The sequence below is a fragment of the Phyllostomus hastatus genome, unplaced genomic scaffold, assembly GCF_019186645.2.
Source record: "Phyllostomus hastatus isolate PE091 unplaced genomic scaffold, TTU_PhHast_1.1 phas_contig_150, whole genome shotgun sequence".
NCBI classification, from domain to species: Eukaryota; Metazoa; Chordata; class Mammalia; order Chiroptera; family Phyllostomidae; genus Phyllostomus; species Phyllostomus hastatus.
In genome coordinates this window covers 284896-405575 of record NW_025333611.1, presented here as the reverse complement: position 1 = coordinate 405575, position 120680 = coordinate 284896, and the positions used below count along the sequence as shown (strand labels likewise).

General features: G+C 65.6%; 4 protein-coding genes and 1 long non-coding RNA gene across 10 annotated transcripts; 2 read left to right on the top strand and 3 right to left on the bottom strand.

The window, feature by feature from the left end:
- Nucleotides 1–6496: 6496 nt before the first annotated feature.
- On the top strand, nt 6497–37824 carry ADAP1 (ArfGAP with dual PH domains 1). 2 transcript variants are annotated; one of them, XM_045824822.1, is made up of 11 exons: nt 6499–6799; nt 19064–19194; nt 23897–23988; nt 27783–27865; nt 31751–31863; nt 32530–32676; nt 36013–36096; nt 36339–36401; nt 36828–36899; nt 37159–37387; nt 37463–37824. In XM_045824822.1, exons 1-11 carry the CDS (start codon nt 6718–6720, stop codon nt 37489–37491), a joined length of 1125 nt encoding a protein of 374 aa, XP_045680778.1. In that variant the 5' UTR covers nt 6499–6717; the 3' UTR covers nt 37492–37824. The 2 variants fall into 2 exon arrangements, with proteins under 2 accessions (XP_045680788.1, XP_045680778.1); XM_045824832.1 differs by lacking the exon at nt 19064–19194 and having other exon boundaries at nt 6497–6799.
- A 1406-nt stretch (nt 37825–39230) lies between these two features.
- Nucleotides 39231–49547, bottom strand: GET4 (guided entry of tail-anchored proteins factor 4). The gene is made up of 9 exons (XM_045824845.1): nt 49240–49547; nt 44520–44598; nt 44294–44375; nt 43885–44034; nt 42769–42907; nt 41914–42054; nt 41705–41780; nt 41535–41607; nt 39231–39931 (listed from the first exon to the last, which is right to left on the bottom strand). The coding sequence occupies exons 1-9, from the start codon at nt 49512–49514 to the stop codon at nt 39846–39848; spliced, it is 1101 nt and encodes a 366-aa protein (XP_045680801.1). The 5' UTR covers nt 49515–49547; the 3' UTR covers nt 39231–39845.
- Nucleotides 49548–50206: 659 nt separating this feature from the next.
- SUN1 (Sad1 and UNC84 domain containing 1) lies at nt 50207–86856 on the bottom strand. Of its 5 annotated transcripts, XM_045824411.1 has the most exons (24): nt 76787–76930; nt 75759–75842; nt 74515–74611; nt 71489–71677; nt 69886–70055; nt 69144–69170; nt 68860–69051; nt 64575–64766; nt 63950–64033; nt 63516–63626; nt 62326–62424; nt 61760–61853; nt 61282–61343; nt 61007–61152; nt 60299–60538; nt 58918–59004; nt 58297–58340; nt 57166–57301; nt 56107–56361; nt 55538–55622; nt 53251–53366; nt 52730–52897; nt 52263–52355; nt 50207–51912 (listed from the first exon to the last, which is right to left on the bottom strand). In XM_045824411.1, exons 3-24 carry the CDS (start codon nt 74589–74591, stop codon nt 51799–51801), a joined length of 2781 nt encoding a protein of 926 aa, XP_045680367.1. In that variant the 5' UTR covers nt 74592–74611; nt 75759–75842; nt 76787–76930; the 3' UTR covers nt 50207–51798. The 5 variants fall into 5 exon arrangements, with proteins under 5 accessions (XP_045680367.1, XP_045680358.1, XP_045680385.1 ...); XM_045824402.1 differs by lacking the exons at nt 75759–75842; nt 76787–76930 and adding an exon at nt 86732–86856; XM_045824429.1 differs by lacking the exons at nt 75759–75842; nt 76787–76930 and adding an exon at nt 82224–82247.
- A 152-nt stretch (nt 86857–87008) lies between these two features.
- On the top strand, nt 87009–88903 carry LOC123809791. The gene is made up of 2 exons (XR_006784096.1): nt 87009–87559; nt 87926–88903. It is a non-coding gene; the product is annotated as an uncharacterized LOC123809791 (long non-coding RNA).
- A 9683-nt stretch (nt 88904–98586) lies between these two features.
- Nucleotides 98587–115306, bottom strand: DNAAF5 (dynein axonemal assembly factor 5). The gene is made up of 13 exons (XM_045824654.1): nt 114676–115306; nt 112762–112946; nt 111171–111295; nt 110722–110840; nt 109764–109996; nt 109206–109418; nt 108140–108283; nt 107555–107723; nt 104925–105072; nt 102459–102609; nt 101580–101736; nt 99990–100181; nt 98587–99493 (listed from the first exon to the last, which is right to left on the bottom strand). Exons 1-13 carry the CDS (start codon nt 115271–115273, stop codon nt 99357–99359), a joined length of 2571 nt encoding a protein of 856 aa, XP_045680610.1. The 5' UTR covers nt 115274–115306; the 3' UTR covers nt 98587–99356.
- Between the last annotated feature and the right edge of the window lie 5374 nt (nt 115307–120680).

Sequence of the window (120680 nt, the reverse complement as noted above, 5' to 3'; positions counted from 1 at the left end):
GCATTTCTCCAACAGCAGTTTCTTTCTAGTGGAGGATGGTATTTAGAAAGCAAGATTCCAGCCAAGGTGGAGGCGTACGTAGATATACTTTGCCTCCTCGCAGAACCAAAAGAAGGACAACAACAAATTAAAAAATAAAAAATAACCAGAACTGCCAGAAAATCGAACTGTATGGAAGTCTGAAAACCAAGGAGTTAAAGAAGCAACATCTGTCAGACTGACAGGAGGGGCAGAGACAGGCGGCCAGGACAGCGAGGACTTGCAGCAAGGCAGCGGCTGGAGGACCGGGGTGGGCAAGGCCGTGGCTGGTGGAGCAGACAGTCCCACATTCGAGTGCGGATAAACCAGGAGGAACAGCTGGGGACAAGGCAGACCGAGTAACCCAGGACTCCAGTGAGGGGGAAATAAAACCTCAAACCTCTGACTGAAAACATCTGTAGGGGTTGCAGCGGTGGGAGAAACTCCCAGCCACACAGGAGAGTCCACTGTTGAGACCCACAGAGTCCTAAAACATACACAGACCCACCCACCGGGGGATCAGCACCAGAAGGGCCCAGTTTGCTTGTGGGTAGCAGGGGAAGTGGCTGAAAGCTGGCAAAGAGCTGAGCAAGTGGCCCTGTCCCCTCTCTGACCTCTTCCTCACATACAGTGCCACCTCACTGCAATGTGGGCTGCCCCACCCAGCCAATACCTAAGGCTCCACCCCTCACTACATAACAGGTGAGTCAAGACAAAAAAAAAAAGTGGCCAAAATGAAAGAACAGATCAAAGCTCCAGAAAAAATACAACTAAGCGATGAAGAGATAGCCAACCTCTCAGATGCACAGTTCAAAGCACTGGTGATCAGGATGCCCACAGAAATGGTTCAGTATGGTTGCAAAATAGAGGAAAAAGTGAAGGCTATGCAAAACATAACCGGGAACCAACAGTGACAGGAAGGAAACGGGGACTCAAATCAACGGTTTGGAGCTGAAGAAGAAACAAACATTCAACCAGAACAGAATGAGGAAACAAGAATTCAACAAATGCCCTGGCTGGTGTGGCTCAGTGGATTGAGCACTGGCCTGTGAACCAAAGGGTCACTGGTTCGATTCCCAGTCGGGACACAAGCCTGGGTTGCGGGCCAGGTCCCCAGTGCAGGACAGGAGAGAAACAACCACACACTGATGTTTCTTTCCCTCTCTTCCTCCCTCCCTTCCTCTCTCTCTACAAAGAAATAAAATGTTATTTTTTAAAAAAGCAGGAGTCCCCCCTGATAGGACTGAGGTGAGCGTGTCAGCGGGGGAGGGGCCCCCCAGCAGCAGAAGTGGTCGCCGGGTGGACTGCTCTGTGGTTGGGACAGCGGCCTCGTCTGGACGACCTGCCCTCGGGCACTCAGTGGAGACAACAGTGTGGTCACTGCAGAGTGAGGCTGGCCCGGCTAGGGCACGGCAGCCCCGGGTGGCTTCCTTGCCTGAAGTGCATGACCTCAGTTTGGTGAGGAGCTTCTACGGAGTGAGTGAAGACCAGTGTCCCCAGGAGCATCAGGTCCTCCCTCAGGGACAGACGCGGCGGCCGCCTGGGCAGGAGGCTCTCGCAGACCTGGGCCAGACCTGGGCCAGAGCTGAGCTGCCGGTCGGTTGCCAAGGCAACCCCATCCTCTTTCAGTGCCACTGTAAGGCGCTATTCACAAAGGCTGGGCATGTGGACTCGCAATTTTGCAACTTTTGGGAAGTCAAATTATTTCAAAATGAAAAAAATTTAGTATTAAACTCTGTTGAACTTTCTATAGACGTTATTAAATTCTCACTCTGAAGTGTGTTTGGTGAATTTCAAGTGGGGGAGGCATAGACCTGCAGGGGAGGGTTGGTCTGAAAGCAGCCCACCTGGGGACGGAGGACCACTTCCTGACACTGCCTTGGATTTTCTGGGTCTTGGATTTTCTGAGTGGCTGAAACTGTGACCCTTGGGAGCCAGACATCCTGCTCGCTCCTGCCAAAGCTGCTGCCAGGTGCCCGTGGCAGTCTGTCCCTTGTTGTGTAGAGTGCATTTTATCTCTCAAATACTCGTCACGATAAGCCAGCAGTGGTGGTAAGAGGCACCCACACTTCCAGGGCGCTTTCCGAGTGTCCCGCGGCAGGAGAAAAGCCTAGAGGTCAGGTGGCCACGGTCAGGCCTGGGCCCTCCTCGGCCCGGCTGTGGTCAGCCCCTGCCCACGGCCTCCCCTGCACAGGTCACGTCGGGGCACAGGGCCCAGTCCCCCGTGGTGGCATGGCGGCCCCCTTAGCTCTGGGTGCTCCTGCCGCTCTGCTGGCCCCGTTCCAGCCTTCAGGTGTCTGCCAGGGGCTCCCCCTCCACGGGGCACTGCCTGCACTTCCGGAGTCCGGAGCCTGCAGTCTGCAATGCGCCCCAGGGCCCTGTGCCATTAGGGGCACCTCCCAAACAGACAGACGGCTGATCCTGGGGCCTGGGCCCCCGGATGTCCTCTGCCCCGCGGAGGCCTGGCAGGGCGCCGCCCACCCCCTTCCTTTCCGTAGGGGACACACACGCTGTGCTGGGTGTGGAGGTGGAGGGTCTGGGGGGTGCGCGTGCCTCTTCATGGGCGGGTCCAGAGTGCTCGAGTTGAGAATTTGTGGCCCAGAGCGGCAGATGCCACTGGGCCAGGCCTGGGACGGGTCGGTGTGCAGCAAGGCCTGGCCCCCAGCAGGTGGGCGGCCGGCCGCAGGCGTGAGCTCGGCGGGAAGAGCCTGGGGCCGAGGCTCCGCGCTCACACGCTCGCCCCACGCACAGTTCTCGGGCCCGAGGGTGCTGTGTCCCCTGCTGTGCCTGCATTTGCCCACCCCGGCCTGCCCCCTCCGCTGGGTTGACGCCCTGGAGAGAGGGAGCTGCGGGCACCGAGGATGAGAGAGCCCAAGTTCCCCCCCGGAACCTCAGGCTCCCAGGGTGTGGAGGAGCGGCTCTTGTCCCCAGCGGGTCACGACCCTGTCTCCGGGCATGGGCCAGCTCCATCCTTGGGGCACACTCCCTAGGATGTGTCCGGGTCACGTCCTCGGGAAGATGCCGGGCTGGGGACCACCTTTTGGGGTGCAGCTGCTCTGCCCAGTCACGAGGGAGGGAGGGGGCCGACCCACCATTCTGGAGATCCGCTTCCCTTCCCCTTGTTCTCCCGGACGCCTCGGGCCTCAGGGGGCAGAACGTGGTGGCGTGGCGGCCCCTGCTGGACGGCGGCAGTACTGCAGCCCCGAGGAGGGCCACCTGGAGGGGAATGAGTGTGAGGTGGCCCACTCTCTCCCGCTGAAGGTGGGGCGGGGGCTAGCTGTGCGTCCCTAGGGCCCCAGAGCTGACTGACACGTCAGGGGGCCCCCAGCTGGGTGGTGCTGCCCCTGCCCCCCAGCGTGGGCCAACACCACGTTCACATCAGCACGGAGCTGGTGCCCCGTGCGCCCGGCGGTCCGGGGCTCGCTGTCCACTCCTGCAGAGCACGTGCTGCGGAGGACAGCCGGGTCCCCAGGAGGCCACACTGGAGAGCCACCGGAGGGCCTCCCAGTCCCCGAGGCCAGCACTCCGTCCTGAGGCGCCTGGCGACCGCCCCACATGCTCTCCGGGGCTGTGCGCCACCCCAGATGCAGCTCGGACACCTGTGCTTCCTGGCGCCCGGTAGCTCTGGCTGTGGGGCGGCGGCGCTCAGTGGGTCTTCACCGGGGGGCGGCTGAGGCGGCATCACCTGAGGCCTCCCACCTCAGCTGGGAGGACACCGGCAGCTGGGGCTGATGGGTGGTCTTGGCACCCTGGGCTCGGGCGCCCTCCACGGGGCCTCGGGGTGTGGCAGCCGCAGGAGCGCTGGGATCTGTGCCCGCTGCCCTGGCCCAGGTTCCTGGGGAGAGACACGGGTGCGTGTATGTGTGCACATGAGGACAGACAGACACACAGACATGGGGCAGGGGGAAGACGAGAACTTGTGCCGCAGGCCCCAGCCTCGGCGGCCACGCAGCACCTCCTGCCCACCCCGCACTGGTCGGGGCCGCCAGAGGCCCCGGCCTCCCAGGTTCAAGGGGAGAACGCAGGCCCCTCCTGTCAGTCTGTTCCAGGAGGTCCGGTGGAGGGAAGGCATGGGGGTAGATGGACGGACGGACAGGGACGGGGCGGGGCTGGTCAGGGGGCCCTCTCCGGGGACGTACAAGCCCCGACCCACCACGCCTGTCTGGGCCCCTCCCTCCGCATTGGTTCTCGGACGTGGTCGCGGCGGACCCCGCTCTGCGGCAGCCGTGCGGTCGCTGTGTGCGGGGCCTGGGGACCTGCGGGAGCTCCCACACCCTCTCCCTGCGCTCCGGGAGGCCGCAGGGCTCCTCGGCCCCTCCCTCTGGGGTGTGGGTGGTCCCTCTGCGGGTCTCTGGCCTGAGGCCGGAGGTCGGACCCCGGACACAGCCCCCAGCCTCGGTCTCCCCACCCACTATGGCATGATGGGATGACACAGCCTCCCAGAGTGGGGGGCCGCATGGACTCACGGCGGGCTCGGAGCTCACGAGAACCCGGGAAGCCTCTCGGCTCCCGTCTGAGCAGGTGGGAGCACCGCAGACCCGAGCACTGGCGTGAAGAGGGCCCAGCGTGTCCTCTGTGGCAGGCCGTGTGCCCGAGCCCCTGTCGTCCAGGCTCATGCCTGTCGTGGGCACGTGTGCCGTGCGTGGCCGTGGTCCTCACTGAAGGGGCCAGGCCGGGGCGGGGGACCCCGAGGGAGAGCGCAGCCCCCAGTGCCCTGGCCTGGGTCACGCCCTTCTCCCCAAGCTGCGCGTGCGGGAAGGGCCGAGAGTGGGTGTGTGCAGCCTTCCCTGCGGGTCCCCACCTGGGAGGTGGCTGACCGGTGCCCCCTGGGCAGCAGTGCCCGGTCCCCCAGCCCGGGAGATCAGACCCACCCTCCTCCCTGGCTACAAACCCTTTTACTTCGGGAAACCGAGCAAAAAGTATTTTTAACTGTTGTAAAACTTACCAAACAAATGGACATTAGCACCCCACCGCCACAGAGAGACCTCACCCCCACATGCCACCTTTGGGGGCACCCAGGACACCCCCACCTTACGAGGGGCCGGCACAGCGCCCCCCCCAGCGGTCTTTTGGAGCCTCCATCCCCCCTTCTTCCTGAGGCTCAGGGAAGGGCTGCCTCCAGGGTCTGGCACCCACTGACGCCCAGCTCCCACTCCTGGGGAGACTTCTGGGGTGGTCGCTGGGCCTGGCAGGGAGCTGGGGTGGGAGGAGGGAGGCCCTGGAGGCTCCTGGCCAGGCCCGCCTTGCCGGGGGCCACTCCTGGTGATGTGAGTGGGGGAGGGTGGGGTTGGCTTCAGGGAGGGACCCCTGCACCTCCACCAGCGCCAGGGGGTGCTCTCGGCGGGGTGCCCGCAGGGTCCACAAAGGGGCCCGGGTGGTGAGGCCTGGGTTTCAGCCCCGGAGCGTCCTGCCCTCCCCCTGACCACGACCGCCTAAACCAGCGTCTCTGAAGCAAAGTGAAGATCATCCTCGAGCCGAGAAGCCGCTTGCGCGCACGGAGGCCTGGGGACCAGGAAGGCTTCTTGGCGGCCATGTCAGCTCTTGTGAGGAAGTCTTGGAAAGCTGGCAGTAGGGTGTCGTCACCTTGTCCGTAAAAAGGAAGGCCGCTGTGGAGGGCAGTTTCTCTTGTCCTCCCCTCCGGGGAGGGGTGTGGGGGCCAGGACACTGCGGGCTGGGAGCTGGGAGCCGCGGGGTCCCTGGGCAAGACCCTGACACCGGGGAGGGGTCTCTCTCCCCTGACCTGGGGGACCTGCCTGGGCAGCAGGTGAGAGGGGAGGGGACAGGGCCTCCCTCCTCCCTGGCTAGTCCCGCAGGCGAGGCCCCCACAGCAGGGTGCCAAAGGGCCGGCAGCAGTGGGTGGTGGGCTGAGTTCCAGTCTGTTGTTTCAGGGTGCAGCACTGCCCTCCCCCGTGAAGAAGAGAACAGGGGGAATGAAAAATTCATGTGCATGGGGGGGGCACCCTCTTTGTTCCCTGTCACCTCCAGGCTCTGGTCCCCGGAGCAGGAGGGCTCTGTCTAGGGCACTGTGCCCCGCCTCCCACCCTGTCCCTGCAGTGCGAGGTGGGTGGGGGCCCTTAGTCACCCTGAGCACCCACCACTACTGGGCCTTGTCACCCACGGGCTATCCCCCACCCCCCCAGAGCACGGCTGGCGTGAGCCCCGGGTTCCCAGTACTCAGGGCACACACCCCTTCCTCCCACAAGCACCCAGTGTGCGGCCGGGGCCAGGTGCACTGCAGGGAAGGCGGGCAGTAGGTGTCCAGGCGCTGTCCCCTGCCTGGAGGACTGCGCGGGTGACCCTGCTCAGGCCAGCAGTGTGGCTGGTGGCTTTGTGCAGAGCAAGTGGGACTTTAGGCTTGGGTGGGGGTGGGCATCCGGCGGCCTCCCGGGCGGATCCCTGGGGCGTGAGGGCTGGGGCGCCCAAGGAGGCCTCCTGCCCGCGCCGCTGGGGGCCGCCCGCGGGCCGTGCCGGCCAGAGCGCGCCGTGCGCCCTGGGCTCCGCGCCGGCACACGCCTGGCGGCCGCGGTGGCGACACGAGCGGCGGCGGGGACGGGCGGGCGCCAGGAATGCGGAACCCGCGCGCCGGCTGAGGCAGACCGGGATGGCGCAGGGGCGGCGGCGGCCGGCGGCCGGCGTGGGGCCCTAGCACGGCGGAGCGCACGCCCGGCCGGGCCCCGCGGCGGCGGCGGCCTCGCGGCCATGGCCACGGAGCGGCAGAGAGCCGTCCTGGAGCTGCTGCAGCGGCCCGGGAACGCGCACTGCGCGGACTGCGGCGCCCCGGGTAGGTGCGGCCGGGTGGGAGCGGGCCGGTTGGGTGCTGCCGGGGTGGGCTCTGGCTTGGATGCCCGACCCGGGACTGCGAAGGGCGCTATGGCGCCGGCGTGGCCGGGGGCGCGGGCGCGCAGCCGGGTTCCCGCTCGGGTGGGGCGCGGCCCTGCGTGCACCTGCGGGGACCGGAGGTCGCGGGCCCGCGGCCCGGGGCCTGCTGCGGTATGGCCTCTTCCCCTCCCCCCACCCCGGGCTCCGGGTCTCGCTGTCACTCTCGGACCATCGCCGCGTTGCGAAACCTTGGGCTCCGGGAAGAAAGAGGAAACAGCGGCCCGCGGGCAGCGCAGGGAGAGGTTGGGAGAGCCTGGCCGCGCTCCTGGTGAGGACGTGAGTCCACCTGGCTCCCGGCCACCTGGAGCTGACGTCATGGGCGCCCCTCAGGAGTTGCCCTTTGCACTGCGCCCAGCAGGTGGAGGGCGCCCTGCTGCTGCCACGTGGATCCAGTGAGAAAGGGCGCCCGTTACCCCCAACCCTGCGCCCTGCTGCTCTGGAGCAGGTGGCGGGTTCAGCTGGGGCACCAGGGCCCGGGCTCCGGGAGGGGCAGGCGACCCATCTGCCCCCCATCCTCCCATCGGACTTTGCTCCTGGGGGCCCCTGGCGTGCTTCCGGGGATTGGCAGGGCCCTACCTCTGCCCTCGAGGCCCCTGGCTGCTCCTTTGTGCCGAGGGTGGCAGTGGGGGCAGGCCCAGCCCCCTCTGCTCCTGCTACAGGGTGACGGGGCCTCACTCGGGCAGGGGCTGTGCCCAGCAGTCCAGGGGGACACTGGCAGCCCCCTGGGGCTCCGGCCAGGACCCCTCCGAGCAGCCTGACACACACACTGGGAGCACTGGGAGCAGCCGAGACCCCTGGGGAGGGGGTGGTAAGACCCTGCATTTGTCCCTGGCCCCTGGGCAGCCTCCAGACACAAGGACCGGGTCCCTACTCTCCCTGCTGCCTGCCCACCCGTGGGCCGGGAGGGGTCTCTGGCCGCCCCAGGTCCCAGGAAGCAGCCGGACGGCTGCAGGGTGGCCAGGTGAGGTCACACTGGGAGCTGGAGAGTCCCACGGGGCACCGGCGACAGGCCTTGTGGAGGCTGGGCGGGCTGAGGAGACCTTTGCCCAGCCTGCTGAGCGGGGACGGCCTGGCGGTGCGGGGGGGCGGGGGTGGCGTCTCCACCGCCCGGGGCCGTCTCCTTCGTGCGGAGCCCTCACCCCAGAGCCGAGTTTCCGCTGGTCGGGAAAGCTGGGCATGTGGGGAGGGGTCAGGAAGGAGGCACAGTCAGCATGGGCTGTGCTCGGGCTTGGCCTGTCCCTCTGCTTGCTGACCGCACTGCCCTCAGTGGCCTCCCCGGCCACCCCCCCCCGGGCCCCCGCCTGGCAGGACAGACAGGTCTTCCTCGATTAGTGGGCCTGGCACTGCCACACCCCGCCTGCCCTCATCCAGTGGCCCGCGCCCTTGGGTGGCTCTCGCAGGGCCCGGCTCTCCTGGGAGTCGGGCTAAGCCTCCGGCGTTCAGGGCCGGTCCACGACACCCACGACATCGCAAAGCCCCAGGAGCAGGCGAGATGTGAGCCCTCACCCCACGTTACAGCTGGGGAAACTGAGGCCTGGAGACCTCGAGTACCCTTAGTGGACACGGTGCCTCAAAGGGCCCACCAGGACTCTTGATGCTCGGCCACAGCCCAGCCCACGCTGCGCACCCTCCTCCCGCCCTCTCCATGCCTCCGGGGCGTCTGGACCTGAGGCCCGCTGTGCCGCCTCCCCCGTGACCCTGAGGGGTGCCCACCCCACCCTCTGCTCCTGGGCCGGAGCCCTTCCGGGGCCCAGGCAGGCGACCGGGGGTCCCTCTGGCACGGACATGCTGCTGGCAGAGCATTTCAGATGGACCTGCTCTGCCCGACCACAGCTGGCCAGGGGCCAGGCATCTTGAGGGTGGGGTCCCTCAGCCCGGACAGCAGGATGCAGGGCGGGCCTGGGGCATCTGGGAGGGGACGGGCAGTCCTGGCCAGCTGGCCCCATGAGGGCTACTGGGCGGGAGGCCGTCTGGGGGACCCCTGCAGCCCTCTAGCCGGACGCAGGTAGGCCCTCCCCCGAGCCCTGGAGCATGGGCCCTGCCTCGCCGCCTCCTCAGAGGCCTGGGTGGGGGGGTCAGGTGTTGCGCCAGAAGGACAGGACCTGGAGCCCCAGCTCACTCCTTCACGGGGTCAGGCTGTGGGCGGTGCTCGGGTGCCCTTCCCTGGCCCAGGGCCCGGACCACGCGGGGCCGTCCTGTCTGAGGGGCCTGGGCTCCGCAAGGAGCTCTTTGTCTCCGGCAAGATGGGTAGTTGGGGATGCTGCGCGGAGACCCTGCTGCTCTGCAGGTGTTTGCGCCAAGCCCCGGGGTGCGGGGGTGCCCCCGGGGGCCAGCCGTGTGCGGCTGGGCCTGGAGTGTGGGCCCGCGGGGCTCCCAGGCATGAGCTGAGAGTGGGACCCCCGAGCCCGACCCCAGAGGTGGCGTCCCAGGAGCTGCTGGGAGCAGGGCGGGGCCCCGATTTGGGGATTAAAAGCACGTTTTCTCGCATCATGGTGAAACACGCAGCAGGCCTTTGAATAACGCTGTTCTGTCAGCACACTGATGCGGAAAAGGGTCCGTCCCTGGCGTGGCCACCGCCCGGGTGGGTTTCCTTGCGGGTCCCGGGGCCGTGCAGGTGGCGGGAGGTCGGGGGTTGAAGCTGGCCCAGTGTGGGTGAGTGGGTGGGTGGTGGCCCCGCGTGGAGGGGTGGCCCCCGGCCTGAGCCCCTGACCTGGGACCGGTGGGTTGGAAACTGGGCGTCTCCGTGAAACTCCCGGTCACCCCGCTGCGAGTCGGCCGCGGTGCATTTTGGGTCTCGGCTCAGACGTGGGGCGTTGCCGCAGGGAACGAACTCCCGTTCGTCAGTTCGTGGCGGTGCAGTTTCGCTTCGCATCGGAAAGGACTCTTGGAAACCGCCGCCGCCGCTTTCAGAGAGGTCTGGACGGAGCGAGAGGACCGCGTCCCCCGCCGTGAACGCTGCCTTCCTGCTAAGCTCTCGCACGCGCAGCCCCGCCCTGCACCGGCGCCAGCCGGCAGGTGGCTCACCGCGCGCTCCCCCGCACCTGTGGCTCGGGCGCCCGCCCGTCTCCCTAAGAGGGGCCCTGGCAGGGGCTGTGCAGGCCCCACGGGTGGCGGGGGAGGGGGCGGGGCGGTCTCCTCCGCTGCCCCGTCTGCTGCTCTGTCTCGCCCCGCCGTGGGCGGGTCAGGGGCTTTTTCCTTTCTATTGTGTGAAGCACACGTGCCCTGCCACGTCGCATCTTAGCCGCCCTGCGGCGCGCAGTGCCGTGGCATCCAGCGCGCCCGGTCGCTCTCTTCGTCCGGCGAATCTGGAAGTCCGCTCCCCAGCCCCCGCCAGCCTCTCTGTCCCGTGGCCCACCCGCAAGGGCCTCCTGCGCGGGGCGTCGCGCACTGTGTGTCCTTCTGAGCCCGCTTGCTTCAGGGACCGAGCACAACGTCCTCGCGGTTCGTCCACGTGGTGGCATGTTGTAGAATTTCCTTTAAAAAAAAAACCCCACAAACCTTGAGCCCTGGCTGGTGTAGCTCAGAGGTTGAGTGCCAGCCTACGAACCACAGGGTCGCCGGTTCGATTCCCAGTCTGGGGCATGTGCCTGGGTTGCGGGCCAGGTCGAGAGGCAACCACACAGTGATGTTTCTCTCCCTCTCTTTCTTCCTTCCCCTCTCTCTAACAATAAATAAATGAAATCTAGAAAAAAAACCCAAACAACAAAACCTTGACACACAAATGACATGGAACTTGAATTAGTCCGAGGGTTCAGTATTTGAACACGCGGTTGACACCCTCCACCTCACCCCCTTACGTAGTCACTGCGCTGCCGCCCGCGACGTGCGCGGGACCGACTTCTGCTGTTCCGGGAGGTTTTTCCTCCGCACCCCCTCTGACACCCCCACCCGCTCTCTCCGGGAGTTTGGGGCTCTGTTCCTCTGTTTCTCTCGGATTCCACGCACTTTCCCCGACTCACTCAGCGTCACGCCCCTGGGGGGGGGGTTCACCCGTGTCCTACGCGGGAGGTTCCTTCTCTTGCGGCTGGGTCCTTCTGCGCTCTGCGCCTGCGCCACACTCCGACCCGCGCCTCTGTCCGCGCGCGCGCTTGGCCGCAGGGACCGTGCCGAGTGCGGCGAATGCGCGGCCATCTTCCCGCTCGCGTGTTCGCTTTCTTTGGCTGCGTCCCCAGGGTGGGATCGCGGGGTGTCACGGCGGCTCTGCCCTGCGCTGTTTTCCAAAGAGCTGCCCCGGGTGCACCCGGGCCGGGCTCGCCGGTTCCTGTCTCCACGCCACCCTCGCCAGCGCTGCTGCCAGTGCTGCGGTCTGTGACGGCGGCGCTGCGCCAGGTGCGGGTGGCGACGCGTGGCGGGCTGCCCCGCGTCTCGCTGGTCGCTGGCCTGTTCGGGCGCCCGTGGGCCGTTTGGATGTGTTTGGGGAAGTGTCTCTCCAGAGCCTCCGCCCAGGTTTGTTGTTGTTTTGCTGCTGTTGTTGTTTTGCTGTTGACTTCAATGAGTTCTTCATACATTTTTTAATATTAGCCCTCTGTCGGATATGATGTGCAAATGTTTTCTCTCATTCCGTCGGTGGCCCTTTCATCGTGTTGGTGGTTTCCTCGGCCGGGCAGAAGTTTTCAGTGTGGGGGGTCCCACTTTACTTTTGCTTTTGCTTTTGGCATCAAATCCAAGCAGATCACTGCCAAGACCAATGCCAAGTAGCTTACCACCCGTTTTCTTGTTGTAATGTTTTAAAGACTTCATTTACTTTTATTTTTATTATTTGTAAATATTTTGTTTATTCACTGTTAGAGGGGGGAGGGAGGGAGAGAGAGAGGGAAACCTCAGCGCATGGCTGCCTCTCGCACGCCCCCACTGGGGGCCCGGCCGCGACCCTGACCGGTGCTCTCCATTCTGTCCCCCCGCTCTGTGTGTCTGGTTTTGTGCCGGCGCCACCCTGTTCTGATCACTGTAGCTTTGTCGTGTAGTTTGAAACCAGGGAGTGCGATGCTTCTGGCTTTGCTCTCCCCTCCCCCAGGACTGACGTGGCCTTTCAGGGTTTGTCGTGGTTCCAGACAATTCTAGAATACTCTGCCTGTTTCTGTGAGAGATGCCACTGGAATTTGGATGTGGATTGCATTGAATCTGTAGATTGCTCTGGGCAACATGGACATTTTAACAATGTTAATTCTTTCAATTCTGACCATGGAGTATCTCTCCATTTCCTTGTGTTTTCAGTTTCTTTCATCAGCCCTAACTTGTGTGGCTCAGTGGATTGAGTGATGGCCTGTGGAGCAAAGGGTTGCCGGTTCAATTCCCAGTCAGGGCATATGCCTGGGTTGCGGGCCAGGTCCCTGGTGGGCATGTGTGTGAGGCAACTACACATTGATGTCTCTCTCCCTCTCTTTCTCCCTCCCTTCCCCTCTCTCTCAAAATAGATAAATAGAATCTTTTTTAAAAAATAATTTATTTCAGCCCTGGCTGGCGTAGCTCAGTGGATTGAGCACGGGCTGGGAACCAAAGTGTCCCAGGTTCGATTCCCAGCTAGGGTACATTCCTGGGTTGCAGGCCATAACCCCCAGCAGCTGCACATTGGTGTTTCTCTCTCTCTCTCTCTCTCCCCCCCTCCCTTCCCTCCCTAAAAATAAATAAAATCTTTAAAAAATAATAATAATAATAATTTATTTCATTAATGATTCATCATTTTCAGTGCACTGGTCTTTCACCTGCTCGGTTAGGTTTATTCCTAGGTGTTTGATTCTTTTTGTTGCTATTGTAAATGGGATTATTTTCCTAATTGGGCTTTCTAAGGGTTTATTAGTGTACAGAAACACAACAGATATATATATTTCCTGCAACTTACTGACTTGTTTATTAGTTCTAAAAGACTTTTGGTGAAGTCTTTAAGATTTTCTACATCTAGTATTATGTTATCTGCAAGTAGTGAAACTTTAACTTTTTATGATTTGGATGCCTTTTCTTTATTTTTTATGCCTCATTATGCTGGCCAGGACTCACGGCACTCGTGGAGCAGAAGTGGTGAGCGTGGGCATCGCTGTCCTGCTCCTGATCTCAGAGGGAAAGTCTCCGGGGGCAGCCACTGTGGGCTGTGTTGTGCGTGGGCGTGAGATGTTGAGAAACATTCCCGCTCGGTTTGCCGAGAGTATCCGTCACACAAGGACGTTGAATGTTGTGAGATTCAACACGGTGTCTGTTGGGATGGTCACGTGGTGTCAGTCCCCTGCGTGTGGGTCACATGCCGAGTCACACTGGCGTGTGGGTGTTGAGCCATCCTTGCATGCCTGGGATGAATCCCGCTTGGTTGTGGTGTGTAGTCCCTTTAATGCCTCCTTGAATTCAGTTTGCTAGTATTTTGCTGAGGATTTCTGCATCCGTGTTCATCAGGGATGTTGGCCTAGAGTTTCCTTTTCTTGTGGTTCCTCATCTGCTTTTGGCGTCTGGGTAACACTGGCCTCGTAAAACGAGATTGGAAGAGTTCCTGCCTCTTCTGTGCTTTGGAAGAATTTGAGGAAGAATTGGCACGGATTCTTCCTTACGTGTTTGGTGGAACTCAGCAGTGAAGGCGTCTGGACTTGGGTGTGTTGGGAGGTTCTGATTACAGTCTCAGCCTCCCTACTAGTGACCGTTCGGATCTTCCGTTTCTGCAGGATTCGGTCTTCACAGGCTCCGCGCTTCCAGGAATGTATCCGTTTCTGTCTGGCTGCGGAATCTGGCCCGTGACTGTTCAGAGCAGGCTCTTTGACTCTTTGTGTTTCTGGGGTTGTCAGTTGTAACACCCTTTATTTTTTCGCTTATTTGAATCTCGTTCCTTCCCGGTGAGTCTAGCTACAGGTTTTCCATTGTTCTTATCTTTTGAAAAAGCAGCTGAGTTTTACTAATCTTTCCGTTGTGTCATCAGAGTCCGTTTCACTCATTTCACTCGGCCCTTCATTCCCTTTCCTGTGCCGACTCCGGCTCCTGTTCTTCTCTCTCCCGAGCAGCGCGAGTGCGGAGTCGGGGGTCTGCGTGGGGTCTTTCTCCTTCCGCCTGGGAGCCCGCTCCACGCTCCCCCTCCCTCCCCCGCGGACTGGCTTCAGGGGCCGCTTTAAGTTCTTGTTTGTTTACTAACATTTTCATTTGATTGATTGATTTTTATGATTGATTTTTTAGTTTCGTACCGTTGTAGCCAGGAAAGAAGCCTGCTACCGTTTCCACCTTATCGACTGTGCTGAGACCCGTTTCGCGGCCTGACGCGCCAGGGATCGTCCTGGAAACGGCGCGTGCGCACTAGGGAAAACGCGCGTCCTTGCTGCTTAGGGGGGAGTGTCCTGTGAATGCCGGTCACGCCCACTGGGCAGACGCGTCCTCTGAGGCCAGCGTTTTCTTACTGACCTCGTCCGCATGATGGATCCACTGACCCTGACTATAATTCCACTGCCATTTCTTTATTTTTCAAAGATTTTATTTATTTATTTTTAGGCAGAGAGGAAAGGAGGGAGAAAGAGAGGGAGAGAAACATCGATATGTGGTTGCCTCTCGCTCGCCCCCTGCTGGGGACCTGGCCCGAAACCCAGGCCTGTACCCTGACTGGGAATCGAACTGGCGACCCTTTGGTTCACAGGCCAGCGCTCAGTCCACTGAGTCACAGCAGCGGGGGCTCCATTGCTGTGTCTCCCAGTGGGTCTGTTGATATTTGAACTGTGCGTTCAGGTGCCCAGTGCTGGGTGCATCTGTAGTCGCAGAAGTCATGTCCTCTCGTTTGATCGACTTCATCACCATCTAACGAACCTCCTGCCTCTTCTGCAGTTTAGCCTTGAAGTCTGTCCTCTCTGGTCTGTGTGGAGCTACCCCAGCTTCCGTCTGGTTTTCATTTCCTTCCTTTTTAAGGCTGAGTAATATTCCACCGTGTGGAGAAGTCACACGTCACGCACCCACTCACCCGCGGATGGGCACTCCCGCTGCTGCCGCGGTGCAGCCGCTGGGGGCGGTGCTGCTGGGAACCCTCTGGGGCCGCCCCCTCTCGCCCTCTCCGGGGGCTTAGGGCCGGCGGGGAGACAGGCTAAGAGGCTGGATACCCGGCTGCCTCGTGTGCGGGGGTGGCAGGGCAGCAGGGCCAGGGGCCGGGGATGCCACACAGGGCGGGCACTTCAGCGAGGAACTGGGGCGTGGTGGGCACCGCCCTGTCCCCGCACCCCCGCCCTGCCTCAGCCGGTCCCCACCCTGCTGACCTGCCATCACCACCCAACCCCAGAACCCTGGCCGTGCTCTCTTCTGGGCCTTGCCTCGGGTGGGACAAAGGTCCCTGGAACTGGGCTGCAGGGCTCGCCGGCCAACCCACAGTCCCACGGGCAGGCTGCATTACCTGCCCCCACCCCGGGCCTAGGCTGTGGGGACACACCTGTTCTGCCTGGCTCGGCCCCACCTGCCTCACCTGTCCAGGTGTCTCAGGCCACCTCCCGGAAGTGGGAGGGAGCTGAGTCACCTCAGAGTTGCCCTGGAGAGGCCAGGTGGAGCAGGGGCAGATGCAGGTGCTGACTAATGGGGCCACTGGCAGGGCAGGCCACCAGGAGGGAGCCGGTGGCCCAAGAAGTCTGCCCCAGGCGATGTCTCCCGGACTGGGAGAAAGGCGGTGTCGGGAGACTCCTGGGCCGCCCCCCCCCCCCCGGGCCGCCCCTCCCCCCCCCCCGTTTGTGAGGCTGAGGGGGCATGAGCATGGAGCCTCGGCCTCGCTCCTCTCCCACCCCTCCTGCTACTGCAGGGCGTCAGCGGCTGCAAGCAGGCCCTCAACAGGCCCGGCCTCCTCGTGGTCCACCCTGGGGGCACTCGGGCCCTGCAGGCTGACTCCCACTAGCTGGGCAGGGAGTTCCCGAGTCCCAGGTGCCCTCAGGGGACCAGTGAGGAGGATCAGGCTGCGGACAGCACAGCAGACAGCAGGACAGCACCTGTTTGGCCTGGGAGGAGGGGCGCTGGGGAGTGGAGCCTGGGGCTACAGGGTGGGGCTCCCGGCCCGTCGGAGGGGCCCTGGTGCTGGGCGGCCCGGCCAGGTATGCCCACCTCAGGCCCTCCTTCCGCCAGGAGGGGCTCAGGGCTCAGGAGGTGGCACTTCCTGTGCACGAGGACACCCCCCAGCCCCGTCTCCTGGCTCCGGTGGTGGGAGAGGCTTTCGCAGAGGCAGGCGGACCTGGTTGGGGGTGGGGCTTGCAGGCTTTTCAGTATGTAAAAGGACCAATGTCTCCATTTCTTAGCTTCAACCCTTTTTAGAAGCAGCTCTTCAGGTTGAGTCGTGGGCCTGCACACGCGTGTGCCCAGCCTCACACACACGCGCCAGGGGGGTGGCCGGTGTGGGCCCCGCAGCCCTGAGCTGCACACCCACGGGTCCTGGAGCCCGCGGCAGGGTGTGGGGCAGGTGTGTGGCCTCGCTTTGACCCTCAGCACGGCTGTCGGAGAGCGACCGAGAGTCGGGGGGCCACACCCTGTGTCCCGCTAACGACAGGCTTGGCTAGTGCGCCCTTAAAGGGCTGGACAGGAGGTACTTTCAGGCTCTGCGGGCCGCGGGGTCTCTCACAACTGCTCGGCCCTGCTGCGTCCCGCAGAGGCGGCCACCGCGCGCAAGTGGTGTGATTTTCCACCCCAACCGGTTGCTGGAGCTACCGGCCCCACCTCTGCCCTGGCGGCCCCGCCCCCAGCTCGCGGCGGCCCCACCCCGGTGGCCCGCGCGGGCGTCACACGCGCCCCTGGGTGTCCCGCCGGGTGTCCCTGTGGCCTGACCGGCCCCCGCCCCGCCCCGCCGGCCGCTGTGCCTGTGGCCCGTGGGCCCACCTTCCCTGCCCGCTGCCTCCCGGACCCGCGGGCTTTCCGTCCAGATTTCTTCATTTCCTGTCCGGGCAGCGTTTTCGCAAACAGGGAGCTGGCTCCTGGGGCCCCGGGAGGCGCCCCGTGCGGGGTCCTGGAGCGGCTGCGGGGCGGCGGGGGTGGGGGCCGAGGGGCGGGACCCCAGCGCTGGGGTCGGCAGGGTCCTCTGAAGTGGTCAAGCCGTCTGAGTGACACCAGACCCGCGGGGAGGCTCCGAGCCCGGGCGGCCGCGGGGGCGGGGAAACCTTTGCTCGGTCACGGATGGGGGTCTCCTGTCCGTGGCAGCCGAAGCCTCGGGCGGAGGCTCAGAACTGGGGGACGCGGCCTTCTTCCCCACCCCCAGGTCCGCGGCCCCCGCAGGGTCCCCCCACCCCCCGCCGCAGCGGGGGCCCCACCGTGTCTCCGCAGGTCCCTGCCTTCCCAGCCCTTGGCACCCCCAGGCGCTCACTCCGCAGTGGGGGAAGGGAGCTCAGGGACAGGGCTTCCCCCCCGGCAAACCCGACCCCTGACCCCCTGACCTCTGACTCCCTTTACATTCTGGGGTGCAGACAGTGCTCTGTAAAGGGCCCCAATAGGCAGATGCTGTGAAGAAATGAGAGGTGTGTCTGGGGGTGCATGCAGGGGCCCTGGTTGGTGTCGGGGTGCTTCTGTGTGCAGGGACATCTGCGCTGCGGTGTGCAGGGTGGGGAGGACTGGGGATCCGGGGGGAGCAGCCTCGGGGGGCGGGGGCGGGGGAGGTGCAGGGAGGGCAGTTCCCCGGGCTCCCCCAAACAGCCGTGGGTGTGCTGTGCGCTGGAGGGCATGGCTGTGGCTTCTGGGGCCAGCAGGCTGCGACTGCGGGCTGAGCAGGCGGGGTGGGGGCAGGAAGCCAGAGGGGACAGGAAGCCAGGAGGGGACACAGAGGCACGGTGGGGGGTGGGGAGGACACGGTCGTGCTGGTGGGAGGGGCCCTGGAACCAGGGCTCTGAGGCCTCAGGGTCTCTGGGCGGCCCCGGCCCTTGCCGTGCCCCACCGCCCCGGGGCCCCCCGGGGCCCCCACCCTGCAGACACTGGCGAGCCTGCCCTCCTGCCCACCCACCCAGGGAGGCCGCTCCGTGCCCACAGCCCCCGGGATCAGCCGATGGGATTGGAGCCTGCAGGTGACACAGCAGAAACCTGTCTATTCCGAGTGTCACTCAGAAACTGTGTCTAGGGCCAGCTCCCTGCCTCCACTGCTCCCTCAGACCCAGCTCAGCCCTCAGGATGGGGCCCGGGGCTCTGTGGGCGGGGCCTGGGCTCCGTGGGCGGGGCCGGGCGCAGAGCCAGCACCCTCCGCCACCGACCTTTCGGGAGGTGACCCAGCCCAACACGGTGGGCACCTGCCACAGCCCTGCACCGGAGGTTCTGTCCCGCTTTGCACACCCCACACACTCGAGGTGCGCACACTCGTGCAGAGCCTTGCAGAGCCGAGGCCCAGGCGTGAGGTGTCTGAGGAGCTGCTCTGCCCTCCCAGCACCAGATGGAGTGCGCCCTCTGAAGGTCCCTGCGGTGGGGTGGGGCCAGGTCCCCAGTCGGGCAGGGCGAGGGTGGCCTGTGGTGACTGGCCTGTGGGTGCAGCCTCCCCAGCCCTGTGCCCTGACCAGGGTCATGTTCCCCGGGCCCTCCGCCGCGGTCCCCGCAGGGCGGGACTGCACTGTGCTCTGAGACGGGCCAAGGGGTCAGTGGGGGGGGTCCGGCCCCCAGGGGCCCCCCACGAACCCTGCTGCAGCCCCCGGCCTCAGCAGGCATCTTGGTTCCAACCTGCCTGGTCCAGAAGGTTCTGTGGGTTCCTGGCGGCAGCCGGCCTCACTCGGTGACGTGCCGAACACAGAGAGAGCCCCACCCACACCACTCACCGCATGCCACCCTCCACGGTTCCTTTGTCATCGGTCAGTGACCCGTGGGTCCCTCCCGCCTCCCTGTTTAGACTCTGCCGCGTCACCCACACGCACCTGCTCCCGTAAACCGCACGCACGGCGTGTCCCCTCACCCCGGAGGTGTCGGAGGGCAGGGTCACGCCAGGGTCCTCACCACGCCAGACACACCCGTGCTAATCACCTGCGGGCATCCAGCCCCGGGTCGGTCCTCGGGGTTGAGGTTGTCAGTGTCCCCCACGTGAAGTGGTGTCCACTCGGGGGTCTGGGCCGCTGCGGCCCCACGGCTGCTGCCCCTCTGCGGGGCACGGGGCCCTGCCTGGGGCCCACGGGGCTGGTCACCCCGGGCATCTCCGTTGGCACAGACGGGGAGACCGCGGCCAGAAGGCGACCCCTGGCCCCGTGCCCCGGCCCCTCCGACCCAGACTCTGGCCTTTGCCCTCCAGGTCCCGACTGGGCCTCCTACACCCTGGGCGTGTTCATCTGCCTCAGCTGCTCCGGCATCCACCGCAACATCCCCCAGGTCAGCAAGGTCAAGTCCGTCCGCCTGGACGCCTGGGAGGAGGCCCAAGTGGAGGTACGCCTGGGCGGCGGGGGACCCTCGGGGCCACCCTGGGGCTCAGCCTGGCGGGGACCGAGGCTGCCGGGGCCCCTGCCGCGCAGCTGCACCCACCCACCATCTGCTCCGTCTGGGCCGACCCTCCCGCCCGCCCGCTGGTGGGGCAGCTGCAGGGAGAGGGCGCAGGACCCTCCGTGGACAGCGCCTGGGGCTCCGGTCTTGCAGTCCCCGCCCCTGGGCTCACCTGTGCGGAGGGACAGGCCCGCCTGTGCCCCAGGCTCTGCCACCCTCCCGCCCCCTCCCTGATCCACAGCTGCTGAGCTCCCGCGGCCGGAGGGCCTGGGGGTGGGGAGGCCTTAAGGAGGGGACAGGCGGGGACACGCAGGCAGTAAACAGGGAGGTGACTTGGGCTGTGGTAGCAGGAGGGTCCCCCGCCCTCACAGCCCAAAGGAAGAGGAGGGGGAGCCGATTCGGGCTGGGGAGACCGCCAGGTGGGGAGGAGGGGCCAGAGGAGGGGCTGCCGCAGGGGGTCGACCCCGTGGGGGGCGGGGGGGGGGAAGCGGTTGAGCGGAGGAGTGTGCCCATGGCTGCTGGGGTTCCCACCGCAGGAGGCGCCGTGGTGGCTCGGCCGGGCGGCCCTGGGGACGGGGCCCAGGGCTGGTGGCCCCTGTGCTCCTCTCCCCGGGAGACACTGGTGCCCTCAGTCACTGTGCCTTGGGGGCCTCGGCCTCCCCCAGAGCCCCTTGGAAATGCAGAGTCCTGGGCCTCCCGGGTCCACCTGCCGAGTCAGGACCCACAATGAACGAGGTCTCTGTGCCTGGGACACGCACGCCCACGGGGCTCCGGAGGCCCACCCGGAGGCCGCCCTGGGCTGGGTCCGGCGGCAGCCACGCCGCTGTGACGGTGGCGTGAGCCCCGTCGGGAGGGGCTGCTGCTCAGACACCTGTGGCCTCTGATCCCCGACGGCTGTCGGCACCCGCTCCCGGGGCCCAGCAGGTGTGCAGGGAGGGGCGGGGCGGGGCGGGTGCCTGGAGCCTGGCCAGGCCCGTCCTGCCCTGAGCTGTCTGCTCCCCTGGGTGGACGCGGCATGGGTGGGTCCCGTCCCCTGGCCTGCGGTGGCGGCGGCCCCCGGTGCGGGTGGGGGTACACTCTGTGTGAGCTCGGGGTCCCCCTGCCCTGCCCCACTGGTCCATCCCCTCCGGTTCTCACGCTTTAGGGAGCCCGACCCTCCGAGGTGGGAGCTGGTGTCCCTCTAGGCTGCTGGTCTTTCGACTCCGCTCATGGGGTTTCGCAGCGGAGGCTTTCCACTTCGACGGCGTCAGGTTTCCCGGCCTTCTCTCTCTCCCGTGGTCGCAGGGCTCGTCGCAGTCGTGGGCCTGCTCGGCCCCGGGGCGATCTTGCTGGCAGCGGCTTCACTGAGGTGCCGCTGCACCCCTGCCACCCGCCCTGCCCAGCGCACCTTCCGCAGGGCTGCGCCCCACGGGCTCCTCCTCCCGCAGCACTCTCCTCTCCCGAAGAGACCGGGCGCCATCCGCAGCTCCTCCCCGGCACCCCCTGTCCCTGCCCAGAGCCGGGAGCCCCTCGCCTCCTGGGCGCGGTGCGTGCTGGGCCGGTCAGGGCCCTGGGCCACACCACCTGGCGCACGGTCCAGATGTCCCTGGTTCCTCCTGTGACCTGAGGGCCTTGGTGCCCGTGCTCAGCTGACGGCCACTCGGGGGCCTCTCTCCGCTGCTGCCGGTGCCTGTGCGGTGTCCCTGGGCACCTGGGCTCTCCTCGCACTGGAGGGGCATTGCTGGGTCTCCTGGTGACCCCGTGTCCAGCACCGAAGACCTGCGGGGCTGCCAGTCCCGACCAGTGCCCGCTCCCCGCACCAGGGCGCGGCGTCCCAGCTGCTCCACGACGCCCATCCTCCCTGTGGGCGGGAGCCCGGACCTTGTGCTTCTGCCGCCTGCTGCTGGGCCGGGTGTACGCCTCCTTTGGAGACGTGTCGTTCGAATCCATCACCCGTTTTAAAAGTGGGTTGTTTGTCTTTTTATGGTGGAGTGAGGAGTTTTTACTGTATTACGAACGGTTCTTTTTCTATTCTGGATACAAGTGCAATGTCACTTGTGGAATTTGTAAACACTTTTTCTCATTGTGAATTGACTCTTAACTTCCTTTTTCGGCAATGTTTTTTCAACGCAAAAAGTACAGTTTGTATTCTTTTAGGAGCTGTCCACATGATTTTGGGGTAATGGAGGTGGAACCGACACCGTGCAGAGCTCGCCATTTTAAAGTGGGCGACTTGGAAAAGAGAGACCCTGCCGAGACAGAGGTGCAGGGAGACGCACCACGCCTCCTCGCACAACCCAAAGAAGGACCACAGCCAATTCAAAAACAAAAACCAAGCAGAGCTGCCAGAAATCGAACTGTGTGGAAGTCCGACGACCAAGGAGTTAAAGAGGAAACATTCATTCAGCCCGCACCACAGCGCAGTGGGTGGGCTGCCCCACCCTGGTGAATACCTAAGGCTCTGACCCTCACTGCGTAACAGGTGCACCAAGATAAAAAGAAAAAAAAGAAAATGGCCCAAACAAAAGTAAAGATCAAAGCTCCAGAAAAAATTCAACTAAGCAATGAAGAGATAGCCAACCTATCAGATGCACAATTCAAAACACTGGTCATCGGGATGCTCACAGAATTGGTTGAATATGGTTGCAAGATAGAGGAAAGAGTGGAGGCTATGCTAAGTGAAATGAAGGAAAATGCACAGGGAACCAACAGTGATGGGAAGGAAACTGGGACTCAAATCAATGGTGTGGACCAGAAGGAAGAAAGAAACATTCAATCAGAAAAGAATGAAGAAACAAGAATTCAAAAAAATAAAAAACAAGGAGAGGCTTAGGAACCTCCAGGACATCTTTAAATATTCCAACATCCAAATTATAGAGGAGCCAGAAGAAGAAGAGGAAGAGCAACAAGTGGAAAACTTATTGGAACAAATAATAAAGGAGGACTTCCCCAATCTGGCAAAGGAAATAGACTTCCAGGAAGTCCAGGAAGCTCAGAGAGTCCCTAAGAAGTTGGACCCAAGGAGGAACACACCAAGGCACATCATCATTACATCAGCAAAGATTAAAGAGAAGGAGAGGATCTTAAAAGCAGCAAGAGGAAAGGAGACAGTTACCTGCAAAGGTGTTCCCATCAGACTGTCAGCTGATTTCTCAAAAGAGACCTTGCAGGCAAGAAGGGGCTGGAAAGAAGTATTCCAGGTCATGAAAGGCAAAGATCTACACCCAAGATTGCTCTATCCAGCAAAGTTATCATTTAAAATGGAAGGGCAGATAAAGTGCTTCCAAGGTGAGGTCAAGTTAAAGGAGTTCATCATCACCAAGCCCTTATTCTATGAAATGTTAAAGGGATTTATCTAAGAAAAAGATGATCAAAAACATGAACCATAAAATGACAATAAACTCACAACTGTTAACAACCAAACCTAAAAAAATACAAAACCAAAAACAAACTAAGCAAACAACGAGAGCAGGAACAGAACCACAGAAATGGAGATCACATGGAGGGTTATCAGCTGGGAGGGGGAGAAGGGGAGAGAGGGGGAAAGGTACAGGGAATAAGAAGCATCAGTGGTGGGTACAGAGCAGACAGGGGGAGGGTTAGAATAGTGTAGGGAATGGAGAAGCCAGAGAACTCATACGTACGACCCACGGACATGAACCAAGGGGGGAATGCGGGTGGGAGGGGTGCAGGGCAGAGAGGAAAGTGGGCGGGGCGGAGGATGGGACAACTGGAACAGCATGATCAATAAATAGTTAAAAGAAAAAAATGAAGCGAACAACTCGGCGGCATCCGGCACATTCTTGACGTTGGGCAGCCGCCACCTCTGTCTAGATCCGAGGCATCTCCGTCCCCTCAGAGGGGCCCCCGTGGTGCCAGCGCCCCCCACCCCCCGCGCCCCGCACGGCCCCTGCCCGGCTCTGCAGCTCGCCCCCTCCGCACGGGGGGCTCCCAGGAGGAGGAGCCTCCTGTTTGTGACGTTCATCCCCACGCTTCGCCATCCTGACGGCTTCCCTTGAGGCACGCGAGTTTCCCACACGGAAGGAATTTCCTTTGTTTTTCTTTCGTTGCTGGTGCGTTTGGTGTCAAATGTAAGGACGCGTTCCCTCACCCAAAGTCCCAAGGATTTCCTCCTGTATTTTCCCAAGATGATTTTTAAAAGTGTCCCACAGTCTTCACGACTTCTGTTGTTCAATCCTGGAAGTTAAACCTTCAGCGCAGCGGGGGCAGTTGACTGAGAGGTGCAGCAGCCACCTGAGCTTTCTCTGCGCTGGCCCGGCCGTCCTGGGGGGGCGGGGGGGGACGCTGTCACCAGCGCAGGGCGTCCCCGCCAGAGCCTGCGTCCCGGCCCCGCTGGACCTGCCCCCGGACGGACGCACGGACACGGGGTTCGCCCCACGAGCCCCGCGCCCTTCCCAGCACCTGGGCCGCGTGTGCCTTGCGGCGACAGGTGTCAGCATCCACCAGAAAGAGTCCTCACGGTCAGAATGTTCCGGCGCATTCTCACCCCCAACTCTTCCAGCTCTAAAAACCGGCTTCCGGGTCTGTTTGGTCCTGCCCCCTCGTCCCGGGCGGTGCCCCTGGGACGGGGGTGGGGGGCTCGGGGGCCCCGCCAGCCACGGCCCCGCCCTCCGGCCGCCCTGACCGGCCCCTGTCCTCTCTCTCCCAGTTCATGGCCGCCCACGGGAACGACGCCGCCAAGGCCACGTATGAGTCCCAGGTGCCATCCTTCTACTACCGGCCCACGCCCTCCGACTGCCAGTGAGTAGTGGGCCAGGGCCTGCCGGGGGCCGGGCGGGCGGCTGGGGCTCCGGCAGGCCTGGGGCCTGGGGTCTGAGGGGCTGCTGGGCGTGCGGTGCCCCTGGCAGGGTGGGGGTGTGTGGGGCTATGGGTGTGCGGGGCCTGCATCGCCCACCCCTCCCCCTGGGTCCCTGGCCAGCTCTCCGAGCGTCTCCCTTGCATTTGCCTGGCTGTCCCCACCCGGGGCCCTCACCTGCCTCCGACCACGTGCCCGGCCCCTTGGGTCCGGCCCCCTTTCCTTTCCTCCTTCCCCTGAGGACCCTCTGTCCCCTCGGAGCTGCAGGGCACGGGGCCCTCTCCCCTTGAGTCCTGTGGGTGGGGGGCTCCTCAAGCGGAAAGTGGCCCTCAGACCCTCTTCCCAGCCCCCAGCACAGGTGCCCCTCACAGGTTCTGGAGGTCGGGGCGGGGGGAGTACGAGGGCCCCGTGGACGCAGGTTCTTGGGGAGTGGCCCTGGGGCCATGTGCCACCTCCCGGCCCTTCTGTGGGGGCTCCAGGGAGACCCCCCGTCCCAGGGGCTGCTGCTGGGCACTGGCCTCCTCCCTCCACATGGTTCTCTGGCTCCCTCCTGGCCCCCACCAGGTGCCCAGGCCCCTCCTTCTGCCAGAGCAGGACCGGCCCTCGGGGGTCACTCGGGGCTTCACGGTAGGCGACGAACCGAATGGCTGTTAAAACCACCCCAAACCCGACTTGACCAGGGAGCACTGAGGCCCAGGGGGGTGGGGAGCCCCCCAGAGCAACCAGGACCCGGTGCAGGAGTCGGCCGGGCGGTGGCCCCCGCCCTTTCAGCCCCCAGCGCAGGGCTCCCCGAGAGCCTGCTGGCACCTCCTCTCCTGTGTCCCCAGTCCACTCCTGGCCCACTTTGGAAGTTGGGTGCCTGGGGCCCTCGGCAGGGGTGTGCTCCCTGTCTCTGCGTCGGGGCCCGTGGGGGGCGTGCAGGCCTGGGAGGTGTGTCTGGACACGGGCGATCTGGGCTCACTCCCTGAGTGTCTGTTCCTCACGGCTGGCCCTTCCCACGAGCGGCCGGGAGCGGTGCCAGGCCATGCGTCCTCCGTGGGCGCCACTGGGCTCCTGGGAGCCCGGGCCTAGGCCTGCCGGTCTCGGCGCGAGGCGGCGCGGTGGGGCAGCTGCCCCTGGGGTGCGGAGCTGTCGCCCAGCCGGGGGCAGCTCTGTGGGTGGGTCGCTGGCCTTTGTGCCCATGTCTCCTGCCTATCTGAGCCTGTGACCCGGGACAGACCGGTCCGCAGGCTCCTGTCCCCGCCGGCGCCCTGGCCCCTCGCAGAGGTGAGTGCTCAGGGGACTGGGCGTCCCCGGGGGCGAGCCCTGACGCCCAGGCCGGCCCTGCGGTCAGGGAGGCCCCACCGGGCGGAGGTTCTCGGGAGCCACGCCGGACACTGCCTGTGCGTGTGGCAGGCCCGGCCGGAGGGCTGGTCTCAGAGAAGCCCCCGCCCGGCTGGCATCAGCAGGCAGGTGTGAGGGGCGATCCCCCACGCTGACCGCGGGGCACCCTGCAGTGGGGGGGGCGGGGTGCCAGTGCCGTGCGCACTGCGAGGATGCGGCCCAGGCGGGGCGAGGTCTGAGGCCCTTTGCAGGCGAGGGCGGGCCCTGGCTCTCTGCACAGGCCCCGGGCAGCACAGGCCTGCAGCCCCCCCCCCACCCCCGCTGTGCAGGGGCCGGTGCCGCCTGCCGCCTGCCGCCGTGGAACAAGACCAGGGCAGAGAGAGGCATGTGGCCGAGTGGGGCCCAGAGGGCCTCTCCGGACACGGTGGTCCCGCCGCCCCCTCCAAGGCTCGGAGGCCCCCCCACGGGCTGCAGTTCGGGAGAAGCAGACGGGGCCCCGAGGGTCTGCGGTGCGGCCGTTTTTAGCGGCGGGTGGTGACTCAGTGCGGCCGGGACCCAGCTCCCTTCCTGTGCCGCCGCCTGGGCCTCGCGTTTCGACACGGCCAGTCATACCGCGCCTCTCGGTCTCGCTCTGCCGCGCGAGGAGCCGGCCCCGCCGCTTCCTGTGCGCCGGCGTGGGCAGCCGCCGGCGGAGGCCACACCAGCGCCCCCGCTTCCTGGCGGCCGTGGGCCTGGGGCGCCCCTCGGGGGGGTGGGGGTGGTTCTAGAGTCCAAGCCTCCTCCCGGGCCCCCTGGGAGCGGCTCCGTCCGGGCCGGCTTCCTGGGCCTCGGTGACCGTGACCACGCTCCGTGGCCGGCGGCTTCGGTGGGCGGCGGGGTTTCCGTCTCGCAGCCCTGGCGTGGCCGACCCTCCATGTGTGTGTCCAGGTCCCCCTCGCTGTGGGGACGCCGATCGGGGCGCTGCAGGACGGCCCGTCCCGACTTAGTCGCCGGCAGCCGCCCTGTTCTCAGGTGGGGCCCCATGTGGGGGCCCAGCCCCAACCCCGGGCAGGGGCCCTGACACCCAGGGCGCACAGCTGGCCCGGGGGGCGGGGGCAGGTGGAGGGGCGTTGGGTGACGGCGGCCGGACGCCAGAGCCGGCGTGGCTGGACTGCAACACGTTTGTCCTGGGGGGGGTCTGTCCGCAGGCGCCCCACCCCTCTAGGGGGGACCTGCCCTGACTCCGAGGGCCCCGCAGCTGGGGTGGCCGTGGGGGCTGTGAGGCCGCTGCCCCGGAGCACGGGCAGACGTCGGGGTCACCGTGGGGTGTGCTCACTCCGCTCACCCGGGGCGCGACTCGTCACGGCGCCCTGTCAGCGCCGGCCCAGCGGCCCCCGGAGGGCAGGGCCCCGCTGGCCCACAGCGACCCAGAGGTTCAGGGCAGCTCTGCGAGCCTGCGGGGCTGCCCCCACCCTGTGCCTGTTGCCTGCTTCCCGGCCTCCCTCCTGCAGCTGCCTCCGGAGGCTTCCAGCCAGGCCGGGGGAGGCCCTCGTGCAGAGAGGAGAAGCTGCGCACGAGGCAGAGGGGCTGACTCCTGTGGGGACGGGGCGCGTCCTCACCGGCCCTGAAGGGGACCAGGGCCTGGCTGACGGGGGAGGGCCCGGGGGCGAGGCCCTGCGGGGGTGGGTGGGCCGGGCGTCCCCGTGGGGAGCAGGGATGGGTCCCTCAGGCGGCGGCCGCGCAGGGAGGAGGCAGGCGAGGAGGTGGTGGGCGCGGTGGCCGCCGGCGCGGCTGAACTCGGTCTGAGCCGCCCCCGCGTGGCCGGCCGAGTGGCGGCAGCCCCAGGATACTCAGGGCCGCGCCGTGGAGAGCTGGGTCCTGGCCTTTCTCCTCGCCGCCCTTGCGTGCGTCCAGCCCCCCGACGAGCAGACGCTCACACCGAAGGGGGCGGGCGTCGTGGGCGCTGGCAGGGGAGAGCCCTGGGCCCCGGGGAGTCTGTGCTCAGGTGCCCGGTGAGGATGCCAGTGCCGGGGCTGCCCCGCAGCACCGCACCCGGGTGCCACCCGGGTCAGAACCCGCCAGCCCAGACGGGCCGGGGCTGGGCAGCGACGGCCCACGGGCACTGGGTTCTGTTGGGGGCGGCGGAATGTTCTGGAAGAGGGTGCTCTGGTGGCGGCTGCACACCTGGGGACTCGGCAGTGCACAGAGCGGCGCGTCACGAGGGCGCCAGGGATGGCGGGTGCCCCGCCTCTCGCCCTGGTGGAAGCGGGGGGCCTGGCGGCAGAACTAAGCAGCGGGTGGCTCTCGGCCTCCTGCGAGTCCAGGGCCACGTGTCCAGGGCCGCTCTGGCCGGCGGTCCTCCCGGGAGCCCCTCCCTCCCCCCCCACCGCCCCCCCGCCCGGCCCAGGCTCAGGCCGCCTCTCCCCTGTGCCCCCAGCCTCCTGCGGGAGCAGTGGATCCGGGCCAAGTACGAGCGCCAGGAGTTCACCGACCCGGACAGGCAGGAGCCGTACTCCGCAGGTGAGGCCGCGGCTCCCCATCCTGCACGCCCCCCCCCGCCCGCCCCCTGCCCCCCTCACCCTCCTCACCCCGACTCCCGGGGCTGCAGAGCCCTTAGGAACCGCAGGGGGCTCACAGGTCTGAGCGGCGTCCCCAGGGACCCAGGGCTAGGAGTCCCTGCCACTGGCGGCCGGGCCTGAGGGTGCGCCTGGGTTCCTGCTGCCAGGAGGGGGTGCTGCTGTGGCGGCAGGAAGGCCCCAGGGGGTCCCGGGTGCGAGGCGCCCTCTGCCCCTTGGAGCGATCCCTCCACGTGGGCGGCCCCTGCAGCCCACACGCCGCACAGCAGGCCTCTGGGCCCCGCGCCTGCAGCCCCCGCACCCGTCCACCCCCTCACAGTCCCTCTCCTGCAGCCGCTTCCTCCTCAGCTGACGACCCCTGACCTGGGGCTGCAGGGTGGGGCGAGGGGCACGGGGACATCCTGCCTGTTTAGCCCCCGGGACCCCCACAGGCTCTGCCCTGGCCTGAACCCCGCCTGCGTGATCTGGAGCCCCCGGCGGGCTCCCTGAGGCTCCGGGGTGTCTCAGCCCTGGACAACACTGTGTGACCTCATTCCTTGGGCGGGGCCAGCCGGGCCGACAGGACCACGGCCACACTGGGTCCGCGTCCATTTTCACATTGGGACTCAAGTCCAGCTCGGGCGTAAGGAACAGAGGGTGTGGCTTGGCTGATACAATCACTGCCGTCAGGCACGGCTTGATCCAGGCATGGTGTCAGGCAGGGTGATGGCGTGCTGCCTGCCTCCGCACCGGGGCGGTCCTCGTGGTCCCCGGGGAGAGCGGGCCTGGGCTCCAGAGGCGGGTGCACCCGCGGGCGGCAGACCCTCACGTTGGACCCTCGTGGGTGCCGCAGGGTGAGGGGCGGCTCTGCAGCGAGTCCGGGCGGCAGAGGGGCAGGTGAGCCCCTCGGGGGTGGCTGGCGGCCCTGACCGCACCCCGGCCCGCGGGTCCTCTCCGAGGGCTCCTCCCGCCCAGCCCGGGGGGCGCGGGGGTTCCCGGGGGCACTTCCGGCCCTGCCCCGGGCTTGCCGCAAGGACACTTTCTCACCGTGGAATGCAGAAGTGCCCGCGGAGGAGAAAGGGGAAATGCAGGGCTCGGGCCGGGCCGGCCGCACAGTCGAGGTGAGGGCAGGGCCTGCCTCCGCCCTCAGGCCTCCGCATCCCGGGGCGAGGAGCCCGCACACTCGGCTCCGGCGGGGTCCCCAGGGTGGCCCCGCAGAGCTGGCCAGTGCGGCCGGCGGGGCGAGCATCGGCATGGCTGCGCCTGGACCCCAGGCTGAGGTGGGCCTCGGGTGGTCCACGCCGACGAGGAACAGGCCGGGGAGGGAGGGGGTCGGACAGAAGAACCCCGCCCGCGAGCGTGGGAGAAGCCCAGACAGGGAGCCCCGTCCACGGAGCCGGGGAGACCCCCAGGGCGCTGGCACCCGAGGGCCTGGCCCCGAGACGCCAACGAGGACACGGGGGAGGGTGCCGACTCCCCGCCGTGTCCCCGATTCCCCGGACGACGGGCTCTGGGTCCCGGCCACCGACACGACTCCGTGCACCAGACACGGGTGACCCGGCCTCGGGGGAGGCCGGGCTGAGGGGCAGCGGGCAGACAGGCACCTGGCCAGCAGCCTTCCCGGGCGTCAGGCCCTGAGATGCGGGCCGGACGGGCACCTGACGGTGCAGGGCGGCACGGGGCGGCCTGGGGCCCCTCTGTGAGCAGGACGGGGGACTGTGAGCCGGGCACGGGTGGCGGCCCCCCCGGCGGGACCCAGTGTCAGGGAGCAGGGTGCTGTGTGAGCGCGGGTGCCGGTGGACCCCGTGGGCAGGTGCCAGCCTCGGCCCAGGTCATGGGCATGTGGGTGGCCCCCGGCCCCTGCCCCCCGTCGGCCGGGGTGACCCCGGGAACAGCTGCTCCTGGCTCCCTCCCGACCCGGCCCCCGCCTGGGGCCGGGGCCTCAATGGCTGCCTTTCACTGGCAGACAGTGTGTCCTGTTGTCCCGGGGACGGGCGCCCAGGCCGCCCCCAGTCACCGACAGACACAGCCCTTCCTGCCGGGGCGGGGCACCCGCGTCCCCCTGCCTCCGGCAGCTCCCCCCACACCTGACCCCAGCGGTCCGGCTGTTCATTCAGGGCGTGAGGTCCGGCCCCCACCCCGTCCCACCCCAGCTCTGCCCTATCATGGGGTAGGCGGAGCCAGGGTCTTCCTGAGGGGAGCAACAGGCCCACTCTGTGCCTCGGTTTCCCCACCTGAGTCGTGGGGCCTCGGGGCCCAGCCTCAGGTTGTGGTGGGGATGTTACATGACATCAGCGCAGGCACAGGGTGGGCTTGTGGCGCCCTGGGGTCGCCGGAGGGGGTCTAGTTGAGGGAGGGGTTTGTGACTGGTCAGCTGGGAGGCGGGGGAGGGGGGCGACGCTGCCCCCAAGGCCCAGGCAGGCCCCTGAGGTCTCGGCCGTGGGAGTCGGGCGGAAGTCGCTGCAGGCTGGGCCGAGTCTCCGGGTGTCGGGGCGCGGTGGCCCACGGCTCAGAGGGTGTCGGGGGACCCTGGCCAGCGCCCGAGCAAAGCTGCTTCTGTCACCGGGCCTGAAATTAGGCGCCCTGGCGGCTGGCTGTCGGCAGGCACAAGGCCGGTGGGTCCCAAAGGCCGGGCGAGCCTGCCCAGGCCACGCCCACCTCGGACCAGGGCCCCTGGCCTGGGAGTGGGGTCGCGGCCGCCCCGCGAGTCCCGGGCTCTGCTGCCACCTGCTGGGCCCCGCGGGCAGGGCCGGCGGCCCGGGCTCCCGCCGCCCGGTGGCCTGGGACGGGACTGTGTCTCTGCGCCTGTTTCCTCCTCCACGAGGTGGGCACGGGAACGGGTGCGTTCCGGGGGTCACACGGGTTGACGGGCGCCAGGTGCTGGGCGGGGCCTCACCCGCAGACCGCGCGGGGCGGCGGCCGCCCTCCCCCCGCGAAGGAGCGGCGCCTCGCGCGCCTCCTCGCGCCCGGGCGGCGGGCGGGCTGTGCCTGGGCGGAGAGCTCGCACGGGGGTCAGCAAACGCCCCGGGCGGGGCCCTGTCGGGCGAGGGGACCCCGTGCAGGTCCCATCCCGCAGCGGACGCAGCAGAGCTGCCTGCCGGCGCTGTGTGCGGAGCGGGGGGCGCGCCGCCGCCCCCAGGCTCCGAGAGACGGGCCCCTCCGCGTCCTGGGGAAGGGGGCGCCGCTGCGCCCTGCTGACCCCAGGCTGCTGCTTTCCCGCGGCTGCTGTCTCCAGAGCAGAGGAGATACATGGCCCCTTGTCCCGGCGTTGGGAGGCTGCCGGGCAGGGGTGCCAGGGGGCAGAGGGAGCCCACCCGCCTGCCTGCGGCCCTGTGATCCCACCTGGAGGTGCCCACAGGAGGCGTGGCCTCGCTGGGCACGAGCGCTGTTCCCGGGCCCTGGCCTGGTCAGCACCAGTGTGCACAGGACCGGTCACTACCGAGGAATGGTCCCCTCCCCCTGACCCCATCCCTGATGGGAGCTGGGGAGGGGCCGGCGGAGACCTCTGCGGGGTGCCCACCGGAGGGCGCTGTGCTCCGCCGTGGCCGTGGGCGCCACAGCGGCCTGGGCGCACGGGGCATCCTGGTGTGGGCAGGGCCGGCCACCCTGCTCCAGTTCCTGTGGTCGCGTCTCCCTCCGCCCCCCGGGGCGAGGACCCTGTGGTGACCTTGGCCAAGGACACAGGGACATCCGGGACCCTTGCCCGTCCGGAGACCCTTCCTCACGCCTGCCGAGGCCCGCTGTGCCGCAGGCGGCCTTCCCGGGGGCTGATGGGAACGTCCTCCGGCCGCGGGGCGCCCCGGCCCGGCCCCTGTGCCCGTCTGACCCTCGCCCCCCGCCCTGTCCCCAGGATACCGAGAGGGCTTTCTCTGGAAGCGGGGCCGGGACAACGGGCAGTTCCTGAGCCGGAAGTTCGTGCTGACCGAGCGGGAGGGGGCCCTGAAGTACTTCAACAGAAACGACGTGAGCCGCCGGGGCGGGTGGGGGCGGGTGGGGGCGGGGCGTCCTGCCTCCCCGCTGGGGGCCGGGGCAGCGGCCCCTCCGCCCCCTGCACGCAGCGCCCTGTCTGTCCTCCGCTGCCCGGGTGCCGTTCTCGGGAACCGCGCCTCCTTTAACTTAGGGACACGTCCCCTGGACACCCCCTCCACCCGGGGCCCCTCTCACTCACTCGCTGGGACACAGAAGGGGCGAGCTTGCCGCTGGGGGGCACCCCTGCACATCAGTGGGACACGCAAGCAGACGTTGGGGCGCCCCTGGGCCCCCCAGGCAAACGGGGGGGGCAGGGGAGGGAGGGTCCAGAAGGCTGTGCAGCGGGCCCAGCTGTCCCAGGCCTGCTGAGGCCGGCACGTTGCCCGTGACGGGGAGACTGGGAGGTTCCGCGGCCGAAGCCTCATCCGCCCCCGCAGCCCCTGGGCCTGGACCAGGAGGAAGCCGGGCCTGCCCGTGGGGGCGGGGCGGGGGCAGACCTGGCAGGAACCTCTGGGGCAGGGCGGGGCGCCTGCCCAGGTGTGGAGTCCCACCGTGGTCCCCTGGGTCCCTGACCCCGGGGGATGCTGCTGCCACCGACGCCCCGGCCAGGCAGCGCGGGCCCCACGCGGGCCCGGTGTTGAGTCCAGCCTTGCTTCCCAGGCCAAGGAGCCCAAGGCCGTCATGAAGGTGGAGCACCTGAACGCCACCTTCCAGCCGGCCAAGATCGGCCACCCGCACGGCCTGCAGGTCACCTACCTGAAGGACAACAGCACCCGCAACATCTTCGTCTACCACGAGGACGGGAAGGTGGGCGCGCGGGCGGGCGCTGTGCGTGGGGCGTGTGACCCCGGTGCCCCCTCCCCCCCGCCCGTGCTGACCCGCCCTCGGGTCCCAGGAGCGAACCCCGGGGGCCGTGGGGCAGGAGCCTAAGCCGGCGGCGGCGGGTCTCGTTGGCGTGTGTCGCTGGAGGGCGCGGTGTCCCCGTTCACCGGGGACGCTGGGCTGGGGCTGTCTCCTCCCGCGGCTGCTGGTCGGGCCCGGGTGCCCCGGCCGCGCCGGCCCCCGCGGGTGAGCCGGGAGGTGTGCCGGGGCCGGCGGCTGCTCCTCCGGGTTCAGCGGCCTCTGCCCGTGGGGCCTGGGGGCCGCGTTCTCTGTGGGGGGAGTTTCGATGGCCGTGCGGGCTTCCTGCCAGTCCCAGGGCGGCTCAGGTCAGCTTCCGTGCGTCTGGGCAGCGGCGTTCCGTCAGGCCGCCTGCGCGGTTCCTCCGGAGTGGCCTGCGGCACGACTCTCCCCGCCACGGATCTCGGCGGTCTGGTCCCCTGTCTCTGTCCCCCACCCACCCTGCTGCGGGCGTGTCCGTCCTGCGAGCAGATCCGACGGACCGGCTCCAGGCCTCCCTCCGTTCCCCTCCTCCCTCCTTCATCGCCGCTCTCATCTCGGGGCGGGGGGGGGGTCTCCTCCCTTCCTCCTGCAGCCCCCGGTCGAGTGGGGTCCCGCTCCGGCTCCGGGAGCCGGGGCCAGGCTGCTGGTCTGGGCCCCTCCTGTCTCGTGGAGTCAGCAGCGGCGGTAGCGGCGGGGAAACTTCCATGCTGTCGGCCCCGCAGATCTTGGGGTGCGGTGCTTTTGTTTCCCTTTGCCCCGAAGTGTTGTCTCATTTCCCTGTGATTTCTTCTTTGATCTGCCGGTTCATTTGCATAATCGTGGAAATGCACAAGTGTGTGCGTTTACACACAGTTGTGTGTGTTTACCAGGGTTCTTTCCACTGTGGCCACAGAAGATACTCTGTATTCACTTGTTTTGAAAAATGATATTTTATTGACTTTGCCATCACAGTTGTCCAGACTTTTCGCCCTCTGCCCCCCTCGCAGCACCCCCCACTCTCTGAGGCCACCCCCACCGTTGTTCATGTCCGTGGGTCATGCCTGCGAGCTCTTTGGCTGCTCTGTTCCTAGGATGCACTTACATCCCCATGGCTGTTCTGTAACTACCTACTTGCACTTTTTAAAAAAGATTTTTGTTTACTTATTTTTAGAGAGCGGGGAAGGGAAGCAGAAAGAAGGAAAGAAACATGAGTGTGTGTTGACCCTCACGCGCCCCCTACGGGGGGCCTGGCCCGCAACCCAGGCATGTGCCCCGACTGGGGATCGAACCAGCGACCCTTGGTGTGTGGGCTGGTGCCAGATCCGCTGAGCCGCAGCGGCTGGGGCTGCCTCCCGTGTGTTGACGGTCTGTCCTTAGGCGCGTGAACATGGTGCCGGCTCTCACACCGGCATGTGTTTTCACGTTTGGTCTCCTGGGTCGCGTAGGAGGCACAAGGTGCAGTCACAGCCCTTGTCACAGCCGCAGCCGCTTTTGTCACTGGCCGCGTACGCGCCTCTCGGCGGCTGTGATGCAACGCGGCCCGGGGAGGGCCCTGGCGTCTCCAGAACTCCCGTGAGCTTTTCTTGGGGGGCGGGCAGGTCTGCCAGCCATGAGCTCCCCAGCTTTCGTTTCCCTGGGGGCGCCTGGACCCCTCCCTGCCTTTGGAAGGCTGGTTTTCCGAGGCATGCGGCTCCCGGCCGACAGGTCTGTTCCCCCAGAACAGTTGGGCTGTTGCCTCCCGGCCCCCAAGTGTCCGATGGGGAGTCCGCCTGCGTCCAGCTGGGGAGACTGGTCCCTGCTCCCCCCGCTCCCCAGGACCCTCTTCCCAGGCGTTTCCACGGCGCCCCCTCCCACGGGGACCCCCTCTAGCTCCACCCGCTGCCCCCACGCCACCGCCCGCTGCAGGTCTGCCCCGCTGTCAGGCCTGAGCCGGGGCAGACTTCTCCTTCCAGCGTGGACGGGCCTTTTTCCTGGAGCCCAGAGCTGCTGCCCCCACAGCCTGGTTCCCTGCATGCTTAGGACTCCCCAGACCCCCCTCGGACCCGGCCAGGTGAGCCAGGGTGCTGCTGGGCACCCTGGGGAGGGGCCCCGGGGCCCCAGCCCCAGCCCCAGCCCCAGCCCCAGCCGTTGGGGCGCCTGTCCTGGAGCTGCACCCACTGCTGACCAAGTCCAGTCGCTTCCCGAGACCCCACGCCCGGAGGGTGTCTCCGGAGCCCGTGCTGGACCCGGTGCTGCCGCAGGGTTCTGGGAGCAGTGGGTGCTCCCTCGTGACCGGGAGGTGCTGGAGCACCCACCCCTGGCCCCGGAGGGTCCTATGCCCTGCACTGGCCCTGCTTCCTGCAGCCCCTGCAGTTCCGACCTGGCCCCTCCCTCTTCTGTCCCTGCCGCTTCCTGTCTCGGCTCCTCCCTGGGAACCGTCTTCACCTCCGTCCCCCACACCCGTCGCTGCTGCTCCGGGCCCCCCACCCCCCCGCTGCAGAGCCCCCTGGTCTCCCCAGGCCCTTCCCAGGGAGCGCGTCCCGGGTGCATGGCCCAGCACCCTCGCCCTGGCCAGCGCCTGTCCAGCCAGGGGCTTGATTCCATCCTCCAGGGGCAGGTCTCCGGGGGTCGGTTTCCCCGGAGGGAACCACCCTCGGCCCACACGGCCCCAGGAGGGACCGTAACTTCAGTTCCTGGGCAGTGGCCCCTCTGCCCCCAACACCTGACCCTCGGGCACCTGCGGGGGGCGGGGCAGTCTTCCTCCGGGCCTCCTTCCTCAGAGCCCCGCCCACAGCTGTGGGGGCCTGCTCCTGGGGGGGCCTGCTCCTGTGGGGGGGGGCTCCTTGTGCACCCGGCAGGGCTGCCTGGCTCTCCTCGGCCCCAGGGCTCTGTGCCTCCTGGCGCCACACCCAGGGCTCCGGGGGTTAGTCCTTTGGAAAACGCCCCCCACCCCCCACCCCACCCCCCCCCCGCCCTCAGTGTGAGCAGGAGTTCTCCGCAGCCTCGCCAGGAGCCCCCGTGGGGCGGAGGGCGGAGGGCGGAGGGCAGAGGGCGGAGGGCAGGCAGTGGGGGGGGGGACCCCAGGAACAGCCCCACCGGGAGGAGCAAAGGCCCCTCGCGCCCAAACGGCGTCAGCGTCTGGGTGGCTGGCACGGGCGTCAGCCCCGCCTGCTGCCCCCCTGCCTGAGTGGGGTCCCCACTGGGTCCTTCCAGGCCCCACAGGTGCACCCTGGGTGGGGGGTGGCCGGAGTGGGTGGTGCGGCCTGTCCCCGGGCCGCGCCCACAGGCAGCCTCCGCCCCCAGGAGACGGTGGACTGGTTCAACGCCCTCCGAGCCGCCCGCTTCCACTACCTGCAGGTGGCCTTCCCCGGGGCCAGCGACGCCGACGTGAGTGGCTGCTGCCGTGGCTGCCTCCGCGGAGGGGGAGGGTAGGATGGGGGTGGGCCGGGGGCTGACCATGGCCCCCCATGGACCCTGCCCTGAGGCCAGTGGCCCCACAAGGGACCACAGCAACCCTTCTGGATTCCGGGGCGCCTGAGCTGAGCTGTGGGGGAGGGAGCGGGAGCTGGGGCTCGTGGGGAGCGGTGGGGGGGTGGTGGACGGAGCAGCTGAGCCTCTCCCCTCCCCAGCTGGTGCCGAAGCTGACCCGGAACTACCTGAAGGAGGGATACATGGAGAAAACGGGGCCCAAGGTGCGTCTGCAGCTGCCCTGGGCCCCCCGGGGTCTCACACGGGGGTCAGCACCGGTCACCTGGGGGGGTTGCCTTGGGGTGGGAAGGTGAGGCCTCAGCTGGCCGGCACGTCCCTGCCTGCAGGGTCATCTCGGGGTGGATGGTCCTGGCCCCCAGAATATTTTGTAAGCACAGGGGCCCCACTGACGGGTCCCCCTCGGGTCAGCCCTGGCCCTCTCCACCCTGTACCTGGGCCCCTGCTGGGCCCCACCCCGGCCACACGGGGACCCTCCCAGCACTCGGTGGCCCCACGGCCCAGACCCTGCCTGGGCCCGGGGCGGGCGGGGGAGGCTGAGGCGAGGGCTCTGCCCCCCGGGGTGAGCTGTGGTCAGCTGGGGCGAGGGCTGGCCTCAGACCACAGCCGGGCCCTGGCGCTCCAACCCACAGCAGACGGAAGGCTTCCGGAGGCGCTGGTTCACCATGGACGACCGCAGGCTCATGTACTTCAAGGACCCCCTGGTAAGCCGGGGCCTCGGCCGGGGCCGGAGTCCGTGCAAGGTGGGCGTGCCGCCTGCTCCCGCCGCCCCGGGGCCGAGCGCACCCTGGCCGGCCAGCTCCGCTGGGAGGGAGGAGCGGCTCCCGGGACCCTGGGCCCGCTGGCATCCCCCAGCTCTGTGCACGGCTGGGCCTGGACCGGAAGCTGCCCGGGGAACAGCCCCTGTGGCCCCTGGTGGGTCCCTGCGCTGCTCAGCCTGCGCCCCCCCGCCTCCCCCCCCAGGATGCCTTCGCCCGGGGAGAGGTCTTCATCGGCAGCAGGGAGAGCGGCTACACGGTGCTGGACAGGCTGCCCGCGTCCACCCAGGGCCACCACTGGCCGCACGGCATCACCATCGTCACGCCGGAGCGCAGGTTCCTGCTGGCCTGCGAGACGGAGGCCGAGCAGCGGGCCTGGGTGGAGGCCTTCCGGAAGGTGGTGGACAGGCCCATGCTGCCGCAGGAGTACGCAGGTGAGGGCCGGGCCGGGCCGGGGCCGGGCAGCCCCGTGGGGCCGGGGCACAGCCTGACGCCCGTCCCTCTTCCAGTGGAAGCCCACTTCAAGCACAAGCCCTAGCGAGCGCCGGCCCCGGGGGCCCGAGGAGCGTGAACTCGGCGACGTGGCCGGGCCCGGGCAGCGGGGCCAGCGGACCGAGGAAGCCGCCACCGGTGCCCGGGCAGCCCAGACGTGGCGGGGACCTGAGCTGGAGCCGCGCAGTGGCCCCCGGCCCGACCACGGACAACGCGTGCTGCCCCGACCCCCAGCCCCCCCCCGGGGGTCACACAGCCCCTCACTGACTCGCCCTGCCACCCCCGCCGTGGCGCCCCCCGGACTGGGGGCCTGGACTGGGGACTACCGGCGGCCTGCATGCCCACCCTGAGTCCCCCCAATAAGTATTTATTGATCATCTGCTGGGTGTCAGTCTCGCAGTCCTGGGGGCTGGAGGGGGCGCACCGCCTCCAACCTCAAGCTGCCCTGGAGGGCACACGGGCCCCGGGGGTCAGAGGTCTCCAGGCTGCCCACTCCTGCCCCCTGGGGTGCCTCACTGCCCAGGCGCCGCCTCCCCTCCCCCAGCCAGACCTCACCTTCTTCGAACCCTCAGAAGGCGGAGGCCCAAGGCCAGCTCCCCCACCCCCGGGGCCCAGCATGCCACCGTCTCCCCAGCAGTTACAGCCACTGGGACCCCCCCCCAGGTGCACCGGCCCCACTGCCCGGGGCGGGGGTCTGTGAGACGGTGTTTGGGAGGAGGAGGTGGTGCAGAGCCCTTTCCCAGGAGGCCGCGGGGCCTGGCCTAGGAGACGGGGCAGCTCCCCGAGACCTGCCGGTGGGGGCGGCCGGTTTACCCCTTTCCTCTGAACCCAGGTCTGCAGCTGCCCTGCCCCTGCCGCCGCCCCCTCACTGACCAAGGGGAGACCCGGGTCAGAGGGCAACCCCGAGGGGCCCTGCGCGCAGGCCAGCAGCCCCCTGGCCCTCCTGGGCCGGCCGCCTCGCCCCTCCCTGCACCCGGACGTGGGGCGCCCGCTCCACAAGTGCGGGCGTGTGAGCTCTGCCCTGTGCGTGCCCGCGCATCCGGCCAGGAAACGGGCCCCCTTAGCGTGTTAGCAAGAAACGAGGGGAGGGCGTCAGGACTGGCTGGGCCAACTCCCCAGGACCAGGGAGAAGGCCTGGCCACCCTGCTGGCCGCGGGCCCCTGAGTGGACGGGGCCACTCCCCGTCTGGTCTGTGGGCCGGCGGGTCCGTGCAGGGAGTGTCCGGGGCTCTCTGGCCGAGTTCCTCCCACCGTGCCCCAAGGGGGAGGCAGTGCAGGGACGCCGAGTTCCCAGCAAAGGACTGTGCCCCCCGCAGCCACCTTCCCTGACCGGCGGGGCGGCTGCAGGCCCTGCCGCAGGGGTCCGGCTGGCGGGCCGTGAGGAAGCGCGTGCAGTTCCACGGTGGAGGCAGGAGGGGGCGTGTGCTGCACGGCCGCTCGGCCGGCGTGTGCCGAGTCTGTCTGGGATGGGTCCTGGGGGCAGCCGCACACGACAACGTGCGCTCCGCCCCCGAGTGCGGCCGCTCCGTCAGGGGCAACTCCTGGTTTCCAGCCCCGCACCCACCTTCCCCACGCCCCGCCCCACCCTCTCTAGAGGACCCCGGGGGTCCCCGGCCGCACCCTGGGGCCCCCCTGCAGCGGCTGTGTGTTCTGCCTGCCCTGTCAGCAGACTGTTTCTCCAGACCGAAACCTGGGGGGGACGCTCGTGCGCTGGCCGGGGCTGCGGGCCTCTGCTCGGCGGCATCCCCGCCCCAGGAGCCCCCCAGAAAGAGCCAGTGCTGCGAAGCCCAGTAGAAAGGGTTTATTTGCACTCCACAGGAACACAAGCTTCCAGTCCCACCGTCAGGGCCCACGGAGCGGCCCACGCTGCCCCTTCCGGGCACGGGCACCGCGTGTCAGTCCGCTGCTCCCGCTCCGACTGTGGAGGGAGTGTGTGTCCCGCTCCAGCCGCCCCGGAGCGCCTGCGGGCGTCCGTGGGCCGGGCCCCTTGCTGCAGGCCGCTTGCCGGTCAACGCCCAGGACGAGGGTGGAGGCAGCGCTGCCGGGCGCACGCGGCTCCACAAGGTGCGAGTCCAGTGGCCTCCACACACCTGCCCGGCGCCCGGCAGCGGCCTTGGGGGCGTGGCAGGGAGTGGCCCCGGAGCCACCAGGGGACGTGCACGTGGGGTCGGCCGACGGCGGGCCCCGGCACCCAAAGCAAACCAGAAACAAAGGACTGGGGGAGGCCGGCGCGCGGGCCTGTGCTTTATTGTGGGGCAACCCGAGGCCGCGGCCGCCCGCCCCCGGCCGGGGCCCGCCCACAGGCGCCTACACAGCTGCCGCAGCCTCCGAACGGGGAGGGGCCGGGCTCCCACGCGGGACCACGCCGCCGGCCGAGGGCCTCGTGCAGGTGGAGGCGGCGTCAGTCGAGCTCGATGGGGCTGCTGTCGTCCTGGCTGTCCTCGCCCTCCTGCTCCGAGGAGCCCATGAGGCTGCTCAGGAGGTTACCTGGAAGCAGACGCACTGTCAGGGGCCCGCAGACCCCCAGCGGGGCAGGCAGGCCGGGAGAGGAAGGAAAGGCTTCCAAACCGGAAGGGAGGAGGTGAAACTACCTGTTTGCAGGCGACAAGGCCCTACGTGCAGAAAACCCTAACCGCCGTCACCTCAAAACTGCTGAAACTAACTCGGGGATTCAGCCAAGCTGCAGGACACGGAATCCACGTGCAACCAACAGTCCCTTGCGTCGTGGGCAGCAGCTCCGAAAACCTGGACCTGCAGTCGCACCCACGGTCCCGCCCCGGCAGCCACGTCCTCGGGGGGGAGGCGCGTGCGAGGGGCCCGCGGGCGCTGTGGGACGAGGTGGGGGCACCGCCCCCCCCTCCCGGCCCGGCCCAGACCCACCGCCCTCCCTCCCCACGCCCCCTGTGACACACTTTCTGCGGGAGGTCAGGGGCCCGAGCAGCCAGAACAGCCTGGAGGAGGAGGACGGGGCCGGGGTGGGCAGCCGGGAGCAAACCAGAAGCTCAGGCGGCGGACAGGGGCCGGGCAGGCCGCCACAGGAAGCCAGCTGAGCGCCCGGGGCACCCACAGGGGAGGGGAGGGTGGGCCCTGACGTGGCGTGCGCACACGGGGACGCACTGAAAACGCGCCGGAGGCCGGGACGCAGGAGCCGAGGCGCCGGGGCTCCCCGACGCAGAGCCGCACGCACCTCCTGGCCGTGACCCCGAGGGCCCAGGCGTCCTGAGGGTGGACTCCCGCGAAGCGCGGAGAAGCCCGGGGGGCCCAGGGGGGAGGGCGGCCCCTCTGTGGGGGCCGTGTGCGCCCAGAGGGGTGGGCGCGACGCGGGGAACCTCCCTGCCTGCCCCCAGTTTCTGCTGTGGACCCAACGCTGCTCCGAATGCACGGCCTCAGAGGAGAGAACGCGGCCCCGGCCGGGAAACAGGCTTGGGAAGGTGTACCTGGAGGGATCGACATCCAGGAAACACCCGGGGAACAACACCATCCAACCCAAAGGCGCCCGCCCGAGTGGCCGCGGCGCCCACAGGAGGACGCACCATCGCAAACAGGGACCATGTGGCACCGCCGCACGCCCGGGGGGACGGCGGCGTCGGCACGGCCCTCACGCACCGGCGGCGGGCACCCAGCCACTCCAGGGCCTGTGCCCCGGGGAGCCGAACGCAGGGTCTCCGCCTGGACCCCACGCTCCGACGCTCACAGCGCCCGACAGGCGGTGGCAGCCCAGGCCGGGGGCCGGCTCTCCGCGGACCTGGAGAGGACAGTGTTGAGGGCCTGGGCGGCCCGCACATGGGGGGCGCCTGGGGCCAGGTGGGGGGGGGGGCCTGTGTGGGGAGGGGTGGGGGCAGGTGAGAACGTCCCGGGAGGACGGGGTGATGGCCCCCCACTCAGAAGTGGTGAAAGTGGCCCGTTCTGTGTCCTGCGTGGCTCCCACAATAAAGAAGCCGGAAGAGAAACCCGGCCCCCATCCTGTGACCGTGAACAGGGAGCCCGGGGGGGTGGGGGGGGCGGCGGTGGCAGCCCAGGAGGCCCTGGGGGAACGGGGAGAAGGCCCCGGGGCGGTGGAGGCGCGGCCGGCAGGTGCGTGGGGCCTTACCTAGCAAGCCTCCATAGGAAGACGTCTGCTTGGGCGGCACCCCGAAGAAGAGCTGTCCTATCCTGTCGAGGTACTGGCGGGGGGGGGGGGGTGGCAGCTGTGAGCGAGCGCAGGGACCCCCGCCCCCTGGGGGCCCCGGGGACCCCGGCGGCCCCACCCCGCGCCCTCACCTCGTTGTACATGGGGTCCCGCCGCAGCGACGGCTGGTACTGCTCGCATAGCACCGTGAACACCGTCAGCTTGCCCCTGGAACAGACCAGACAGCAGGGGCTGGGCTCCGCGGCCGCCTGGGGCCCGAGGGTGGGGAGGGCCCTTGGGGGCGGGGGGGACGACGCGAGGGCCGAGGGCGCCCGCACCCCGCCCGCGCACACACGCTCACCCGTCCACGGCCAGCAGCAGGAACCAGATGAAGTTGAGCAGCGGCTGCACGAAGGGGGGGCCGTCCTCGATGGAGGGGTGCTTCTGGGTGTAGGTCGCGAACACCACCGAGGCGCTGCTCTTGTTCTTCAGACACAGGAACCTGGGGCGAGGGCGCGGCCCCCCTGAGTGCGGCCACTCGGCCCCGACCCAGAGCCGGTGCACCGGGCCTCCAGGGCTCAGGAGCGGAGAGTGTGGGGGCGGGTGGGCACGGGGTCCCGGGCAGACAGAAGAGGGGACAGAGGGGCCCCACCCCCGCACACGGCTGTCAGCGCTCACTGGGCCCCACCCACGTGCGCACAGCCCGGGGCCTGGGTGTCCGAGGCCCGGGGGGGGGGTGGAGGGTGTCCCCACAGTGGGGCAGGCAGAGGCGCGGGCGCCCGCAATCAGCCCTCTTACCAGGGCGCAGAGAGGGGCCGTGCAAAGGGGGCTGAGACCCTCCACTCGGGGCCACGTTCAGCCCAGAGAGAACGTCTCCGCCGAACACCACGCGCCAGACCTGCGGGCCGGGGGCCCCCCTCGCCCAGCCCCCACGCCCGGCCCCCGGACCCCAGGGTGTCTGTGCAGGAAGCGAGCCCACCCCATGCTGCGTGTCGGTGTTGACACTCAGCAAAACCGTCGGGAAGGCAGCCAGGGAAGGGACCGGGCGCTGGTGCCCGTGGGGACGGCGTGTTGCCGCAGGGACTCCCGGAGGGATGAGCATGGCCTCCGGGCCGCAGTTCCCGACGCCCGTCACCCCACGGAGATGCGGCCCTCCGCCCCGCCCAGGAGCAGACACGTGGTGGGGGGGCACAGGCGTGAGCCGGCCCCTACTTACTGCAGGACGGCCTGGGCCACGAACATGTCCACCTCGCTGCGGAAGCCCCGGGCGGTGGAGTACTCCACCAGCATGTTGGCGCAGCCCTCGCCGTCGGTGGAGTGCAGGAAGTGGTACCGCGACTCGCAGTAGTTTTGCTCTGCGAGGGGGAGAGGGGCCCCGTTGGCACAGAGGCGGGCCCCTGGCCTCACTGGTGCGGCCGTGGGACAGGCGTCGCCCGGCAAAGCGAAAGGTCACCGGTTCAATTCCTGGTCAGGGCGTGGGCCTGGCTGTCGGTTCGGCCGCTGGATGGGGGTGCGCAATCAACGCTTCCCTCCCCCCGCCCCCCTAAGAAATAAAGACCACATTTAAGAAAACTAAAGGTGTACCTTCTCTCACACTCCCAGCTCCCCTGCCGTCGGGCTGCACCCCGACGACCCAGCCCAGACACCAGGCGCCACCCGCCCCCCACCCAGCAGCTCCGGCCGCCCCTGGCCACCCCGGAGCACACTGCCGCGAGGGCAGTGACCCCGCTGAACGGTCTGACAGGGTGGCTCCGCGAGCCACGGTGGCGTGGGTGGGGCTGTGAGCCGCAGTCCGCCAGGAGCCCCCGACCTGCACTGCGCCTGCTGCACACCGGCCTGAGGAGATGGACCACGTGCGCCCCAGGCCCCCCGCCTCACGCCTGCTTGCCCCTCCGAGGCCCGGGAGGCTGCACCTGGCCCTGGACGTGACCGCAGGTGCCGGGACCCCAGGCTGCCTGCTGCTGGCCACTCTGCTTGGTGGCTTCGTCCTCACGCAGCTGCGCCCGGCACGCAGGCGGGACACGTGCGTGGGCCCGAGCCACAGGCCGGAGCCCGGCACCCACACGGGAGTCCCCGGGCGCCGAGCGGGAGGCAGGACCGGCACCGGGACTCGGGCACCACCGCTGGGCGCCGGCCTGGGGGGCAGGACGCTGCCCGGGCCCCGCCACACGGTCACAGCCCCACCCCGGGCTGGGCGGCGTCCCCGGCCTCAGGACACGACCGAGAGGAGGCAGAGGCCCGGGCGCCCCGTCCGCCGTGGCCGAGAAGCCCCGAGGTCCGCAGGGGAGCGAGGGGAGCCCGCGGGAGCCCTGCACGCCCACGGCAGACCCACCTCGCCACAGGGTGAGGGCCAGCAGCTGGTGCAGCCGCGGGTGGCCCAGCCTCCCGGACCCTCCGCCGGACCACTTCAGGGCTCTGGACACGAAGGCCACTCGCTCTGGGGAGTTCGGGTCCATCAGGCTGAACAGTCTCGCCAGGCTTTCTAGAAAAAGCACACACAGACCCTTGCGGAAGAGCGGGCATGGCCTCGGCTCTCCCCGCAGCGTGTCCGAGGGGGCCGACCGCGCAACGGGCCCTCGCCCGGGGGGGAGCTCGCAGCCCCATGCTGCCCCCAACCACGCCCAGGGGAGCCAGCCGGCGGCAGGGGTCTCCTCGCAGCCCCAGGGGGCAGGTCCCGGTGGCCGACAGCGTGGTGCCCCTGGCGCGCGTGGGGGGGAGGGTCGCCCCGTGAGAAAGCTCACCCAGCAGCTCCTCGGCCACCTCCGCCTCGGCCTTCTCCAGCGACTCCAGGACCAGCATGGACAAGTCCGCGGCACTGTTTTGCTACGAGACGTGAAAGCAGACGGGACCCCCACGGTCAGAACGGGGGTCCCGTGTCCAGAAGACACAGCAAGGTCACCCCGATGCCCAGCCCCGGCACAGCGCCACGCCCCAGGCAGGGACACGCCGGCGGCGCCCACCGCTCACCTGGCCGTGGCTGAAGAAGAGCAGGGCTCCCGAGCACATGAGCTCCCGGGCCTCCACGTGCTTGTTCTGTGACATGTACCTGCGACAGGGGACGGGGGGGGGGGGGGGGGGGCAGGTGCCAGTTACGCCCAGCCGCCAGAGGGCGGTGCCGGGAGATCAGGGGGACGCGAGCACGCCGGCAGTGACCAGCGCGCCTCCTGCCAGGACAACGCGAACTGGGTGCAGTCCCTGCGGTCGGCCGACACCACGGGCCCCTGCCACGCACCCACACAAGCGCATGCATGCGTGCACGCACACACACACATGTGACCTGGCCCCAGCTCTGCCGCGGGAGCCCCGGCGAGCGCCCGGACGGGGCTCCACCTGCAGGGACCCCCAGGGCCGGCAGCCGCGCAGCCCGTCTCCGCTGGCCGAGGACACACACCGGGCCCCCCGGCTCAGGCAGTGAGAGCCCAGGCGGGGGGCAGGCCCAGGTGGGGCACAGACACGCCTGAGGGGCAGCCACACCGAGTCCCTGGGACAGTGGGGCCTGTTTCCGGGGACGAGGGGCAGAGGTCGGACGGCCCCCAGGCAGCCCCCCCCAAGAGGAACCCGGGAGAGCCGGGGAAGAGAGGCGAGGGCGACAGACAGCGGGACGGCGCAGGGGCCCTGGTGGCCGAGTGGGGCCGAGAGCGGCCGAGCCCCCGCCCCCCAACGGGGGCCAGCTGCTGGCGGAGGGCGTCGCCCACGGGCAGTGCAGCTCGTCCTGCCCTTGTTGTCAGAGGAAGCGCCGTGCGGTGCGGCAGACCCCGTGTGTCTCCCCAGAAATCTACGGCTCGCCCCCTGCCGTGTCGCAACGAAGGCTCCTTGCCCCCTGGCACCAGGATGCCTGAGAGACCCCCACTCTGGGACACGGGCACTAGGGGGGTGGGGACGGTACACACAGCCAGTGCCCCCCAAATGCAAGAACGGCTCCCACAGGGCCCAGTGGCAGCACCAGCACCTGAATGCCAGCTCCGTCCCCAGACAGCCTGGCGGCAACGGCCACCAGGCACGGGAGCGGGCAGCAGCTCGCAAGCCCCTCCCCCACCTGCCACACCCCTACCATGGTGGTTGCTGCGAGGCCCAGGTGACACGAATGCTGTGGGGACACTGCCACCCTGGTCCCCCAGGTGGGGGCCGAGGCCCCCAGGACCATAGCGCCCCTCCCCCCGGGGGTGCAGGCAGCCCAGGTGACAGAAAAACTCGGGTGCAGTGCCGTCCACTGGAAGCAGAACCACCCCCTCCAGGCACCAGCCTGAGCTAGTCACAGGAACGGGCACCTGAGCGAGGGACTGCGCTCCCCCTGGAGACCAGCCCCAGGAGCACGGTGATGGTGGGGCCACCGGAAGGGACACCAGCCGTGCCCAGGGACCCGAGGACACGGAGCCTTCAGCAGCCTCCAGGAGGCCGCCCGACAGGCTGCAGGCTCTGCGGCGGCAGCTGCGCGCGCTCGGGAGCAAAGCGACGGGCACGTCACCAAAGGGGCGTGAGGGGAACCAGACCGGAGCCCAGGCTGCAGAGCCCCGTGCGGGGGGCGGGGGACAGAGGGCCCCGAGGAGGAGCAGCTTGAAGCCAGGCCCGCAGGAGGGACCTGGGAGGCGGGGGGCGGGAGGGCACTGCCCAAGGGTCCTGGTCCGGAGCGAGCGAGGGGGGAGCTGAGAGCAGAGGGCCAGTCGGGAGGAAGGCCCAGGAACTCCCCGGACGCAGGGCGGGGACTGGCCTCTCGCGTGCTGGCAGGACGCTGTCACCGAGACGCAGAAGACCCTCCCCAGGACGCAGGCTGCTCACACTGTCCAAAAGGTGAGTGACAAAAAAAGTGCTCCCAAGGCCTCTGGGGGGGAGGAGACAGCGACCCGCAGAGGCGCTGGAGAGAACCGCAGGCAGAGACACCAGCGGCCCACGCCGGGTCCAGCAAGGGGGCCGCGGGGGCGGGGCCGCAGACAGACAGACAGACAGAAGCAAAGCCCTGTCCCTGGGACCCAGGACAGGGTGCGGCACGCACTTCACTGCAGCACCGAAGTGCGGTTGCTGCCTCCGCGCACCGCAGCTGACCAGGGGCTGGCTCAGAGAGAGACCCCGGTGACAGACAGGAGCAGTGAGCAGGGGCCGGCGGCCCCCGGACAGGGAGCGAGGGCAGCAGCCAGGCCCAGAGCGGCTTCCTCTGGGGGCGCGGTGCGCTCCACAGGCTCACCCGCCCACAGCGCGGACACCCGAGGCCGGCGGGAAACGTGGGGGGAGAAAACAGAGGGAACCACTGGCCCGAAACCGCCACTCGCGGAGAGAGGACCAGCGAGGCCGGCGCACAGCCGGAAAACAAAGGCTGCACGGCCGGGGCTGCGGCCCCTCCCAGGCCAGCGCCACTGGACCGGCGCCTGCCAGAGCCCCCAGGGAGCCGGCGGGTCACCACGCGAGGCCCCACTGTGCTCGGCCCAAAGACGAACTCCGAGTCCGGGGCCGTGGTCTCCCTTAGAACGCGGGTGCCGCCACCACCTCAGGCACAACGAGTTTCAGGACAAGGACGGTAACACAAAGACGGACATTTCACAGCAAGGAGGGGGCAGTCCATCAAGACAAAGTAACACCGCCCCGCTGGTGCGGCTCAGTGGACTGAGCGCCGGCCTGCAAACCAAAGGGTCACCGGTTCGATTCCCGGTCCGGGCACAGGCCTGGGTTGCGGGCCAGGTCGCCAGCAGGGGGCGCATGACAGAGAACCCCACACTGATGTTTCTCTCTCCCTTTCTCCTTCCATTCCCCTCTCTCTAAAAAGTAAAACCTTTTTTTTAAAAAAAAAGAAGAAACAAATAAACAACAAAGTAACATTTATGTGCGAGCGGTCCGAGGAGACAAGGAGCCCGCCCACGGCCCCTCCGTGGGGCCGGAGCCAAGCGCTGACGCCCGCGCTCAGCCCGGGCGCCAGCGGCCAGACCCCGTCCTGCGGACACACCCTAGGGGACGCCCCCCGGCCCGCCAGGAGGCCCAACTCCTCCTCCAACTGCGTCAGCATTGACGTGCGTGCGTCAGGATTGACGCGAGTGCGTCGTGACGTGGGCACCTGCCCGGGGTGACACGTCACATCCGGGTCCACCCGCACAATGGCCCCCCGCTCGCACGGCCGACGCACTGACACGCGCGCGCGTGCATCTGGAAACAATCCCGCTGAGCGAACGCGGCCCGTCCGCAGGGCAGGTGCTGCGCGAGTGAAACCGCAGACATGCGCCCGCCGACCGCCGACCGCGAGCTGCGCGACCTCAGGGCTGCCGAGCGCTTCGGCGTCCCGCTCGGCGCCCGTTTCGGGGGTGTGCGTGTGTGAGGGCTCCCCGATGCACACTGTAGCACCCTCACACCTTCAGGGACCCTCCTCCCGCCTGGCCCAGGGGGGCCTCCCGGGTGCTGCTGCAGCCACCGCGGACGCGTCCCCAACAAGGCCCTCGGCAGGCCGCTCACTTCTCAGGACTCCTAGCGGGGCGGAGGGGCCCCATCCGTGGCCCACGACGAGGCCGGGCTCGGAGGGTCACCAAGGCGTCGGGGTCCCAGGCTGCAGAGCAGCGGTGGGAGGCCGGGCTGGCGAGGCGGCTGCCCGTTCATCCTGTCCCCTGGGCTCGGGGACTCGCCGCCGTGAGGCTCATCCCGCTCCTCTGCAGCGTCTCCGAGGGACGGGCTGGAAACACGGCAGGCAGCGTTTGGTTCGGGGAGACCCAGTTTTGCTGATTAATCACTGGGGCGGACGGTGACAGGAATCCCAGGACCAGCCAGCGCTTGGCGACCTTGAGGTTACAGCAGCTCCCACGGCAGCGGCGCAGGCGGGGCGAGGGCGGCAGCGGCGACCGCCCTGTCTCGGCTGGGGTCGGTCCCTCGAAGAACTATCCACTCGGCCCTCCAGGCACGCAGCCCGAGCTCGGTCGGTGGCAAGGCGCTCAACCCAAACAGAAACTGGTCAACGAAGGCCGGAGCGGACACCACCTCCGAGAGCCAGGGACACTGATTTAACCGGCCCGGGGCAGAAGCTTGACAGCCTGGCCTCCTGGTGCCAAGGGCTGACCCCACGGTCTGTCCCACGGTCTGTCCCCACGGCTCTGCATGGACAGAATGAATTCTGCACGTCGCCTTGGGGACCGTCCCGACCTGATGAGCGGCCCCAAACCACAAAGGGTCGCACAAGGCAGCAGCCGCTCACCAGCGGGCCGTCCCCACATAGGAACAGTATGACGGGACAGCAGTTGAGGCGGGACAAGGGAACCCCGGGACACCGCGCCCAAGGGAGACTGGGAGCTTGCCGTGCAGCGCGGGAGCTGATCACTGAGACCCCGGGGCCACCTCTCCGGCAACCCGGACCCCACGGCCCAGCCCCACGCACGTGGCCGGAGGCCAACGCAGGTACCCCCGCTGTGCCCGGCGGTAAACACCGCTGCTTCGGCGGGTCGCCGAGGGGGCGAGCGAGGACACCGGAACGGAAAGAGCTGGGACCGGGTGCCGAACGGGAGGAAAACCGTGAGACTCCGCGCGCGGGCTTCAGACGCCTCGGCGCCCGGGGAACCAGCCCGGGGGTGCGCAGAGCGGGCGGGCGGGGGCGAGGCCGGGGAGCTCCGTCGGCCGTCGCCCGTTCCCACTGGCTCCGCGCCCGGCAGTGGAGCCGGCCGGCGGGCGGGGGCGGGGCAGGGCGGGGCGGGGCGGACGGGGACCCCCAGGCGGCGGGGGCTACCTGAAGAACAGGGTCCGGTACATCTGGTGCGCCTCGTAGTAGTCGCCCTTCTCGACGCTGGCGCGCAGCTTGCCCTCCACGCGCTGGACGCCGCCGCGGTTGCGGGCCCCGTTGCGGGCGCCCTCCTGCTCTGCCATCGCCGCCGCCGCCGCCGCCGCCGCCGCCGCCGCCATGGGCCGGCGCTCCGCGCAGGGCTGACGCTGTCGCAGGCGCGGTGAACAGCGCCTCTCGGCTCCCGTCCCGGCGGCCGCCCGACGTTCTCTACGGTGGCCCATGAGGAGCGGCCCGCAGCCACGTGACCGCGACAAGGGCGGACGGCCACGTGACCGTGGGTTGGCCTGGCGGGCGGCCACGTGACCGCGGCGGCGCAGTGACGTCGTCGGGCACGCCGCTGCGTCCGCAGCCGGGTCTCGCGGGCCTGTGCCTCTGGGGTGTCGTGGGCGGGTGGAGAGGGCGTGACAGGAAGTGCTTCAGCGGTTCCCGCGGCGCGTGGCCAAGTCTCAAGGGCGCGCGGGGTGGCCGCGGGCGGGCGGGCGCCGAGCTACGGCAGCACCAGCTCCGCATCCGCCCGCCCTGGCGGGCGTTTGAGTCGCGCGGACGGCGGTCCGCCCTGGTCGAGGGGCTCGCGCGTGCGTACCCGGGAGCCCCACACCGTCCCGACTTCCGGGTACAGCCAGCGCAGAGCGGAGGGACGGCGTGTCGCGAGCGCCCGGGGTCACACCTGCTGCCCGGAGGAAGCTGTGGGGCGGGGGACCTCCTGCAGTCCTGCTGAACGCGCGACTCGGCCTCTCCGCGCTGGGGTCTCGCTCTGGGCGCCAGGCGCACAGGAGGCGGTCGGGGGCACCGAAGGGGGACGCAGAGGGTGCGGGACCTGGCAGCGCCGCAGGGAGCGCAGGCCAGGTGCCAACAAACCCGGACGCGGCGCAGGCATGGAGCCGACCCTCCCGCACAAACAACGCATGCCGACTAGAAACAGGCTGTTTTATTATTCACTGGAAGTATCCCCATGCACTTTTAAAAATTAAAACTCTTTATTTAAACATTTCAATAGCATCTTAGTTTGGTGGCAGCAACAAGAGCACTACCAGAGACAGATATTTGGAAAAGCATTTACAAAAATACACTGCACAAAGTCCTATCTTGCATCTTTAAAAATAAATTAATATTCAAAATATTTCCACCCCAACTCCCAAGTTAGTTTTATATAGGAAATTCTGATTTATATATTTATCCTGTAATTATAGGAAACATCTGTGTGTTTTGTTCAACTCCACTGCATAGGCGTTGGTTCCAATTCCGAGTGACAAGAGCAGCCGTGCAGGCTGCGTGTTTCAGGACTGTTGTGCAATATACAAGAAACTCCAGAAACCAGCCAGCACCCTCAGTTCATCTTTTTCTGAAAATACAACATTTCCGTCACACTGTGAAACCGCTTAACCCAGTAAAGCGTCTGTAACGCCTCAAGTGCCTTGTGGACATCTCATTTATAAAGTCTGCTCAGGTAAGTTTCTCAGTATTAAATATTAATTACAACCAAAGCGAGTGTCACAGGAACCGAGGGAGGACGGCCAGCAGTCTGGAGAAAAGGCGAACCCCGGCCGGAGCGCGAGGAGGACGCGCTGGGCAGCGCCACCCGGCGGAGTAGTGGTGGGAGTTTGCCACGCGGGACCTTCTCCTTGGACACCATCCAAATAAAAACAACCCTCTGAGTGATTCGGAGAACGTTAGTGTTTGCTTTTCAGCAACATTCACAAGAAAACCCAAAAAGACCCCTAAGACCAGATTTCTTGGTTCCTGTTCATACGGTGACGTGAAAATGCCCAGGGACCCCACAGGACCATCGGGGACAGCGGAGGGCTACATGTCTGCGTCCAGACTGCAGCCCCCCACCCCGAGTCCCAGCAAAGGGAGATGCCCCCAGTTAACGGGGGTCAGCACAGGGGTCTGGCTGTGAAGCTCTCACTCAGTAGAGCAGGCAAAGCAGGAAAGCACATTTCCGTCCCGTCCCCCCCGGTGACGTGAAGGGACTGTCCGTGTGGAGTGAAGGACAAACCCCACCCTGCAGGAAAGGAGTGGGGAACTGGAACTTGTTGACGCTGGTTTTCCCTGAAAGAAATGTGTGCTGGACTGGGAAGGTCAAGTCCATCTGCTCCTGAAGTCCTTTCAAAGGGCCAGTGAACGGCTAAGTGTAGAAGCTGCAAGAACACGCCAAACCTTTTAACCTCATCTGCTTTGTTCCTGATGTCAGGAACATACGAGTATGAACAGCTTTGTGTTTAAAGACAAACCCCCAAAGTGTGTGTCTGTGAACCATACATTCAAATGAATTCCCAGCACTGCCTGTCGCCAGCGGGTGTCTGCGCCCAAGCACTCAACGCACAGTGTCCGTGGGCAGAACCGCGAGCAGCATCACGGTGTCGGCCGCCCCCGTTCCCCCGCCTGCTGCTGGCGGTCGGCACCGTGATGCTGCTGTCCCCACGTCCTCGCCGTGACGGACCCCGCGCCGGCCTCGGGCTGTCCCAGTATATACAAAATGTACAGCGGCGGCCTCCGGCGTCTCTACTGCACAGGCTCTCCGTGGACGCGGAACCGGTAGAGACACGTGTACTCCGGGTGGCCCCAGTTGGAGGAGACCCGGAGCTCCACGATCTGGAAACCTCTCTCCGGGCTTCTCTGAAACAAGGGAGAGAGCGAAACCACACTTACTCGGGGCAGACCGCCTGGGCCCCGGCGCCTTCCCGGCCGGGGCATGTGAGAGGAGGGGCCGGGCCGGCAAGCACCCTGGCCAGCGTGCCCCGCGTCGGCAGCCAGGACACAGAGCTCGGGGAGCCGACAACGCGTCCCGGGCCTGACCGTGCAGGAACAAAGCGCCCCCAAAGGGGCTCCTTTGGGAGCAGAGCTAGGAGCTCAGCTCCCCCGCCCCCCAGAGGCCCCCGACGCCCTTCTGACAGTTCTGTCAAGGTCAGCGGGCCCTGCCACGCCCACCGGGAGATGGGGACCGTGGGAACGGCCCCGGAGCTCACCAGGACAGGGAACGTCTGGAGCGACTCTCCGTCCTGGTCGTACACAAACTGTCCCAGCAGCTGCCCTTCTTCTTGGTACTCGTTTTCTAAGCCCTGGAACCGAAAGCAGGCCTCCTGCGACTCCGGGAGTGAGGCCGACTGCGCGGCTGCTCCTCCTCCGCACCAGCTGGGGAGCCGGGGAGCCTGGGAGCCGGGCCCACCACAGCGGTGACCGGGCTTCTCGGGAAGGCCGTCGGGACAGGCGGCAGAGAGGAGGCCCGCTTCTCCAGGCCTGCACACCCTCCCGGGAAGCACCCTCCCGGGAAGGAGGGAAAGGTGCCCCTCACGCCTGACCCGCCTGCTCGGAGCAGGTCCGGGCCGAGGGCCGAGGGCAGGCGCACACATCAGGGACGTGCGCGAGCCTTCCTCTCGGCAGGTGCAGCTCTGGGGCACGCCCCGCCCTGGGGGGGAGAGCCGGGCACACTCACGTAGACGGAGAAGTCCCTGGGGGCGCTGGTGATGTTGCCCGTGGGCGACAGCGTCTTGGGGATGTGCTCCAGCGCGAAGCTGGTCGGGCGGATCTCCATGGACAGCCTCACCACCAGGTAGCCCTGGGAGCCTCTGAACGCCCAGCAGTTGCCTGGGTACATGTCCGGCTGCGGAGGAGGCGAGGCCCTGAGACTCGAGCTGAACAAGCTCTTAGCCACTCAGGACACAGAAGCAGGAAGAGAAAAGGCTGACAACACTGAAATAAAAGTTTTGGCATGGCAAAAAAAATCCACCATAAGCAAAATCAAAGGACAGGCTGGGGAGAGGGTTTGAACTTCAACTCCGAAGAGTGACCGTCTCCACGGCGTGAGCGAGTTTCACACCCGCTGCGATCACCAGGACCCCAGAGAAAAACGGGCGGGAGGCACAACACGCACGCACACACCAGAGACACACGGGTGCACATGGCCCCCAGCCACGTGAGGGCGCCCGCCGCGCGGCCGCGTGGCCGCCCGCTCACCTGGATGACGACGCGGGGCGACTGGGAGAAGTACCACAGCGGGACGCCGAACAGGCTGATGAGCGCCGTCTTGGTCTCGTAGGTCTCCGAACAGCGCGTGCTCAGGACGCTTCCGCCTGCAAACGGGGCCCCGCCCACTTCAGCGTCTGGCCCCACCCCTCGGGACCCCGTGTCCTTCCCCACCCCAGGGAGTTCCTGGAAGCGTGCTAAAACCTCTCAGGTCTGTGGCTCGTACGAAGAAGCTTCCACTTTAGGAGCAGCCCCAGTCTTAACCTTACTTTTTCCAAGCCCCATGTCAGGAGTGGCGGATGGCTTTGGGCTGCAATCCGCGCCTGCTGACACCGAGAGGCCCTCGGCACGGGCCCCGCCCACACCCGTGGGGACGGCGGCCCTGCACACCCTTCCCCTGCCCGCACGCCCTTCCGTCCGCGCCGGCAGAGCGCCCCAGGCCTGCCGGGCCCTGCTGTTGCCAGGCAGCTGGGGTTGGGGCCGAGGGTACAGGCTGCGCCTGTGCACGGCCCCTGCTTCTCTCCGGGGGGCCAGGTGTGCGTGGGGCTGGAGGGCGGCGACCGTGGCACACGCGATGGCGCTGCTCCCACCCCCTTGGCTGCGCCAGTGAGAATGCCGCAGCCACCTGTCCCTCAGAGGGAAACGGCAGGTGCTGGTGCCGCAGCAGGCCAAGACGAACACACAAATGAAAACCCGTGAGAAGTCCTTTCCCGGGAGGCAAAGGTCCGAGGCACCGCCCCGCCCAGCACCTGCAGCCGCCTCCCAGCCGGCGGGGCGGGGCGGGGCGGGGCGGGGCGGGGCGGGGCGGGGCGGCGCGGAGGATCTCAGCTTCAGCGTCAACTGCATTTGCATTTGCGTTTGCATTTGCATTTCCGAGCCACTGAACTGTCTTCCAAATACATCCTAGTGTTGTTCTTAGAAAGCCTCCTCAGACACACTGGCACTTTTCTAGCTCGGAGTCGAAAACCCTTGGTTCAGCAGTGAACACTGACAGTCCGCACGCAGCAGAATGACCAGGTCTCTGGTCCTTCACACATGCACACATGCACACGCACACGCATACACGGGGACTAAGTCACCGTTGGTCCCCAAGGAACGGCTGAGGTGTCACCTGACATCTCCGAACTACTAGGTACTTCCTCAGAAACCGCTGAATCTGAAAACCCAAGACCTAAACCTCCTACGCGGTGAGAAGGGTGCCTGTCCGTCCAGTGCCGGGGAACCAGGTCGTGTTTGCGAGGGACAGCGGCGCTCACCCCACTGTGGTCCCGACCAGGGACTGGCCGCTCCCCGCGCCCCCCGAACCAGGGGCGGGCGGTGAGCCAGACACGGCGGTGTTCCGGTCACCGCCCCTGCAGGGCCCCCAGCGCAGTGACACGCATCAGGAGCCCGTTTCCCCAAGAAACCCTCGTCTGCCGGCCCTCCCCCGTGACCCTGAACTGGACAAACCCGAAAACTGCGCTTCTCTGGGGCAAGGGGCAGAGCCCCCGCTGGGCCGCCACGAGGCCCTTCGGGGTCCGGCCCCGTGTCCGTGACCGTGGGCACATGCTGTCTCCTCGCAGAAGCCACCTCTCGTGGCGGGCCCAGGGTCTCGGGGACAGGGCCAGGAGGCGCACGCACACGCGTGGTCCACGGCACCTCGAGAAGCACGGTGCCGGTTGGTCCGGCGCGCGTCGCCCTCGAGTGACCACGGCTTTCTGTTCTCTCTCCTCGAGGAGCCGAACCAGCAGCCCTGCCGTCTGCCCAGTGGGCCGGCCTCGCCCCTGGGCTGGCTGTCGCAGCCTGTCCCCGCTGACGGGCGTGGCCCCGGAGGGAGGCAGGCGTCTGCAGGGTCCTTGCCACACGCCTGGAGGGGCCGTGCTCACCCTGCGAGCACCACGCCCGGGGCCACCGGAAAGGCTGTGCAGTGCCACTCCCACTGCTGACCCCTGGGGCAGGCAGGCACATCTCGGTGACCCCACAAAAAGTGGGAATCTTGGTACAGCAAACCACCATCTTCCTGCCAGTGCTGCCTTCCACGTGCAAAGCACGTGACAGCTGTCCAGTGTGGGAGCTGGCGCTGTGGGTGCCTCTGTGGCCGGGCACTGCCCCACGGCTGGAGACCAAAGGCCACCGAGACGCCCCCAAACCGGGGTTTTGCTGACGGGCGCACACTGGCACCTGCCGTGCACACCAGGCACAGCCCCGGCCTCTGCCGGGAGGCGCAGGCTGCACCCTAACACCAGGACTGGAGCCACCGGCCTGGCACGTGCGCCCCAGGCTCCGCCCCGCGACTCACCGCCGGACTCCAGGGCGAAGTCCACCATGCCGGTCTTGTCCTGGGAGTACAGCTTCAGCGCGTTGTCCACGATGATGCGCGCTTGCTGGGGGGGCACGCGTGGGGGGGGCGCCGGACCCAGGGGAGGAGAGACGAGAGACGGGGCTGTGTGTGAGTGCCGGGGGCGGGGGCCGGAGGCGGTGGGGGCGGCCGTCTCAGGGAGGGCGCGCTGTCCGACCGCCCGTCAGTGCTGTCTGGGGACGGCGGGCGGGGGCGTGGGGGGCGCGAGCCTGCTCTCGGGCTCACACCGCCTCCCTGGTCCCTGGGCCACAAGAGCCCAGAGGTGTCCAGAGGGGTGGCCCAGCGGGCTCAGGGCGGGGACTGCCCCGGAGCTGGGTGCCTGGGGGGCTCTGAGGCGAGAAGATCAGTCAAGTATCGAGTGCTCCCAAGAAGCAGCTATGACGTTGGCGCCACTGCGTCTCTGCCCCCTGCCTGTGCTGAGCGCCGTCGAGGTCACCGCCACCCCCCACTGCCGGGGACCTCGGTCGTCACCTCCACACCCCGCTTCCCCCTCCCTGTCCTCCACCTACCGCTTCTGTGATGCCCACCGCCCCCTGCTCGTGCACGGCCGACAAGACGGCTTCCGAGGTCGGCGCCCGCCCGGTCACGGACACGTGGTGGGTGACGTTCTGCAGGATGCGCAGCTCCAGCTCCCGCAGCGCCGCCTGCAGGCTGTCCGCGCTGACGAACCGAGAGGACAGCCTCTGCAGCAGCTGGTCCAGGGCGCCGCCCTGCTGGTCGTCCGAGAGCAGCAGGCTGACCGTCTCTTTGACCTGCCTGTCCACCTGGGGGCGTCGTGAGCGAACAGAACAGAAACCTCTTGGGCTCTGGCTTCCGTCACCTTGGCCACCACGGCCGTGTCACCAGCTCCTCCAAATCCCTCCTGCAAACGCCCTAGCCTTCCTCTCCACAGGGCGTGGAAGAGGCCCTCCCAGTGCACTGGAGGAGCCCTCGCCCACAGAGCCCTGGAGGGAGGTGTGGCCCCGCCCCCACGAGTCAGGTGAGGGCAGAGGGGAAGAGCCCCTTGTCTTCCAGGCAGTGAACGGGGAACTCGAACGTGTGCCAGAAATGCCCATCTGCGTCACCTCCGCACACACGCACGACCATGTGCAGAGTGCGTCCGGGGCCCCGGGGCCGGCCGCACGGGTTTCACGGCCATGGCCTGAGCATGGCGACGCTGCCGCCGGCGGCCCGGCACCGTGGCCCCCACCAGCTCAGCCTCCCTGCACAGCAGGGACGTGCCTGTCCCCAGCCCACCGCCCGACCCTCAGCTCCGGCTGAGCTCTGCACACACACATTTGTGTTTCCTGTCTCCGGCAGCTCCAAATGGCAGCCCTCCTCTTCCGCGGGCGGCCGCGGGGGCCCATGGCACACCACGCCAGTGCGGGAAGGTGACAGGGTTAATGTGGTGGGTGACGGGACGGGGAAATTCGGGAGAGTGGGAGTTTTATTTTAAAGGCCACTTTAACCCTTGAAAGTCTTCGAATACAGTCAGGTTTTTTTGAGGGAAACTAATAAAACCAAGACCCCCACTCAGCCGGTCCCGGACTTTCCACGACCACAGGACGGGCGGCAGCGGGGGGGCTCACCTTCTCACGCACGCCGTGGGCCTCCTCGCAGCCGGCCTTCAGCGGCTGCCAGGCCGCCAGCTCCGCCTGCAGGCGCCCCAGCTCGCGCTCCAGCTGCGCCACTGCAGACTGCAGGTGCTGCTGCTGCTCGGCCGCACTGGGAGTCGATGGGGAGAGGGAACAGGCTCAGTCTGCCCGGCGGGGGAGCGGCAGTGGGGGGCTGCTGCCGGTCCCGCGTGTGCACGGGCCCCACGCCACTCCACGCCCGAGCCCCCGAGGTTTCCCGGGCCACAAGCACACACTGCCAGCGTGTCCCAACAGGACTCATTTGGCATTCCCGTACTTTCCTCACAGTGACAACACGGCTGCAGAGGTGCGGCACGCTCACCGGCCATTCCAGGGCCGAATGGGGCCTGGTCAGGCCCGTGGAGGGGGAGCGTGCTGACAAGGCCCGCTCTCAGGGCCGGCTGACAGTTCCACATGTGTGGCGACTGCAAGGCACCAGCCACCACACGGCGGTGGCCAGTCCCGCTCGAGCGCCGCAGGTGCCACCGTGCTTACCCCCGCAGCCCCTCAGAGAACACTCTCGGGGGGCACAGGTCAGCCTGGCAGACATGTTTCCAGGGACAGGGTGGGGGGGCGGTACCTCTGTGGTCCTTCCAGAGGACACACGGCAGCGGGCCCACAGGACACAGAGCAGCAGGGAGGGGACGGGGTGGGGGGCTCGAGGGAGCGCTCGTGCTCCCCATCCGGCCCCAGCCAAGCCCCAGGAGTCCCTGAGCCACGCAGGACCAGGGTGCCATATTCAGGCACACTGGGCGGGGGGGTGCGGTAAACCTGAAGTGCGGAGACAGGCAGCCCCCACGAGGAGAGTGGGGCTGCGGAGCGGCGCGCCCGCAGAAAGGGGTGGTGGCCGGAGGGAAGGGGCCCAGAGCCCCTGCTCCGCAGGTGACGCGACAGGCTGCAGCCTCGCGGCCGGGCCGTTCCAGGGGCGGGTGCCCGTGGTGTGCGAGGCTGTGTCCTGGACCCCTCCTATCCCCGCCCACCCAGATGTACGCCGGCTCGCCTACGCCCCAAAGTCAGCCCTCGGGGCACCCGGGTCACGGGGGGGCGGGGGGGGCAGCTGTGTGTCCCCAGGGCTCGCCTGCCTACCTCACGGTCCTCAGCTCGGTCTGCTCCAGCTCCCTCTGGACGGCCTGGGAAGCACGAGAAACAGCGGGCTCACACCACCACGCACTCGACTGTGCGTGGAACCACAGATGCATGTCCGGGGTTTGTCCCCGTAACCCCAAGGCCAGCTGTCCGCTGGAAGGTCAGTGCTGTTTCGCTTTCCAAGTACGCTTTGAAAAGACAGCCAGCAGACCCAGCTGGGGGCGCTGATCACGCAGAAGCAGCAGGTGCGTTTGGAACCTGAGCAGCTCCTGCGGCTCAGTGGACTGAGCGCCGGCCTGTGAGCCAAAGGGTCGCCTGTTCGATTCCCGGTCCGGGCACGTGCCTGGGGTGGGCCAGGCCCCCAGTAGGGGGCGCACGCGAGGCAACCACACACTGATGTTTCTCTCCCTGTCTGTCTCCCTTCCTTCCCTCTCTCTGAAAACAAATCAGTGAAGTCTCTTTTAAAGCAGCCGTGAGACGGAGCCCCAGGGGGCAGGGGGACGCCTCCTGTTCTGCGAGGACAGCGGCCCGGGCACGGGAAGGCCTGCAGGCACGGTCCCCAGGCACGCTCCGCTCCGCGCGGCGAGCACACATCGGGGCCGCTGCGCAGAGGAGGAGTACCTCTGACTTCTCCGTCAGCTTCCCGAGGGCGTCTTCCAGGGTCGAGATGCGCAGCTCGTGCTCGTGGTGGAGGGCCGTGGGGTCAGTCTGGAAGGAAAGGGAGCGAGCAGACGGCTCAGACGGGGAAGCTGCACACGCACACACCTGGCGTGTCAGGGCTGCCCAGACGCGCTGCGCGTGGAACACGCTGGGCACCACGGGGCGGAGTGTCCTGGAGGGTCGGCCCCTCGGTGACAGAGCCCTCGGAGGGACCTGGGGCTGTGCCGAGAGGCAGGGAGCTTCTGCAGTGAAGGGGGGTGCGGGCCAGGAAGCCCTGCAGCCCCCGGGAAGTGCTCTGCGGAGAAGGCGGACCGGCCCCCGCCACTCAACAAGCACCGCCGTGCTTGGTGGCTCCAGGGCAGCGGTCTGGACACACTGCACACTCTCACCCCTCCTCAGCCACCCGTGCCCACGGGCCGTGCTGCACGGAGGCATTCGCTGGGAACAAACCCAGTCCACCATCTCCCCAGGACACTGGAGACACCTTGCAGGACAGCCGCACTCGGCCATCAGAGGGACTCGGGCCAAGCGGCCACCTGTCCCGCTGGGCAGGGAGGGGGCGGCACTGAGCGCTCAGCACAAGCCGGGAAACCTCGGTGTGCTCCACGGCTCCCAGCCGTCCCTTCAGCAATTCTCAGAGGCTACAACTCCAGCCGGGTTAGCAGGTGCACTTCCTGGAGGTCAGAACGATCCCTGCCCCTCACACCATCAAAGGGCACCCGCCCCTCTCAGCCCCCACCTCCCACTGCAGGCAGGCCGCTCGGAGAGAAGATGCCTTCCTCTGCCCAGTGCTCACCGAGCAGTGGGGGAGGCTGTGAGGGGAACTAACCAGGCAGGGAGTAGGGTGGCGGGTGTGCACCCTGGAGCTCAGGCCGTGTGGGGGCGGGGTGAGCAGGGTGCAGGCAGTGGCCAGGGCCTCAGGGAGCAGACTGTGGTGGCCCCTGGACTGTGGCGGCGACGGGGTGAGGACAGGGCAGGACACTGAGACACCGGGAGCAACGCACATGCTGGACATTTCGATCCAAAATACCCTAGCTGAACCAGCGTGGAACCGAACAGAGGAAGCGCTGGTCTGAGGGACGCGGGCTGACGGTCCCTCCCTTGATGACCCTGGAGGGACCCGGTGCCTAGGCGGAGGCCCGGGGCCCTGCACGTGCAGCACTCCTCCTGCTGCGTGCCCCTCTCTGAGGGCACCGCCACACGCAGGCCCACTCGGGGGGGCCCAGCGCCCCGCAGCCCCTGCCGTCCCTGCCCTTCACGAAAGCACAGCCACGCCCCCCTGCGATGCCTCCCCGTCTCCGCTCCCCACGGAGAGAAGCCACGCGGGGACCCCTCGGCTCACCTGAGCGCCCAGCAGCCCGCCGGCACCGAGGTCCTTCAGGTGCTGCCCCACCACACTCCTCACCAGGGACGACACCCCGGCACCACCGTCGTCCAGCCGGTCCACGCGCACCTGCAGCTGCTGCAGCGCCGCCGCCAGCTCTCGCAGCCTCTCGTCGCGGCTCTGGCACCGTCCCTCCAGGGAGGCCACCTGCCGCTCCACCTCCCTCATCCAGGGCCAGGGAGAGGCCTCGGCCACACCCTGAGGCGGAGGGAGAACGTTCTCACCGCCGCGCACGCGAGGCGCCACGCTGGCACCCACCGCTTCGGCGCCGGGCAGGCCACCAGCACAGGTGGAGCGCTCGGCCACACACCGCCCGGCGCCCACGGTGCCCGGGGGGAGCAGGCGAGAGGCTGTGCCGCTGGCGATTCCCTCGTGCGCAGCCAGGGTGGTTCTCACCCTCTCCTCTAACCCTCGTGTGTTTCCCAAAGCAACGGACGCTGCTCTCCTTCCAACTAAAATGAGCCGAGTGACGAGGTCACTTGGAACACGGCGCCGCCCGAACTGGTTCGCCGCCCTGCACTGCACTTGGGGAGACGGACACTCGAAACTGTTTCCTGACACGGGGACCCCACCGGGCGGCCTGTTCCCAGCAGCGCGAGGACGGACCCCCGAGGACGGACCCCCGAGGACAGGCCGGCAGCGCCGGGAGGGCTGGCTGGCAGTTACCTCGGGAGGAAGGGGCCGGGGAGCGGCCCCCGGCGAGATCACACCCTGCGGCTCCGCGGCCCCCGGCGCTCCGGGCGTGCGTGTCCAGTTGAGGGCGGGCAGGAGGGAGAGGAGGCCGCCCCGGCCCCAGGAGGACAGGCCCGCACCTTGGAGGAGAGGGAACACGCCGCGGCTGAGTGGGCGGCCTCGCACACGGCCTCCCGCAGGGGCCCCTCTCGCTGCACACACGTGTGGCCGAGCACGTCGCCGGCTGGCCCAGGCGAGAGCCGACTCACCGAGCAGAAGTAAGAGCGGAACGAGCACGAGCAGGAGCCGGCAGGAGCTGCGAAGGGGGCACCTGGGGGCAGGAACACAGACGTGTGACGCAAGGGCAGTGCCCACACTCCTCCCCCCACCCCCGCAGCAGCCCGGCCCAGAGCAGCCCCCGCCGCGAGGAGGAAGGCAGCGTGCGGCCCTGGGCACCCTCCCATGGGCCCCGCCGCGAGGAGGCCCTGCCTGCACGGTGGCGGCGGCGCCCGGGCCCACGTCAGCCAGCAAACCCGAGGCCACGCCGGGGGCTGCGGGGCGGCACCGAGGCACCGTGGACGTGGGCCCACCGCGGAGCCCCAGGGCCCGGGCCCCCCCTCGCCACGTGGCCTCCCATGCACCCCCCCACCCCTGCGGGCCGCCGCTTCCCTCAGGCACGGCAGTGGCTCGGGGCCGGCCGAGACACCGTGAGAGCACGCCCAGCCGACGGGACGCCGGCTTCCTCACCTGGTGAGAAGAAGCACGTTCAGCCAGGACATCAGGGTGACCAGCTGGTACCACCCGCTGCCCAGCCACCAGAGCATCCCGGCGGCCACCTTCCCTGGAAGAGAGCACCGGGCGGTCTCGGGATGTGTCCTCGAGACAACCAGGCCCCCAAGCCAGGCCCAGCCAGGGCCGCCAGGCGGTTTGTGGACAGGCCTCTGGGGGGAGGCGAAGCAGCAGGCGGGGCGAGGCGTGGAGAGGCACCGGCGCAGCGGGAACTCCGCCCACTGCCACACGGGAGCGCAAATGAGCCACGAGGCACCCGGCATGCGCATCAGGATGTGGGTGGCATTCAGCAGAGGACATCCAGCGCATGCACCGCGGTCCTGGCCCTACTGGGGGCTCGGCGGCCGCGGGCCTGCGCCGGGGGACAGAGCTCATGCACCCGAAGCGCCACAGGACACAAGGACCGTCACACGGGGAGCGGAGTGCAGGCCCTGACGCGGAGCCCCCCGCCCCCCCCCCCGTGAGGCGAGTTGGTCCCTGCCACAGCCTCGCAGGGACAGCGCGCGCAGAGCCCGAGCGGCCACCTGGGGCCGTTGCCGCCGACCACAGCACCGCCAGCACCGCCTGCACCACGGCCCGCCCCGCAGCTCCGGTCCTCCGCAGCATCCGCGTTGCGGCGTGCCCTGTGACGGACGAGACACGGGCGGGGCGCACTCAGACTCGGGGTCCGGGGCCCCGGCTCGCCGCAGCCACCACACAAGGCAGCCGACCCACAGGGTTCCCCCAACTCCCTCCTATCGGTGAGTCGACTCCCTTCTCAGGAGAACAACAGGCAAACCGAGTCCAAGCAAGACGCTGAAGTTAACTGATGGGAACCCCACTCTCTGTCTGAATAGCTCCCACCCCTCCTGCCGGCAGCGTCCCCACGACGCCCAGCGTGGTGGCCGGAGCCGGTGCCGGCAGGGTTTGCGTGGAGGGAGGAGGAGACGCTGCAAAGCAAACGCAGGCCCAGCCCCCAGAGCGGACCAACATGCTCCCGGCGAAGTGCAGCCCCTCTGGGGCCAGGCAGCAACCGTCCTGTAGCCCGCGCATCCCCGGGAACGAGCGTTTGGGAGCCGCATGTGGTGCTGCCGGGTGGGAGACGGCCGGGGGGCTGCTGCCAGGCAGCCCGGGCTGCAAAAAGCAGAGCACCGCCCCAGGGTCCCTCCCGTCCTCTTCCTGGGAGCGGCGGCAGCGGCGGGTGGTGCGCTCGTCCCGGCGCCGGGGTGCGGACTCCTGGCACTCCGCAGGGACTGCCCGCAGGACAGCAGCGGCGCAGGGTGGAGGGGGCTGCTGACCTACCACTTTGGTTTGTGTGTCAGTAGCAGCCGGGAGGCCATCGTTTCTGACGCTCAGCGCTACAGACGAGGCTGCGGGGACGGGTGCCCCTTCCCCAAGCAGGTGCAGGTGTGTTTCCAGGCGGGGGGGGGGTGCACGCATCGCCTGGGGTGGGGGCTCAGGGGGCCGAGCACGGTGCGCTCCCGCAGCGGCGCAGGCGGGAACAGCCTCTCCCGCACTGTCGCACCCCCCCCCCGACCCAGGGAGTTCCTGCTCAGACATCCATTCACACCGCAGCCACTCACAGAGCATCTGGGGTGAGTCCCCAAGTCTCAGACCGAAGTCCGAGGGACTCCTGTCCACCTTCAGCGGGCACCCGGGCCCCCAGTGCGGGCGGGGCAGCACAGGCGCCCGTGGGGGGCGCGACAGAGACAGGACAGACAGCGTGAGAGGCAACCTGTGCGGGCAGAGGCGAGCCGTGCGGTCCCTGCCGCCCCTGCCGTCCCGGCAGACTGCGAGTGGGTGGCCAAGTGGGTCTCCAGGCGCTCCGTCCCCTCCCAGCCGTGGCCTGCGGGGGACGGTGACAAGCAGTTAATGTGACAGATGGCGCCACAAACCCGTCCATTCGGAAACGGTGCGCGGCGAGTCTGGAGAGTGAGACCACGAAGCACGGGTCTGAGAGAGAAAACAGCGCCGACGCCCCCTGGCGGTCGTCCGCTTCCACTACACCTGACCTTGGAGAAGGGGCCGGGCTACGGCACCGGGGCGCCCGCCTGCCCCACCCCCCCGACCGCCCCGCCCCGCCCCGCCCCCTCGGCCAGGCCCACACAGCCGCGCCCCGCAGCCCGCCCCGAGGGCCCCGCGCGGCGAGGGAGCCGACGCCATACTCACACAGCGAGTCCCCGTTCACTTGGAGGCGGCCGTCCTCGCTGGCAGACTCCGTCACCGTCAGCCTCCCGCTGTGCCCCGAGGGAGCTGCAACACACGCGGGGGAGGGGCCTCCAGAGCTCGGCCGGCGCCAGGCCCTCTCAGACCCCCCCCACCCCGGGCCGGCAAGCCAGAGGGCGAGCGCGGCCGGCCACCCCGCCGCAGCACGGCCGGCGGTGCGCAGGGGCGGGCGAGCGCGGCCCGCAGGGCCCCCCGCCAGGACAGCACGCCCACCGACGCCCACCGACGCCCTGCGAAGGCGAGCGTGCTCAAGACATCGGGGTGGCTCTCCAAACGCCGTTCAGACGCTCGGCGCTACTTCGAAAAGCACACCGGACACGGAGAGTGCTAACTCTTCACGGGAAGAGTGACTTGCACACAGCGTGCACACACGGACCAGCTGCCGGGACTGGCCTGCGCGCAGGGCCCGCGGCCCCTCCGCGAGCCCCGGGAGGAGGAGCCGGGGCCGCGCCCCCGCGGGCGGACAGACTGCAGAGCAGAGGCGCGAAGGTGCCGTGGAAAGAGCAGCGTTTTCTCCACCGTGAAAGCAGCGTGTGGTGGGAGAAGGAGGAAAAAATTATTTAAATACCTTGTGATTCATGGCTTTTTGATTTATAGCTTTCTGATTCATCTTTTGATTCATAGCTTTTCAATTTGTAATTTTCTGATTCGTAATTGAGCTTCATTAAAACCACTCGAAAGAGTTGGACTAAGGCTGACGAGAAAGATGACGAAGTGTACGTGGCCAGCCACAGAATCCTGTCCACGTAGGGCGCGCCGCCTATCGAGAAACCGTGGACACACAGTTAATTCCCCCGGAGCCAGCACCTCCTCCCCTGCCAGGTCCGGGAGCCGGGCTCCTCGCGCAGGCACCGCAGAGCCAGCTGTTCCCACGACGCGGAGGCGGCGCTCGGGAAGCACCGACACGCCGGCCCCTTGTCCCGCGGGCAGAGCTGCCGACCAGGCCTCTCGCCAGCACCCTTCCCACAACCGGGGTCGGCTCGCCTCGCCGCTGCACCCGCGCACACGGCCCCGCTCGGGTGCTACCTGCCCGGCCCCCCGCCCGGCTCCACGCCTGCCCGCGGGGCCCCCGTGGGCCCCGGCGTCCTCCAGGCCGGCCGGCCGCCCCAGCACTGGCAAAGCGGTGACAGAAACGAGCGGTGTGGCCTTGGGAGGCGTCCACGCGGCGATGGAGCCGCTGGACCAAGAGGACCCGGCCACACTCCGCGGCTTTTTATCAGTGCCCGCGCTTCAGAAGACACAGCGGGACCCGGGTATTTTTCCTATTGCCCTGAAGCGTGCAGGGAGGTGTTCCCCAAGCCACAGTCGCCAGAAACGTTCGCTGCTGGGAAGCTCCCCCCGTGAGTGGCGGGTGAAGCGGGCGTGCTCCCAGGTGGTCGGGCGCACGGGGACCACCTGGGAGGGGCTTGTCCCCCGGGCGCACCCGGGAGGTGCCCTGAGCCCAGCTCGCGTGCTTCCTCCCCGGCCCCGCGAAGCCTCAGGGACTCGGGGGACAGCACGCAGCCGGCCGGGGCCGGGGCTGGGCGTGGGGTGTCTGAGCTGCAGCGATGCTGAAGAAGTACGATCAGAGTGAGGCTGCAGGCCCCGGGCGAGCCGGCACCCCACCCAGCAGAGCGCACGTGGTTGCCCTCCCTGCTCGGCTGCGCTGCGCGCCGGACGGAGGCCGGGGAGGGACAAGCTGCTCACCAGGGGTGAGCCTGGGACGGTCTCGCCGATGACAGGAAGAACACCCACATCCCATTTTTTGTCCATCAAACGGAAAGATTTGTGAAGCATGAAAATATTAAAAATGGGCGAGTCTGCGGGCTGGGCCCTTCCAGCGCCGTGGGGGCGCGCAGCGGGGGTGCATGTGTAGGAGGCAGTGCAGTGCGGCTCAGCAGGAGCCGCTGGCCAGACAGGTCCTGACCCACACTGGGACCACCCACGACGGTCTCTCAGGGCCAGGCCCCGGTTGGAGCTGCACACACGGCTCGGCTCCAAAGCTGCTCCCGAGGTCGGGACTGCGGCGGCGTCTGCGCCGGGCCGGCCGCGGGCTGCACGGTTCTGGGCAGCACTAGGCGCAGCCACTTCGGTCCTCGGTGCTCCGACAAGGCTCGCCTGTGAGCAGAGCCCTGTTCCGTGCCGGCAGGACAACCAGCGTTCTCCCCAGAGACGACCCGCTCCTCGAGACTGTCTGCGCCTCTGCTGGGGGCCGGAGGTGCTGCCTGGGGGCGCGCAGGAGGGCCCGTTCTCAGACCCCCACTCCTGCAGCTTCCGTGGGATGCAGGGAGGCGGCCGGGGGGCCCGGGGAGGGCTGGGAGCCAGGGTGTGGCCACGTCTCCAGCCCCCCCGGCTGCGGAAGGGGATGGCCCCGTGCTGGGAGAGCGGTCTCTTCGCACACGCGCCTCCCGCCAGCACCCTGCTCTGCGGAGGGCTGCGTCAGGTCTCGGGGAGAAGCCTGTGGAGCCTGCTAGAGCCTTCTGGATGCGAAGCAAAACATCACCATTTGTCGACTCGAGTCTCCCGAGGTTCGGGACAAAGAGCCGCTGTGTTCCGGGGGGTCTGCAGCCTTTAGCCGTCCGTGCGCCCTCCCGCCTGTCTGCCCGCGCAGCCCCCGAGGGACGGGGACACGGGCTTCTCGGCTGCGCCAGCAGAAGCCTGAGTGTCGTCGGACTCGGACGGAGCGAGCCTCGAAGGAACCTTGCGCGCAGCAGGCAGAGGACGGGCAGTCAACGTCGACTGTCGTACAAAACCACGTGCGACCGACAGCGTCTCAGACAGACGACGCACTTCTTTCTCCACGCGCACGCGCAGAGTCCAGGCGCCGTTTGCACACTGTGACTGGACCAGGTGCCGGCGAACCGCACACTGTTTGCTGTGTGGACTTCACCTCATTTCAAGAAGCACGAGAATTTGCACCGGGCGCACCCCACACTCCGCGGCGCCCGGCAAGGGACCCCGAGAGGACAGAGGGTGGGGAGGGGACTCCTCTGGGCCGCCGTTCGCAGGCCGTACGCAGGCACGGCCACAGCCGGAGGGAGGGAGGCGGGGGCGCTCAGTCAGGCCGGCGGAGAGCTGCGCGCACATCAGGCACACGAGGCCCCACGGCACCCTCTCGCGTGACCCGTGTCTGGGAGACCCGGGCGGGCGGCGGCCTGAGGGGGCGGCCCTCGCTGGGTGGTGGGCGGACTGACTTTCTCCCTCACACACGCCTGTGACTTTCCAGGGCTCTTCATACACACAGCAGACTTTTTAAGATAAATCGGTTATTTCTACAAATCACGGTTGCAATCTGAAACAGCGAGAGAGGTGACAAGAGAAGCCCAAAGCAAATAAAAATGTAGCTTGTTACACCTGAAACTAACATGAAATGATACTGAATGCACACTGTGATAAAAAAAAATAACACAGAGGTAAGATGGAAACACACAAAACGCGTTCTCTCTTTGAAAACAGTCAGGAGCGCCCAGCCCGGGGTGGCTCAGCGGGCCGGGTGTGGCCTCACAAACTGGAATGTCGCCGGTTCGGTCCCCGGTCAGGGCACAGGCCTGGACTGAGGGCAGGTCCCCAGTTGGGGACGCATGAGAGGCCACCGACCGACGTCTCTTGCACGTCGGGTGTCTCTCCCCCTCCCTTTTCCCCTCCCTTGCCATCTCCCTCAGAAAACCAGTCAGGAGCAACTCAAGTCAAGGTCTTGCAGCAATGGGTCCCCAGAGGCTCCCGAAACCCACCCCCGCGGACGCAGCGTGGCCGTCTGCGGTCACACGCGGCAGAGCCCTGGCCCCCTGAGCCCCGGCCCCGTGGGGAGGCAGCACGCCCCCCCGAGAGCTCGCTGGGGGCGAGCGCCTTCGCCCCAAGGGTGACGCGCACTGTGCTCCCCAACACGCCCCGCCCCCAGGGCACCCTGGGAGCCGAGCCCTGGCTGGGGCGGCCCCAGGAGCAGCGCCTGCACACGGTGGGGCTGACTCGAGGGCCGGGAGACTCCGGGCAGAGCCGGAGCAGAGGGGGTGCGGCCTGCCCTCCCCTTGCTGCTGCCTCCACACCGTGTGGCTGCTGACCACCGCAGACAGAGCCTCGAACGCCAGCAGCTGCAACGCCACGCCCCCTCACCTGAGAAGCGGTAACGGACCACGCTGTGCGCCAGGCGCGCCCTGGAACACCGCCAACGCACAAACGCGGGCCCACCCCCGCCCTTCCCCGTCCCCGTCAGGCCCCCTGCCCTGCGCCCCACAGCGCCAGGCAGACCGGCCTGTGGAGGGGCCCGCCGGGGGCCGGTGCTTGGGGACAAGGTGAGCACGCTTCCAGGCCAGAGCTCCCCGGCCAGCCCTGCTGCGTGGGAGCAGTGACCACGGGCAGGAAGGCGGGACAGGCACGGAGTGCTGGGGGCCCTGGAAAGACCCCGCAGGCCGGCCTGCAGAGGCCACACAGCTGCCGACAGCCAGGCGTCTGCGAGGGCCCCTGCCCAGTGACCGCAGCCAGGACTCGGATGTCTGCCTCTGTTCGGCCGTGGCCGTTGCCAGCCCAGGGCCTACAAATGAATGAGGGCCGCTGCCCGGCAGGGCCGGTGTCAAGCAGCCCGACCTGGAGGCCCGGCGGCAGTGGAGGCGGGGACCCCGCTCCGGCGCCTGCGCAGGCCCACAGCACCACGTCCGCCTACGACGCACCGGGTCCCAGAGCTCCGGACGCCCCGGAGGCCAAAACCCTGACGACGCAGCGTGGAGCTGGGGAGAAGCAGCGACGCTCAATCTGCTGTTTTCGCAGGGCAACCCCAAGTTCCAGGCAGCGTCTGAGGCGGCAGGGCGCCGGCGCCACGACCTGCGAGACAAGGACGGGGGACGTGCGGTCCCCCCGACTGTGCGGCGTGCGGGACTCACGTTTCTGCATGTGGTCCCGCGAGTACACTCGGGAGGCAAGGCCGTGGGTGGAGGCGAGGCCGTGGGTGGAGGCGTGTGCGGACGTGTCCTGGCGCACGGACAGCTGGCTGCAGGCCCTGCAGGTGTAGCCGTTGCTGCGGGCCGCGCTGGAGCCCGTGTCACCGTTCCCCTGCGTGAAGGGTTTCGCTCCACCTGCGGGCGCGGAGAGCAGAGGGGCGCTGGTCACGCTGCGCACGCCCGCCGAGAGCCGCTCTCCCAAGGGGGCGAAGGGCTGAGGGCATTACCTTTAAGGTCTCCATCATCGTCCAGACCTAGAACACACACATTTTTGCAGGTAAGCTCAATTATCAAAACACAGCAAAACACTCAAAAAACTAAGAATTACAGTGGTTAATAACTCAGTATCACGGCACCGGTCAACATTCATTTCCTAAAGCTCCTAAAATTAACTGCCATTTCCCCAGAGAGACACACCCAGCCTTCCGGCAGAGGCTGAAGGGCGTCTCCGACCGAAGTGCACGTGTGCACCCGCGTGTGCACACACTGCGCGTGCGAAGGGCGCAGCAGGCTGGGCGCGCTCACGGGACAGGCCCCGCATCTCAGGCCCGGTGTCCCCGGCACCCTGCCCCCGCTCGCCACCTGCCGCCGCCCACCGAGAGCAAGACGCGGCCCAGGCCCGAGCCGCCCCGCCCGGGAGCAGCACGCGGGACCCTGCAGCGCAGCCGGGCCTCTGGGCCCGCCCCAGGGGCCGGCCGCACACCCAGGGGCCCGGCGCTCCTTCAGCACCCGCTCCTGCAGGGCGGGGTCACCACTGCTGCGCCCACTGTCACTAGGTCCACAGGGTGCGATGACTCAGAGGTGCTCGCCCGCCCTGCTGCCAAGAGCCGCCTGCAGCCGAGGCCACAGCCCACGGAGACGCGCCGGCAGCTGGGAGCCCAGAGGGATCCCCGGCCTCGCTGGGCTCCGCTGGCCGTGACGTCCCTTCTTCCAGAACGTCCAGAAGGGACCGTCCGGTAGCCGACTCACCCCAGAAGTGGTCCACTTGGGTCTGCTCTCGGATCAGAGACTCGTCCAGCACGGGTGGCCGGAGGCTGGCCGAGCCCTGCAGCCCGCTGCTCGGGCCGGCGGCAGCCTGCCTGGCGGCGTGGCTCACGCTGAACGCCAGCTTGCTCGCGCCTCTGTGCTGCTTGGCTGTCCTGAAAGGGAGAGACAAGGAACAAATTCACAGGCTTTTTCTTAATACAAATGGACGATATTTTACCAACACAAAAGCTTCAAGAATACAGCATTTTTAAAAAAGATTTTATTTATTTATTTTTAGAGAGGGAAGGGAGGGGGAAAGAGAGAGAGAGAGAAACATCCATGTGCAGTTGCTGGGGGTCACGGCCTGCAACCCAGGCATGTGCCCTGGCTGGGAATCGAACCTGGGACACTTTGGTTCACAGCCCGCGCTCCATCCACTGAGCTACGCCAGCCAGGGAGAATACAGCATTTTTAAGGCATCGTTTTTCAGTGTCTTTCCACTGTGATGAGACATTTATCGACTTGGAAAAGGGAGTCCTAGGCTGGGGTCCGAGAGCACCTTTGACAAATGTTTCAGCGAGAGAGTTTCCACACTAATTTTGGGCTGTGTGACACCAGAGTAGTTAAAACTTAAGACGACAAGCATTAAAAACAGCCTGAGCACAAAAATAAACAATTACGTGATTTCTGAGCTCAAGCCCTCCCTCCCTTTGTAGAACAAGCGACCACACGCTGGTATGCTCCCACTCCGGGGCTCCCTCCAGGAGGGGCAGCTCTGCACTCAGCCGGCGGGCACAGGCTGTCCTCTGACGTGGCGTCCACACTCCCCTCGGGCACGAGGGACAGACGCCGGGGCCCTGACAACGAGTGCTGCGGGGCGCTGCAGGCTGCGTGGGCCCCGGCAGGCGCCCCTCGGCGGTGGACCGTGTGGGTGACGGCAGGCGGCAGGAGGCCCAGCCCCCGTGGGTGTTCTCGCACTGCACTCCATCTGCGCTGGGACCGCCTGCAGCCCCTTGGTGGGCCCCAAGGCGGAGGAGCAGAGCCTCTGTCTCTAAGTAAACTCTGAGGCGACTTCCAGGGGCGCATACCGTCCCCGGTCCTAATGGAGCCCATCCGGGGGGCAGGCTCGTCCCTCCCCCGGTGCAGCCCACAGAGGAGCTGTCCCGTGCACACACAGGCCGTCCCCGTCCGGCTCCTGCTGGTGCAGAAGCGGCAACAGGCACCCCGGAGGTGGTGGGCGGGCAAGCCGTCCACCCCGGTGCAACCTGTCGAGTCAACAGACCCTCTGCGCTGGCCCCGACCCTGAACAGCCTGAGCGGGGCGGCTGAGGGCCAGGCCTCGCCGCACGGGGGAGCCACGTCCCGGGGACAGGTGCAGGGCGGGTGGCCACGCCCTCTCCGGGCCCTCGAGCAGAGCGGGGGGAAACCTTGGCTGCAGAACGCCAGCACCGCACCCCACGTGGCAGAGGCCACGTCAGCCCTCACGCCCAGCACAGCCCGACGCCGCGAGGGCCTCCGTGCCGCACCGGGTCTTCCGCTGCAGGGCGCGTCTCACGGCCCGGCACTCGCGGCCTGCACGTGCGCGGGTGCAGCAGAGCAGGGCTCACCTGGACGCTCTGTCCCGCAGGGAGGCCGTGCTGCCAGGGCCGGCGTCCGCGTGCCCCGCCTGGCCGCCCTCTGTGCCGCGCGCGGTGGCGGCCAGGCGCAAGCTGCGGCGGGACATTCTGGGGGAGTCGAACACGGGGTCCAGGCTGTGCTGCGTCTCGAAGTCCAGGGCGTCCGAGGAGTAGCTCGAGCTGGAAGGGAAAGCGTGTCAGAGGTCAGTGGGGCTCACGGCGCCGTTTCCACACCGGACGACACCACCGCCGGCCATGGCGTGTCACCTGTGGCAAGGCTTGGAGAACGGCCGCTACCGTTTGACGGCTTTTCCAAAAGCACGCTAAGCTGGCCCCCACTTCAGTGCCTGTGAGGTCAGCGCCCCGGGGGCCCGGTGTGGAAGCCCAGGGCCGCCTGAGACCCGCTTCACCACGCGCCAAGTTCACGAGGACCCCCGCCCGAGGGCCTCCCGGCGCGACGGCATGCCAGCCTGCGCCTGCTCATGCAGCGCAGAGACAGCGGCCCCGCCCTGACGGGGGCCCAGACACACAGTCTGGCCCAAGGGCAGCCCACGGCAGTGCCTCCGCCACCCTCACACTCTGCTCCCTCGCCACCCTCTCTGGACCCTAACCTCCCACCCTCCAGCCTCCCGGCCTCCCAGCTACGACGCCCCACTGGCCCTCCGCCCCTGGGCCCGGCCAGATGCCCACCGGAGCCCCCCAGCTCTCTGCTCAGTCCCGGCCCACTGCAAGCCACCAGGAGGTCGGGTCCCTCCCGCCCACCCCCGTCCCCACAGGCCCTCGCTCCTGCGTGGCAGCCACGGGGTCGCCTGGCAGTCAGAGCCACCACTGCCCGCCCCTCCTCACTCCCAGCGCCACCCCCCCCCGACTTCTGGCTCGGCCTCTGTCTCCCCAGCAGAGAGAGGGCAGCATCTCAGACAGCCCCTCCTGGGGCTCCTCGCCACGGGTGCCACACACAGCCCCCCCCCCCCCCCGCCGGTGAAACCGAAGGAAACTGAGCGCAGCACGCCCCTCCTCTGCCCTGACCAGCCCCCGCGCTGGGAGAGGGGCCCACGCGCCCTCCCCACCCACCTCGAGCCCGCCCGCCCGGGCGCTGCAGGGCCAGCTGGGCCAGCGACTCCCGTGGGCTGAGCTCGCCGAGGGCTGGGCCTCGTCCCGCACGGCCTCTGGCAGTGTCTGCGGGCTGCCTACAGCCCGGGCTCCTCAAAGCCCTCCGCCCTCTCCTGCACCCACAGCGGCTTCCCCACCCCTCCTTGCGGTTGAAAACCCACTTCCCCAGACACTGGGAGCCACAGCCCCCCTCTCCTGCACGGCATGCTCCCCGACGGGAGGCCTCGGGGGCGCCGGGGACAGGGCCTCCCTATCCAGGGCCACGGTCCCCAGGGTGGCCCCACCCATCACCTGAGCAGTGGTGGGACTCCAGGGTGCGGGGCCAGCGGGTGACACAGACCAGCCTGCTCCCGGAGGGGACAAGCGAACCCTGCGAGCGCACCTCCCTCGAGCAACAGGAAGTGCCCGCTGTACTGTAGTCACGGCAACAGACACGGGCCAACCTGCAGCAGACCAGACCTCTGCATCTCACTGCCGCTGCCGGGAAGTGCAGACGGAGGTGTCGGACCAGCGCCCCCGACAGAGCGCAGGAATCCCGTTCGGGCTGATGTCCCCCTCGTGGGGTTCAAAGGACACGAGTATCTGGGCAGCTGGCACTGAGCGTCTGCTGCAGAAGGAAGCTCCTGGGAGTTACTCCCCATCACCAGGGGCTCTTTGGTGGGGTGGCATCTTTTAGAGGTTTGCTTCAAAGCAGTCCAGTGGGAAGGGGGAGAGGGGAGTCGCCAAGGGGCTTGGTCCCAGGGCCCAGGGTGTCACCCTGCTGCCAGCGTCTGTGGCAGGAACACGGGTCAATGAGGTGGACACGGTGTCCAGGACGCTGGGCAGAGACCTCACAGGTGGAGGCCGTGTGCCCAGAGCGGTGGCAGCGAGGGGGGAACAACACCTGACCCCCCTCGGGCCCCGGGGCCCGCACACGCCCCGGCACCACCCACGCAACCGGGCCACTTGCCCCGCTCCCTTCAGAAGCCAGGCGTGCGACCGGCTGCGGGGGCTGGACACAAGCCCGCAGGGCGGCCACCTAGGCGCCGCGCAATGCGGAACACGGAGTCTCGCGCCGGCGCCGGTGCCCCGGTTTGCACGGAAATGCCGCGGAAGCTGCAGCCGGAGAGTGCATGTCGCTGCGCACAGGGGACGCGGCCTGGACCTGCGGGTGAAACCACGCAGTCCTCGGGCGGGGGCCGGGCTGACGCCGCCACAGCACTCTCGGCGCAGCCCGTCAGCGTTTCCCTCCCGCTCCCTGGAATAAGAAAGAAATGCCCTCCAGTGTCCTTAGCACTTCGATCCCACTTTCACCGCTGAAGACAGGCCGCCGGAAAACCCCACGGCGTTGCCCTGCGGGCCTCAGACGTGTGCTGGGGCGCAGAGGCTTTCTGACCGCCGGGCCCGGCCGGGCCGGCGTGGCCGTGAGCCCTCCTTCGGCGCTGGCCCGGGGCTCCGGGACGCCGGAGTCCCCTTCCAACCACCCTCCCTGCCCGAGGACTAGCGACGGGACGGGCGAGCCGGCACCTGCGAGAGCCCGGCCCGGGGGCCTCAGCGGCACCGGGGCAGGGACGAACACGGGGCTCTGGCAGGAGCAGGCCCGGCCCCGAGACCCGGGCCGCATCGCGTCCTGCGGGCGGGGAGCCTCCGCTCCCCAGGACGGGCGGCACCTCCAACTCGGAGACGCCCAGCCGCTCACGTCAGTCCCAGAGCCCTCCCCGCCCCCGCACGCCCTTCTCCTTCTCGGGGCACGGCCCGGGGGTGGGGTCTGACCCGGGATTCCCACGCAGTGAGGGGTCGTCACACGCACAGCGCGCCCAACAGCCTCACACCTCCCTGTCGGTCTGCGGATCGCAGGAAGGTGGAGTTCCTCAGGACGTTCACAGACGCTTCTCTCTCTAAAGGTGGCCTGAGGCCGCCGCGCTCACCTGAGTGCATACGTGTAGCCGGTGTTCTCGGGCACACACTGCGGCGGCGTGTACGTGTGCAGCCGGGAGAAGTCCATGCTCGAGGTCTCAGGTCATGCTGCAGAGGGCGGGAGAGAGCAAGGCAGGGAGTCAGGGCCGGAGCACCGAGGGCAGGCGGGGCGGGGGGCGGTCGGCCCCCATGCCCCCACGGGGCTGGGCGAAGCCAGCCCAGCAGCTCTGGCTGCAGACGAAGGGGAGGGGCGCAGGGGCGCGGCTGCTCTGCTGGGCCCCTGCAACGGTGTGCCCCTCGAAGCACCGGGGAGACCCCACATCAACGGACTCACAATCGTGAAAACGGGCGCACTTCCAAAAGAACGTGGGAGTAACTGAGAACCCTCTGTGAACGTATTTCCAAACCCGCAGAGGTGTCGGATGCTCCCCTTCTTCTGGAGCAGGTCTGCACCGCTGCCAGCGGAAACAGCACACCCTTGGTGCCCGCTCGGGGCACCCACACGCCGTTCCAGGGGGCACCTCAGAGTCAGAAGACTGGGGGCGAGCAACACGTGAGTTTAAGGCACTGCTTCCACATTTACTGTTCCCCCAAGGAGACATCACTGTTAACTGAAGTGTGGAGCACGCCGTTTCTCAGGCTGTCTTCTCGGTGAGGCTGAAGGGACTCCAGCCTCACTCGGCTAAAAACACTCTCTCTCTGTCTGTCTCACAAGGACTCACGACACACTCCAAGTTTTTTTTTAAAAAGCTCATAGCAGTAATATGAGTCCTAATCTGCTGCTGAATACTCTAAAGGAAGATAAAAGTTAAAAAAAAGACCACCGTGGACAAAAAGGGTTTATGTAGAAATGGCTGATTTCTGCAGAAACGGCGCAACCCTAGAACGTGCACGAGAGCACGGAGGGCCCGGAGCGGCCAAGCAGCCCCGAGAGGGGCCGAGCAGGGACCCCCCGCCCCCGACTCCAGCTGCATGGGAGAGCAGACTGATCCACGCGGCACGAAGACAGACCCACGGGCTCTTGTGACGGAGAGCCCGGAAGTGACCCCCAACGTGCACAGCCAATCAGTGTACACCGAAGAAGTCCAGGATGTACGACGGGGAAAACAGCCTCCTCAGGGACGGCTGAAAACTGGACAGTCTCATGCAAGAGAGCGAAACCAGACCGCTCTCAGACCTGACCACAGGGCCGGCTCACGCGGACGCAGGGCCCGAGCCCGGCCGCACAGCGAGGGGAGCACAAGCGTCCAGCTACCTGACGGGGTCTCAGCGCGCACTTCTCGGCTCTGGCTCCACCAGCAACAGCCCGCCAGCGGGACCACGTCGGACGAGAAGGCTTCTGCAGAGCAAAGGAACCGGCCCATGAGGTGAAAAGACGACCAACCAAACGGGAGGAGACATGTGCAAATGACCAATGTGATCGGGGTTAGTGTCTGAAACACACAAAGAACTCGCACGACTCAACAGCCAAACAACAAACAACGCAGCTGACAAGTAGGTAGAGGGCTGAATGGACATCTCCCCAGAGAGGACACACAGGTGGCCGCCGGGCACGCGCCCCACGCCTCACACCGCCGGCACAGCCGACACCCAAGACACCCCAGCGACACGGAGGAAGGGAACGCTCGGGCACCGTGGGTGGGGTGCAGCACATGCACCCCTCGGCAGGTAGAGCTGTGCTGCAGCCCTGACATCGCCCAGAGAAGATGAAAACACTGACTCGGGAAGACACGTCCCCCCCCCCCCCCCCGCTCTCTGTAGCACCGGGCAGCAGCCAGGCGCCTGTGCACAGGGGCGTCCCTCGGCCATGGGGCGAGACCTGGCTGTTTGCAGGCGGCACAGTGGACAGGGAGTGTGCCGTGCTAGTGAAGGGAGTCAGACAGACTCAGTCTCTCAGAGAAAGTTAGTTTTCAAAACATTTAGCCCTGGCTGGTGTGGCTCCATGGACTGAGCACTGGCCCGCAAACCAAAGGGTCGCCAGTTCAATTCCCAGTGGGGGCACGTGTCTGGGTTGTGGGCCAGGTCCCCAGGAGGGGGGTGTGAGAGGCAACCACACAGTGATGTTTCTCTCCCTCTCCTTCTCCCTCCCTTCCCCTCTCTCTAAAAATAAATATTTTTTTAAATTAAAAAAACCTCTTAAAGTAAATAAGCAAAAAAAGTTATATTTGAGAATAGACTGGTGGCTGCTAGAGGTGGGAGGGGGAAATGGGTGAACTGTCTGGGTTTGTTTCTTCTTAGTTTAAATAAATCGAATTTTTGAATGAAATTAAATTAATTACTGACGTCTACGAGCTGAGACAAATGTATTTCATCCACACCGCTCCCTCTGAAATGGCCCCCGAGTCTTCCACGCCAGCACCACCTGCCCCTGCGTGCTCCTCCGCCCCGTCTGTGGGCTCGCTCTCTCTCTCCAAGTCCAAACACTCTCTAAAGAACGAAGTACACAGTTCATACGTGAACACTCCCCGGCGCCTCCCGGCTGTGTGAACGCCACCCGCCGCTGCGCCGCGCCAGCCCTCCCCTGGGTGTGCAGCCCCGCCTGGGCGAGCCGCCAGCCCCAGGGCCTCCTCACCTGCCCTCGCTCTGCGCACCCACGGCGGCTTCACCACTCACCAGGGATCTGCCCCGCGGCCTCGCGCCCCCTTTGTCCGCTCCACCCCGCCCTTCAGGGCCGCGCGCCCCCTGAAGAACAGACCCCAGGAGGTGCCCCCACCCCGGCCTAGTCTGCGTCTCCTCCCCTCACGACAGCCCAGACCCCAGGGATCGGCGGGGCCAGGTCCCCGCTCCCTGGGGCGGGGCCGAGCCACACCCAGCCGCAGGGCACTCAGGGCTTCCGCCCACAGTGGTGTTTAGCTGTGGCTCGCTAGGCAACCGCCACCCGCTGCACCGGCAACGGTGCTCCTGCCCGGCCACTGTTTATCCTCTGGGGCGCCCAAGTGGCATTTTATTTCTTTAAGTGTATTTCATTGACTGTGCAATTACAGTTGTCCCAGCTTCCCCCCTTTGCCCCCTCCACCTGGCACCCCCCTTCCCTCCGGCACACCCCCACCTTCGTTCCCGTCCGTGGGTCGCACATGTAAGTTCTCTGGCTTCTCCATTCCCTGCACTACTCCTAACCTGCCCCGATTTGTACCCACCACTGATGCTTCTTATTCCCTTACCTTCTCCCCCCGGCCCACTGATAACCCCCCATGTGATCTCCGTTTCTGTGGTTCTGTTCCTGTTCTGCGTGTTTGCTTCAGTTGTTGACCGTTGTGAATTTGTTGCCACTTTAATGTTCACACTTTTGATCTTTTTCTTAGATAAGTCTCTTTAATGTTTCATGTAATAAGGGCTTGGTGATGATGAACTCCTCTAACTTGACCTTATCTGGGAAGCACTTTATCTGCCCTTCCATTCTAAATGAGAGCTTTGCTGGATAGAGCAATCTTGCATGTAGGTCCTTGCCTTTCATGACCTGGAATATTTCTTTCCAGCCCCTTCTTGCCTGCAAGGTTTCTTTTGAGAAATCAGCTGACAGTCTTACGGGAACACCTTTGCAGGTAACTGTTTGCTTTTCTTGCACTGCTTTTAAGATTCTCTACTTTTAACCTGTGGCAGTTCAGCTATGATGTGTCTTGGTGTGGTCCACACTGGAGCCAGCTGGTCTGGGACTCTGTGGGCTTCCTGGACTTGTACGTCTATTTCCTTCACTAAATTAGGGAAATCTTCTTTCATTACTTTTTCAAATCAGTTTTCGGTTTCTTGCTCTTCCTCTTCTCCATCTCGCACCCCTATGATTCTGGTGTTGGCATGTTTGGAGATGTCCCAGAGGTTCCTCACCAGGGGTGTCAAACTCATTGTCACCGGGGGCCACATCAGCCTTGTGGTGGCCTTCAAAGGGCCAAAGGCAACTTTAGGACTGGGTAAATGGGACTGCTCCTTAACAGTCAAGCGAGAGCTCGGCCCTGCTGTCGGGTAGAAACAAGGTAGAGGGCGGGATAAAACAAGGTAGAGGGCTGGGTTTGGCCCGCGGGCCTTGTGTTTGCCACCTGTGCCTTAGACTATCCTTGTTTCTGTTTAATTTTTTTCTTCCCGTTCTGATTGAATGCTTTTTCCTTCCCTCTGCTCCAAATCGTTGATTTGAATCTCGGCTTCATCCCCTCCACAGTTGGTTCCCTATACATTTTACTTTATTTCACGTAGTGTAACCTTCATTTCTGCCTGGGTCTTTTTCATGCTGTTGCAGTACCCAATCAGTTCCTGGAGCATCCTGATAACCAGTGTTTTGAACTCTGCACTGATAGTTTCATTTAGTTCTTTTTCTGGGGTTTTGTTCTGTTCTTTCATTTGGCCCATTTTCTTTGTCCCCTCTATTTGACACCCTCGCCGTGTTTGTTTCTGTGTACCTGGTGGAGCTGCTTTGACTCCCTCTCTTAGGGGTGTGGCCTGTTGTAGAAAAGGCACTTGTAGCCCTGGCTGGTGTGGCTCAGTGGGCTGAGCAGTGGACTGTGAACAAAAGGGTTGCTGGTTCGATTCCCCGTCGGAGCACATGCCTGGGGTGCCGGCCAGGTCCCATTCCCAGCTCTCACCCCACCAAAGGAGAGCTGGTACCAGGAGGGGGTGCCTGTCCCGCGGGAGGCACAGCCATCTAGGCATTATTTCCTTTGCCCCCTTTGTACTTTATTTTACCCTGCACTCTCATTTAAGAGTCGTGCCTCAGAGCGGGACTGATGGCTAGCTCTAAAGTGTTCCCGACCCGCCCAGCAGGGAAGCAGCAGGCCCCCCAGGAGAGCACCTGTGTGGGGCGGACACGTTCAGCTCCGAGCTGCCGGACCGAGCAGGGAAAAGCACGCGCCCCAGGAGACGGTGGGCCGAGAGCGCCCTCACGTGGAGGGGAAGGCACCGGCGGGGAAGCCTCCCCAGGGCCCCCCTCCCATCCTCACTGGTGGAGGCCACCCCGGCTGGCAGCACAGGCCAGAGGACAGGCCCAAACTTGGGTCACAGACCTCAGGAATTCAGTGTCTTTACCAACACGCAAGTCCCAGCAGGGCTTTAAGACGGGAGCTAAGCTTCTCCTTCCCTAGTGCATTCGGTCGCGCCGCCGTCGCGCGGGGCCGGTGGAAACACACGGCTGCACCGTGGCCTTGGACGCCTCGGGCGTGGTGGAGCAGAGCCCTCCCGCCACACGCAGCTCAGACCGGCGCCACGCAGAGCGTCCGCACTCGCCAGCGACAATCCAAGAAACACGCCTGACGAACCGCAAACACCGCCAGTCACACAGGGTTGGAAACGGAGCCTCGAGCACACGGCGCAACCAGAGGGTGGCAAGACTGCCGGGGTCCGCAGTGAGGTCGCACCCGTCCTCTCAGGAACCGCTGGGCTCCGGGGGAGGACCGGAGGGCACGGCGGCGCCTGCCTCCACCGCCACACACCCCAGCGCCACCCCGGCAGGCGGTGTTCCTTGGCAGCACACCGGGCGCTGTCTGCGGACCAGCGTGTCACACGCTGGGCTGCCCACGAGAGGGCCTGGTCACCGACGAAGTGGACGGAGACGAGCGCGAGCCGGCTGTCTGGGGCGACCTACACAGCTGTCTGGCCAGGAGCCCCAGGAGCCGCCTCCTCACCCCGCTGAGACGGCACGCAGCCCCTGACCCCGCCTGCAGAGCCCGTGCACAGAGAGAAGCGCTACCCACGGGGACGGTGACAGACAGGACCTGTCCCAGCTCTGGGCACGGCTCCAGGCAGCGCCACCTGCCCAGAGCCCTGGGGAGGGGCGGGGAGGGGCCTCTGAGCTGGCAGCGGAGGGGCCGGCTGGCGCCTCTGCTGACGTGGTCCCTCGGGACCTTCCGGAGGGAAGGGGGTGGGGTGTGGCACAGACAGACACGCCCACACACTGGCAAAACTCCAGCTTCGCCACGCCCGGACCGCCCAGCGCTCAGCTCCCCGGGGGCCTTGTGTCCATTCAGGCATGTGGCCACGGTGTCCTCGTGAACAACACAAACTTCTAAAACAAACTCCGAGACGCCTCTTTAAAAATCAGGACTAAAAAGAAGCAGTACTAAATTGTAACATGGTATCTCTGTTCAGAATCTTAATTCTGTGACAACCAAACAACATAGAAACTGGTAAGAACATTAATTATCTCCGCCTGTAGATTTAAAAAGTCACCCTTGGGTGACACGTGACCACATCCCCAGGACCCTGCTCCGCGGCATCGCTTCTGCCACGTGACACACGGGAGCTGGCCCCACAGCTCGGGGTCACCTCGGAGCAGCATGGGGGTCACCTCGGAGCAGCACGGGGGTACTCCCAAACACCTGACTCCCGCTGAGGGAGAACCCTTGGACGTGAACTGACCGCCTGCAACAGCAAATCAGAAGTAAGCAGCTGTGACCTGAAAATGTTTGAAAGGGCTTTACAGGGCGCTATGTGTGCCTAAGGGTGGTTTTAAAACACCCAGGAAGACCCTGCACTAAGCTCAGGGGTGAACTACGGAGAGTGAGGCTTCTGCTTTCCTCCTGCCCCCTTCAGTGCTGTTAGAGGTTTTTCAGTAGCAAGTACTGGCTATACAGCAATTAACTGAACAAACATTACTTTCAAAAAGAAAAACTAAGCCCTGGCTGGTGTGGCTCAGTGGATTGAGCGTGGGCTACAAACCAAAGGGTCGCCAGTTCGATTCCCAGTGAGGGCACGTGCCTGGGTTGCAGGCCAGGTCCCCAGTGGGGGCCACGTGAGAGGCAACCACACATTGGTGTTTCTCTCCCTCTCTCTCTCCCTCCCTTCCCCTCTCTGTAAAAATAAATAAATAAAATCTTTTTTAAAAAAGAATAAACAGTTGGTGTTCGATGCGAGGCAGTTCGGGCAGCCAGGACCCGGGGCCCCTCCGGCTGTGGCACCCCCGCCCCGGGAGGACGCCGCACCTCGCCCGCCAAACCAGCCATGGGGGCGCGTGCGGTCACACACCTCAGCCCCGCACAGGGAGAACCGCTGTGACAAACACAGCGGTGCGACATATCTTGAAATAAGTAGAACAACAGAATAAAAAAAATAGAAGCCAGCTATTTTCAGCAGCAACTCTGCACAGAAAGACCTCTTCTTGCCAAGACGTGAAGTCTCTTTCCTTTTCTTGGAAGTGATGGAACGGCAGGAAGGGGCGGGGCCCGCTGCATCTGTTTACACAACAGCAGCCCAGTCTCCCGGGGCACCAGCCTGCCCCCGCCCAGCGCCCCAGTGTCCCTGATCCCTGTTCCCCGTTCCCAGTCCTCCCAGCCAGGACCCCAGCTCCCGGACGGCAGGGCTCTTCTGCTGCACAAAGGCCAGGTCAGGGAGGTCACTTCGGGCCGGTGGCTGTGAGGGGCCTTGCAGAGCACGGGCCCAGTGCACGGGCCACGCCAGGGGCCGCCCAGGCGGTTGTCCCACTGGAAAGAGCTCGGGCACCGTGCTGCCCCTAGCAGTGCCCTGTCGGCCTCTGGGGACTCCGGGGGCCACACCCGCAGGCGAGGCTGTACAAGCTGCGAATCACGCACACGGCACACAGGCCAGGGACACCCCCGCCGGCTACCGAGCTGGCTGTGCTACGGTCTCTCCGACTCTCACATCGGGGCTGCCGAGGCCCTCCCTGACCCCAGGACGCAACAACAGTCCGCTTCGTCCTGCATCACCCCTACTGGTCGGACTTCTGCCCCTGCAGCCACGCCTGCAATCCCTGCGGAAACGCGGGGCAGAGACACCTCCTCACCTGCTGGAGAGCACATCCACCAGCGGCCACTCAGCCTGCCCCTCCACTCCCCCCCCCTCCCCAGCAGCGTGCTCCCTCCAGGGCATCGCCCTCCTCCCTGCCGCCCCCTGGCCACACCCCCGCCGGCTGGGCGGGCACGAGGAGGCCGGCCTGCGGGACCAGCGAGCACCCTCGGACGGCCAGAGCAGCGAGGGCTGCGCGCGCCTGGGCCCCTCGTCCCGGCACGTCTCCCAGGGCTGCGGGCACGGCCCTCCTCTTTCCTCGTCTCCTCGGAACAGCTGTCCGTTCCTCCGCCCAGCTGACCAGGGCGACACCAGGAACCGCAGCAGCAGCTCTGCGCCTGCACTGTCAGGTGAGCACCGCCTCCCCACCACCCCTGTAGTGCCTGTCCCCCCAAAGACAGGGCACCTGCTACAAAGGCCTGCCACCTGAGGAGCGAGTAAAGGAACCGCCGAATCGATCTTCCTCCTGCCCAGACAGAGCTCACATCCCCCAGTCACATTCACAGAGGCCGCGGGGGGAGACCGGAGGACCAGGGCCAGAGCAGGCAGCTCTGTCCTCGGGCTGCAGCCCTGGGGAGCCCAGCGCCCCCCTGAGACCGGCCTGCACCTGCTCGCCCACAGCGCGCGCAGTCTGGGGCCTGCAGGGCGACCGGCACCGCTGTCGGAAGCACCTGCCACCGGCTCTCACCCCCTGAACTGCAGTCCCCAGCGGTAACCACTCGCCGAGCGTCCCCACGCAACTGAACGGGAGACGGTGCGGCCGGCCGGGCAGCACGCCTCGCCACAAACAGAACTCGAACTGCGCGCAGGCCGCGCTGCGAGCACCGGTCCCCCGTGCCCTCTCTCTGCTCCCCTGGGTCTGGCTGGCCCAGCGGTTTCACACACAGACCCACGGGGTCGGGGCTGGCCCGGTCTCCTTCGCCTGAAACTCGAGGCTGGTAAGCAGTTAAAACGGCAATGAGTTCCAAGTTCAGAAGACAAGGGGAGAAGAAAGCGAGAGTTTCCGATCCACTGCACAGCACTGCCCGCAGGCGGCAGGGAGCACAGCCGCCCCTCGGGCACACTCGCAGCCCGGCCCAGCCGGCATCGCTGCCTGCTTCCCACCTGCCCGGGAGCCCAGCTGCCCCCCTCCCCCCCGTCTGCCCTGCGACTGGCCACTGGGCGCGGAGCAGCAGTGGCAGAGGGACCGCGCTCCAGGGCTCTGCCCCACCGGAGAGGCTACGGACAGCTTCGTCCTGCGCCACCTCCCCGGCCCGAAGGGTTGCCTGGCGTTTCCTGCGAGCCAGTCCCAGCCAGCCGTCTGCAGAATGGGGAGACCACGGGACTGTCATCAACTGAGGGCGAGGAGCAGGCGGCCGGTCAGACACCCGCAGCCAGACACCCGCGGCTCTGACAAGGGACCTCACAGGGGCCCCCCCACCCCCCTGGCGGGGACAGTGCGTGGGGCACAGGCGCTGTTGGCTGCCGCCGTCTCCCAGACACCCTCTCCAGCGGGGCTTCTTAAAATACACACACACACACACACACGTATGTACACACCTATACATACACACACGCACAAACCCCAAAGAACAAAACCCTCGGGAGAGAAGATGGCGGTGGGAACCGTGGGAGCTACAGAACACACGGGCAGCTGAAAACCGACAGGCCAGGAACCCGGAGGTCCCGCCGGGCAGCCGGGAGCGCTGGGAGACACCAGGGGACCTCCCCCCCGCCAGACCAGACAGCGGTCCTGTGACCATATGCAAGCGAGGGGGCGGGATGGACCTGCACCCAGGAGGGGTGGGACGAGGGGAGTGTGTGCGAGAAGCGGTCGGGCAGAGCCACTCGGTCTTCTCAGGTGGACGGGAACCCCTTCCTCCATGACGAAAACACTCAACAAACCAGGATTGGAGGGAAACTCCCTCAGCCGACCAGAGCCATTACTGAAACCCCCGGCGGCTGGCTGGCGTGACTCAGGGGAGCGAGCACCAGCCTGCAAACCCAGGGGTCGCCGGTTCGATTCCCAGTCAGGGCACAGGCCTGGGTTGCGGGCCAGGTCCCCAGTAGGGGGCACACGAGAGGCAACCACACATTGGTGTTTCTCTCCCTCTCTTGCTTCCTCCCTTCCCCTCTCTCTAAAAATAAATAAGTAAAATGTTTTAGAACCCATGGCGAGCCTCGGAACCGGCGGGGAAAGACCAGGAGCTTTCCCGGAAGGTCAGGAGCAAGCCTGGGACGCTGCACCCGCCACTGCCTGCCCCCAGCACTGTGCTAGGCTCCTGAAGAGGAGACATGTGGCCCCCAAATGGGAAAGAAATAAGGCTTCCTTATCACAGGTGCCACGGTCTCACCTTTAGGAAATCCTACAGAATTCACAAACAACTGTTACCGCTAGTAAACGCTGTGCAAAGTTACTCGATACAAGGCCAACACACAGAAATCCGGTGCATTTCTATACACCAACAGTGAACAACCTGGAAATACAACTAAGAAAACAGTTCCTCTTACAAGAGCATCAAAAAGACCAACAAACTCGGAATAAACTGAACGGAGGAGCTGCCCGACTGGGGCCTGGGAAACTGTGCAGCGGGGCGCCCGCCCGCCCGCCCGCGGCCGGGAAGGCCCCCCCCACGCCGCACGTTTGCTTCAGACCTGGTCCCCGCTCACCAGTCTCAGTCTGCGTTTGCGCGTCTGCAGCGCGGCCTGGAGACGCCGCGAGGTGGGACGCCACTGCGGGGGCGGGGGGGGGGGACGACACCCTGTTGAGCCATGCCAGAGGAAACACCGGTGAACCCGAGGCCACCCGCAGGCTGGAGGACGTGCACCGCCAGCCTGCCCACCCAGCCACGCAGCCGGCCACACCCCCACGGCCCCTCCCGCACACACAGCAAAGCTCCTCCTTCACTTCACGTGCAGCTGAGTGGGTCCCAAACAGCCCAAATCAGTCTTGAGAAACAGTTGGAAGACTCGGTTCCCGATCTCCAAACTCACCACAAAATGGTGTGTTGTTAGCTGGCACAAGGACAGACAGAGCAAACTGGGGTCCCGAAATGAACCCCCCCAGTCACCGTCCGCTGATTTCCTACCTGCAGGCCAAGCCCACCCAGTGGGGCAGAAAACAGCCTCTTGGACCACGGAGCGGGGACAACTGGACGTGCACGTGCAAAAGAATGAAGGTGGACCCCTGCCTCACCCCGCACACACACAGTTCAGAATGGGTCAGAGGCCTAATCGTACGCGCTAAAACGGTAAAACAACAACAAACAAACAAAAAACCCCGGTGCATGAAAGGACGCCACCAAGAGGGGGAAGCGACCCCCCCCAGGGCAGGGGCTCCAGGCCGGCAAAGGCGGGACAACGCGAGGGTCTGCTAACGAAGTCCAAGTCCGCCGGGTCGGGCGCCTTCACCCAGCGGGGCGCCGCTCGGCCGGGAAGAGAGACGGAGGAGACCGGGTACAACCCGGGGGCACCTGGGAGACTTGATGCTGAGAGAGAGAAGCCGGGCACAAAAGGGCACGTGTGGTCTGAAGCCCTCAGGGTCACAGGCGGGAAGCGCAGCAGTGGGAGCGGGTCCCGGGGGGCGCTGACAGCCGAGAGCACTGCGCATGCGCTAACGGGGCAGGTCACAGTGTGGCTCCGCGGTGAATTCACTGCACCCCGAGCAGCAGCAGCAGCAGCAGCCCAGCCGTTGCAGAGGCCGGGGCAGGGGACGGGGGTGGGGGTTAGGGTGCGGGGCCCCAGCCCGAGCCCGAGGCCGGGGCAGGCTGCCTGAACCCCGCACAGCCTCGCGCCCGCGCCCACGCCCGGGCAGGGCCGGAGCCACTCGGCGTCGGCGCCCGAGACCAGAGCGGCGCGGGCCGCGCGTCACTCGCGCAGGAACGGGACACACGCACGGGGGGGACCAGGCGCTCCCGCCGCTGGGCAGCGCGAACGTGCTGCTGACTTTTAGGGGGGAAAAAAACACCGACAGGGCGCTGGGAGGCTGAAGGCAGGGTAACGAGGCTATCGGAAGACAGCCCGAGGAGCCCTCCCGGGAGCGGACGGAAACCGCGGCGCAGCGATAAGACCGCGCGAAGCCGGCCGGGGGCCGAGATACCCGCGCGAGCGGAGCGCAGGGCAGAGGAGAGCCTGGGACACGGAATAAAGGGAAGGAAACGGCTCCAGCCAGGAGCTCGGGGCGGCTCCGCAGAGCTGAGCGCCGCCCGTGCCGAGACCGGGGGCGGCGAGTGCCCGACGCCGACGCCGCCGGGACGCGGCCGACCCCGCGGGCTCCGGGGGACTGAGGGACGGGCGGAGGGACCGAGAGAGGCGGGGCGCCCCGGCTGAGCGGCCGCGGGCCGCGAACACCGCGGGCGCCGAGGCGGAGGCGCCTGTCGTTGGCGGCCCGGGCGGAGTCCGCAACTCGGCGCGTCCCCGCAGCCCCCCCACCGGCCGTGTGGGCGCCCGGCCCACCCCATCCCCGCGGCCGTACCGGAGCCAGAGCCAGGGCCCGACCCCCACCGCCACCCCCGCCTAGGACCTTACCTGCCTCGCGCCGCCGCCGCCGCCGCCTCCGCCAGAGGCCTAGTCCGCACCGCCCAGGCCCGGCCCCAGGAGCAGCCCGCTCCAGCGCCAGCCAATCGCGCGCTGCACCCAGAGCCGGGGGCGGGAGCAATGTCGACGTTCACCAATACTGACCACGCCACCTGAAGCGCTCGACCAATGCAGAAGCGACTACTAGAAGTACGGCCAATCAGGGGCGGAGACTGACTCGCAGGGGCGGGGAAACGTGCGGGGTGGGAGGTGAGGAAAAGAGAGGGCGGTAAGGCGGGGCAGTGTGTCCAAGGGCACCGGGTCTCCCGAGGGCACCAGCCGGACCACTTCACGTCCAGTCCGGTGCCCGCCGCCGCCCTCGCCCCGCCGCCGGCCTGGCCTCCCAGCTGCCCGAACCCCAGCTGGGCCCCCAGCGGTGCGGGCGCCCCGGCCCAGCGGTGCGCGCCCTGCAGAGGGACCCCTGCCGGGCACCCAGCTAGGGTCTTGGACCCCGTGGCCTGGAGCCGGGTTCCGGACGCTGCTCCCGCGGTTCCGGCCGATCCACACCCACCCCTCCCTTGGATTTTCACGACTGTGTTTCGGGGTAGACAGGACGCTACTACTTCTTATCCTCACGCTACAAAGGAGGGAACGGGTTCCCGGGCGTCGGGGAGCTGATCAGGCCCGCCGAGTCCGCCCGCCCCCGAGCGGAGCATTGCGCAGCCCTCAGGCCAGGACACGTTTATTCATGGCAGTGGCGTGGGTTGTGCGACTCAGCTGTGTCCACACGGGGTCTGTGACCGTCGCCCTGTCGGCGAGCGCACGGAAGTCTCCTCCTGGGTGTGTTTAACCGGTGCCTGTTCCTGCGGGGCGGGGCAGGTGTTGAACTGCAGTGGAAGGGCGCGGGGAGGAGGTGTTGCTTTTCCGGGGCTGCGGGGGCGGGGATCGGGTGGAGGAGAGGTCCTGAACCACTCTGAAGCGGGCCGGGACGGCGTCTCGTAGCCGCCGGTAACCGGTGAGCGCTGGCGGAGCGGCGGCCGCAGGCGGGAATGCTGTGGATGAAATCCGCCCACGGTGTATAAGACTGGAAAGAAAAGACGGCAGAGTGTCTCGGTGCTCTAAAATTTTGTGTCGATTTAAAGTTTTTTGGATATATTGGTTAAGTAAAATATATTATTAAGTTAATTTCGTCTGTTTCTTTTTTAGTGAGGCTACTAGAAAATGTAACACTTCTTTCCTGGCTGGAATGCTATTTCTAGTGAACGGAGGTGCAGGTGTTGCCGGAAACTTCTGGGTCGGGATTCTGCACTGGAAATATCCCAGAATGAATCTTTCTCCCCATGCTGCAAAATGACCCAAGAAAAAATTTTTTTAAAAGTTCAGCAACAATGAATGAGCAAGGTGCAAACCCACATGACATAAGGTAGAGGGAAGAGACAAGATTCTGGTGGGGTTCAGCGGAACCCTGGTAGATGCCAGGTAATGACAGGGACTCAACAAAATCCTGAGGGTCCCTAGAATAACCCCCTCCCACCTGGGCTGCTGGACAAAGACCAGGCCACTGGACTGGCTGTTACACCCCCTCCTCCCAGAGTTCACCCCAAGTCCACCTGACTGGCTTCCATTGCTTTGTGTTGGCTTCATCTGGACCCAGCTGGTCAGTATGGAACCACCTGGACTGAACTGGCTGGGACTGGTCTGGACCAGTGATTTGGTTTCAGTCCACCTGGTACCTTACCTTCACTAGGCACTTGAGCACAGCTGCGAATACTTGGAAAGTGCCTGGTCCAGCCCCTCAGGAGGAAGCCAAGGCAGGGAAGGATGCTTCAGGTGACCTTGTCCCAGTGAACTGACTGCTGTAGGGGACTTGCCCCGGAGCCTGGTAGGTGGCAGGTTACACAGAGGAGGGGAGAGGCAGCCCCAAGGGCAAAGCCTGTCCTTCAAGAAGAGCACCTCACCTTACTGCGTTCCAAAGACAAGGGTGCGAAGTTCGCTCAGGAAGTTCACGGAAACGTGTGTGCTGTGCCACTCCGTGTGTGCATGCACACGTGTGCACGAGGCACAGGAAAGTCTTGCTGGTGGTTCTGTCCACACAGGGGCATCGTGATTTGGTTTTCTTATCTTGACACCTGTATTTTGCACAATGAACTCAATACTTTTAGATACATTAAAGGTTTGAAAATGGCCCTGGCTGGTGTGACTCAGTGTATTGAACGCCTGCCAGCGAACCGAAAGGTCGCCAGTTCAGTTCCCTGTCAGGGCACAGGCCTGTTTTGGGGCCAAGTCCTCAGCTGGGAGTGCGCCAGAGGCAACCAATCCGATCAATGTTCCCCACATCGATGTTTTTCTCCCTTTCTCCCTCCCTTCCCCTCTCTCTAAAACTGAATAAATACAACCTTTAAAAAAAGTTTGGAAATGTTCAAGTACAGAAAAGCATTGTAATATGCCTCTTGGTTCCACGATCCTGAATTGACTACTAATATGTTTGAAGAAATAAAACTCTGTTCCAGGCGAATGGAACTCTAAATGAAGAGGAACACCACGACCTGAAGGAGACACTGAAGGAGACTCCCTCCCAGGGCCAGGAGGAGGACTCCTCATGACCTCAAAGGCATAAGCAAGCCTTATGGCGAAACACGGAGGCCCTGATTATATCACAGTGAAAGGTGTCTGTTCAGTCAGAGATTCCGTGAACCAACCAGCAGCCTGGTGACCAGCAGGAGACATTTGCAACATTTAAAACAGACTCAGCATCCCTGGCCAGGTCGCTCAGCGGGTGAGAGCGTCATCCCGACACACCAGGGTTGTGGGCTCCGCCCTGATCAGGGCACAGACAGGGATCAACCAATGATGCGTCCACATGTAGAACAACAGGTCAGTGTTTCCATCCCTCTCTCTTTAAAATCAGTATTTTTTAAGAAAAATTAAAACAGACAAGGGGTTACCACTTAGACTATACAAGAAGCTCCTGCCATTCAGCCAGAAAGGGGAACAGGATGGAAAAGCAGGCGAAGGAGGCGAGGCGGCCGTCCACAGGAGAAGGCCCCTAAACGCACGCCCCGAGCGTGGAGAGACGCTGAAGCTCTTCCGTGATCAGAGAATCGCACGGTCGGAGCAACTCCACGCCCCGCGCCCCGTCCAACAGTTGGAAAGGGGGCGACGCTGCGTGTTGGCGGGCACTCGGAGGCCGCAGGGACTCGGGCCCCATGGCGGAGCAGACCCCTCCAAAGCCCCAGGGGAGGGGCCGTGACCCGCCCTTCCTGCCGAGGTGCCCATCCTGGCACTGTCGGTGCAGTGAACAGACCGGCCGCATCCCCGGGTGGGCCGCCAGGAGGCGAGACTGGCCCTCCAGACGCAGACAGCAGCGGACGGTCCTGGGCAAACCCAGGCAGGTGGCAGGCTGTGGAATTCTACCAGCCGTGGGCTGCCCAGATATTTCTCAGACGTTGTTTTGGGGTGTCCTTGGGGGTTTTCTGGACGAGGTGAACATTCGATTCAGTAGATTGACTCAAGCAGACGTCTGGCCCCGGCGAGGGTCGGCCTCACCCAGGCCACTGGAGGCCGCAGGGGAATGAGGGGCCGAGGGGGACGGAACTGTCTCCGCCTGTCAGTCTGCCCTGGGACGTGGGTCTCCGCCCGCCTTTGGACTCGGCCTCTGGCTGGAGCTGACGGTGCCGGCTCTCCGGGGTCCCTGGCTCACTGGCTGCGGTCTCAGAACTTTTAGTCTCCACACTCCTGCATCCAGTCCGTGTGCTATGTTGTGATCAGTTTTAGATGAACATTATCTTCATGATACATGTGTGCTTTAATGTGACTATATGAAGAATCATTATATTTAAAACTTTTCTTATTAAAACGTGACTAAATATATGTTGTGTACACAAACAATATGTTCATAGACCCCCTCCATCTCTACCTGTATCAGGTAAGTAAAGGGGTTTCTCATATATACACACACACATATACACATATATACACACACATACATACACATATACACATACATACACACACATACCATATGAATGAACAGCACTGTAACTCAGTTATTTACAAAGAACTAAGGAAGGACACAGCAGAGGGCAGAGAAGAAACACACCCAAACTTTCTCCACAAAGAGATTCCCTTTCACACCTTCGCCCATGGGTGCGGAGTAAGAGACGGTGTTGAGGATGGAAGAGCACACATTGTGTTGTTTGCCCCAAGGAGTTAGTGGGGGGACGTGGGGCAGCAGCCAGCTGGAGCTGTGTGACCTTGACCCACGCCTGAGCCTCTCTGAGCCCCCACGGCCTGCCTGGTAAACAGGAACAGCCTGCCTGCGTCCGAGGGCCCCGTGAGCGTCGGGGCGGTGATGCCTCTGCGGTGCCTGGCCCCGGGGGAGCACCCCGCAGACGATGCCCTTTGTTCCAAAAGGGCAATGACGGCAGTGCAAACTCCTGCCTGCAGCTGTGCCAGGGAACTTGGGGAGGTGTCGGAGGGCGGCGGGCCAGCTCGGGGAGTAGGGCCCGCCATTCCAGACCGAAGCCCACTGGAGTCTGGGGCGGGCCGGGTGCTAGCCAGCTGGGGGCAGGTGAGGTGGGCTGGTTCTGGACCGAGTCCATACAGCTCAGGTGTAACCCAATGGCCCGGGCTCCTGGGGGGCGGTGCCTGGCTGGTCCCTCGTTTGTAAACACGCAGAAGCAGCCCCTGGAAATCGCCCTCAATCCCAGCAGACCCCAGAGTGTGTGCGGGCCTTTGTCAGAGCTGGGCCGCAGCTGTGAACAGGCTGTCCATTTAGAACGGCGTGGATTTCTTCTTTCCTGATCTGTTTTGGGGAAAGACTTGGATGGGCGGTTGTGCCCACTGCACCCCCAGAGCCCCTGCCTGGGTCTCTCGTGAGAAAGTGGACACAGGGCCTGTTTGTCTGCGTTCTGACAGCCGGGCCGGGTGGGTGCTGGGCTGCAACCCCCCCGTGTCTGTCCCTAAGTTTCTCTCTTCTCCCTGCTGCTGAGCAGACTGGAGCAGCGTCATCTCATAGCTAGGGAAACTGAGGCAGGAGTCCCGCCTGCAGCCTGCCTGGAGCGGGGGCTCGGGGGCAGAGGCCCGCAGGCCAGCGCTCTGCTCACAGGCTGCAGGCCCCAGTGGACCAGGACAGCACCCTTCCTGGGAGGCCCCTGGAGGCCACGCCCTTTGCTCTGGGTGCACTCACCCCTCCAGCTGGGCAGCGGCTTGGGCCTTTCCATTGCAAGCAGACTCCTTCTGAGGGGGAGAGGCTGGCTGGGAAACCTGAGCCCCGGCGTTGTGCCTGCGGATCAGATGTCGGCCGAGCCCAGGAGGCAGGGCCAGCTGAGTGCAGAGGCCCCTGAAGGAAAGTTACCCGGAGGCTTGGGGAATACCCTGACTTCTGCCCATATGGGGTCTCTGCCCTCCTGGGGGAAGGGGGTGGGGGGCACCCACAAAGAAACTCCTGTCTCTGCACTGGGGGCTTCGGCTGCTGTGCAAACAGCCCCCCTCATAAACAAAGTCTGCAGAAAACAAAGTATTCTTTAAAAACTTAAAAACCCACAGATCTTCGCTTTAACTCCATCGCTCAGATAAACATTGTTATGTCTATTTTGTCATTTTGCCAAGTTTATTTACATACACTTTTATAAAAGTGGACACCGCATACGCTGTTTGTAGCCTCACGCCCCCGGTGAGGGGGTTGGCACCCAGTTCCTTCCCTTCCCCCCAAGGCCTCGTGGAAATGACTGGCGGAGGAGCACAGAAGGCAGGTGGGGAGTGGGAAGAGAGGCTCAGGAGATGGGATTTCAACCGGGCGGGGGAGGAGGAAAGCAGTAGGAGGTGCAGGGAGGAAGCAGCCCCAGAATAGGCGCTGCAGGTGGGGCAGGCCTGTGCGGTGGGGTGGGAACAGCTGCCGTCTCCCACGCCGAGGCCGCAGCAGCTGGCAGCCGGTTCGGCTCCCTGTCCCACGCCAGACAGGACTTCTCCAAAGAACTGGAGCAAACGTAGGGCTCCCAGAGGGGGCTTGAGTTTCTGGGTGAGCCCTTCCTCAGTCTGGTGCGTGCAGGTCCACAGCACCCCTCACACCTCTGGAAAACAAAGCCAGCAGCTGAGCCCGGACCTTTCCGTGGAGGACAGGGGCCAGTCCCAGAAGCTGAGTTCCCTGGAACAACCCAGGACCTTCTGACACAACGTGTACTGGGCAAGGCTCCGGGCGTACGGGACTCTCACCCCCTTCTCTGGCAGGACGTCAGAGGGGACAGTGTCGGAAGCGGCCCGGTGGCCTGTCACATGGCTACACGTGTGCTCCCAGGCAGCCCAGCTGTCCCACTCCTAGGCGCTTGCCCAAGCGAAACACAGAGACTCGTGCACGGATGTCTCTGCGGCATTGCGCAGAAGCGGCCCAGAGAGCCGTGTGCCTTGGCCGCGAACAGACAGATGGTGGTGGGTCCGCCTAGGGGACCAGTCCTCAGCAGCACAAGGGGAACCAACCACCGACAGGTGCCAGACGAGGGTGAGTCTCCAGGACGTCTGCTGAGTACAGCCGTCCAGGAAAGGCAGGTGACCTGCAATGACGGAGCAGGGTGCCAGCTGCCCCGGGCCAGAGTGGGGTGACAGGGAGGGGCCCAGGGAAGCCTGTGGGGCAAATGGTTGTGGTGACGATGACACAGTGTACGCAACAGTCAAGACTCATCAGAACTGACGCTGAGAAGGGGACCATTTCACTGTATGTAAATTAAATCTCGATAAAGTTATTGGAGACTCTTATTTTGTTATTATTATTTTTAAATATTTTATTTACTTTTAGAGAAAAGGGAAGGGAAATACGGAAAGAAACACGGATCTTCAAGAGAGAAACACTGACCGGTTGCCTCTCGCTGGGACCTGGTCAAGAATTAAACTGCTGACCTTTCAGTTTGCAGGACAATGCCCAACCCACTGAGCCACACCCGTCAGGACGGAGAAAGAGACGTTTAAAAAGTGAATGGTGGAGCCTGGCCAGGGGGCTCGGCTGGTTAGAACTTCATCCTGATGCACCAGAGTTGCGGGTTCAATCCCCAGTCGGGGCGCAGACAGGACTCAACCAGTGAAAGCACGGACAGCTGGAGCAACAATTCCATGTTTCTCTCTCTCCCCCCTTCTTCTCTCTCTCTAAAATCAGTAAATTAACTTTTTAAAAAAGTGGTGGACATAAAAGGGCCAATAGAAAGACTAAGGAGTAAAACCAAACAATTATCCGGGATGTAGAAAAAATGCCCGAAAAACAGGAGGGACTGCAGAGGGGAGGACCACGAGAAGTGGCAGACACGGCAGCAGGGGGGGGGGGGCCGGGTCCAGGACGCACACGGGGCCGCAGGAGTTCCGGACGGAGGACAGGGACAGCCCTTAAAAACAAAACCACAGAAGGCGAAAGGCCCTGCAAACACGGAGCAAGGTGAGCGACTGAAGATCCCCATCTGGACTCGTTCTCGTGGCATTTCAGAATGCTGGGGAGAAAGACGAGATTTACAAGCATCTGGAGAGAAAACCTGTGACTCCTGCAAAGGAGTGACCCTCAAACTGTCAACAGCTAGACGATGACAGAGCGGAGCTGTGCCTTGAAGTCCTGGGGGAAGACCTGGGCTCTAGAAACCTGTGCCCAGGGAGAAGGGCACACGGAAGGCCTTTTTGGAGGTGCACAGACGCCCCTTTCTCGGCTGTGCGTGTGGTGTACGCCAGCAGACCACCGAGGATGCCCGGATGCAGGAAGCAGGGTCCAGCGAGCAGTGTGTGGCAGCTCTGGGACAGATGATGCAGGGAAATGGGCACCCTGGGGGAGCTTTTGCGAGAGAGGCGGGGTCACAGTGAGGAGGTGGTGCAGGCACTGTGCTATTTTTGCCCAGAAGAAAACATGAAGGCAATTAGAAACCCAGTAAATCAAATAAAATGTAACTGAAGGTTGTGGTCAAACATGAAGCAAACCTAACCTGGCATTATTTTGAGTAATTCATCGAGTACAACCGTTTTCTCTAGGGATATTGGGCACAAAGAGAGGAAAATCCTACCCGAACAAGCTGTTCAGTAAATAAAACTCGTAACAGCCCGAAACAGAAAGTTCTGCTGGTGGGTCTCGGCTCGGGAATCCACTCACAAAAAAGCATGGAAAAGTCAACACTTCCACTTGTTCTAACTACAAACAGCGACCTTGATGAGGTACAGGCCGACCCGAATTGGGAGGCCAGCAGAGGGGTCCCCCCCTTCGTGATGGGGAGACGAGGGACCCCGTCCCACACCAGCAGGGCGAGACAGAGACGTTCCGTTCTGCACGTTATTTATGTTCAATCCTCACCCGCGGGTGATCTTAGAGAAGGAGGCGGGGAGGGGACACGGCGGGCCGAGGGGTGGGCTCGCGGTTCTCCACTGGCAAGCGGCCACTGTCCCTCCGTGACTAGTGTCTTGGGGGAGACCCCTGAGAAGACACAGTCACCCCCGGTCTCCAACGTCTGTGCACGAGCCCCGGCGTTGCCCGGATCTGCCTGCGACGCCGATCCGCGCCGGGAAGCCGGCGTGCTTAGCTGCCCCCCTCGTTCCCGCGCCCCTGTCCCCCGACTACTTCGGGAAGGAGCGCTGTCCGTCCGTCCGTCACAGTCCACCGCGCCCGCCACTGGCCCCCGCCTCCCCCGGGTGAGGGCGGTCCCCACGTGGGGCGCTGTCGGCGGTGCTGGGAGTGCGGAGCTGCGGGCCTCCGCGCCCCGTGGGAACAGGCAGCACTGCTCCCCAGGGCCCGGGGGCCACGCCCGGCACCGGCGCCGGCGCAACGCTGCTCCCCGGGGCTCGCACAGGCCTCTCGCTGCGATGCGGGGCCGGGAAGACACATGCCAGGGGACTTCGGCCCGTGCATCTGCGCATGCCCCCAGCACCGCGGCGGGTGGGGTGGGGTTGCCGAGCCCGCGTCACGTGACTGCGCCTCGCCGCGAGGGTGGCTGGGAACGCGCCTGCGCAAGGCGCGGCTCCGGCTGGACGCTCCACCGTCCGGGGCCGGGAGACTTGGGAGCTGGCGGGGCGGAGATGGGCGGAGACTCCGCGGCCCGCGCGCCTGCAGGACCGAGAGAGGCTCTGAGCGAGCAGCTCCTAGTGTCGGAGCTAAACGTCACCCGCATGTCTAACACTGCGAACGGGCAGCGGCGGTAGCGCAGGGTGACAGCTGTCGGCGCCGGGCAGGGTCCCGCCGCGAGGACCGCAGGTCTGGGGCGGCCGCGCCGCGCGTGCGGACACCACCCCTGGGGTCCCCAGCATGGTGGGAGCCCAGAGAGCCGATGCCGAGGGCGGAAACTTCGCCCCGAGGCCTGGCTCTGGGCGACGCAACAGTGCTGCCGAGGCCCAGCGCCGCGAGGAGGGGTTGCCCGTCCCTCCACACCGCCGCTCCTCGCCCTCCGCCATAGCCAAAACCTCAGCATTTTCGAGAACGGAAATACAAAGAAACGAGCATCAGGCCCTCGGGGGTCGGAGTGCGGGCGCCGAGGCCAGGGAGGAACTGGGGACTTCCAGACAGAAGCTTCCGTCTCCAGTCACCGCGCCACCCGTGGGCCGGGCGCCAGGCCCGGGCTCCGCCAGGACGCAGGGGAGGCCTCGCGGCTGTGCGCTCTGGGGCGCCCCTGCCAGCGCGGCCTGGAGCCCCTTCATTGCCCTAGAAGTGCATGTGATCTAAGTCTGGAAGCCGCAAAACAAAACAAACAAAACACTCCCCGCGGCCCGCCGCCTCGGAACCCACGCCGCGAAGGCGGTTCCTCCCTGTCTGGACGTTCGCGAACCCCGGAAAACGAGGAAAGTGGGGGAGAAAGATTTATCTGCGGGAAGCATTTCCGCTTCAGGCCGGCCGCTGGCAGTGGTCGGGGGACAGGCTGCCGCCTGCAGGAGCCATTGCGGGCACCGCCTTCCGAGCTCAGAAGGACGAGTGCTTTTCCTTTTAGTACTTTCAATTACGAAAGTACTAAACACAAAATGCACACAGTACACAGAGAGAAGGGCGTGCCAGGCCCCTAAACACCCATTGCGAGGGGGGCCTGGGGCGTGGGATGCCGGTGATTAAAAAGAACTGCGCACCTGGAGGGGTTGCTCAGGTGGTTAGAGTAACGTCCCGGACCTGCCAAGGTAGTGGCTAGGTCCTGGGGCAGGACACAGGCAAGAGGTGACCAACGATGTATCACTGAGTTTATCAACAAAACAGATCTCTCTCCCCTCTTTTCTCTCTAAAAAATAAATTAATAAAACAAGCAGAGGTGAGAGGCCTGTTCTCTGAAAACTACAAGACATTGAAGAAAGAAACTGAAGGTACAAAGAAATGGAAGATTATACCTTACTCTTGATTTGGAAGGATTAATGTTGTTAAAATGTCCTTACTACTTAAGACAATAGGCAGATTCAATGCAATCCCTATCAAAATACCAAAGGCATTCTCAGAATTAGAACTAACCCTAAAATTTGTATGAAACCACAAAGAACAAAGTTGAAAGTATCACATTTCCTCATACCAAACTATACTACAAAGCTACAATAATCAAACAGCATGGTATTGGCATAAAAACACACAGAGATCAATGGAACAGGGCCAGAAATATATCCTTACTTATATTTATATGGTCAATTGACCTACAACAGAGGCAAAAAATGAAATTGGACCATTTCTTACACCATATACAAGAACAGACTCAAAATGGATTAAAGCTTTCACTGTTAGACTTAAAAGCGTAAAACTCCTAGAAGAAAATATAGGCAGTAAACTCCTAACATCACTTTTAGCAGAATCTCTTTGGATATATCTCCTCAGGCAAGGGCAACAAAAGAAAAGAAATACAGAGACGGAACTATATCCAACTAGAAATCCTTTGCACAGTGAAGGAAACCATCCACAGAATGGGTACCGAGGACTTAAATGTGGTGTCCTCTCAGCCAAGTTCACTCCCATTTGTTTTTGGTTCCCGTGACACCAATGGCTGACCCAAGACAGAAAGTGGGGCTCCTGGTGGGACATGAAGACTCCCAGTGCTCGGGCGTGGGGTGGGGGTGGGGGGTTGCTGCACTCAGGGGCAGCAGAGGCCCCTGGAGGGCTGACCACTGGCCCCACCCATCTGGTTTGGGAGGTCTGGCCTGAGGTCTGGTAATTGGTATTTATTTATTTATCCTCACCCGAGGGCACTTTTTCATTACCTTTAGAGACAGAGGAAGGGAGAGAAACATCAATTAGCCCAGGCACGTTCCCGGACTGGGTATCAAACCCACACACGCCTTTCAGTTTATGGGACTCCACTCCCACCAGCTGCATAATTGGCATTTCTAGCAGGTTTCCCGGCAATGCTGAGGAAGGAAAAGGCAGACGAGGCCGAAGGCAGAAAGCAGTTCGGGAGCTAATACCTGGGCAAGGCCAGGCCTGAGGGCTTCCCAAATCCCCATAGCCGTCAACCATCAGAGCTGGGCTCAGAGGGGGCCCAGGAGGGTGATGACGCCAGTGCAGTCGGGAACACGTCCTGTGGGGGCTGGCTGTGGCGACCCAAGTCTGCACTGCAGACTCAGACCCCGCCCCGTCTCCAGACCGCTGTCCCCCATCCCAACACCTCAGCCTCCCCCTGCCCCACAGTGGGCGCAGGGCCTCTGGCTGCAGCCCCTGTGCTCTCATGAGGAGCTGCTGCCCCCTGGTGTCCAGAGAGGGCTCGAAAACGAGTGGTGGCCACCTGACTGAGTTGCAGGCCCCCCAATTCTCAAGGCTGGCTTCTCAGTGAGGTTACATCTGAGGGAAAAATGAGCGATTTCTGAAGAAATGTCTATCAATTACCAAAACACACAAAGACAGGCATACAGAAGAATTACAATAAATATTTTAATTAAGTTTCAAACACCAAAGCATAAACGTTAATATTTGATTGTTGGAAAATAAAGCATTTCCTCCCTTGTGTTAACATATGTATTTGGCTTGTAGATATAAAAACCATTCGCAGGGAAATTTTTCAGGCACTTGGGTGTAGAAAGTGCTAGAGAATAAAGTACACTTTTACTTTACTGCTGTTCACGAGAGAGCAACCGCAATCTGACGAAATAGTAAACAGTCTCTTTTCAACGCTGCCAGCGTTGGTGACCTGGAGAAGGGACCTGACCGGACAGGCCCACAGCACACGCCAAGCTCCAGTGGGTCTCGAGTGGGGCAGTCTCCGCTGACGACGGTTCTTGGGGTGTCCTTCCCTTTCAGTCTGCTCCCTGAGGTGTGTGGGGCCAGCAGACAGGGTCCGAATGGAGGATGGGGTCTCCCTCGGACCCCTCCGGCTCTTCTGAAACGGTCAGGAACGTCCACGTCGGGCACTGGCGCGAGGGAGAAGCGGCGGCCCCCAGCCTGGGAGCGGACAAGCCTTCGACACAGGGAGAGCGAGGTGGGGCCTGGCTGCCCGCGGGCGCGCTGATGCTCGGGTCTCGTCTCAGGCGAGCCGGGGGTTCCGGCGGCCGGCCGGCGGCCCGCACACACGGCCCGCAGAGACGGGGCCGCTCCGTGGACGCCAGGAACCGCTGGGCTTGACAAGCACCAGGCGTTTTTCTCAGGAAACACATTCTTCCGGCCGCCACAGCCTTCTCGTCCGTGTCCTCGGCTGCTGTGGGCTGCAGAGGCCACCAGGCCCGCCCCGCGGCGCGGTCACTGGGCGGGCGGCCCGGCTTGCACATGCCGCAGGAGCTGCTCGCAGCGCGTCGGGGAGCGGTGCTTGTGGACCACGGCCTCCGCCTCCCTCACCAGCAGGTCGGGGAACAGGCCGCCGCCGGCTTTGAGGACCCCTGAAACACAGCAGACACCCTTGAGATGCCGGAGGTGAGTACCCAGCCAGTGCCAGGCTGCAGGAATCACAACAGCCTGGTGCTGGCGTAAAAACAGACACACGGGTCACCGGAACAGAGGAGGCAGCCCAGAAGGTCTGCTAGTTTATGTCAAAAAACAGACAGATACGTGCGAAAGCCACGAAGCCAGACCACCCTCTTACACCACGTGCAAGAACAAGCTCCGTGGGCTGAAGACTGGAAGAAAACCTAGCCAGCGGACTCCTGACATCGCTCTTGGTGGCGTCTTTTTGGGCATCTCCCTTCCGGCAACAGCATGGAAGAAAACCCAGTGGGACCGCCTCCAACTAGCAGTTTCCGCACCTCGGAGGAGACGTCGCACGACGACACCCTTCTCACTCGGCGCTTCATTTCGGAAAACACATCTTTCGAACGCACGCCCGTCGTGTCCGTGCGGAAAGGGCTTCCCGTCTGTGCTGGTCACCGGCACGCTTACCTAGGACGGCGTCCTGGACGGCGCTCTCGGGATCGTCCAGGTAGACGAGGAGCTCCTGGTACAGGTGCTGGACGTGGCTCTGGTAGTAGGTCTTCCCGTCCCCGTTGCCGACACACCGCAGCCAGCTGGCCAGGGCGGTGGCCGCCGCCAGCCTCACTTCCTGGGACACGTCATCCAGACGCTTGAGGAGCTCTGCGGGGAGGGGAGCGCGGGGCGTGGGCCGAGGTGCCTGCGCAGGGCCTCGCCCCCTGGGAGGCCACGCCCCGCACCCCGAGCTCACGGGTGAGTGCCGGGGTGGCTCCAGAGGGGGGCCTGGGGTGGATGGTGGGCGCCCCGGACACAGTTCAGGGGTGGCCTGGCCTGCCTGTCCTGAGCGAGCCGGGCCTCGGCTGGTCTGCACCGGTCCCCTCACCTGCCCAGTGGCCCAGGCCCACTCTCTCTGCGTGACACTCAGAGTCAAAGCCTGTCTCCGGCAGGTGGGGAATCTGCAGACCCTGCCCTCGCGGCTCTGGGGGCAGAGCTGAGGGCCCACTGACGTGACAGCTACCAGCTGCGTCCGTTTCGCCCCTGCCCAGCCTCCAGGACCAGAATGCTCAGTTGCCGACGGAGAAGCGCCGTCTCCCTGCTGGGCGAACTCTCACCCCTGACGGTCTGACCTTTACCAAAGGCACGCATTCCTCACGTGACCTCGAGGAATCCCCGGCCCCCACGTCTGCGCGTCTGGAGACTCGGCAGACGGCCGGCACGCGGCACGCGGGCAGGGCAGCCGGCTCCAGGCAGACCTGGCCACTGCCTCTCGGCCCACGAACCCTGGGCCAGCTGGGGCCAGGCTACTGGTCAGCCAGGGCACCGAGCCTGGCGTTTCGGCAACCACTTTTCACTTCCGGGGACTCTTAAAACCACCTTTAAAAACGCACTACGTGTTGACGGCACACAAGCAGCACAGGTGATGAAACTGGTCTGGGAGACGCAACAGCAGAGGCTCTGGCCCCGCCATGCCTGCCCCCCCCCCACCGCCAGGGAACCGCCCCGGAACCCGCACCTCCTCCCCTCGGGCGCTCCTACAACCAGAGGTGGGCTCTGGTCCCACGCCTTGCTCTCCATCCTGATGTCATTCTGACCCTCAGCTCGTTTTTGAGGATCATAACGCCTTCTGGCAAGACCACTTGGAGGTGGTAGGTACCCTGCATGTTGCTTTGGGGTGGGGACCCCGGCTCCCTCCTGGATCCAGCCCCTTACTCCTGGGGACCTGGGTTGTGGGCCACCTTTGCTCACGGTCCCGCTTGGCCAGGGCTGGCACATGCCTCGCCCAGGCTGCTTGCGTGCAAGCCGAGGGACCCTGCCACATGGAGGCAGAACCCTGGCTGCTGTGGGGACCTCGGCCCCGCCCTGCTCCCACTGGGCCCCGCCCCCAGCTCCAGTCCCCGACTCCTTCCTGGGGCAGCTGTTCAGTGGTCTGAGGTCATCGCCCACTGGCCTGCACTCTCAGCACCAGTGTGACAGGAAGGCAAAGTAGCATCCCCCCACTTCCCCATACAAGGAACAGCTGTCGAACGTATATGCGTGCTTTGGGCAAGAAAAATGTCCCACCAGGATAAATCTTGATGAGTTTATCTGCATCGATCGTGTCGCCAGAGGTTTTCAAGAAGGCGTCGAGGATCCGGCACGAAGTCAGCCGCGTCGTCTGAGAATCCTCCTCCAGGGTGGTCAGCACCTGGGGCGTCAGCGTCTCCCGCACGTCCTGCACCTGCGGTCAGCGCAGACGTGGCCGTGAGGCACGCACCAGGCGTGCACCTGGCTGGAGGCCGCAGACACAGAGTGACACAGAGTCTGGGCACTGCTTGAAATTTCTACGTGAGCAGACTTGAACCCGTGTTTTAAAATCTAGATAATTTCAGCAATTTTTGTTTAACTTGGTCGGCTGGTTTCTCAAAAATCTGTTACGCACAAAGCCCGACCGAGACCCAAACCCCATGCAGCCTGCTCCTCACCAGGGCGGCTGCGCACCACGGCCACCGGGGCCCGGGGGCACTTCACCGTCGGTCCCGGCCGCTCGTGCACGGGGGCGCGGGGCCCGCACGAGGCCAGCACCTGGTGAGTGTTTTCACCGCAAGAGCAGGGCACACGCGTTTACACCCTTTCTACTGCCCCCTCGCCCCCGGGTCAGCCGGACAGAGGGACAGAGGTGGCACAGACAGCCGGGGCCCGTCCAACTCACTTGGGTTCCTGTGATGAAAGTCTCTGTCTTGCAAGGAGCGACATTCAACGTGCCAACCTCAGAAACCCCCGAGATGGCCCAGGCAAACAAAACGCGTGCCCCGGACTCTGCACCCCCCTCTGCCCACTCCCCGGGGTCTCCTCACGTCCCCGAGGGACACTCAGCGCTGCTCTGGGTGCCTCTCCGCCGCGGCCAGGGAGATGGGGTGAGCCCGCCCGCCCCCCACACGGGCCCAGGATGACCGAGCCCACCTGTGCGGCCGACAGCACGCCGCTGCTGACAAGCGTCCAGAGGCAGGACACGGCGGCCGTGCGGATGGCGGCGGCCGTCCTCCCCGCTCGCCACTGCAGGTTGGGGGCCACGATGTCCTTTATCAGGGTGTCGAGGTAGCTGTGGAGCTGCCTGCGGAGGGAGCACAGGGCGCAGGGTCAGGGTCAGGGTCAGGGTCAGGGTCGGGGCTGGGGCTGCTCCCTGGGGAGGGGGCCACCACTGCCAGCTGCCATCCCCAGGGCTCCTGCCGGCTGCTCCTGAGAACCCGGGCCCAGGGGCCCGCTGTGCTGCAGGGGCTGCGCCGTCACTCCCCCGGCTCTGAGGAGGACGGCGAGCTGCACCTGGGACACGTCGCCAGGCGCGGCCTCCATCACCCCCACGCGTGACCATCCTACGGAGACAGGCCCACGGTCCTGCCCACACGGCCTCCACCTTGGTGAGGCCCCTGGGTGCAACGACACAGGGGGACGTGACTGTCCCTCTGATTCCCAGGGGGCTCTGTCTCCACGGTGACCAACCATGGTGATCTGCCATCGAGGCAAAAAGGAAGAGCCCGGCCTGTCACCCGGTGGCTGAGCCCTGCAGGGCCCAGAGCCCTCAGCACACCCAGCGACAGGCCTCCACGCTGCTGACGGCCCCACTGCTCCCACGGGCCTCTGCCCACGGATCAGGACACACTTTCTCCGACGGACAGCTCACTGTCTGCCGGCCTTGCCGCAAAGTGCGTCTCGAAGGCGGCCCAGCGCTCTGGCCCCAGCTGCTGAGAACACCTGGGATGCGGACTGCAGGTGCAGGACCGCGGCCTCCAGCAGGGGGCGCTGCAGAGCCGCCGGCAAAGCGGAGGCCGCAAACCTGGAAAGTGTGTTTGGTTTGGGACGGTTCACCCGTGTTCAACGAGGTCTCCAATGTGCTGTAATGTTTAGGCAGGGAGCTGCGGTTTTCCGGAAGGGACGCACAGGGGTGCCCCTCAGAAAGACCGAGCCCCGTGTCCTGTCCCCGAGGTGGTCCCCTGACGTGGCCGGAAGCCACATGTCTGAACTGCCTTCCGAGGTAATGCCGTGTTGGGGGTAGAAGCACCTGACTTTGACTTACAGAGTTCTCTTGGGCACAGGAGACAGAGACCTGTGTGCAGGTCAGGCCCCCCCGCCCCGCCCCACCCCGCGACGAGGCCGCAGGCTGCAGGTTGGAGCTCGCCCGCCGGCCCCTCCAGAGCACGTCCCCCGGGGGCGGGGGGCGGGGGGCGAGGGCTCTGCGGAGGGGGCAGCCCGGCACCGAGCCCCGGGTGCTGCCACTGACTCTGGAGTCCGGGTGGCAACTCCAGGTGTGAGCAACGCCCCCCCGGCCCTGCCCCCAGAGCAGAGCCCGTGGGGCGGCCGAAGGGCGGACACTCTGACAGGCGAACAGGAACCCCAGTCCCCTCTGGACCGTTGTCCATTCCAACGAGCCGACGGTGCATTTCACAGCCGCCACTTCGTCACCCTGAAGCCCCCCGAACCAGGTGGCGGTGTTTGCTGCCCCCCCCCCCGACCGTGGAAGCAGCCAACACCCCACCCGACAACGCCAGCACCCGCCCCCCTCGGTGCCGAAGCTCAGAGCGGTTCCCTTCCGGGGCCTCGGCCAGACGCCCGGCAGGTTAGCCGTCCTCGGGGACGGGCTGAGTGCCGCTGGGGCGGACGGCCTCGCAGGTGGTCCGGCGCGGGCCCGCCGGCTGCCGGGATGGCAGCCAGGGCCGCACTCAGCGGCTTTCAAGTCCCCGCTGAGCCCGAGGCTCCGCAGACGAGCAGGAAGTCGAGCTCCTGCACCGAGGTGCTTGGCTCCAGGCCCAGCAGCAGAGCAGAGAGCGGCCCAGGTGTCTGCAGGCAACGCCCCCCCCACACCCCCCCCACAACAGCGCAGAAGGGGGCTCTGCTCCCCCCAGGGGACAGGTCCCCACACAGCTCACGGCACCCACCCGACCCGGACACGGGGTGGCCAGCCCCACCCCAACCAGCCCTGCTGACTTAACAAAGGGGACTGGCGGGCCTCGGAGGGGTGCGGCCCCAGGGCCTCCTGCACCCGCCCGCTGCCCCCGTTCCTTGGCTTCAGAGCCACCCAGCTGCAGCCGGTGCCGCTGCCTGAAAGCTCTTCCAAAAGCTTCCCCGTCCAGGGTGATTCCATCAACTCTGTTCGGTTTGAAAGCTACCAAAAGGCTTTTAAACCTGAGGACTGCTAATATATAAACCATTAATAGTTAATGTTCCCTGAATCTTTTTCACTCAATGGAATTTTAACGACCGTGCTAAAGCAACTTTGATTTAGTGCCTCCCTGGGCAGCCCGCTCCCGGCCTGGGGCTGCGAGCTGCAGGCTCCAGCCTGAGACCTCCGTGCGGGCGGCGGCGGCACCCCGCCCCCCCAGACAGTGCGGGGTGGGGGCAGCGTGGGGCGGCTGTGTAAGGGGGGCCACGTACCCTTGGGAGTCCACAGTCTCCTTTGCTCTCAGCAGCGTCCGGGACAGGAGGGTGAAGAGCTTCAGGCGCATCTGGGGGTCTCTGTCAGGCTGCAGGCAGCCCCGGAGCACGGGGACCAGCTGGGGCAGCGCTTCTCCGAGGGCAGGGCCTGCAACACAGAGCACCCGCTCTGCCCCTGTGCGCGCAGACGGGGGGCGCTCCCGGCTGCAGAGGGACGGTCCCTCTGGACGACCGGACAGAGGCGGCCGAGAATGTCTAACCCTCCGATTATGCTGACGCACAGGCGGCAAACTCGAGGCCCGTGGGCCGAATCCAGCCCTTCACCTGGCTTTATCCGGCCCGGCACCTTGTTTCTGCCCGGCGGCGGCAGCAGCGCCGAGCTCCTGGCCCTGGTCAGGGAGCAGTTACACCCATGCCGTCCTAGGATCACATTCGGCCCTCCGAGGGCCCCCGCTGACAATGAGATCGACACCCCTGCTCTAACCGCTCACTTTGCAAACTGCTTCCTTACAGTCTCCAAGTCCTTGAAGATAAAGTCAAGCAACGTGTTAAGGGTCAGCTGAAATCAGGGACATGAGCGGCTCCCTCCCTGCCCCTGACCTCGACCGCCGTCCTCCTCCGTCCACAAGCCAGCGGACGGAGGAGCGCGGTGAGCCCCGGGCAGTGTGGGGGGCTCCGAGCACAGGCCACGGCGCGCGGCGCCTGGAGACTCCCGGAGCCGCGACTGGGCGCAGACGTGAGCGTCGCCCCCGCCAGGCCCAGACCACGAGGGGCGCCTGACCCCCGGCTCACAGCGCTGTGCCGACGCTGCCGACCGTGAGGGCGCAGGAGAGGCGACTGCAACCTCCTTCGCCTCCGACCCGGAGACACACGCGCAGGGCAGGGTCGTCTGCAGCCCTGTGACCCGGAGACGCCGATGCAGCCCTGGAGCGGGGGGGGGGGCGGGGGGGCAACCGTGGAGCGGGGTGCGTCCGCCCATGGTCTCCCTCCAGTTTGTGCGGGACGGATGCCGGCAGCTCCCCGTTAGAGCAGGGAGCACCACCCGCCCACCTGCTTCCTGCAGAGCGCCCAGCGCAGCAGGGCGGGCCCAGTGGCGGCCACTGCCCCCGAGGCCGCTGCCTTGACCCCCACGCATGCCGGCCCTGCACAAACGGGGGGGACACACGTCCTTCCCGGCGCCCCGCGTCCGTGCGAGACCAGCGCTCCCGTCAGAGGCAGGAGGGAACCCCGAGCGGCGGGCGCAGGGGCCGTCCCAGGGCCCTTCAGTGTGCGCCGCACCCAGCACCCAGCAGGGTCCAGCCCTGGGGACACGGCACAGCCCTGGCAGGGGGACGGGCGCTCGGGGTCCCACTGGAGGCGACTGTCGGAGAAGGCAGGCCGGCAGCGCGCGGCCCAGACGTGTCACGGGAGGCGGCGACACGCAGCGTCCCCACGAGTGACAACATGTGGGAGCACACGGGTTTGCCAGGAGCTGCCCCTCCCTGCGGCCCGCCCTCCGACCGCCAGCCCGCTGTCCCTTCCCGCCTGAAAATTGGTTTGTGTGTGTTTTTTAAAGAATTGTTTCTTGATAAGAAGCACGCCCCGGGAAACCTTTTCACAGACAAGGTCAGGCCAGGCGAAACGGCCCCCACGCACCCACTCCCAGGCCCGCAGCCTCGAGGACCCGCCCACCACCCGACTGGAGGGGCCTGGCAGGGGGTCCTCACTGGGAGGGCAGCCCCAGGCCTCTGGCCGCCAGCTGCAGGGCTGTGCTCCCCTGCAGCCACTTGCCCTTTGGTCCGGGTTCGGGGTTTGCCTCTCTTCACAGCGCAACCAGCTGGAATGGTGTCGCCCACCCCCCAGAGCACAGTGCGCAGCGGTCACGCTGCCTCTGAGAGTCCGCACGCACACACGTGCACACTGACACACCCCGCGTGCATGACCGCCGGGCACGCTCAGCACACCCCGCGTGCACAGCACGCAGAAGGCATCGGAGGAGACACACCTGCGCTCCCGAACCGCGGTTGCAAAACCAGCTCCTGCCACTTCCCGCGGCCCTGTCTACCCGCTCCTGGCCGAGACGTGCGAGGGGGCCCGGACAGGTTTGTTTTCCCAGGTCTCACCAGGTACGCTCCCTCCGTGAGAAATGCTTTCTAACACTGCAAACCGGAACAGATTTCAGGAGGCTGACTACCGCAGGAGCCGCCGACTCGAACCCCGGCTCCCCTGCCAAGAGCGCCAGCCGGCTCGCCCAGGTGCGTGCGCCCCGCGTCCCCACCTGGGGCGCCCGATGACCTGGTTTGTGAAACTGTCTGGGAAACAGTCGGTAAACACTCAGAACTGAATACACTGGGGGGGGGGGGCTCCCCACTCAGCAGAGTCTCCGCCACACGGAGCTGGAGCCGCTCGGAGGAGGGCGAGGCTTGCTGCAAGTGCTGCATGGGCCGAGAGCGGCCCGAGGGCCACAGGCGACGGGGGGGCCGTGAGCGCCTGTGCCGGGCGGACCTGGGAGCCGCAGTCCAGCTCCGGGACGGCCTCCTCACCCTCCTGCACGCTCGCCCGCACAGGTGGCAGTGCCTGCGAGTGGCTTTAGAACAGTGGCCTCGGCGCAGCACAGCCCGCCGGGGCACGCTGGTGCGTGGGGGGCTCACCTGCATGGGTGACCAGCGCAATGAACTGCAGCAGCTCCGGGGAGTGCACGGTCCAGTCCTGCTGGGACCCGGCCAGCCCCTCCAGGAGGGGCCCGGCGTGCTCGCGGTAGAGGTCCTGGCTGTCACCTCCGCCCTCCGCTGCGGCCAGCGCTTCCACAGTCTCCTGAACCTGCAAGGCGCGAGGCACGGGCTGGGACGGTACCCTCCCCGTGCTCGGAGCCCCCCACTCGGCCGTGACCTGCGGGGGGACCAGGTGAGCCGCGTCCCCGACCCGAGAGGAGGAACAGACCGCAAGCCCTCGGAAGTGAGTCCCGGCGGACTCACCGGGCTGCAGACCCGGCTTCCCACCCGGATCTCTGCTCATGTGACGTCAGCGCCGGCCGCACCCCCAGTCAGGAGGCAGACCAGCGCCCAGCCACTGAGCGGTCAGCCCCTGAGGAAGGCAGCCCACTCCCCAGGAGCCCCCAAGTGGTCCCCGTGCTCCTGCAGAGCGGAGCTGGGCGTGACCAGGGGGCTCCGGGGCACTGCAGAGACGTGAGCGATGTCTGGTGGCAGCGGGCGCCGGCACCTGTGGGGCAGGCTCACCTGGTCGCCGAGGCTCTCGGCCCCCGGGAGCGCCATCACGGTCAGCAGCACGCGCAGGAGCGGCAGGCCGCACCCCCGGCAGTCCTCGCGGCTCACGTCCACCAGGGCCCGCACACACAGCAGCAGGTGCTGGCCGTAGCGGAGCTGTGGACAGAGTGGGCGCCCGTCAGCTGCGGCCTCAGGCCTCGGGGTCCAGCGCGCCGACCCCCAGGGGCCTGTGTCGACAATGGGCAATGGAACCCGGGCTGGGAGTTCACGAACCCAAGTCACCCCCGGTGAGGGCCTCCTGGGTTCTCACTCGGGCTTTTAAACGCTCTCACGTGTCCGTGACCCGACGTGGTCACGCAGACGTGACCGGTGAGACGACCCGGCCTGAGGGTCTGCCTCAGAGCAGCCCCGCCCCCACCACCCAGGCCCAGGAAAGGTGGAGGACGGCAGGCCAGGGGAGACCTCGAGGGGGCAGCCACGGAGGCTGGGAGACGGGTGCTGGGGGCGTTCTCCTGACCCTCGTGTGTTTCGAACGTCTCTGTGATGCTCTGTTACCGAGAGCGGACAACTTCTGTGGCACCTCGCTGCCCCCTGGACTGCGTGCCCCTCTCGGGCCGCCGCCGGCCACCACTGCCTGACCCCCCTGTGCAACCGCGGGTCGGAGCCAACACCCTGCCCCTGACTCTTCCCGCAGCCGGGCCCTTCAACTCTGGGGGTGGTTGGGTCTGGACGGTGACTCTGTCTGATTTCTGAAATGACCCCCGATGCACGTTTCAGGAGCAGGCACCCCGGCCACCACTGCTGGTCAGATGTGCTGCCCGACGCCCCACAGTCACCAACAGTCACGCCCACAGCGACTTGCAAGACAGGCGACACCTGACCGCTGCGTCAGGGGCACGGACCTCTTCCCCGGAGGTCCTCACGTGAAAAAACCTCCAACGTAACAACCGACCGTCTGCACGGGTGAGCCAAAATCACACCTACACTTTTTGTCAACACACAGGTGGCTGCAAAGACACCTGCGGCCGCAGTTTCACAGTTTGTGGGCTGCACGGTGAGCCCGTCCCCACGCACTCACCTCCTCCGACCCCTGCCGGACGTGCGTCCCAGCCAGCTCCGCCACGACGGCCTTCAGGTGCGGCCGCAGGGCTCCCCTCGGGCAGCCTCGGATGACCGAGGACAGCACCAGGAGGCCGGAGGCAGAGGGCGACTTCTTCAGCATCGGCCAGACGAGCTTCAGGACGGCCTCCGGGCTGACGAACGTCCCGACCAGCTCCGCGGACCGTGTGCACTGCGGGGACAGGCGGGCTGAGGGTGCCGGCCGGGCGTCCCCTGCGCATGCGCAGATGCTGCTGAGGCGGGGGGGGCGGGGGGGGGCGCCTGGGCTGCCCCCAGAAGGGCGGACGACCCCCACCCCTGGCTTCTCAGGCAGCGAGTGGGGCTGGCGGAAGGGCTCTGTCCCCGCAGGGTCCCCAGGCCCTGCAGCACTCGCAGCTGTAAGGACACACGGAGGCCGGTCCCCAGGGCCGCACCATGTAGCATGGCACTCGCTGTCTGGGGACCTGCTGTGGCGCCGGCTGTGGCCTGCCCCCCCAAAGTTGGAGCTCCCCACATGTGACTGGGAAAGGCCACTCACGCTGCGCACCACGGCCGGCTCCTCGTCTGCGCAGGCCAGCAGCAGGGTCCGGAGCAGGACCTCCAGGTGCTGCGTGGCGTGGTCCTCCGCGTGCAGCAGCAGCACCGCCAGCAGCTGCGCGGACTTCACCCGCGTGGCCACCACCCAGTCCGTGATGTCGTGACAGATGGCGGGGAGGATCTTGCAGAGGTTTCTGAAGACGAGCTCCCGACAGCCCAGCCCCGGGCGACGCTCTAGAGGAAAAAGGTAAAAAACAAACCGTGAAACTCACAGCATCTCAGCGGTTAGCGAGGAAAGAAATGTACGGTCCACACGGCACCACGACTGCGGGCTCTGTTCTGAGGCGCTAGACACGCACACCGGCTCGAGGGCAGCAGCGAAGACGAGGCGCCGTGAGTCCCGGCAGGGTTTTCACAGCGCGGGGGCGCGGGGCAGCTGCACTGCTGACGAGGCGCCCCCCACCCCGTGCCCATCACACCCCGAGCTCCCACCCTCGCCCCACGCAGCCCCCGGGCCTGCTGGCACCGCAAACTGCCTGCTCTAGAACGTTCCACAGGTGGATAGCACAGTATATGCTTTTTCATCTGGCTCCCTTCGCCCTGCAGTCATCGGAGACTCTCCAGGGCTGAGCGGCCCTCCAGGGCACAGGGCTCCCGAGCCGTCCGCAGGGCTGCGGCTGTGACAACCCACGTGGGTTAGGACCAAGGAGTGCCCACGCCTGGAGAGACCACGACGCAGGTGTCCATGCCTCTGCCAGTGGCCCCAGGCCATGTCCAGCTGGGCCACCAGGATGCCCTGCTGTGGGTGCAACACGCACGCCCCAGGCTGAGGACACTGGTCCTGCCCGCAGCGCCTCCCAGCTCTCAGCTGCCACGGCCGAGGCCGGGCACTGCTTCCTGCGTGGACAGACTCGCCCGGACTGCCCCCCCAGGTCGCCGTCCCAGGGGAGGCCGCGCACCTGGACAGGGGTGATGGGCGGGAGGGGGAGAGGCAAAGTCCAGCTTGTCCTTGAGGTCTTCCTCATTCTCCTTCTGCCACTGCAGGCCGGCCTTCTCCCAGAGGCTGGCGGCCTCATGCCTGCAAGACAGACCGACGGGACAGACAGACACCGTCAGGGAGGGGCAGGTGCCGGGAGCGACCTGAGAACCGGCCAGGAGCCCTGCTGGGCGTCTCTGTTTCACCCACAGCTGCCTGGGCGCACGCGGGGCCGGGGCTCACCCAGGCAGAGCCACATCTGACCCCCGAGCCCCCGTTTACGCCTGGGCTCTCGCAGCCCGCAGACTGGGGGGAGGGCACGAGGCGGCTCCGCGAGGGGCCCCGGGGCAAAGGCCACGGTGCCGACGTCAGTGACGGCTCGGGACAGGCGGGCCCTGACCGGCGGCCCAGGACGCGCCGCGTCCCACTCACGCGATGTGTGGCATCTCGTCGTCGAGGCTGCTGAGCAGCAGCGGGATGAGCTTGTGGAAGAAGGAGTACCGGTCCCGCAGGTCCAGCAGCCAGCCCCCCACCACGCGGGTCACCGCCTGTCGCACCTGCGTGGGGCAGAGAGCACAGGCTCAGCCGGGAAAGGACAGCACCAGGGGCGCGTGGAGACACAGGGGCACGGCTGCCCAGCCCCCGGCCCGGAGCCACTCCAGGCACTCGCTCGGCTCATGGGTCATCTCAGGCCCAGAGGGGAGAGGCCGGGGCCACGGTCCACACCCCAGCCCGAGTCCTCTGGGCTCTGGCCCGACCCTCGGAACCTCGCACCACAAGCAAAAACATGTCTGCGGCCTCCTGTGTGGGGACCAGCCCTCCGGCCAGAAAGCCGGCCGGGCACCCCCTTCCCACGTCCTCCGACGCGTCCTGGAGACCAGAGGACAGAGCTGCGGGGGAGAGGGCCAGGGGTGGATGGGCCGCGCTCCCTGTCGGTGGGAGCAGGCAGAACCGGTGACCTCCCCCAGGCCCACCCACGCAGCTCCGCGCCCGGGAGCGCAGCCCAGGAGGCCGAGCTCAGAGAGGCTGCAAGTCAGCGAGAACAGTGCCGACCGCGAGAGCACTCGCTCTGGGGTAGTAAAGAGCAAGCGCCATAAACCAGAGTCCCAGAAACGCCTGTCACCGAGGAAAACAGAACGGTGACCTGGGGGGCACACGGCCGTCTGGGATCTGCAGACCCTCCCGACGCTGCAGCCAGAGCCACACGCCTGTGACTCGCGCCGTCCACAGTCGGCCGCTGGCAGAGCGCTGCCGACGCCGGGACGCTATTCGGAGAGCACGGGCAGTCACGGCAGGCACTCACGGCTGTTTCTCAGAGCCGCTGGCGCGCCTGGACCTGAGTACGGAACTACTCCCACAGTTCCGCGCCGTCAGGGGCGGGGCCTCGGGGCACCTTCCTCTGGCTCCGGGGGACCCTGCCTGCGGGCACCGCCCCCACACGTCCCCTTCGCGTTTCCTCCCCCCCGGGGGGGGGCAGCCTTCCCCCGGCTCCGTGTGAGCAGCCGACGTGCCCTCCGACGTGGCTCCTGCCGACGAGACCCTACGCCTAGTGGAACAAGCCCCGCCCCTTCTCCCGGACCCGCACTGCCCGGCATGGTGACTCCCCCACCCGGTCTGCCTGGTGGGGGCGCACCAGAGACGCTTCTGTAAACCGCAAGCCGAGATTTTTCCCCTCCACGTCCGGGATGAAGAACACCACACGGTCCTGGCTGGTGTGGCTCAGTGGACTGAGCACCAGCTGGCACACCCAAGGGTCGCAGGTTCGATTCCCAGTTGGGGCACATGCCTGGGGTTGTCCGCCAGGTCCCCAGCAGGGGGCGCGTGAGAGGCACCCACACAGCGATGTTCCTCTAGGATGACACGGGGGTCACAACAACTCAGCTCTCCCCAGTTTCCCGGAGAAGCGAGCCAGGGCCCCTGGGACTGGGGCGGGGACATCTGGAACAACGCAAACACTTCAACAAGGAGGAGGGCACTACGTCACAGCCCCGCACCTGCAGCCCCGCCAGGGGCCCCCTGGTACCTGGGGGACGTCATCGAAGAGCCGCTGAGCGAAGTGAGGCAGCACGTCGTCCACCGACTTCCCGCTGCCGAACTGGATCACCGTGCCCGTGGCCTCGATGACGGCCACGCGGACCTTCCAGTGCTGGTGGGAGATGCTCTGCATCAGGGGGCCGATGAGAGACTCCGACTGCATGTGGAAGTGGTCTGCGGGGGGCGGCCGCCGTCAGTGGGGCTGCTCCCGTGCCCCTCAGCCTGGCCCACTCTGGGGCACCCAGGACAGGCCCTGACCCCCGGGGCCTCCTTCCTCCCACCCAGGTCCCTGCGGCAGGAACAGGAGCAGACACGGGTGTGGGGACAGACAGAGGAGCAGGCACGTGACCCAAATGGCCACAGCTGAAGGGGGGGGCCGGGGGGAATGCTGACCAAAAGACACCGAGCCAGGAGGACACTGTCCACACCCCAGGCTCCGGCTGTGCCCAGAGCCAGATGCCCAGCACTGGGGCGGGTCCTCGGCACGGCCAGGCTGACCCTCCGGTTGTGCAGGCCTGGCTTCCGTTCTGCAAGACGGCTATTTCAGTGACACTTAGGGTGCATTCTCACTCTCCTGCTGCCCGGGGTGACAGGCTCCGGGGAAGAGGCCCTCGCAGCCAGGTGGGCCAGCCAGGGGATGGTGGCGGTGGGGTGGTGCTTCAGGCAGGAGGAACAGCCCCTCCTCCCAGTGGGTGCCGTGCCACATGCTGGGGGCACAGCATGGACACCCCCGCCCTTCCTCGGGACCCCCGGTCCACTGAGGGAGCACACCCACAGTGGCCAGGAAGCATGAGCAGCAGCCCCCCGTCCCCGGCTGCGCAGAACCAGGGGACGGGCGGTGGAGGGTGGATGGGAAATGTGTTAACAGCTGTGACTCCCACTGGGCTTCTGCAGCCCCGGCACCCTCCCCCGGCCCCCATCCCCCGGGGACCCGCACCACTTGAATCCACAGTGGACACAACACTACCCGAAGCCCCCTTCTTCCTGTGTCTCCTCCTCCCGCAGCCCTCACCGAGTTCCATAGGAGAGCCTGCCAGCTCTGCCTCACAAGATCCAGCTCATTCTCCTCTGTCCCTGTTAGCAGACTGCCCTGCCTAAAGCCAAGCCAACGCCATCTAAAGACGGATTAGCTATGGCCCCAGTGGCTTCTGATTCCTCTCACTGCCAGCACCCCAGCAGGTCGGGTCCCTCCTCCACACCCTCCTGGGTTCCCTGTGGCACTTAATTCCCCACTCAACTCCCCACCGGCCCCGCCCTCTTCCCTCCTATCTGCCAAGCTTATTCCTCAAGGCTGGGTCTCTCCGGACCACCCGTCCCCCAGGTTCCCCATAAGGCTTCCCTCCTCCTGGAAGCCTTCCCAACAGGACTCGGCAGGTGCTCCCCTCCCACTTCCCACTCTAGCCTGATGCCGTGAGGAGAACGAAATGGAGAAGCAGTTAGACGCTGGGGAAAGGGCTGCTTAGGAAAAGGACATGTCGGGGTCAGATTAGCGTCTCTAAAATAACGGAGAATGGATGGGCGGGAAGCAGGAGAGAAGCGGGCTCCCTCCATTTGGGGGGAGAGCGGTCAGAACCAGAGGACAGGAAGTCAGAGAGGGCAGGTGGGCGCCAGAGAGCGGGGGATGAAAAGAAGGGACAGGCAGGAAGCAGTGTGTGTCCAAGTGAGGTCCTTCCAGCACCTGGGTTAGTCCTCTGTTGAGTGCCAGGCCCATCGCGGGCCCACGTGAACGTAGTAGTGGGCCCTGCGTTTTGAGAACCACGGGAAGTGAAAGCATCAGGAGGAAGGAAAGAGCTCAAGAGGGACCGCGGCTGGGAACCAAGCAGGGGCACCCTGGACAGGTGTGGGGTGGGATGTGTGGGGGCGCGCCCCGTCTTGTCCCCTCTCCCCTGCGCAAGGCAGACACCTGGCGTGGCGCGCGCCAGGCCCGCGGCGCACTCGCAGCTCTCGCGGCGCACGGCGGCGAAGGGGTCCAGCAGCGTGCAGCACAGCGCGCGCACCGCGTCGTCCAGGTGGGGCGCGAGCGCAGCGCCGCCCAGGTCCACCGCCAGCCGTAGCAGCTGCACGAGCGCCAGGCGCAGCTCCTCGCAGGCCTCGGGCGGCGAGCGGCGCGCGGGCTCCGGGCCGGCCAGGCGCGCGGCGAGCGCCGGCAGCAGGCGCGGCAGAGCGTCGCGGGGCCGCGCGGCGCGCCGCAAGCCCAGGGCCAGCAGGTGCGCGGCCAGCGCGCGGCATCCCTCGGCCGGGTCCGCCAGGCAGCGTAGCAGCCGCGGCAGCAGCAGACGCGCCCAGGGGCCCTGGAAGGCGGCGGGATCGGCGGCTGGCGAGTCGGGCTGCTCCGCTTCCAGGGCGCGCTGCAGCGCCTCGAGCGCGCGCCGCCGGCCCAGCTTGCTGTCGGCCTCCAGCCCGGGCAGCAGGCGGCTCAGGGCGCGGCTCAGCTCCGCCGCTTCGGCCGGCTCGGCCGGGCCTGCGGGCGCCGCGGCCTCCGCCGCCACCAGAGCCGCCATCTTCGCCGCGTTACCGGTCGCCTGGGGAGACCGGCGCTTTTACGACGGCGCGCCGCGGATGACGGCCCGTCTTCCGGTGGGCTCGGAACGCAACTTTATTGGCGGCCGGGAGCGCGGACAGGACGCGAGGTTCCCGGGCGCCGGCGCGGCCCCGCGACCAGGGGAAGTGGGCGGGCGCGCGAGAGGCCCGCTGCACCGCCCGCCGCGTGGGGGCATGGCCGCCGGTGCCCCAGGAGGGCGGGCTGCCACCCCGGCCCAGGCAGCCGATCCCTCCCGCCCGAGACACTGCGCACAATGAGTTTTCAAACGGCGCAGCGCCGTCCCCTGAAGGACCAAGCTCTGCTTTGAACGTGGCCGCTCTTTGTTGCCGACGTTTGTCGGGTACAGTAGCGGTGCCAGTTAGACAGTCCCCGTGTTTGGTGACTGTCTTTGGGTCGCCCCCGGTAAGCGCCACCCGTGTTTTCCTTCTGAGACGGGCCTTGGAAACGGATCTGTCCGCAGGACTCCCCGGGCGATGGGCCGTGAAGAGCCCCCCGTGCGGTGGGAGTGTCAGGGGCTGAACTGCGTTCCCCGAAGTGCACATCAGTCTCGGAGCCCTACCCCGCAGGACCGGAAAGGTGGCCCTAGTGAGAGATGGGGCCTGGGCAGAGATCCAGAAGTTCCCACTAGGTCGTTAGGACGGGCCCTCGTGCAGCGGGACTAGTGTTGCTGTGAAAAGGGGATGTCGGGGACAGACGCACGCAGGGAGGGCACCCAGCGAGCACGAGGACCGAGGCTTGGAACAGACTCCCTGACACCCACTCTCAGGGGGGCCCACACCTCCATCTCGGACTTCAGGCTTCCCGAATAGTGAAGAGATAGATGTCCAGAAATCCTAGTTGCCAGAGCTGCTCTGAAGTGGGAGAGGTCAGACCCTGGTGAGCACGTTTGGGGACGGCGGGTGGAGAGCGGGACCAGGAAGGCAGGACAGGCCTCTCCCGCCCAGGCTGCTCCCAGGCCTCGCTGCCTGCGTGCGGAGTGGACACTCGTGCTGTCGGTGGGGACACCGGGTTTGCATCTTAGCACGGACACAGGACTTGGAGACCTTTGCAGTAGAGCCAGATGCAGCGGCTCTGTCCGCGTGTACTGTCTGGGCGGAGACGGCGCCCCCTGGAGGAGGAGGAGGAGGAATAAGGAGCCGGAGAGGATGGGTAAAAAGAGGGGACGTCCGTCCACTTCCAGGTGGCATGAAGTGTTTCATTTCAACAATGCAATAAAACGATTTTAGCAAGCAACACTCACTCGACTCTGTTCTGTCCAGCAAACACCGCTGGAGGCGCGTGCAGCCCCGGACTCAGCCGTACGCCAAAGCGCGTGCTGCTGTCCCTTCTGATGCTGCTGGTGGCCAGTGGGGAGAGAGCTGATTAGGGGACAGCACAAGCAGATGTGGTTGTGTGTGTGGGGGGCAGGCTTCCTGGGGAGACGCTGGGGGTGGAGTTTGAGGGGCGGCTGTGGGAAGCAGGGGTGTGGGCAGTGGCCAGGCCCTCGGCCGTCCAAGCATGTGTGTCCCTGGACTCACCTTTTGAAAATGTGGTGAGCTGCAGAGACAGTGAAGAGGTCTGAGACATTTTATCAAGTCATTGATAAATACACTTCTGGCCAAGATGGAGGTGTAGGGAGACACACTGTGTCTCCTCGCACGACCAAAAGAAGCACAACAACAAATTTAAAAACAAAAAATAACCAGAACTTCCGGAAAATTGAACTGTGTGGAAGTCTAACAACCAAGAAGTTAAACGTTCATCCAGACAGTAGGAGGGGTGGAGACGGGCAGCTGGGGTGGAGAGGACTCGCAGCAAGGCGGCAGCTGGAGGACCAGGGTGGGCGAGGTGGCGGCTGGCGGACTGGGCAGCCCCACATTTGCCTGCGGATAAACCGGGAGGAACAACTGGGGAGTGAGACAGACCCTGCAACCCAGGGTTCCAGCTGGGAAATAAAGACTCAAAACCTCTGACTAAAAACACCTGTGGGGGTTGAGGTGCAGGGAGAAACTCCCAGCCTCACAGGAGAGTTTGTTGGAGAGACCCACAGGGTCCTAGAACATACACAGACCCACCCACCTGGGAATCAGCACCAGAAGGGCCCAGTTTGCTTGTGGGCAGCAGGGGGAGTGGCTGAAAGCCGGCAGAGAGCCGAGCAAGCAGCACTGTCCCCTCTCTGACCTCTTCCTCACAGCGCCACAACGCAGCTACGTGGGTTGCCCCCACCCCCTGAACACCTAAGGCTCAGCCCCTTACTATGTAACAAGCATTTGGAGACCAAAAATGTCCAGATGGAAAAACAGATCAAAGCTCCAGAAAAAATACAACCAAGTGACAGAGATAACCAACCTATCAGATGCACAGTTCAAAACACTGGTCATCAGGATGCTCACAGAAATGGCTGAGTATGGGCACAAAATAGAGGAAAAAGTGGAGGCTATGCTGAGTGAAATAAAGGAAAATGTACAGGGAACCAACAGTGATGGGAAGTAAACCAGGACTCAAATCAATGGTTTGGAGCAGAAGAAGAAATAAACATTTAACCAGAACAGGATGAGGAAACGAGAATTCAAAAGAAATGCCCTGGCTGGTGTGGCTCAGTGGAGTGAGCACTGGCCTGTGATCCAAAGGGCTGCCAGTTCGATTCCCAGTCAGGCCACATGCCTGGGATGCAGGCTGGGCCCCCAGTGAGGGGTGTGCCAGAAGCAGCCACACATGGATGTCTCTCTCCCTCTCTTCCTCCTTCCCTTCTCCTTTCTAAAAATAAATCAATAAAATCTTTTTAAAAATTTAAAAAAAGGCTTAGGAACCTCTGGAACAACTTTAAACGTCCCAACATCCGAATCATAGGGGTGCCAGAAGGAGAAGAGGAAGGGTAACAAATTGAAAACTTACTTGAACAAATAATAAAGGAGGACTTCCCCAATCTGGCAAAGAAAACAGACTTCCAGGAAGTCCAGGAAGCTCAGAGAGTCCCAAAGAAGTTGGACCCAAGGAAGCACACACCAAGGCACATCATAATTACATTATTCAAGATTAAAGATAAGGAGAGAATCTTAAAAGCAGCAAGAGGAGAGGAGACAGTTACCTGCAAAGGAGTGCCCATCAGACTGTCAGCTGATTTCTCAAAAGAGACCTTGCAGGCAAGAAGGGGCTGGAAAGAACTATTCCAAGTCATGAAAGGCAAGGACCTACAGCCAAGATTGCTCTATCCAGCGAAGTTATCATTTAAAATGGAAGGGCAGATCAAGTGCTTCCCAGATGAGGTCAAGTTAAAGGAGTCCATCATTTTATGAAATGTTAAAGGGACTTATGTAAGAAAAAGAAGAAGATCAACACTCTAAACAGTAAAATGACAAGAAACACAATGATCAAGAACTGAACTGAAAAGCTAAACCAAAACAAACTAAACAAACAACTAGAACAGGAACAGAATCACAGAAATGGAGGTCACATGGAGGGTTATCAGCTGGGATGGGGAAGGGGAGAGAGGGGGAAAAGGTACAGGGAATAAGAAGCATCAGTGGTGGGTAGAAAACAGGCAGTGGGAGGTTAGGATAGTATGGGGAATGGAGAAGCCAGAGAACTCCTATGTACGACCCATGGACGTGTACTAAAGGGGGGAATGTGGGTGGGAGGGGCTGCGCAGGGCGGAGGGGAATAAGGGGGGGATGGGAAAACCGTAATAGCATAATCAATAAAATACATTTAAAAATAAAATCCCTAAGATAGACAATATGGATGAATACATCTAAGTGGAATTGCCAGCATAGCTGACAAGGCGCATTTAAACAGTTGACGGGTTTTCCTGGATCAGACTCCACGCCAGTCTGCACCCCACCCCCGCCACCCACGTGTGTTGGGGCGTCTCCCACGCCTTGTCCAGAGCAGCAGCCTCAGACCTGGGGGCTTTGCCCGTCGGACAAGTGGAAAATAGTCTCAGCGCGTGGTTCTGGCCTGCGGCGTCCTCACTGTGGGTGAGGCTGGGCATCTTCGTGCTGAGGGGCTTAGCAGCCTTTGGTGAGGGGTCTTGTAAATATGTTTTGTTTGCCTTCTGAATGTATTTCTTAATGCAGAAAATGTCCATTTTTAGGTAGTCGAAAATACCAATTTTTACATTTTTCTGGCTCCTGGATTTTGTGTCATGCCGAGAAAGGCGGCCTCTGCACCGAGAATGTAAAACGTTTTCCCGACTTCTCTCGTGTTTATAGCGTCGTGTTCGTGTTTGAATCTCGATTCGTCTGCACGAAGAGCGACACGGGTTCAGGGAAACTCTCCCCCCGCCGTCCCCCGAGTTCTCACCAAACCGTCGGTCGAGTCACTGCTGTCCCCTCTGATGTTCTTTGTCACAAAGTAACGTCCTGTAAATATTGGGGTTTGTTTCTGGACTCTCTGTTCTGACCCCTTAATGTCTGTTCACTCGTAATGTTTTAACTTTTATTTTATTCTTGACTTTAGAGAGAGGGGAAGGGAGGGGGAGAGAGAGAATCATCCATGTGAGAGAGAAACATTGGTCGGTTGCCTCCCGAACGCACCCCGTCTGGGGACCGAACCGCCACCCAGGCCTGCGCCCTGACCAGGAGTCAGACTGGCGACCCTTGGCTCTGCAGGACGACCCCAACCCTCTGAGGTGCACCGGCCAGGGCTAACCTTCCTCTTCACCGTACAGGTTCACGTGTGGGGTTGCTCTGCACCGCCTGCTCCCTGCTGCCCGGCCTGCTGCGGCTGCTGCAGCACAGACACCGCGGCCTGGGGGCTTGCACGGGACCGGCAGCCCCGTCCCAGACCCGGGGCGGGGCGGGAGTCGGAGGGACGGGGCGCCGCAGGTTCCGGGCCGGTGAGGCCCCTTCCTGGGTGCTAGCCAGAGCCTCCTCGCCGTGTCCTCAAGTGGTGGCAGGGAAGAGGGAGTTTCCCTGGGTCTTTTGTAAGGACACTAATCCCACTCACGAGGGCTCCACCCCACCACCTAATAATCACCCCAGGGTCCCACCTCCCAGCCCCAGGCCTCGGGGGGGCTGGATGCCCTGTGGGAATGGGGGCCCTGCAGCTGCCTTCCCGTCTGGCCCCAGCCCGGCCACGAAGCTGGGCCTCTTCCCCTTGCCCCCCCCACCCCCCCATGAACTATCCATCAGCCGCTGCCTGACCAGCTCCCGCAGACTGGTGACTGAAAGCCACACCCCCAGGTGCTCCCCTGCCCGTGGGTCTGGGGCCCAGGCCCCGCCCACCTGGGTCCTCTGAGGGCCTCTGCGGGGCTGGGAGCACCTGCTCTGAGCACACCTGAGCCCCCCAATTTCTTGGTGGCCACCGTGGGGAGCCCGTCCCCCAAATCCTCACCAGGGTGATGCTTCGTTAAGGCAGACGTGGGCATTTTGTGGCAAACTGCGAGT

What these genes read in the sequence shown, in the direction of transcription:
- ADAP1 (XM_045824822.1), top strand. Translation starts at nt 6,718, where the DNA reads ATGGCCACGGAGCGGCAGAGAGCCGTCCTGGAGCTGCTGCAGCGGCCC. An exon ending in AGTACTTCAACAGAAACGAC is followed by an intron (nt 31,864 to 32,529) that starts GTGAGCCGCCGG and finishes CTTGCTTCCCAG; the next exon opens with GCCAAGGAGCCCAAGGCCGT. An exon ending in TGGAGAAAACGGGGCCCAAG is followed by an intron (nt 36,402 to 36,827) that starts GTGCGTCTGCAG and finishes TCCAACCCACAG; the next exon opens with CAGACGGAAGGCTTCCGGAG.
- GET4 (XM_045824845.1), bottom strand. Translation starts at nt 49,514, where the DNA reads ATGGGCCACCGTAGAGAACGTCGGGCGGCCGCCGGGACGGGAGCCGAG. An exon ending in GTGGCCCAGGCCGTCCTGCA is followed by an intron (nt 42,055 to 42,768) that starts GTAAGTAGGGGC and finishes CCCTCGCCCCAG; the next exon opens with GTTCCTGTGTCTGAAGAACA. An exon ending in CTGCTGCTGGCCGTGGACGG is followed by an intron (nt 41,781 to 41,913) that starts GTGAGCGTGTGT and finishes GGTCTGTTCCAG; the next exon opens with GGGCAAGCTGACGGTGTTCA.
- SUN1 (XM_045824402.1), bottom strand. Translation starts at nt 74,591, where the DNA reads ATGGACTTCTCCCGGCTGCACACGTACACGCCGCCGCAGTGTGTGCCC. An exon ending in GCGGGACCACATGCAGAAAC is followed by an intron (nt 64,767 to 68,859) that starts GTGAGTCCCGCA and finishes GTTTCTCGATAG; the next exon opens with GCGGCGCGCCCTACGTGGAC. An exon ending in TCCAGACGTTCCCTGTCCTG is followed by an intron (nt 51,913 to 52,262) that starts GTGAGCTCCGGG and finishes CCCTTGTTTCAG; the next exon opens with AGAAGCCCGGAGAGAGGTTT.
- DNAAF5 (XM_045824654.1), bottom strand. Translation starts at nt 115,273, where the DNA reads ATGGCGGCTCTGGTGGCGGCGGAGGCCGCGGCGCCCGCAGGCCCGGCC. An exon ending in TCCGGCAGGGGTCGGAGGAG is followed by an intron (nt 108,284 to 109,205) that starts GTGAGTGCGTGG and finishes CTCTGTCCACAG; the next exon opens with CTCCGCTACGGCCAGCACCT. An exon ending in GCGTGCTGTCGGCCGCACAG is followed by an intron (nt 101,737 to 102,458) that starts GTGGGCTCGGTC and finishes CGCTGACCGCAG; the next exon opens with GTGCAGGACGTGCGGGAGAC.